General features: G+C 37.6%; 4 protein-coding genes and 1 long non-coding RNA gene across 5 annotated transcripts; 4 read left to right on the top strand and 1 right to left on the bottom strand.

Moving 5' to 3' along the window:
* Nucleotides 1-2,517: 2,517 nt before the first annotated feature.
* Nucleotides 2,518-7,110, top strand: LOC149664266 (uncharacterized). Its single transcript, XM_089841926.1, has 2 exons — nucleotides 2,518-3,433; nucleotides 7,002-7,110. The coding sequence occupies exon 1, from the start codon at nucleotides 2,845-2,847 to the stop codon at nucleotides 3,331-3,333; it is 489 nt and encodes a 162-aa protein (XP_089698052.1). The 5' UTR covers nucleotides 2,518-2,844; the 3' UTR covers nucleotides 3,334-3,433; nucleotides 7,002-7,110.
* A 21,199-nt stretch (nucleotides 7,111-28,309) lies between these two features.
* LOC149664265 (uncharacterized) lies at nucleotides 28,310-30,061 on the top strand. The gene is made up of 2 exons (XM_089842019.1): nucleotides 28,310-28,670; nucleotides 28,719-30,061. Exons 1-2 carry the CDS (start codon nucleotides 28,310-28,312, stop codon nucleotides 30,059-30,061), a joined length of 1,704 nt encoding a protein of 567 aa, XP_089698145.1.
* A 69-nt stretch (nucleotides 30,062-30,130) lies between these two features.
* Nucleotides 30,131-32,173, top strand: LOC149664264 (uncharacterized). Its single transcript, XM_089842018.1, has one exon. It carries the CDS (start codon nucleotides 30,131-30,133, stop codon nucleotides 32,171-32,173), a length of 2,043 nt encoding a protein of 680 aa, XP_089698144.1.
* A 51-nt stretch (nucleotides 32,174-32,224) lies between these two features.
* LOC149664263 (uncharacterized) lies at nucleotides 32,225-33,386 on the top strand. Its single transcript, XM_089842017.1, has 2 exons — nucleotides 32,225-32,666; nucleotides 32,968-33,386. The coding sequence occupies exons 1-2, from the start codon at nucleotides 32,225-32,227 to the stop codon at nucleotides 33,384-33,386; spliced, it is 861 nt and encodes a 286-aa protein (XP_089698143.1).
* A 37,221-nt stretch (nucleotides 33,387-70,607) lies between these two features.
* Nucleotides 70,608-71,076, bottom strand: LOC149664262 (uncharacterized). Its single transcript, XR_016368377.1, has 2 exons — nucleotides 71,030-71,076; nucleotides 70,608-70,961 (listed from the first exon to the last, which is right to left on the bottom strand). It is a non-coding gene; the product is annotated as an uncharacterized LOC149664262 (long non-coding RNA).
* Between the last annotated feature and the right edge of the window lie 31,255 nt (nucleotides 71,077-102,331).

Genomic DNA, 102,331 nt, shown 5'->3' with positions numbered 1-102,331 from the left:
ATTTCAATACGTAACTAGATGGTGTTGCAGACTTAAGGGATTTAATTTTCTATACCTCAAAACTAGCTTTACTCTTATCGTTGCAATTTATTTATTTATTTAATAAGGCTCGAGGGAAAGGGTCGTGAAGCCGCCAGGACTTGGGTACGACCCCCCTCCATGGCACAAGAGTCTAGATACAATACGAGAGTATATACAAACGGGAAATATTACAAACAGAAACGTACAAATGAACTAACAAAAGAGATAAATCTTACGAAATGGTTAAGTTTAAACATTCTGTTACGTCATTAAAAATGTTCCTTAATAATACATTTGAATATCATGAAAAATACTGGTTTTTACAGCTATAATTGCAAAATTTGACGCCTGCATTGACTATATTTAATATTGAATATGATAACACTAGTGTTAGGGTCGCTTATTCTTGAGATGTTCAGACTTTAGGGTGGTGCTTCCCTCGATTGTTGTCTGATGATCATAGATTTTTTTAGATACATTGGAATTTATTGTCCTTTCTTTAATTGAACCACCCACCTGGTTTTATGAGGGTTAGGGGGAAGAGGTTGAACTTGATCCATAACAAAAGGATTTATCCCCATCCTTTTTTATTTTTACTATAAAGACGTGTCTTAATGGGTTTAGGGGCATGGCCGAACCATTTGTATTGTTATGAATGGAATTTATTTTGTGATTTATTGCTTTGTTAGTTGGTGACTCTTCCTAACACAAAACATTTGATTCGACGGGTTTGCCCCGCAGCCATTATCCTGACAAGTCTCTACGTGTTTAAGATAATTTTGGTGCACTAACCGAAACCAGGAAAATATATGAGTATTTTTCCAGAACTATAGACTAGGAGACTAATTTCGTTCTTTTTTTAAAGGAAATAACGCTCTTTGATCATCTTTAACGTAGCAAATAATGTAACAAAGCTATCCTAAATATCCGCCATTTTACCTTCAATCTGGCAGCTAAATCAAAAACGTTCAGTGTTTACAAGTAAACGCTGTATCAATCTAGGATTAATCAAAACATTTGTTAAAAAACAGTACGTTTTTTAACCTTTTATCGCAAACCATACAATATATTGTGATTTTCCCGCTCGATGAAGTCTCTTAAGCCGATATTAAATAGTTGGGGGTTAGATATTTACGCCTATACAGAACTTTCATGAGATTAAGATTGATTTTGCAGAAAAAATCGTGCTCAAATCCTTTTGTTTCTCACAAAGTCTTTATTCTTTTTAGTGGGATTAACAGGTGTATTCAATTAGGGATTACAAATAAACGTTAGAAGAAGAAACGTTGTTCTGTGCTGTTTTTATTACAGAATGATAAACTATACGTCCACATGATACGAGTTAATATGCGCTAATATTTTTAAAATTCGGTGCTTCAAAGTCTTAATCCCTTTTCAGACAGATCCATATTTTCATTTTGGAGCACTAGAATTCTTTGTCCATATAGGACCAAATTGCTCTGGGTTTAGCTTTCTTTATTTACAAACCTTTCACAATCAATTGTGTCCCTTTTAAAGGTACTACAGTCTATCACTACACTAGCCAGTAGCTAAAATTATCTTTGTACTCTGAAATCATCCCAATCAATCTCAATTATTATACACATTTACGCCTTTTGTTATGCAGTATATACACATCGGTGGAGAAAGGTCTTTTGTTCTAATCCTACGAAAGACGCATAATGTTAGCTAATCGACTTGTTTTGAGAATTTCATTCCGTTGATAAACCTTTGCATAACGAATACTAGCTCAGTTGGCACTGTCTCTTCTTTAAAAGTTTTGAAATTTGGCCTGGGTTGCATATGAAATTAAGACTTATGTTATATTTAAATGTCTAGTTGCTGTCGGGCTGATTAGAAGTTACCTATTCCGTAAACATGTTCAGGCAAGGTCTTTGGTGGGTGGTCGAACCATTTGTTACCAATGGAATTTATTTTGGGTTTTATTGCTTTACGTAGGCCTACTTCTCGCCTGCACAATCATATTCAGGACCGTGAGAAACTATAGGGTCATAGGTTAGCTTAAGGTAGAGTTGAAAGTAACATTTTGAAAAGTGTACAATGTGAAGATATCAAAGGATATTTTGACAATTGAGAATCTCTAGAAACGCTTTACGCACCCTGTTTTTTAATAGTTTACCTATTTTATACCAAAATTCTATTTATAGGCCACTCTTTTGTTGACAATTTTTTTGACATAAAAAAATCCATCGTTATTTTGTTATAAAGTGGGTAAACTATTAACAGGCATGGGTCCGAAATGCATTGTGTGAAAACATCTGGTGACTGATAGGATCAGGTAATAAATCAGGCTATTGTTAAACGATTGAGGAATATGGGCGTGTCTATTAAGAAATTTCGTTAGTTTAAGGTAGCTTTTTTTTTGAAAAATGTACAATGGTTTTTATGACCTGTTAGAGAAATTAGGAACAAAAGATACTTTTAACAGACTTTAAGATATCTAAGGATATTGTCACAATCGAGAATCTCTAGAAACTTTTTACACACCATGTTTTTCATTTATTACCCCAGTAAAATTGTCCCTTATTTGCGGTGTTTATAACAAAATTCTATTTATAGGCCACTCTTTTGTTGACAATTTATTTGACATAAAGCAAATCCAACGTTCTTTTGATCTAAACTATTAACAGGCGTGTGTCAGAAATGCATTGTGAGAAAACATTTGGTGACTGAGGAGGCAATAAATCAGGCTATTGTTAAATTATTGAGGAATGTGGGCGTGTCTATCAAGAAATTTAGTATAAAAGCGGCTTAGGAAATGATCAAAATACACAGTCGATCTTCAAACATCGAAAGATAAACATGGATCCTGAAACTCTCCGTACAACTTTGAACGAACTGACTATAAATAGACCTTGGCCGTTACGGTCAATATACGAGTTTTATTTCTTCCTGTGCGCCTATCTGCGAATAGATCCGTTGTACGGACCTCAGACTCTACCGCCAATCGTAGTACAAGGTGGCTTAAATGCTATTCGAGCTTGCCTCGACTTACTCGATTATATGAAAACAGTTGCACGAGTACCAGAGGACTGTAATACCCTAGAAGAATTGGAAAACCTAAGGAATCTAATTCCTAGTCCCTTAAGAACGGAATTCGTAGATCGCCTAGCGAAACGATTTGAAGAAATTGAGCGTGGTATACGGGAAGAGGATGCTCAAATCGTCGACTTCAACAACTCACAATATGACAAAGAGATAGCCGCATTTTTAGACGGAAAAGATCAAGGACCACCCGCAGAGAAGACACTATTGAACGAAACCTTACCGAGGGAGCACGGATCTGAATAGACTATTTTTGACGGTGAAATTGATGTACAATGGGGAGGAGGAGAAACGGACCCGTCCACACCTATTGAAAACGTACCTTCTTGCGAGATACTAGGTCAAAGTGAGAGATTTTACGAACATTTTAACATGTATGGTCGAGAGGTAGTTCTTAGAGTTACTGAGGATCCCGTCGCTAGTGTATGTACCGTAACGAAATGCGTCCTTAGTAAGTACAGGCCTACAGATTACATCCAAATTACTTTAAAGAGTGCCGCAAATATTTGCAGATCCGAACTAGAATTATCCTTTAGAAGAGCAGATCAAGTCGACCCTAATATTCTTTTTGACCAGCTTAGTGTTATGCTTTATGATGACGAAATGGAATCATTTTTCCTAGGTCCTGTTAAAATTATATTTAGCATTGTACGAATGCCTGAGGGCCAAGGGCGTTCTGTAGCCCGAGGGATTAAACCTTTTAATCTATTCTGTAAAGATAGGCGAGGTATTGTACGTATAGTACGTATTCAGATAACCTGTGTTTAGCCAGATGCATTTGCGTTGCTATATCGCATCGAGCTTACGCCGACGATACATCGGGTGACAAGACGCTAAAAACGCGATATGCAACTATATCTAAAATAGATCCAAAGGGCACACTACAAAGAAATGAGGCTTTAGAACTATGTCTTAAGGCAGGAGTAAGGGTTAGTGAGTGTGGGACGGCTGAGTCTTTTCAAAAGTTCAAAATTTATTTAAATCAATATTCGATTTTCGTGTACAAATTCGAAAATAGCGTCCCTGTTTTGATTTTAGGCGAAAACGATCCCTATGATACTAGGCCCCGCCTCTTTTTATTGAATGAAAATAACCATTATAACGTTATTACAAATTTAAAACCCCTCTTCAACCATGACCGATTCTGTGAAAAATGTCTCGTACCCTATTGGCGAATACAATCGCATAAATGTAATGACTTTTGTTTTAGTTGCATGAGACCCACTATATGCCAAGGTCCCAAGATAGCTTGTGGGTTTTGTTTACGAAAATTCTTAGGCGATGACTGCTATCAAAGCCACTTAGCATCTTCCAGCAGTAAAAAACCGCTATGTGAACGTCTTTTTCACTGTAAAGACTGTTTAAATATTATTGATTATTCTCGAAGAACCGAAATGCATAAGTGTGATGAGATTTATTGTCAGGTCTGTAAGAAATATCAGCCGAGCAAACACGTGTGTTATATCCAGGTTATCACAGACAAACCGCTGAAAGTTCCCTCCGTTAAGAAACTTAGACCTAATCAGCCTAACCTCATGTACATTTTCTTTGACGTAGAATGTATACAAACTAAGGTGTGTCAGGAAAAGTCGGGTGCTTACGAACACCAGGCTATCCTGTTAGTCAGTATAACCGTCTGTGAGCATTGTATAGATGAAACGTCCCTAAATTTTAACTGTATTATGTGTAGTCAGTTTGGTAAGCGTAAACAACAATTTTCAGGCGGAAATCCAATAGCTTTATTTTTAGATTATTTAATGAAATTGCATGCCGTTAAGAACGTCGTCATACTGTCACATTTTGGTAGTAATTATGATAATCAATTACTAATTCGGGAAATCATTAATAGAGATGAAAAATTCGTTCCATCTTTGAAAATTAACGGAACTCGAATTTTAGAAATGAAATTGTTTAACTTGCTATTTCTGGATTCTTATAATTTCATTCCTGTCGCTTTAGCAAAGTTTCCCGCTACTTTCGGTATACCCGACGCAGCCAAAGGGTATTTTCCACATTTTTTATTCAATGTAATAGAGCATAATTTTGATGTAAATAGACAGAATGAAACCAACTATGCTATAGAAACTAATCTGCCCCCTATCGAAGCTTATGGTTGTCAATATTTTACAAGGAAAAATTTAGATGCCTTCTTAAAATGGCATAGCTCTGAAGATAGTAAAGGTAAAGGTTTCGACTTTGTGAAGGAACTCAATTATTATTGTGAGAACGACACAATTTTACTATTCCTAGGATGTATAACGTTTCGTACACTACTGCTAAAAGCAACAGACGTTGATCCATTTAATTGTGGCGCAATTACTCTTCCTGGCGTTTGCTCTTATGTATTTCGGCGAAATTATCTTAAACCTGATACTATAGGTATCATACCGGCAAATTATTATAGACTTAGTGAAAATCAGTCAATAGGGGCTATAGAGTGGCTTGAGTGGACCGCGCACAAACGAAATATATCTATCGAATCCTCCTTTAGAGCGAGGGGCTGGTCATTCGCTAAAATTTTGTACACCTGATTACTGATTTCTGAATTTTTATATGAATTCCTATGATTACTGGACGAATTCCTTGATTTCTATGATTACGATTATTTTCAGTGATTTCCATAATCATTACACTGATTTCCCGTTATTGCCGCGGATTACTTGTGATTTCCGTTTGAATTCCAATGAATTCCGGTGATTATTTGGTGAATGCCGTGATTACCACTGGATTCCTCGTGAATTTCGATGAATACAGTGATTATTTATATTTCAACTGATTATGATTTTTATTTTGGATTTTCGAATTCCTCCATTGATTATGCGTGATTATTTCACGAAAGGCGTGATTATTTCACGAAAGGCGTGATTACCGAGGTGATTACTAAAGATTACTAGTAAATCATGTGATTATTTCTAATTTTCTCAAGATTTCACGTGATTTCCATTGATTATCGGAGATTTCTGATTACCTTTGATTACCCGCAGGAATGATTTTGATTACTGATGATTTTCAAAGAATTCTAGAAATCAAGTAATCGATTTCTGCGGTTTTGTACACCTGATTATTCAAGTGACTAACCCCTCGCTTTAGAGGGAAAGAAACCAGAATCCAAAAACTTAGAGTAGACGGATTTTGTGAAATCAACAAGGAAATATTCGAGTATTGGGGGTGTTTCTATCATGGGTGTAAAATACACTTTCCCTTAAACAGAAACAAGGCTTTGCACGGAGACCCTGCGCAAACTTTGAATTCTAGATATATTAGTAGCATGAACGTGTTGACCAAGCTAGAATCACTCAACTATAAAGTAAATGTCAAATGGGAGTGTGAATGGCAGAAGGAAAAAGTAAATAAACCAGAAATAATAGAGTTTTTAAAATGTAATGATATTAAGCCTAAAATAGTAAAAAGATTAGACCCCCGTGATGCATTCTTCGGTGGAAGATGTTGCGCAACAAAACTATATCATAAAACAACAGGATCAGAGCGAATTCATTACGTTGATTTCACAAGTTTATACCCTTTCATTAACAAAACCTCCAAGATACCTATAGGACATCCTGAAATCATATTAGACAACTTTCCAGACATATTTTCGTTCGATGGTCTTCTAAAATGCGACGTATTACCGGCCCAAAACCTAGTTCATCCCGTTCTGCCCGCTCGTATTAATGGAAAATTAACATTTCCATTATGCTACACCTGTTGTAAAACCCAGTTTCAAGGTGATTGTGAACATACTCCTGAAAAAAGAGAATTGAGAGGTACATGGGTAGTCGACGAGTTACGTCATGCAGTAGAGAATGGTTACACAATCACACGAATGTACGAGGCTTGGTCATACAAAGTGACGCAATACGACCCCAAAACAAAACAGGGAGGACTGTTTAAAGATTATGTTAATACCTTTTTAGAGTATAAAACCCTAGCTAGCGGCTTTCCAGCAGATTGCCAGACTCAAGAAGATAAGGAGAACTATGTCAAAAGTTTCAAAGACGAAGAGGGTGTAGAACTGGATATCACTAAATTAGAGAAAAATGAAGGTCTCAGATGTCTTAGCAAACTTATGCTCAACTCTTTTTGGGGCAAATTTGGCCAGAAAACAAGGCACACCTCTACCGAAATAATCAAAGATGTCAACAAATTGTATGGATTAATATTAAATCCCGACTTGGAGGTTAAAAGTTTACTAACAATCAACGAAAACACCATACTAGTAAAGTACGAACACATTCTAGAAAACGAGATTGTGCACAAACACACAAACGTAGTTATCGCTTGTTACACAACAGCTATGGCGCGATTACATTTACTAAAACATCTTGAAAAGGTCGGTGACCTTTGTTTTTATTATGACACGGATAGTTTAGTGTACCTCTCGCCAGACGGCGCTCATTTGCTACCCACTGGCGATTATTTGGGGCAACTTAAAAATGAATTAGAATCCTATGGACCAGATGCCTATATTTGTGAATGGGGGAGTGCTGGACCAAAGAACTATTCCATGGACATTCTCGACCCTAAAACCGGCACTAAAACTAACATTATCAAAGTTAAAGGATTTTATTTAAACTCTCTACAGAAAATTATATAAATTTTGAAACAATAAGAACCTACTAGGAGTAAACAATGAAGGTGAACCTATACAGAACTCGGTTCAAGTCCCTATAGGCCCACAAATCAGACGTCTTCCCGATCACACACTGATCACGATCAACCAGACCAAAACATATCAGGTCGTAGTGGATAAAGTTAGAATACTTCCTGATTATAAAACAGCCCCATACGGTTATATTAATTAGAATCTTTGACATTTTCCACATAAGTTACTTGTATATATTTTAGATACCCAGTATCAGTATTTTAATTAGTATTTCGAGTGTTATTTACAGTAATATTAACGTATTTCAACTATTAACATGTAACAATATCTTAACGAATACGCAGCGTTTTTGGTAATATTTTTGCATTTAGTAAGCTTTTTTTAATTAATATATATTAGCACTTTAGTCAATAAGTATTGAATTTATATTGTTTTGTATAATTGTAATTTTTATTTTTTGATGATAATTATAGTAACGTTTTTAGCGTGTATAACGCGTCAGAAAAAATATATTTTTTCGTCAATCCTGTGAACATTTTAGTTTAATAATTAGCCTAATATTTGTTCTAAAATCGTATAATAACCATTGTAGACTTTAAATCATATTAAAAAGTAGTATTGCTATATTTTCTATGAAGGTACTTAATAATCTCGCGCATAGTAATATTGTTCTATTTTCTATGATGGTAAATGTTTATGTGCTTAATAATCTTGTACTACCATTTTTTTTTGAAGAAGTATTAATTTTGCATTTTAGTGAATTTGTTTGATATCAAAACCATTGTAATTCGTATTTTCTAATGATGTTTTTTTTAGCAATGATTACGTGTATAAATATTTTAACGCGTAGGAAAATATATATTTTTCAGTCAATCCTATGAGGATTTTTAATTTAATAACTAGTATTGTGCTTATTTACCATGTATTCTATGTAACCCGTATTTTCTGATGTTTTTTTTAGTAATATTTCGCATTTTAACTCAAGTAATTGTACTTATTCTCCAAATTCGTATTAAAACTAATGTAATCCTTATGTTCTGAGTTTTTTAGCAGTACTGCTTCATTTTAACTTCTAATCAACTATCCAACTGCGCAAAAACTGCCGTAATTTCCCTTTATGATACTAAAGTGTACTATTGTTTTAACATAGTAACTTGATAACCAATACACAAAACAGGAGAACACTTAGATCCGCGCGTAATTTGTACCCTTTTTCAATGTAAACCATATCTCATTTAAAACCGGTTCTTTAGTATAACATAAGCCTACATGGAGAGATCTCAAAATCGTACAAAGAACAACACTACTAGAAGGGCGGGTGTAGAAAGGGCCTACTGAACATATATAAATCATGCCCTAAATGAACGTAATATCCTAAAGATACACCTAATAATAACAATACAAAACATGAGTACACCTAGACCTTCGTCGTAGCTTAATTGGTATCTTTTGCAATGCAAACCCTATATCACTTAAATCTAGTTCTTTAATATAGCATAATCATACATGGAGATACCTTAATAATAATAACATTACGGGAGGGGTGCGTTTAGAAAGGGTCTACTGAACCTATAGAATTACCAATAAATCATACCCTAAATGTACACAATATCCTAAAGATACACCCAGATAATAACAATACAAAACATGAGTACACCTAGAACATCACCATAGTTTAGTTTGTACCTTTTGCAATGTAAACCATATCTCAATTAAAATTAGTTCTTTAATATAAGAATAACATAAGCATACATACAAACAAAGAATAACATTACCGGCAGGGTTGGTATAGAAAGGGTCTACAGAACCTATAGAATTACCAATAAATCATCCCCTAAATGTACACAATATCCTAAAGATACACCAAATTAATAACACTATGGACACTGAATGCCTTCAACACCAATAAATTACGTGACGTCATACCAATACACGATAAAAAAAAACCCTATAAATTCAAATTTCCCGCCAACAACGTCACGTGACGTCATCAATTCCCCCTTGGGGGAGAAATGACCCCCCTCCTCCTCACAGTACCACCATATAGCTGACGCCTGTATACCGAACTTAGTTCGGTATACTGGCGTCTATACTCTCTTGTCAAAGGCGCAAACGGTTCGGTGCTCACCGACTGGGTGTGGGTGCAAGCAGCATACGGGAAGAGCAACAATGTCCACGATGGTGGCTTTCGGGCACTTGAAATCGTTCAAGTCGTGAACCGTTCTGTTAAGGCGGTCCGATAGAAAGGCGACTTTGGCGTCGCCCTTGCAGTCCAGTCGGTGCAGATTACGCGAGAACCATTGGTTCTGGCGTTGTTTTGAAATCGCGACGTGGGATTTATTGTACGGCGGCGCGAATGTCCAGGAAATGGTTGCCGGCTTTGCCTCGACGGTGGTTATGGTCAGTTCTTTAACGATAAGGTCTGTAGTGCCGTCACTACGAGTGCACCCGTTCAGATATTCTAACTCGATAATGGCGGATTTCATAATAACTAGCAGCGAGTCTAAGTATGACCGTGTAAAACCGAACAGAGGCTAAATATGAAACCTCAAACGACCATTGGGCTTCTCTTATAGAGGCTGGAACGGCTGACGTCATAACGCGGACTAATACCGAGTCGGGATTGGATACGAGGATCCATTGGGGGCGTGGTTCTCTTATAAAGGTTGGAAATGATGACGTCATTTCTCCACGGATCCCTCTTAAATTTCTTGAAAAACAGGTTTGTGCTTCTTCTCCTCGTTCTGTGCATAATGTATACAACGCAGTATATACAGCAAGCGGAACTGGTGGGGGGCTGCAAAGCCCTCCTATAATAGTTTATTTTCGTAGAATTTTCTCTCGTAAATGTTTTAATATCTTCTGTCAAGGGACCCAAGCCCAAGGAATCAAAATAACAACATTGTTTATTCCCATCTATATAGTGACAAATCCAATGAGAACCGTTTCCTTTGTGATTATCTAGATTTATAACAATGGAAGCCGGATATCGAAGGATATATTTGGGTAGAACATCGCGCGGGTATACGCCCATGAATCCGCGGGTCCTCTCAAAACCCTTCTTATGGTTGAAGCGTTCATGGCGAATCTACAACGACGGTACTATTATGATCTATGTGCATTAAACTTTGAAACTCTGAATAAACGATCAAGCTCAGCGTTTCGGGTACAGGTTCTTCGAACCCGAGTTCAAGTCTCAATTGTCCCTGTCGTATAGGGTTGTAATGATTTATATCTGACGCGGTACCGTCTTGAGTCAAATCAAAGCAGTAAAGCGTATAGCCTTTGGGAGAGTCCTTCATAGATATTTCGTTACCGTCGTCTTTGTAATGAGTACCAGATCCGGTAAACAGAGAATAATATGATCTAGCATAAACACCCTTTTTGAAATTTGGTCGCAAAGGCTAAGCGAGTACTTGTTCTGAACCGATAATCGGATTAACATAATTCACGTTAAGTTTTAGAATTCGAAAGGGTTCCAAATCAATTTGCCGTTATATGAGTTATGAGTTTCTAATCCCACGGTTAATCTGTTTGGCAAAACCCCTAAATATACGTTATCTATTGTAGTTTTTTGAATATTTGCCGAAATGGTAAAAACTTTCACTTCTGTCCAAGTGAATGGATATTTTGCTGTAGCTTTAGTCCAAGCCGATTCTAAAGCTAGCATTACTCGAAGGGCTACTCTCACTTTACGAATATATAAACCTACTTCGAGTATTTCGTGTTTGTACCACACGCCCCCTGGGGGAGGAGCTCCAAGCAAAACAAAACCCGGTTTATTACGGGTCATCCTGACTCTAAGACTGACGCCATTGGGTATGAATTTTGAAACGTTAAACATATCAGCGTGCAAGGCTCCGTACACTGTAAAAAAGGGTTCTTCGAGGGTTTTCAATAGAACTCTTACGTTCTTGTTGGAACGCTAAAGCTTCTCAGACGTGGATGAACATTCACAGTAAAACAGGAAGGTTCTAAGCAGATCGTATCTAATTAAAAGGGTTCTTGTAATAACGTGTGGGGTTTTAATAGATCCTTTAAGGTTCTTGAAAGAACATTCGGGTTCTTGAAAGATCCTTGAACGTTCTTGAAAGAACATTCGGGTTCTTGAAAGATCCTTGAACGTTCTTGAAAGAACATTTGGGTTCTTGCGACAGCATTAATATTTTTATTATCAAAGGCTGCCAGCATGCACTAATCGCACTTATGGTCTTCATCACAAATATGTCCATTAAGTCCGGCATTTATCCCGACGCGTGGAAATATTCTCTCGTTTCACCAATATTTTAAAAATGGTGCAGTCAACCCCCAAAACTACCATCCTATATCGTTGCTACATGCTCCTTAAGCCTAGTCTTCGACTAAATTATGAATAAGAAACTATACGCCTTGTTCCTCCCAAACCTGCCAGTTCAACAGCATGAGTTCGTGGAAGGGAAAATCGTAAAAACCAACCTGTTAGCCTTCTGCAACGCTGTGAAACCCGTAATTTAAAGCAAAGGGCAGGTTGACTCAATCTGTATTGAAATGTCAAAAACCTTTGATCGAGTCTAACGTCAAATACTTTTAAAAAAATTATCGTACAATGGTTTAAAAGAAAATGTGTTAAATCGGTTAAAAAATTATCGTACAATGGTTTAAAAGAAAATGTGTTAAATCGGTTCAAAAGTTATTTATACGAAAGGAAGAACACCATAAAAGTTAACAAAATGATCTTATGACGTTACCGGTGGTGTACTTCAAGGTTCTTCAATTGACCCTCTCTTATTCATTATCTACTCCGCCGATGTGCTTAAAAACTCGGATATGTTGGAAATTGCAGATGATACTAAATTATTTGATTATATCGGACAAGAACTGCGAAGAATTACTGGCTCACCTGATCAACATATACTCTTGGTGCAATAAGAATAACTTGTCGATAAATGAATCAAAAACAGTAGTCATTTCATATACCAGAAAAGTAAGCAATAAAATTACTTCCGAATACAAAATCAATAAAAAAATCACTTCAACGTCAAGACACTATAAGGAATAACCTTCGACTACCGCTTTTTATTTGCTGAACATATTTGTAAGACTCTCTACTACCAAAAAAATTTTGGATTGCTCACTTAGCATCGCTAAAAAATTGAGTTCCAGGTACTGTTTTTTAACTTTGTATAAATCTCTAATTAAATCACGATTAATGTATTGCTCCATCATTGATAGAGATTAGAGTAAATTAAATCTTCATAAATTAGAAAAAGTTAAAAAAACATTTACCTATTACATGCATCGCTACTTTTCTAAAGCCATTCCATTTAATTATGAATTCTATCTCTGTCAACTAAACTTAGATACCGTGTCTCGCGCCACTGACAAAAACGGCATATTATTCCTAAACAAGCTTCTATTTTTCAAAAAACTAGTTTCATACATCAAATATAATTGTCAAACCCAAAATTTCCGGAAAAAAAGAATATTCAATGTTAAACACTTTAATAGTTCCCCACTAGAACGAATATTGGACACATGCAATAAATTTAACAAAGATCTGCTTTCTCCCAACAATAAATTACCTGATTTAATATATATAATTCCCCTACCCATTAATGTATTCCCTTTAAAACTTAACGCGAGCCCGACCTTGCTGGTTGTAAAAACTGTTGTTAGGTTCAATAAAATTATTTATCTATTTGAAACCTGGTTTTTTTGGGGAAAATGGGAATAGCGTTCATTTGAAACCTGTTTTTTGGGAAAATTGGAATCAAGGTCAAAGATAATAGGTATTTCACAGAAATGCCATAAGAAATTTAGTACGAAAAGAACCCGACTTAATAGACGAGTGTTTCGTTACTGGACAAGTTTCTGAACGAGTAACGTGGCTAACCAAGAATCGGAAAAAGGAAGCTGGGAGTGACAAAAGGAAGATTTCACATATCTAAATCGCTGTTCCTTACAACGGGTTTCGTGAACGGAACCCTAGATCCCGAGGTGTGATTAAAGGGATAGAATCAATCTTTTGACTACTAATGAAAAGCTTTCATTTTTTATGAGGGTTCGACGAGGATGGATAACCCCTCCCCTATTTTGTTTTAACCGAGGTGTAAAGAAGCACCGGCCCGTAGAATATTAGACAGACACAGTTTTTTGTTTTCGTCGAGTAATACCACTCGCTAACTAACCGTGGACCAGGCTCTGTTCAGCTTTGTATTCGGAATATAAAATTGTTAGAACAATAACGCGACATCCAATTGGAAATATAAATTTATTGAAGTGATTCTTAATAAAGATCTACTTCTTGTTCAGGATGAATGGAAGGTATGTTTCATCCTTATTTTAAATCCCAAAGCGGACGAACAGCTGACGAAATTCTTAAGGAATTCTTGAGATAAATTTCCAAAGAACGTCTATGGGATATTTTCCAACGAAATTCTTAAGATATATTTCCAAAGAAAGTCTAGGGTTAATTTCCCAAAGAAATTCGATAGGAATTATTGTGATAAATTCCATGAAAGGTCTAGGGTTTATTTGCCAATGCAATTCGTTAAGAATTCTAGAGATGAATTTCAAAGGGCCAGATATATTTGCAATTATGCTTTACATGTCAAAATATTTTTACCCAAATTGTTAAGCTAAAGTTTTCCTACATAGACATTGACTTGATGGCTAAAAAATCAAAAACGTTTCACTAGGGCTTGTCCCGTAGCTAAGGCTCAGCAAGTGCTGAAATGGTTTATTATATTTACCTATTTTTTGCCTTCAAAAATCTGTGAGGTAATAATGAAAAGGATAAATTAGATTAAAAGTGAAATACGCTTAATTAAAATCGTGATGTTCAGATTTACAGGGAGTATAAGCTGGCAGTCGAAACTTTTGCTTTTACGAACTTTCACTTTTGAGAAGTAAAACTAACTTAAAATTAATTCTTTTGTGACATGTTTTACCTTTACTTCGAGCGTAATTAGAGTTCAAATTAAATGTTTTTTAAACAATGTTGTAGATAAAATTAGGTTAAAAGCGTTTCTGGTACTCAAAAAAACACTCAGTGAAAATACATTATTAAACTTAACAACAACATCTGTATCTACTGCGTGGCCATTGAAGCATCCAAAACCGACTTAGTACCCCATAAATTTGCAAAAGGTTAAAACTTTCTGCTGTTTTCGGATGTTTTTAAGTCTGTGACTTTAAAAGCATTTTCGCACTGCAAGCGAGAACTGCGCGCGCGATAAGGAGTGCAGTTCAGCATATAAGAAGTATAGGAATATGGTTCTGCATGTGAGAACTATCTTCGTTTCTAGAGGGCTAAATTAATCTACATCATAATGTTCCCTATATTTCCCAAGATTATTCCAAAGATATTTCCCAGGAAAACTCCAAAGATATTTCCAAGAAAATTCCAAACATATTTCCCAGGAAAACTCCAAAGATATTTCCCAAGAAAATTCCAAAGTTATTTCCCAAGGAAATTCCATAGGTATTTCCCCAAGACAATTCCAAAGTTATTTCCCAAGAAAATTCCAAAGATATTTCCAAAGAAAAAGAGGCCAATATTCTCCAATTTCGAAAGAACCCTTTAAATATTTCTAAAGAAATTTCCCAAGGGATTTTCTAAAGAGCTCTGAAGAAGATTTTTGTTAGGGGATACGTGCTCGAAAAGGGTTTACTTACGTCCTGCCAGCAGAGTATTACTTATTTGGTAATTGTAATGCGATGTGTTGAACGTAAATAGCCTTTGCAGAACACCATGCATAATTTATTATGTAAAAATCCCCATACGCCCGGTACTTGTAACAAACTCTATTGTATTCAGGAACCAGCATGTCGATGAAGCAAGCGATCATGAGGACCACGACCCAACATCGGGTTCTACGAATGCATTAAGCCATGCACATGCACATACCGTTTTCACAAGGAAACCGGAAGAGGAGGGTGGACGCACTACTGTAGCCACCCAACTGACACACCTCAGGATGGACATGGATCGGTGGCACCAGGAAAAGCTATAACTCAAGAAGGAGTTAAATGAGAAAAACCGCTCCTTAATCAAAGAATTACTTTCGAAGCGCACTAGTGACCAAATCTACGATAATGAAAAACATGTGTGAAAGGAATATTACGACTGCGCAACTAATGACCACATGAATTATATAAAAACGTCTTGGTTTGTACCAAGGCCGAAACAACAAACGATATGTGTGAGGTTTATCAATTGACTGAAGTTCAGATATTGAAATTTTTTTCTAGTTATTTTTATCCACTCAATCCTTAATCAATATTTAATTCAATCAACTGATTTTACTGTTAAAGCCCGTTCACATTACCCAATTTAGTCAGCTGACAAATCATAGACTTGTCAGGCCGACTGGTCACCCAATTTAGTCTAGTCAGGTCACTCGTTCACACCACCCAACCAGTCGGGGCCGACTACCTTTGAAACACAAGGGGCGTACAAAGCGGTACATAATAATAGGAGTGATTTGTTTCGGATTATAAATGAACTCATATTCTTGAATAAATTCGACTATTTTACGAGCATCAAAGCTATTCCCACTAAATTTCTGCAATTCAGAACATAATAAAGGTCAATAATATCAGAAGTAATATAGGAAACGTCCCTACTATATTACTTCTGATAATATTCAATGAAGAACAACCATCAAAACTTTAATAATTAACCCATGTTAAAAAATGGCCAAGGCCCGAAATCATTTTAATTATAAAATTAAGTAATGGCCGATACTCTCGGTTCTCTCTCTCGAGCTGAAAGAAAAACAGCACGTGTCCCATGACGTAATAGCCAAGGCTTATTGTGATTGGTTTGCTCCCTCTCTGACTTTAGTCGGCCCGACTCCAATCGCCTACCTACCCGATTAAAATCCGAGCTTGAACCTGACAATAGTACGGTTGGGTGAAACGTTCATATTGCCTGACAATCCTGCCTGACTGGTCAGATCGGCTTTGTCAGCTGACTAAAAATGGGTAATGTGAACGGACCTTTAATCGATCTAGTCCCTCTAAATTAATTGAAAAAATTACATATCTACGCTTTCTCAAGAACAATTACATTTTCCGAAAACATTTTATCATGAAATTAATTATTTTGAAGGGAGTACGTGTTAAGGATACAGTAATGAATATTTGAAATGTTCTACTGGATGTCTAAAAAGAGCAAGCGAATTTTGGCATAACTTGAATGGAAAATGTAAATATTTAATCGTGGATGCTAAACAAGGGTGTTGCGCGAATTTATACATTGAATTTCGTAAATCGAAATGCTATATTTCTATTGTCGCCTCTATGATGGTAAAGTTGCACTGGAACTTCCATTTCCGTACTTAAGAATTTCTTGGTCATAACTCAGTCTATGGTAATATTGGCTGAGTGTGTTGCGACGGCTCAGACACCACTGAAACCACTGGTGATTATAAAATGCCATATATTGGGAAAATAGAGGAAGGGAGGGGGAGTCGGAGTTAAATGCGACCTTCTTGGCATAACTAGTAATGAATGATATGTTTAACCATATTATTTCCGAGGGAAATGAATATAACAAGTACTGAGAAGTATTTCTGTTTATGTGATCTTTACCCTTTACCACATAGGATAAACTTTGTTGCTTTGTCTTAAGTAGACGACATTCACTGTAAACGACAGTCTTATCAACAACTTAAAACAGATATAAACTTCTTTTGGTGCAAACTTGAAAATTTGTCAAGCCAGCGACAATTAAAACTATGTCGGTCAAGGTGCTCACAAGTTAGTAATTGTCGACACGAAATCCCTTCAAAATAATTAATTTCATGATAAAATGTTTTCGGAAAATGTAGTTGTTCTAGAAAAAGCGTAGATATATTTAATTTTTTCAATTAATTTAGAGGGACTAGATCGATTAACAGTAAAATCAGTTGAATGAGTTGATTAAGGATTGAGTGGATAAAAATAACTAGAAAAAATTTCAATATCTGAAACTTCAGTCAATTGATAAACCTCACACATATTGTTTGTTTTTTCGGCCTTGGTCTAAACCAAGACGTTTTTATATAATATATGGCACTTCAGTCTTAATGTAATTAAATTTTGAATAATTATGTTTGCTTTACCGTCATACATTTTTATGTTTTCTTTACCGTCATAAATTTGCACTCTAAAATATATAATGGTGCATTCAAACACCATATATGCTGTTTTTTCCAGTACCAAAAAAGACATCATTTAGGGTGTACTTTAACCCCATTTCTATGATCAATTCACGCCATTTACTAAGATTATTTGCAAGTATTAAGGAAATATTAGGCATTTATTCACCATTTACAGTGGCTTTTAACATCTTTTTTAGACAATCTGTTGAACTTCTAATATTACTTAGTTTAATGGTTTTAAAAGTAGGGAAAAAGTACGCTACCTATGTCACATTGTTAAACCAAGTGAAGTGAAATAATTGTTAAATATTTATTATAACCACTACACCACAGATACGTGGTAAGTCTAAGTTTTCCAAGATATCTAGCTAATTATTATGCCCATTCACGATTGTTAAAACATGTATCTACCTGGACTCGAACCTGGGATTTCCCGCGTGTGAAGCGGACGTGATAACCACCACACTACAGATACGTAGTAACACTGAGTTTTCCAAGAGATCTAGCTAATTATTATGTCCAATCACGATGGTCAAAGCCGTACGTCTGTAAATAACTAAAATTAACATACTTAGACTTCATTGTTTTGATCAAACTGGCTGATAGCACACCCTGAATACTTAATTGTTAATTTAAGATAATTCCGAAAAGTAACTTCGCTGTAGTTTTTACGTTAGCGGTGGGGAAAAATAACGATAAACCCCATGTTAATCTCCTTAGGAAATTTAGCAAAAGCATGTGAATTTTACTTTAACGTTACAAAACGGTATCAAGTCATATCTACAAGGGCCTACCGGCCCTGTAGAATAGACGATTGTAAAACAACTTTAATTACACAACACAAATGTTTCTTTTCTACTGTGAGATTAAAAGTGCGTTTTAAATAGTAACTTCAATCTCAAAGATATAGATTTATTTATGGACATATGGAATGCATCGGAAATTAAAGTGGCTAAAGTTAATCAAATTGTGCATTTATTCTCGAACACTACAATTGCCCTTTCCATCACATGATCAACACATTACACTATGCAAATGAAACACTTAGAATATTCTGAGAATATTTTGAAACAAACTAGTAATCTCCAAGTGGATTTTTATCAGCCGGAATTGTGTAGATTTTCTTGTGTACCACAAATAAACCACTTTATGTTCGCTTGACGGGTAATTATATACAAATCATAAATAAGTAAGATATTTCAAGTAACCAAATTACTGGGCATTGGCTAAGGTGTTGACTAGGGCCTTTCGTTTTTTTAGTTCTTGTCGTGTCGGAGGAACACCACACTCCACATCAATTGGACGATCTATAGTCACACATGCCTGAATAACCATTACATGTTTCATCACTTAATATAGCTTCCATGTCTTTGTCACTGCGGTCTTGGGACCAGTTGTACAAAGCGGCACAGGATATATTAAGTATTTATAGAAGTTTAGCCTTTAATATTGTTGTGTAGGTCATTCCAAAGGCTGACGACTTTGTGTTTAGAGCTCTTATTTCTATACTTAAGAGTTAAAAGTTTGAACATGAAAATTTAATTCATTACGCATACTGCGTTTTAGTAATTTAGGGAAATGAAGTAATAGACACTGGGGAACATGCCCATTTTTGATTTTATACATTAATATTAAGATAGCCATCTGGTATCTTTGATAAGGTGTGTCTTTTTTAGCGGTTAGTTAGTGTGGCCGATGAGTACTTTGTGGCTTTGGCAATTAATTTTGAGCAGGAAGTATACAAGGCGTGCAGTTGTGCATGTATTGTTTTACTAGCGTTAGAGTAGAAGATATTTCCATAGTCTATTATCGGCTGAATGCACGCAATGTATAGCATCCGTAATGTATCGATATCTAAGCTGTTCTATAGTGGTTTTAAGAGCCAAATCCTGGATCGGACCTTCTTCGTAATGTAGTCTATCTGGTGAGTCCAGTTTAATTGTACGTCCTAGGTATTTAAAAGATTGCACACGCATGATTCGTCCTTTATAGATGCTGTCAATGTTTTTAGAGTGTAATCTCATCATTTAGTTTTCTCTAGATTTATTAACAGTCCCCTGGATTTTAACGTCTTATTCAGTTTATCTAAATCGTTATCGACGTCTATTATTAGATTTTTTAGGTTTTTGTTGGTGGCTATTATGGCGGTGTCATCAGCATATTCTTGGGCTTCCGTTTGCTCGAGCGCTTCGTGGATTTTTGAAGTATATAAATTGAATAGCAATGGGCCCTGAACACTGCCTTGACGAACTCCGTGGGTAATGGTAAGCTTTTTGGAGGAGAAGCCATTATGGCAAACACTCTGCTCCCTGTCCTGGAGATAATTTTTGTTTCACGCTAGCGCTTTTCCAGTGACTCCCGATTTTTCCAAATCTATTGGCAAAATAGCGTGTTGGACTGTCTCAAAGGCTTAAGTGTTCTAGAAGGTTCTCAAATAGGTTAAAAATACACAAAATTGTTGAATGTTTGCTTCTAAAACCAGACTGTAGCCGGTATAATACCTCATGTTTTTCCAAATAGTCATTTATGTTTCTGTAAACTAAATTTTCGCAGATAAGTGACAGAGTTGGCAAAACTGATATTGGGCGATAGTTTTGTACTTCGCATTTATTTCCAGATTTAAAAATGGGTGTTATCTTCGCTATTTTCCAGAGCTTTGGGAAGATACCATGACTAAACGATAGGTTTATTATTCTTGCTACGGGTGCCGCGATTATTGCTGTCAAGGCCTTTATTAAGGCTGGGGATAGATCATCCAAGCCACCTCTTTTGTTTTGGTTGTATCTTCTTTAGCATACTCTAGGGTAGATAAACGAATTTGCATAGACTCGAGCGTCATATACGGAACCAGGGTAGCCACAAAATATGCCCAATAAACGATGGTTGCTATCAGAGATGACCTGAAACTTTTAACAAGCGTGACCATTACAGATCTTGTCATTTAAGCTAGCGAGGGTATTGTAAAATTGACTCTAATCTACCTGAATTGAGTATTCCTTCTTGCGGTTAAAATACGTCTTTGGCTTGCTATGTGGGGCGTTTGTTACGACATGACTGCCATCAACTGCACCTAAGATTATGTGAGTGTAATGTTTAAAATGATTGCAAACATATGCCATCTGCGTGATCAACAGATAATTTGCCCCTTTCGCATAAAGGGTTGTCCTTTCATAATGAGGCTCGTGGATCACGTACCAGATGAACAGTGAATATATGAGATACCTAGTACCTGTGGAATCTATGCAATAGAATGGAATCCTTCCATTATCGGTGATGGATCTCTTGGCCAGCAAATGATACTTTTTGAAATAGAATCCAAGTACGCATTAACTCGCGTGATTATGTTTCGCACCGAGTTTTTAGTGATATTAAAACGGTCTGAAATTTCAACAAGAGTCTCTCTACGGTGTCCAACAAACCATAGAAAACCTAATATGTGTTTTTTAACGCGACATCAGTTCCCGGCCACCACCATGAAATATTTACCTTTAGTAAATTATTTTACCCAAATGCCTATGATGATAAAGTGCCAATGGTTATTTATGACAAGGGTTGACAAATTATCTTGTGGTCTTTCTTTGGGATAGAACTCTGAAGCTTCGAACTATGCGGTCAGTTGCTCATGAAAAGCCTTCTTCACTCAGAAGAATGTCTTAAATTCGTACGCAGTGTAATTGCTAACAACAGCGCATACATAATGCAATATACTAACTCGAAAATATCTGCCAACTCCCATGCAAACGTTAGCAATATTCATGTCTTCGTCAGACGATGAAGAAGATTCCAAAAACTCCATTATAATTTCGAGTTCTCTTTCGTTCACTGCCATCGGTGCCTCAGACGCCATCTTGATTTGTGACGATACAAGTCACGTGCTTTACCACGAAATTAAGGAGCCGGGAGTCCACGACTGCGAAAAGTCTGCCCAGAATCAAGAACGAGCCTAGGACTAAAAATCCAGGATTATGGGCAGCCCCAGGGCGAACTTTTGGTTTTGCTCCCGTTCGCTGTATCGAATCTGAAATGTTACACAATTGACCTTTCGACCTCACTTTTCCCTAACCCATAACTATCCTGTCATAACCATAAGAGTGAAACTGGAACTGATAATCTGTGCCAGGCCTGCTCAGGATTAACCATTAGATTCCACTTATCATTTTAATGTTCGCAACACCGTCCAGAGAATAGAAGGGTTTTTCACAAGCCCTGCTGATCATAAAAAAAGAAGGAAATACGCGCTCTCATGTAGATTAGACCTTTAGTAAAGCGAATTTAACTGTGGAGTTAAGCAAACTTTGCTAGAAATTTGACATTCTTCATAACCCCTTTTCTCGTTTCTTGATCAGATTTCAGTATTTTAATAAAAGTCCAGCAGTTAAATGGTAAACGAGTATGGCGGAATCTGGACTGTACAACTGTGTTCGGTCACCAAAAAATTTCAGACTCTATTAACTCATATGCAGAATAAGCACTCCCACGATCGCAACTTCAATATAGGCCTAGATTGTGGACTTGATAATTGTGGGAGAGTTATGACAAAATAACCGCGTATTAGCATCATGTTAGGTATAAACATCAAAGATTTCTTCATAATTCAAGCGGAATAACTGATAGTCAGACAGATAGGCCTCATGAAGAAGAAAGTTCTAAATTTGTGGACGATTTAATTGACATAGAATGTGACCCTGAATTCGATAAAACAAGAAATGAAAGGCAATTTGGATCTCCTGTAATAAGGGACACCTTATTAAAAATTATACTTAAATATCAAGAAACGCATCATCTTCCCAGAACGGTTTAGGAGTCACTTACGAATGATTTACTTATGATTTGCGAACAAATTTTAAGCACAAAGAAGGAAAGTGTCTTAAAAAATTGTCCGTTCCAAAAAAAGTGATATTGACGAAGCTGAATTATTCTCAAAAAATATTGAAGTTCAAGAAGCATTTGAAAGCTTAAACTCTAACGATAAATTTAGAGCTTTGTGCAAGTCAGATTATGGATTAGTAGAAGCAGTACAAATTACATTTCCTCAACCGATAGATAAGGAAAAGAAACCACATTTTCACTATGTTCCTATTATAAAAGTGATTCAAAAGTTGTATTCTTCAGATATACAGCTGTCAAAACATCAAGATTTGGCTAAAATTCCAAATGGATTCATTGGTCACTTCCTTCAAGGCGAAATATCCAAAACAATTATTGACCGAAATTCAAATTTCTCAATAGAAACACTGCATTTACAAATATATATTGATGAATTTGAAACGGCAAATCCACTTGGATCAAAGCGCGGGAAACATGAATTACTAGGCTGTTATTTTTCAATCTTGAACTTGCACTCAAAATAAAGATCGAAACTAAGAGATATTAATCTAGTTTTTTGGCTAAATCACGCGATATTAAAGAATTCAGCTGGTACGCGGTACCTGAACCTCTCGTTTTTGATCTAAACGTAATGGAAAGGGAAGGAATTTTTATCGAATGTATGGGAAAAAGTATTAGGGCCACTTTTTCAGTATTTTCAGGCGACAACTTGGGGCTACATAAACTAGCAGGATTTAATGCTTGTTTTAGTTCGGGGAGAATTTGCCGATTTTGAATGGTGACGAAAGAAAACGTTATTATCTTTAATACTAAAATAAATACAATTAATATTATATATTTTCTTCGTTAGAATTTTACCTAATTGAAAGTTACATCGTTTTAAAAAAGAATAATTAGACATTCTTGAGAGATTTGACTAATATTGACTTTTGAAAGGAAGGATACGCCTGTTGTTTCGCGCTACTCAAATCAGTAGTATACAGAGGTTTCAAATCTCAGCTATGGACAAGAACAGCGCAATTGCGTGAACCATTGGTGGAAGCTCCACATTTGGGAGGCTGGACATTTCTCGTAGCCCTATCCGATCACCGCTAATGACTTAATCTTAAGGGTGATGATGAAGATAGAAACCAGACTGTCTATCCCACGTGGACACCAGTCTACACTTACTGGCTTCTAAACTCCAACATCGTCTGGTCTTTGGCCCATCCCACATGGGCACCTGTCTGTGCATACTGGCTTCTAAAAACCACTACCATCTGATCTTTAGTTCATTGCACATGGACACCATTCTGTACTTACTGGTCCCTAAACACTACCATCATCTTGCCTTTTGTCCATCGCACATGAACACCAGTCTGTACTTACTGGTAGTAAATTCAGACTGGTGTCCATGTGGGATGGACAAAAGACCAGAGGATGGTGGTGTTAAACAGACAATGAAGTTACACCCATGTAAGTGGAATACAATTATCCAAATTTCCGTGAACTGCGAACGCGGTCCCCTGGGGTGTAAGTCAATAACAACAGACAGACACACACGTCAAAATTTGAACCTCTCCGTGACATACGTCACTCAGAGAGGTAAAAAATATTAAAACTACTAATGGTTTGTTGCTTTTGCGTGTACCACTTTGAAACCCTCAATGGTTTGCAGTTTTTTGCACGCACCACTTTTAAACCAGTAATGGTTTGCTGTTTTCTATGCACCACTTTCAAACCCGTAATGGTTTGCTGTTTTTTTACATGCACCATTTTTAAACCATCACGGAGTTATTTTGAAAGGTACTACATTGAAACCATTTTTTCACAGATCCTCGGCATTTGTTATTATAAACCAGAAAAGGTTTATCAATGTTGTTTTAAACCAGTAATGGTTTACTGTTTTTGAAGCCGACCCTTTTAAACCATTTAGTTACTGCTGAGAAAAACATAAACCCTATATAAACTCTTTGAACACCATTATATTTTACTGTGCGAGGCTCCTCGGCTACTTTGTCTTTCTTTTCTTTGGCTGCCTCCAGTTGCTTCAATAAGGATGTTCTTTTCCACTTCTTTTGTTTTTGATTTCTAGCAGCGAGTTTTTTACAGTGAGGAACGGGCTTTTCAGGGTGATGGCTCTAAGAGCAGTAGCGTACCACATTCTTTCCATTTGGAATTGGAGACCAGCAAAGGTGCATCTTGTAAAATAGGAGCCTCTTCTGCTGAAAGATACTTGTTTTCCACCGACAGCTATAGCCACTAATGACATGTAGTTCTCTGCGAAATTGTTCGTTTCGTCCTCTAAAAGCCAAGAAGCTAAATCTTGAACCTTGGATGAAGAATAGTTACTTTTGGATATATCAGTCGACAAATTTTTGGACCACAAATGGCTTACGCGACCTTCGCGCCACGTAGTGTGAAAATATGAAACTCCCGTAACAAACAAGAAACACGTGTTTAGTTTAGCCAAGGCCTAGGGCTATTTAAACATGAACTTTACTGGTTTCTTTTATTATAGAAGGTAATTATATTTAAAGTATAAAATCACCTACTATAAGAATTTGAAGAATAATAGTTCATCTTTAAAACTTCCATAATCACAAATCACCGCATAAACAAAAGCCACTGAAAACGATCTTAACCCTAACCGCCGTTTATTTTTCAAATTCAGACGGAATCAGAGCAGAAGACGTAACAAACGGAAACCAAAAAATAATCATTTCGAACCCCTCTAATGCGCATCCGCGACCGCGGCCAGAAGCACACGTTATACTACGAGTGATATATTCAAGTGTAACTATTCTTCATCCAAGCTTGAACTCTCCGAGAAGCTTCCGAGAGGTGCATTTCCATTGGTTTCGTTAGAAGTTCCAAGCAACGTTGGCCTTTTTTATCGCCGAAGTACTCTCGACAGTTTTTATGCCGACCGGAAACATGGTTATGGACATTCCTTATATCTTTTCTTAGCATATCCGCGTATTTTTGGTGAAGATCAACCAGGTCGAACTTTAATTTGAGATTACAATCTCTACCATCCATTTCTTTTTTCAGTTCTTGGGCTACGTTTTTTATGGCGGATCGCATTTCTTTGCCTAACCTTACGATCCTGGATTGACATAGGGCAGCTTTGTATATGGCATTTTTCCCAATAAGTAATAATTTAATAATTTCGCACAACGTGATTTGCGCATTCGCTTTTACTTATTTCGTGCCCGTAAGATACATTTTCCTGAAGTTTTCTATGTACCGATGAGCCACCGTCTCTAATAATGGTTTTGTATTGTAGCCCGTATATTGATCCAATTTCCTAAAGGGGGAAGACCACTGAAGACGAACCAAAATGGCTAGTTTTAGTTCGAGTCCAGTGTTCAAAATAATAGCCCCATACGGATAAAATTGTACTCACTTATAGTTCAAACCTTCTCCTAGCAATTAATATAGTTTATATCATTTTTAACTCAATATTTAACTCAGAAAATGTTTTCCCAAGGGTGAAGTTACGGATAACGTTATTCAAGACCACCTCTTACAAATCAAAAAAAATTATATGCCCAATTTGTCATTCGAAAGACAATTTTGAGCTGTATCGATTAAAATAATTTTCAATTAATTCCGCCGAATAATAAAAGAGCTGCACCAGAAAAACTTCAAATCTAGACAGCTTCAATACTTAATTCCTAGAGGGCACCCTATCTGGGTATAGGCTAAACTCTGAACTTCTCATACTATGTAGAATTTTTTCCTTCTATGCTTGTCTAAAGACAGTCGGAACGAAAGACAAAAGTAAAACTTGTCCGCTGGCCAGGGTTGGCAACTACCTATCCAGTCCGGTTTAAACCACCTGGTTTAATCCGGATTAATCCACTTAAAAAGATCCACCTAAAATATCCGGCTTAATTATGAATGGGGAAAAATCAAATTTGTGCCATAAAAATAATTAAAATACAACCAGAAACAATTAAGGCAAAAATATATGAAGCGATAACTAAAGATTATTTATTATAAATGATAAAACTAATAGTTATGTTACCAGTTACTGTCCAGTTTCAGCTTAAAATATTTTACCAGTATCACTCGAACTTAAAGCATAGCGTGGTTCCAGTGGATCCCCTACAGGTTGACTTTCCTTACGACCTCCAGTTTTGGCTTGGGAAAGCTAGAGGCATTTGTGGGCGGGATTTATACGTGCATGTATAAATCCCGCCCACTAGCCTTTGCCAAGCCAAACCCGGAGTTTAGAAGGAAAGTCCCTTTGTAAGGGATCCACTGGAGCCGCGCTAGTGTTAGGTTCGTGCACTTAGGAAAGAAATAGATTTCAGGAAAACATTTTAGCAGTTAAACGATTTTATATTGGAACCGAGGCTAGGGGTCGGGTCGGGGAGTGCCCCAAAACTTATATAAGAGCTAAACAGAAGTACTTTGCCTCCAAAAAAACCTAAAATGACTCATTTTTTAAAAAAATCCGGATAAATCCAATAAAATCCGGTTTAATCCAATAAAAACCACTGGTCTGGATTTTATTCAAATTATCCGGATTTTTGCCAACCCTGCCGCTGGCCCCCGCAGCGAGATTTTGTTGTACAGAACTACCGAGGGGAGGGGTATATACGGGCCCGTATAAAAATTTACGGCTGCATTTTGCTTTTAAGTAGATTTTGTTCAGAATCTGCAATATTGGGAGGCTAGACGTTTCTCGTAACCCTAGCCGATAGCCGCATATATCTTGAAACCAAACGATGACGAAGGAGAAGAAGCCAGAATGTACTGACTGGCGTTCATGTGGAATGGACAAAGACCTGAAGATGGTGGTGCATAGAAGCTGGTGTCAATGTGGAATTGTCGAAGAACAGAAGATGGTGGTGCAAAGAAGCTGGTGTCAAGGTGAAATTGACGAAGAACAGAAGATGGTGGTACTTGGAGGCCAGCAAATACAGAATAGTGTCCATGTGGAGTGGACGAAAACCAAAACTGGTGGTGTGGAAACTCAAGTAGAATAGCCAGCGGAGACAAACACAATATTCCTAATTTCCGTGAACTGTCAATGCAGTCCGGAAATTGGGAACACGTTTCCTCCGAAACGCAAACTGCGAACGCGGTCACGTGGGGTGTGACAGACACACACACACTCACCCACACACACCCACAGACATGCTTGTCGATTTTAGAACCTCTCCGTGACATACGTCACACGGAGAGGTAAACATTTACGAATTATTGAAGCAGTATTCCAAGCATTGTGAATATACAGTAAAGCAGACTGTTCACGACTATGTTTTAACAAATATGATTTTTAGCAAGCTATGTAAAAAAAAGGCGATTTCTTGTAATCAAATATTAGGCTAACATGTTTTTTACTATTGAAAATTTATTGTATAAATAAGCAAACATACGGGAAGAAAACTCATTTGTTGTAATAGTTGTTGTTGTTATTTTATCGGAACTAGACAATGTTGTAAATTACGTGAATAAAACTGCCATTATATTTAAATTACATAGTTAGAGTACTTCGTATGTTTTATTTCGGATTGTATGCGCGTTCATTTTCTGGTCCGTCGAGCCGGATATCTCGCAAACATCAGTGAGCAACTAAACTCATCTGGGAGAACTGGCCGCAATTCATGCGTATAGAAGCAGTCTGATTGGAACATAAGTACTGAATTCAAGCACAACTCAACCACAAGTCATGGACGTCTTATTGAATAAACGTCGGGCTATCAAAGGGCAGATAACCAGGTTAGAAGGTATCCGCGTCACTCATACAACTCAACCGCTTGGGGATCTTGCTGTCAAGACATATCAAGATAGGACGGACAAGGTCTTAACTGAATTAGAAAACGTAAAAGAGGCCATCGTAGAAATATGCACAGTGGCCACGTTTGATGCAAATGAAAAGGAATACAACGACCTCATTACACGGGCGGAAGAACTAAGCATGTTCTTCACTGGACTACTTATCGCACACCAGAGGGTAGCTCCACAACCCATAACAGCACAAACAACAGCGGACATCAAACTTCCGAAAATGGAGCTTCCAATATTCAGTGGTAATTATACAGAGTAGTTCACATTCCATGACCTCTTTACGGCCACAGTTCACAATTCATCGTTATCGGGAGCTCAAAAACTACAATACCTGAAATCATCCCTCCGTGGTGAGGCAGCCGTCCTCGTTCAATCATTTTTGACAACCATTGCCAATTATAACGAAGCATGGAGCATTCTATTGGGTCGATACAAAAACACCAGAGAGATCATCGATGCACAGATCAAGAGACTGTTTCACCAACCCAGTGTCAAGGACGAGTCCGCAACAGCGATTCGGAGTCTCCTGGATACTACGACCGAATGCATTCGCTCTCTACGAGTACTCAATGAGCCTGTCCAAGATTGGGATGCCATACTTCTTCATATAGTCAAAGAGAAACTCGACTCAGAATCAAGGAAGCAGTGGGAACTGTCTCTTATAACTACCACAAGACCAACATTTAATGAGCTTACAATTTTTCTCGAGCAACGAGCCCGGGCACTATTGGCCTCAGCCTCTACCCATGCGCACAAGTCCAAGGTCGTCCCTATAAGCCACCAACGGAAGAGCACAATCACACATCATGGCGCAGTCAGAGATATTTGTACCATATGCGGAGGATCACATGCCGTTTATAGATGTGAGTCATTGATCAAATCCACTATCGACGACAGATGGAAAATTGTTAAGCAGCATTCATTGTGCTACAATTGCCTGCGAAACGATCATCAGTTCCAGAATTGTAAATCCGGAAATTGTCGAAAATGCCTGATGAAACACAACACGCTCCTGCATCGAACCATTAATTCATCACAAGAATCTGAACGACCAACAACTGAAGTTAAAAGCCACACCTCTAGAGAATCCAACCCAGTAGCGCAAGTCATCTTAGCCACGGCCATAGTCCAGATAGAGCTTACCAATGGTCAACAACACTCAATTCGCGCACTGTTGGATTCTGGGTCCCAGGCGAGTTTCATTACCGAGGAATGCTGCAGAACCTTACAACTTAAACGAACACGACATAATGTAACAGTTGGAGGCATTGGCGCTATCGGAATCGGCACGTCTCGTGGGAGTGTGCAACTTCATATCAGATCAAGCAACGGCACCGGTTCAATCAAGGTCAAGCCATTGATTCTGAAGACAATCACTGGCAACTTGCCAAATCTACCAATTAATACAAGTTCCTGGACCCATATTAAGAGGTTGAAACTGGCAGATTCAACGTTCTATCAGCCCGGCCCGATCGACGTACTATTGGGTGACGACGTATACCTAAACTTAATGCGAGATGGCATTCGCAAGGGAAGACCAGGCACAGCCGGAGCTCTTAATACAATCTTTGGATGGGTAATTTGCGGAACGACTGGAGGAACGAATTCTACCGAACAGACTCCCTCAATTTAAGTTCATTCATGTACAATCGACGAGCAACTTGCTAGATTTTGGGAATTGGAAGAGATTTGTCCGAAGCGAATGCTCACCCCACAAGAACGTCAGTATGAAGAAAGCTTCGTCAAATTCACAAAGCGGAACAAAGATGGAAGATACGTCGTTCGGCTCCCGATCAATGGACCGTTAGAATTTGGAGATTCGCGACGAATGGCGGTTCGACGATTTATAAACCAAGAAACACGTCTACAATCAAATCCCGACTTGTACACTCAGTACCGGACATTTATGAATGAATACATCAAATTGGGTCAAATGTCACTGTTAACCAGAGAAAATCATGCAGTTCAGAAGGGATTCTATTTACCTCACCATGCAGTCTTGAAAGAGTCCAGTACCACCACGAAGCTTGGAGTAGTCTTTGACGCCTCCGCAAAATCTACCAATGGACTATCTCTTAACGACCGGCTTCTGGTTGGAGCCAAAACTCAGGATGACTTAATATTCCTGTTGATTCGTTTCAGGATGCATATAGTCGTCATAACGGCAGACATTGAGAAAATGTATAGGCAGATTCTTGTACATCCGGAAGATACCAACTTACAAAGAATAGTGTGGCGTGACAACGCCTCTGAACCTCCACGAGACTATAAGCTTCTAACCGTCACATACGGAACAGCTTCGGCACCTTTCCTCGCTACACGAACTCTAAAGCAACTTGCAACCGATGTACAGTATAAATTCCCCAAGGCGGCACACGCGTTAACAGAAGACTTCTACGTTGATGATCTGCTGTCCGGGGCTGAAGATACTAATCAAGCGCTTCAACTTCAAAATGAGCTACGCCAGGCGTCCTCAGAAGCTGGGTTTCAACTTAGAAAATGGGCATCTAACGATCCTGCATTGCTCACATCGCTACCTGCTGAACTACGGGAGATTCAAGGACCATTGACACTTGACAATACCGAACGCATCAAGACTCTTGGTCTCCTATGGACACCGGGGACGGACTCCTTCTCATTTGCTGTGACCGTATCACCAGAGCAGCCAGCATTATCCAAACGAATTGTGCTTTCGGAAGTAGCGAAGGTTTTTGATCCAATGGGATTATTAGCGCCGGTGATCATTAAGATGAAAATACTCCTTCAAGATCTATGGAAACTCAAACTCGATTGGGATGATGAACTACCTTACACTGTAATCCAGAGATGGAAGGCATTCCAGACTGATTTAACAGACATTCGACTACTCAGTATCCGGCGGCATGTAGCACAAAAACGATTTCAAGAAGTCAGCCTTCATGGGTTTTGCGACGCGTCAGAAAAGGCTTATGCTGCCGCTGTATACCTACGGACTGTTCAGGGCGGCAAGGCTCAAACGCATCTAATAGCAGCGAAGACCAAGGTGGCTCCACTAAAACAGGTGTCCCTACCTAAATTGGAACTTTGCGGCGCAGTTCTCCTTATCCACCTAATGAAGATCATACATGATGCACTGAAAACCAAGGCTCCTGAAACGCACTGTTGGACTGCCTCGATGACTGTCTTGGGATGGTTGGCCTCTCCTCCACAACGCTGGCGCACCTTCATAGCTAATCGAGTATCTGAGATCCAGGGTTCAGTCACTGGAGTTCAATGGCATCATGTTAAAGGCGAGCACAACCCTGCGGACCGCGCCTCCCGAGGGATATCAGCACTTGAGCTTCAAAATCATAATCTCTGGTGGCAGGGACCTCGTTGGCTCGATGAGACTACGACATTTCATGGACAAATCCCTTTGGAGGAGACTGACGAGTGTCTCACCGAAGCCCGACCACTTCCTGTAACGGCAACTCATGGAACAACTGACACATCTTTACTAGACAAGTTCTCATCCTTGAACACGTTATTGCGAACTACGGCATACGTTCGTCGATTCATAACAAACACACGCACTCCGAAATCAGACCGAATCGTAGGCCCATTAACCACGCCCGAAATAGACTACGCCTTGAGATATTGGGTTCAGTCCGTCCAACAACAAAACTTCACTGAAGAGCTATGCAATCTCAAGAAATCTCAACCAATCCCGCCGAAAAGTAAACTACTCTCACTGAATCCATTTATTGACGTAGATGGGATGCTATGAGTCGGAGGTCGTCTTCGCCACGCTAAAATCAACACTGACCGGGTTCATCCGATGATTATTCCCCGGAGAAACAAATTAACTGAGTTGATCATTGTCTACGAACATCTGAGACATCTGCATGCGGGGCCTCAACTACTGGCCTTTGTCATTCAGCGAAGATTCTGGATTTGCGGTCTAAGAGATGCCGTGAGATTTCACATTCGCCGCTGTATCCCATGCGTCAGACAGAAGGCAGTCACTCTTCAACAACAAATGGCGGACTTACCAGCCGCTCGTGTCAATCCAGCCAGAGCTTTTCTAAAATGCGGTGTGGACTACGCCGGGCCATTCGTACTCAAGGCCATGAAGATTCGAGGACAAAAAACATTCAAGGCGTACATTGCACTCTTTGTCTGCTTCGTAACCCGAGCCATACATGTCGAAGTTGTCAGTGACATGACCACCGAAGCCTTTCTAGCCGCACTTCGACGATTCATTGCACGCAGAGGAAAGAGTTCGGACATCTAAAGCGACTGTGGGCCCACGTTTCAAGGCGCCAACAAAGAACTTCGAAATTTCCTCAAGTTCACAACACTGCCATCCAGTCGAACTGCAATTTCACGATGGGCCACAGAAGAAGGCATTCAATGGCACTTTAACCCACCATCCGCACCGCACTTTGGAGGCATCTGGGAAGCCGGTGTGCGATCTGTAAAATATCATCTGAAGAGAGTCGTGGGACTTACGGCACTAACATTTGAAGAAATGACTACTATGCCAAATTGAGGCATGTTTAAACTCCAGACCGCTGTCAGCACTCTCGACCGATCCAGATAGCTTGGTAGCATTAACACCCGGGCATTTCCTTATTGGCGACGCTTTGACGGATATCCCGGAACCCGACCTCACAAATTCCAAAACGAATCGACTAACTAGATGGCAGTTGGGCCAGCATCTCTTGCAACATTTCTGGAGACGTTGGAAGAATGAATACCTAACGCGACTACAGCAACGTCCCAAATGGCAGACAGTTAAACGTAACCTTCAAATCAATGATCTGGTGCTTCTCAAGGATGACGATCTCCCGCCTACGAAATGGAAATTAGGGCGCATTCAAGAAGCACACCCTGGGACCGACGGATGTGTCAGAGTGGTCTCCGTACGAACAGCCGATCGCATCCTTCAGCTACCCGCCTCGAAGATTTGTCAACTAACACTGGACAATTCAACTTAATTATAATTTAAAGGGTACTTTAAAGGACACTGGGATGTTCACGACTATGTTTTAACTAATATGATTTTTAGCAAGCTATGTAACAAAAGGCGATTTCTTGTAATCAAATATTAGGCTAACATGTTTTTCACTATTGAAAATTTATTGTATAAATAAGCAAACATACGGGAAGAAAACTCAGTTGTTGTAATAGTTTTTGTTGTTATTTTATCGGAACTAGACAATGTTTGTAAATTACGTGAATAAAACTGCCATTATATTTAAATTACATAGTTAGAGTACTTCGTATGTTTTATTTCGGATTGTATGCGCGTTCACAGACGACATTTTACATCCAATAAGGACAAATCTTGGACTCATGGAAATCAGTCAATGGGGAAAAGAACAGGAAATGAAGTGTATAAATTTTGGAGAGATATAAACTTTATGTGTTTGTAAAGGCCCAATTGTCTACGTTCAGCTGTTTACCCTATATACTCATAGCTACATTCACAACTGGTTTACAGTGTAAACGCTATCGTCTCACCTCAATAATACTCTTATTTTGCCAACATGAGTGTTAACATTAAATAACACGAAAGCTGATTTGTGGCTAGACGCACTGAGAGTCTTGCGCACCATAAAAAGAATGAACACTCCGTAGCTTATACCCGTTTACCATTAGCCCTTTCACTGGTCTAATTGCCACCATGATCTTTTCTTCTATTATAATAGAACCTGATTATTTAAACGTGTATTAAACTTTCGGCTCACTCTGAACCGTTAATGTCTCTTCAATACAGTCACGAAAATCGACACCCATAGTGTACTACACCTTGGGCCTCAATTATTCACTCTTTAGTTCACTAGGCCTGTTATGGTTATTATATAAAAACGTCTTGGTTTGGACCAAGGCCGAAAAAACAAACGATATGTGTGAGGTTTATCAATTGACTGAATTTCAGATATTGAAATTTTTTTCTAGTTATTTTTATCCACTCAATCCTTAATCAATATTTAATTCAAACAACTGATTTTACTGTTAATCGATCTAGTCTCTCTAAATTAATTGAAAAAATTACATATCTACGCTTTTTCAATAACAATTAATTTCATGATAAAATGTTTTCGGAAAATGTAATTGTTCTTGAAAAAGCGTAGATATGTAATTTTTTCAATTAATTTAGAGGGACTAGATCGATTAACAGTAAAATCAGTTGATTGAATTAAATATTGATTAAGCATTGAGTGGATAAAAATAACTAGAAAAAAATTTCAATATCTGAAACTTCAGTCAATTGATAAACCTCACACATATCGTTTGCTTTTTCGGCCTTGGTCCAAACCAAGACGTTTTTATATAATATCTGTCACTTCAGTCTTAATGTAATTAAATTTTGAATAATTATGTTTGCTTTACCGTCATACATTTGCACTCTAAAATATAAAGGTGCATTCAAACACCATATATGCTGTTTTTTCCAGTGCCAAAAAAGACATCATTTACGGTGTACTTTAACCCCATTTCTATGATCAATTCACGCCATTTACTAAAATTATTTGGAAGTATTAAGAGAATATTAGGCATTTAAGCACCATTTACAGTGGCTTTTAACATCTTTTTTTTTTGAAAATCTGTTGAACTTCTAATATTACTTATTTTAATGGTTTTAAAAGAAGGGAAAAAGTATGCTACCTATGTCACATTATTAAACCAAGTGAAGTGAAATAATTGTTAAATATTTATTATAACCACTACACCACAGACACGTTGTAAGTCTAAGTTTTACAAGAGATCTAACTAATTATTATGTCCAATCACGATGGTTAAAACATGAATCTACCTGGGCTCGAACCTAGGACTTTCCGCGTGTGAAGCGGACGTGATAACCACCACACTACAGATACGTAGTAACACTGAGTTTTCCAAGAGATCTAGCTAATTATTATGTCCAATCACGATGGTCAAAGCCGTACTTCAGTAATTAACTAAAATTAACATACTTAGACTTAATTGTTTTGATCAAACTGGCTGATAGCACATCCTGAATACTTAATTGTTAATTTAAGATAATTCCGAAAAGTAACTTCGCTGTAGTTTTTAAGTTAGCGGTGGGGAAAGATCACGAAAAACCCATGTTAATCTCCATAGGAAATTAGCAAAAGCGGGTGAATATTACTTTAACGTTACAAAACGGTATCAAGTCATATCAACAAGGGCCTACCGGCCCTGTAGAATAACTTGATTTAACCGACATAGTGTAAGCCTTAGCGTTCTTCTTGTAATAACTAAAGCAAGGATTATTCTATATACAGATGTAGTATAGCTTAAGTAATATATAAACCGCCATTTCAAATAATAATATTAAAAATGTTCTTGGAATATCAAAATGAAACGGAGCTATCAAGCTACAAAACTACTAAAGGCATCGTAATTACGAAAAATACTTCCACATATTCACTTAATATTATGGAAAAGGGAATATTAAGGTTCTGTATGATTTATTAACACATCAACACAAGGCGAACTGCTAACGCGACGCACTAGTGTAACAATAGACCGAAAACACACAGACAAAAACATGGACTACTTTTTAACTCTTTCCGTATTAATTTTGAGTTGAGAAACAAGATTATCTTAAATATTAAAATAAGTAAAATTAATATTAAATATTTTTTTCGTTAGTTGTTCGCCTTATTGAACGTTACATCAATTTGATAAAGAATAATTAAACATTCTTGAGAGACTTGACTAATATTTGCGTTTGAAATGAAGCATACGCCGGTTGCTTCGCTTTACTCAAATAGGTAGTATATCGCCGCGTACGTCTTAACCTTAATGATGATGGAGTAGAAGGTAGTGTGTACAGACTGGTGTCCATGTGGGATGGACAAAAAGCAGATGATGGTGGTGGTTAGAAGCCAGTGTGTACAGACTGGTGTCCATGTGGGATGGACAAAGAGCAGGTGACGGTGGTGATTAGAAGCCAGTGTGAACAGACTGGTGTCCAGAGGCTGCTGGTGTTAGACAGGCAATGGAGTAATAGCCTGTAAGTGTAATAAAATTTCCGGAAATTGAGAACACGTTTGCTCCGATTTGCAAACTGTGAACGCGGTCACGTGGGTGTAACGACAGACAGACAGACACGTCGAAATTAGAACCTCTCCGTGACATACGTCACTCGGAGAGGTAAAAATATGGAATAACAAAAATTACCGTATGGTATTTTACCGTGGTAATTTACGTAATGTGCCGATGAATTACCACTGTAAAATTGCCGGTAATTTACGGACTCACGTCTCTATACTTACACCAATGGAAATAGTTTTTAAATCCTCAAAGGCTCCGATTGGAGAAGCGTTGAACGTCAGATTTTTGGCAGACAGTAATCTTTGATGGGCGTACGTGAATGGCACTGTTCATGTTGACCACTTACTATCTCGCATTGCATATTCGAAATTCATTGGAATTGCAACCAGGTCCGCTTTCTGGAAATGCGTATAAGAAAAACAGCATGAAGGGTTGAAACAAGTTGAACTCATTCGCTTTAAAATTATACAGTGAAATGAAATAAGGTTAATGAAAAATAACGCCTCGCTTTCAAACGATTTTCATGTTGCCTGAAATGTTTTCTCGACCATTTTTACTCTGAATTTCCAAACAAAGCTGGACCATCCATTTTAAATAGGCCTTGCCAAGAAAACTAGAGTGCTCTCAGGTTGAGAAGATTTCACCTACTAGAGTTTTGCCGGAGAACACGATCTAAAACGCTAGTACGTCACACTTGTTATGTATTTGACTTAATTAAACTTTTGCGGGTCAAATTGTTTTGTATTTTTCATAGCTAGGGGTCGCTAACGAAATAGTCAAAGCAGGCTACAATAAACCTTAGAACAAATGGTTGTTCTTAATTAACACTCGAAAGAATAGCCATTATTATAATTAGTTAAGAGTCAAAGAAACCTAACTAGTATAAGGGAACGTAAAACACTCGAGCACCGTCGCTCGGTCGAGTTTTTCAGAGCAAGAATGAGCATTTCTCAGGCAATTTTCAAATTTTCCTCTCTTGTGTGGAATAGATCTGCTTGGCAACTTGAATAGTACTCAATGAAACCGAAGGTGGGGGGCACTTATTTCAAACTTAGGCCAAAAATGTTTCATTTATAGTTACATGCCAAATCGTAATTTTCGTATTTTTTACCTCTCCGAGTGACGTATGTCACGGAGAGGTTCTAATTTCGACGTGTCTGTGTGTTTCTGTCTGTCTGTCTGTCCGTTGTTACACCCACGTGACCGCGTTCGCAGTTTGCAAATCGGAGCAAACGTGTATTCAATTTCCAGACCGCATTTACAGTCCCGGAAATTGTATTCCACTTACAGGCTATTACGCCATTGCCTGTCTAACAACTCTGTTCATTTGTCCACCCCACATGGACACCAGTCTGTACACCTGGCTTCTAACACCACCATCTTCCGGTCTTTGTTTCTGTCCATCCCACATGGACACCAGTCTGTACACCTGGCTTCTAACACCACCATCTTCCGGTCTTTGTTTTTTTCCATCCCACATAGACACCAGTCTGTACACCTGGCTTCTAACACCATCATCATCCTTAAGGTTAAGACATACGCGGCGATCGGCTAGGGTTACGAGAAACGTCTAGCCTTCCACTGGAGGGGTCTTCCTCCAAGGTTCACGCAATTGCGATGTTCTTATCTACAGCTGCGATTCGAATCCTTTATATGCTACCTATAGGCCAGGACAGATAGGCTAAAAAAGGGCTTGACCTAGAACATTTGAACATAAAGATGAAAATTGGTACATGTGTTGTAGTTTACCCAACAAAAAATATACTAAAAGTCCCCTACTGTAGAGCGCGAGCTTTCGCCGCCATCTTGGAAAATGGCCGCCGGGAATGCCAGCATCAATGTATTTCTCATTCTTCTTCCAAAATTACGAAAATTGGTGCATATTATGAATGTAACCACATGAAAATCATAGTAAAATTTCACAGCTCTGTGTATGATAGTTTGGTCGCCATGCTGAGAAATGGCCGCCGTGAATGCCATGTACACTATATTTCACCATGTTGTTGGAAAATTATGAAAATTTATAGATATTATAATGAAAGCTGTGTGAACCTCATAGTAAAATATCGCAGCCATTCATGAGATAGTTTGGCCGCCATGTTGGAAAATGGCCGCCGGGAATGTCATTTAGATAAGGTATACTTTTCAAAAATTTTGAAAATTGGTAAATTTATCGTTGAAGACCGTCTAAACATCGGACGTGAATATTGAAGACGTGCTGCTGATAGTTTGGGCGCCATCTTGGAAATTGACTGCGTGAAATACTAAATATATTACCGATATATAAATTTTTTCGATATTTTTTACTGAGTATGATTTTCATGAACGTATCCTAAAATCTGAAACAAAGAAAAGCAAAGCTATATCTGATGCAGGAATCAGAGTGGTGTGAATGGGCCTTTGACTTAAGCGATAGCGAACCCATCCCCACTGTTCGGGATAAAATCGTTTCCTAGCTATTGTTGACGTATTATTTTCATTAAAAACTCTCAACGTATTTGTAAGATGTTGATTATCTGTCATTACTTTAAACCCTGCCTTATCATAACCACATCCAGTAACAGCGTGTAAATGAACGAAGTGTCCTCTGAGCCTTTTTTGTCAAATGCGTCCATTTGAGATTCTCTTCTTGGTGTATTTTTGGTTTCAGATTTAAGAATGAAGACGTTCCAGTTCTGGGGTGATAGTCTAGCAAAAGAACCAAGCTATTCCGCTACTTCAATAGCTAGGAAACCATTTAAAACGCGAAGAATGGGGATGGGTTCGCGATCCCGAATCCTAAGTCCCATTCAGGCCACTAAAGACCAACGTTTGATACTCATTATATGTAACTACGGAACCTCTTGTGTAAAGAACTGTGGATGTAGACGATCCGAATTAGTTTGCTCAGCATTGCGTGGACATTGTCGCTGTACTAGCTGTGATGGATCAGAGCAAAAGGGCTTCTTGTATCGGAGGGGGCCTGAGTTCGGTGTGCCGGTTCGGGAGTTGCTTGGGTTCGCCCTTGGTTCAGACCGTTCCTTGCCCGTTCGCCTAGGTGTTGCCTTAATTGGCTCAACCCGCTATTGGCAACCCTAAGAGGGTCGCGAATACATTGTTTCGGTCGTGTGGCACTGATGTGCTTGGAGGGAAATCCTCCGTCCCCTCGAGCCTCCTGCTGCCTTAATCCTTCCCTGTCACCGACCACCTTCTGGCTGGGCTCGCCGCTGACGGTGTCCAGCTTCAGTGGCGGCACGAGGGGTAGGCAACACAGGCTATAGCCTACTTTTCGTTTCAATTTGGGGGCCCATAATCGCCGTAAGGGGCCCAGCGACTCCCTGAATTTTAATGTAGTATATTTTGGCCCCACTTTCGTTGAGAAGGGAAATTATTAAAGCCCATTGTTTCTACTGACAAAAAGGATGTGAAAAATTTCACGTTAAAATAAACATGTCTAAGGGATCGTAAATAAACTACGTCACACTCTTATTGGGGGAAGGGGGTTTCGAAATTTGTGACGGTCCATGACAAATTGGGGGTGGTGTCAGATTTAACATTAATTTTGATACGAAGTCAGTAGGAGGCCTGTTGTGTAGTTGAATGTAATTAAAACAACTCCATACATTGCATTTAGCTATTTTTAAGCAAAAGGTTTTTAACAATAAGTGTCCCGAGTACATAGAGACTATGTTTCAAAATCCAAATTCTTCTATTCCGTAAATAGCTGGGGAACAAAATTATGGAACGCTATCCCACACGACATAAAAAGAATTAATTCAATATCTGTTTTTAAAACAAAGATCCTGGAATATGTCAAAGATATTGTTTAATTTTAATTAACATTTTTAACTTAAACCGGACTCCTACGTAAACCAGTTGTAAACTGAGAGGAATATCCATGAAATAAAGTTATTGTTATTGTTATTAAAACCGGCGGCTCTCGAGAAAAAAAATCGCAATAAATATGACGCTAGAAAATATTGATGATCTATAGAGTAATGGCATCTGCATGCCTTGGCTATGTTACGCTCTATGAGAAATTAACATGGAGTGCCACTACTCTATTGGTCGAGAGAAATAACGTAACCACTTGACTACCTGGTCAAGCGCTTATTAGGATAAAAGCGAATGCAAATATCTACCCATGTAGGATATCAGCTTTTCGATTATTTCACGCGAATCTGATTGAAAAGCGCCCAAAAAAGCGCGTTTGAAAACGGGTTCTGAATTCGCTTTAGTGTTTTGGTTCAGTTTTTGAAGCAAAAGCTTCTTGAAAAGCTTGATGGAAAACGGACCTTAAGGACGCGTAGTTTCAGCTTGAACCCTCTAATTCTATTCGCCACTAGCATTAGCTAGGATGAGTTGGATCCCTTTTCGGATTAAAATGGTTTCGTTTCTTTCGCATATTTTTGAAATCTGAATATCATGATCGATTAGACTAAGGTTTTTGTCCATCAATGTCGAAACCAATAAAGTGTGCCCCTTTAACTAAGCTTTATGGAAAATGTTCTGAAGCTTACAAAAAAAGCACAACCAGACATTAAAAATCTGAAGCTAAATCAGAGGCTTAGCAGAAGAGAACTATTGAATTTCAAGCCGACCAAAATATTTCTGAGTGGGACGTCATATCACTCAAGGAAAAAGGGTATCTTTTCAAATTGATCAAATTAAATTTTTAAATTAAGACAGATGACATTTCGTTGGTGGGGGCCTAAAAATGTGACGTGGTTTTTAGGGGAGGGATCTGAGAAATCGTGACAAAAGCGTGATCTGGGGGGGGGGTGGGGGTCAGCGTTTGTGGACGGTCAAAAAATTGTGCGTATAAACAATTTCGTCGTCATCGTAGTTACCGGTTTAGAGTTACGATAATAAATACTCACAAACAATTTAAACAATGAATTCTTAAATTTTCTTAACAAAAATTAAGTGGGCCCATATTTGTGAGAAACTTTTAGCCTACTCCAAAGAATATCCTGGCGCCGCCACTGTCCAGCTTCTGTCACCTGCTCAAGGGGCGTTTGTCGGGGTTGCTGGTCGATCCCGTGTGCCTTGACGGCGTTTCTGCTGGTTCATTTTGGAATATGATGAGCCCCCAGCTAGGTGCTGCGCCTAATCAAGGTCTCTGACATGCAATTATTGTGAAAACAATTCAGGCTGACGAGATGAATTTGAACGAACTGTTAGAGATTTTTCTTAAATCTAATCTTTAACAACACGAGAATGTAAAAACCCCCATATTAAATTATATACCCTAATCAACATGTAGAGAATTACAGCTTTGAATAACTTTTCTTTCTCTCAGAATTTAGACTAATAATTTTTAGGCTAATTTTTAAAGATGGCGTCGATAATATCGACTTGGAGATGGCTATTTTTTGGTGTTTATTACGTTAATGAAAATCATCTACTCAATCTAGGAATTTCGAAATGATTTATATGTTTGAAATATATTTAGTAGTTCTAGCAGTCATTTTCCAAGATGGCGCCCAAACTATAAGTAGCACGTCTTCAATATTCAATAATGATGTTTAGACGGTCTTCCACATAATTATTACCAATTTTCATAATTTTTGAAGAATATACTGTACCCAAATGACATTCCCGGCAGCCATTTTCCAACATGGCGGCCAAACTATCTGATGAATGGCCTCAATATTTTACTATGAGGCTTACACAGCTCTGTTTATAATATTTATCAATTTTCATAATTTTCCAACAACATGGCAAAATAGACTGTACCTAGCATTCACGGCGGCCATTTTCCAATATGGCGACTAAACTATCAAACACAGAGCTGTAAAATTTTTCTATGATGCTCATGTGGTCTCAGTCATAATGTGTACCAATTTTCATAATTTTTGAAGAAGAATGTGGAATACATTGTAGCTGGCATTCCCGGCGGCCATTTTCCAAGATGTCGGCGAAAGCTCGCGCTCTACAGCAGGGGACTTTTAGTATATTTGTTGTTGGGTCAAAAATAACACATGTTCCAATTTTCATCTTTATGTTCAAATGTTCTAGGTCAAACCCTAAAAGTACTGGGCTACTATTTGAGTAAGGCGAAGCAACCGGCGTATGCTTCATTTCAAACGCCAATATTAGTCAAATCTCTTAAGATTGTTTAATTATTCTTTTTTAAAACGGTGTAACGCTCATAAGGCGAACAACTAGCGAAGAAAATATTAAATATTAATTATATTTATTTTAATATTTAAGATAATCTATTTTCTCAATTCAAAATTAATACGGAAAGAGTTAAAAAGCAGTCTATTTTTTTGTCTGTGTGTGTCTGTCCGTTGTCACACTAGTACGCCGCGTTAGCAGTTCGCTTTGTTTTGATGTGTTAAGAAATCCTACAGAACCTTAATATTCACTTTTTCGATAATATAAAGTGAATATGTGGAAATCTTTTTCGTAATTACGATGCATTTAGTACTTTTGTAGCTTTAAAGCTCTGTTTCATTTTGATATTCCGAGGATGTTTTTTAATATTAGTATTTGAAATGGCTGTTTATATATTACTTAAGCTATACTACATCTGTATATAGAATAATCCTTGGTTTAGTTATTTCAAGAAGAAAGCTAAGGCCTGGATTCTGTCGGCTGAATCAAGTCTGATCCGCAATAGGCTTAGTGAGAGAAAGAGTAAATAATTGAGACCTGAGGTGGAGTAAACTTTGGGTTTTTATTATCGTATCTGTAATGAAGAGACATTAACGGTTCAGAGTGAGCCGAAAGTTAAATACACGTTTAAATAATCAGATTTAGATTTTATAATAGAAAAAAGCATCATGGTAGCAATTAGATCAGTGAAAGGGCTAATCGTTATCGGGTTAGTGGTATGCATCAGAGAATAAAATTCAACATAGAACTTATATATTCTTTGTAAATAATTTTTTGAAACCTAGGATTAGCGGATGATTATATATTTTGACAATGTAGAGAAAACTATTCAATGACTTAAGCCTCGTTAGACAAAACAAAGCGAAAAAATGTTGCTCTAGTATTTCTATATTGAGTCGTATACAAGTCTTTTCCCCGACTCGGAGAGGTAGTATTTTGGTTTTCCCAACTTGTTTGGCGCTAAGATTGCTTAAGAAAAATCGAAACGGTTAGGCATTGGTAAAAAAGAAATTGTGTAAGCTATTTGCAGAGATGATAATTGTTTTACATGTTTTAAAAAAGACTGAAGCTTCCACTATTGTGTTTATGCTCCTTGTTTGTTTGACTGAAAACCTTCTAGGTGTAGATAACAGTCAGAACAAAAATTTCAAAAATATATATTTTAAATCTAATCAGATACGCCCACCTAGATGAAAATAGAACTATTAAATTTGCGGGAGCCATTCTTGAGAATTTTTCTTTGAGTGGGTTGTCAATTTATCTACCAGTAAATATTTCTGTTTGGAAGTTGGATATTAAGTCAAATTAAGTGGTTGTAAAGAGCCAGCAAGTTTTTGCCGCTTCTTTTTGTGAGTATTTGATTTTTGTATGTAAAATGGAGGAAGATAATGTTGAGAGTAAGGATGAAATGCGGAAGCGCAAAGCGCGGGAAAGGATGAGGGCAAAAAGGTCGACGTTTTCATTGGATACTTAAGTTTATATAATCATCTCGACACGGAGAGGTAATATTTTGGTTTTCCCAACTTGTTAACTCCTTCCGTATTAATTTTCAGTTGAGAAACAAGATTATCTTAAATATCAAAATAAATATAATTAATATTAAATATTTTCTTCGTTAGTTGTTCGCCCTATTGAGCGTTACATCGTTTTGATAAAGAACAATTAAATATTCTTGAGAGACTTGACTAATTTTGGCGTTTGATGTGAAGCATACGCCGGTTGCTTCGCCTTACTCAAATAGGTAGTATATAAGGGTGTCGAACTACAGTTAACAGCAAGAACAACCGCAATTGCGAAAACCTTTGGTGGACAACCCACCCTAGGAAGGCTAGACGTTTCGTAACCCTAGCCGAGCAGCGCGAATGTCTTAAACCCAACGATGACGATGGAGTTAGAAGCCAATTAGACAGATTGGTGTCTATGTGGAATAGACGGAAGACCAGTAGATGGTGGTGTTTGGAAGCCAGTATGTACAGACAGGTGTCCAAGTGGGATTGACAAAGAACAAAGACCTGTAGATGGTGGTGATTAGAAGCCAGTATGCACAGACTGGTGTCCAAGCGGAATGGACGAAGACCAGGAGATTGTGGTGAATAGAAGCCAGTATGTACCGACTGGTGTTCATGTGGGATGGACGAAGACCAAAAGATAGTGGTGATTAGAAGCCAGTAAGAACAGACTGGTGTCCGTGTGGGATGGACAAAGACCAGAAGATGGTGGTGTGAGAACTCAAGAACACGTTTGCTCCGATTTGGTAACTGATAACGCGGTCACGTGGGTGTAAAAACAGACACACACACAGACAGACAAACAGACACACACGATCGTTACAGAACCTCTCCGTGACATACGTCTCTCGGAGAGTTAAAAATACTTTGTAATATTTAAAAGCCAGAGCAAAGATACCGAAGAAGCTACATAATTAATACGCAAATACGTTTAATGTCACGTTATACTCATATTAAACGGCTCTATGTTTAAACTAAACCCTTCAGTCGATTTTAGTAAAGTAAGAGAGCAGTACGCAGTTGAAGTTCAAACGCTTTTCTATGCCTTAAATTTCAAGTAAAATATATTGTTCAAATAATATTATCAAAGGAGTTATAGTAGTCAAGTAGGCTTAGCCATAGATTTCAGAGCGTAACTCTATGAAGAAAGATGAATTTCTTCATGATTCCTCTAACTTTATGTGCCGTAGCTGTACAACTTCCGGAGATCACGGCTGAGAGTCATGAAAGGTTAGTGCTTCAAGTTCAAATGCTTTAATTTCTTATGGATAACTACACCTCATTATTTTTTTCACAATTCCGCGTATTTTAAGATATTGCATGGAAATTAACTCATTAAATTCACTATTAAATTCACTCTTATGTAAAAGTTAACCTAGCAATCTTGTCTTGAAGCAATTTTAAAAAATCTGTTCAATGCTTGTTTCACAGCATAATTTCTATGCAAACAATTCGGGTGGAATAGTAGCTGTTCCAGATATGCAAATTTTTAATTTTGACCATTGAATTCAGGGCATAAAGCATTACTTTTTTAGAGGCATAGTACGCCTAAAATTGGAACTACAATACCTGAGCTCTTTCCAGCATTTTAAAATAAGTCAATAGTTTACTTATTCCTGTCTTCACGTTTATGCTTGCATGGTATTGGCAGTTTTTTATTGGTTGGTCGGCTACTTGAATTTGAATGTAAGGATAGATTTATATGACTCTCAGTTTTATAAAGATTGATTTGAAATAACTTCGACTCTATATTGAACAATGAGGGTTTTACGTAACAAAATTTGTTTGATCTCAAAAAAATCAGTTTTTTTCCTTAATTGATGGAAAAAACATTATCTGAGTAGCGTCGCTAGGGTTTGAAATTTGGGGGGGGGCTAAATCTGAGCAAACTAGTTATTATAAGAACTTAAAAAAAATTTGCATAATGGGTTCATTGGAAAATGTGTAGACCTTTAAAAACTATCCGTAAATTTGTGTCAACGTGAAATTATTCGTATTTTAAAGATAAACAACCTTTTATTTATAAAGACTACAGAACCGATTATGAAGGATTTTCACTCATCTTAAGTTTATTTTTAGTTTTGGTTAGCTTTTAGTCCACACTATTGGGATTCCCTTCGAAAGAACACGAAATATTTTACTGGTCTCCCTCTGTTCTTTTCTTCAAAATTGCACTGTTTGATATTGAAATTCATCTCTGCAGAGATGAAACTTAACGAATCTATCATTATAATTTTTTATATATTACTACAGAATTATAGGTTGCTAACAGCAATTTTTTGGTAGGGTTTACGGATTTTTTTGGGGAGGGGTCTATAGCCCCCCCAAAAAGGCCTAGCGACGCCACGAGTAACGGGGTCAGCTTGGTCCCACCTATAGAACGCCTACATTTCCAGCCATACTATCTTCAAAATGTTATATGTATTCCCCTTTACTAGCCGGGTGTATTCATTATTAATTTTTAGGATAAAGGTTAACTAATATCTAATATATGTATTATAGAGTTAAGGACTAAACAGTATTAGGTTAGGTGCCTCTAGAGTTGGAACATCGTCAGTTAAATTCTTTATATAAAAGCTAAAAATCGATAAAATTCTGGCTTATTCCAATTTCTCAAAATTTATTATAATTTTAAAACATTACTATACGGGACTCTGGCCCTTATTGTCTAAAATCCCTTCCAAAAATATAGGGAGAAAAAATGTGTTCTCGCCTAGGTTTTAAAATTTACAGTTTGTTTTATGAATTTTTAATCCCCTGTTGCTACTTGCTACCATCCGTTGTCATGGCAAATCGGTTGTCGTGGCAACGTAATCAAAATTTCCCAACAGTTTCGTCTCTCTAGGGTGGGTTAAGAGAAAGGCTGGTTTTCACCGACCAAAGTTTTACGGAATCGTAAATACAATTTTGCATCATTGTTCGTTAAAATCCTCGAAAAAAAAAATGCGGCAAACAATGGAGCCTGTATCTTACGATACAGGCTCCATGGTTGAGGCATTTTCATTGAAACTTGCAATATGAAAGAGCGCGAGGTCCATAGATCACGTTCATGTTGAAAATGCTCCCAACTATTTTGTTTAATTTTTAAGACGTACAGTTTTATTGTATAAATAACGATTAAGTAAATCTTCAAAAAATTCTTCGGGTCTATAGATTTTAACCTCTCCGAGTGACGATGACGTCACGGAGAGGTATTGCACTGGACGTGTGGATGGGTGTGTGTGTGTGTCTGTGTGTCTGTCACATCCCACATTCGCAGTTTGCGTATCGGAGCAAACGTGTTCCCAATTTCCGGACTGCATTGACAGTTCACGGAAATTTGGAAAATTGTGTTTGTCTCCGCTGGCTATTCTACTTGAGTTCCCACACCACCAGTTTTGGTTTTCGTCCACTCCACATGGACACTAGTCTGTACTTGCTGGCTTCCAAGCACCACCATCTTCTGTTCTTCGTCTTTCGTCTATACCACATAGACACCAATCTGCAACATTGACTAATAACACCACCATCTACTGGTCTTTCGTCTATACCACATAGACACCAATCTGTAACATTGGCTTCTACTCCATCATCGTCGTTAGGCTTAAGATGTACGCGGCGAGCGGCTTGGGTTACGAGAAACGTCTAGCCTCCCAATGGCAGGGCTTCCACCATCGGTTCACGCAAATGCGTTTTTATCTATTATTATAATGGACACGAATCGTATATATACCCCAAAATTTGAAGAAAGGGGGCAAGAGGGGTACCCTTCACTTTAAACGTCAATATTAGCAAAGTTTCGAAAGATAATAGGAACAACTTTATTTTAAACGATTTACCTATTTTTAAAGATATTTACTGGCGATTAAAATAATTAATTTCATTTATATTTAATTAATTATTTAAGATAAACTTATTTCTATGTACTGACACAAGTGAGAGTTAATATAGAACAAGTAATGAAGATTGCATCTGAATCGAAACAGTACACGCATATCAAAGTTAATATAAAGCGAGTAGGATGAAAAGATCTCTTACAAAACGATAACATTTTCTTTTTGCAGAGTATTAAATGGAAATACTTAAATATTTTTCGGCATTACGATTCTTTTAGTAGTTGTGTAGCTATAAAGCTCTGTTTCATCTCAATATTCCAAGAACATCTTTTGATATTAGGATTTAAAATTTAGTGTTTACTTTTTAAATCATCTTTACTACATTTATATATAGTGTAAACGTAACTTTTAGCTTCATTAAATAATAAGGATGTTAATACTTCATCTCTCCATACGTGTTGAAACGACTGGGTCTATGAGATAACATAACCTAGATTTTAACCAGAATTGACCTTGTTTCATGTCATCTTATAGGAAGTCTTAACGGTTCAGAGTGAGCCGAAAGTTAAATACACATTTATGTGATAGATATTAGGTCCTCATTAGAATTATTGAGGATACGCAGGAAATTATTAAACGCTTTAAACTTTACAAATGATCATGGCAATATTTCGCCGATGAGAACTATGTATTTCCGGTTTGTCTCATTGGCTGGCGGACCTATGTTTGGAAAGTAAATTCGTCTCGGCTCGGAGAGTTTTATTTTGGTTTCCCAACTTGTTTTTTTTTCAGTTTTGGGTCACCCCGAGGAACCCTTAAAATCATTAGCAGAGGTATAGGTATTTTTAAGTTCGTTCACAAAATGTTTTTCACAGAAAAATGATTTTTTCTTCATTGGTGCTGCATGAGCTTCTGTTCAATCTTCATACCCGAAGGGCTTCCCTTTTACTGTGATATTAGTCTCTCCTTACTGAGGATCAAAGTATATGGGTAGTGGACGTCCTCCTTCGGCCATCTAGAATGATACTCTTTTAGTACCCCCTCTTATTTGCTTGGGAAATAAATTCCCAAGGGAAAACAGAGATTGGCTCTCGGGAAAAACAAATGTTCCCTTGTTAAGTTCGGGATATAATTATTTTGGAGGTAAACTTGGACCTCATATTTCGACCGTAATCGTTTATTATCAGGAGGTTGGTAATAGATGTCTACTTCCTTACCTCCTGGCTGAACCGTCGCCCGTTTACACACTTCTCTACGCCATCCCAATCGAAAAGGTTCTACATATATATCGGGTAATCTAGGAGTTCTCATAGGCTCTGATAACGTGGTCGATGAACTATCAGACGCACGCAGCGATTGGGATTGCGGTTGAGGAATCGGTTCAGGAGCCAAAATCTCCTCCGAAAAACCAGAAGAAGGGGATTGGTGTAACACCGGTTCCGATACTGATTGTTCAGAAGACGTTGATTTGTTTTCCGGCGTTGGAATTTCTTCTGTAAAACTGGAAGTTGACTTATGTAGCTCTGGTTCCGCGAGTGATTTTTCATGATCAGACGGGGAAGGCTCCCCTGCCGCAGAAGGCGGACTATCAGTAGATTTATGATTGAGCTGGAAAGCTGGCATATCATGATAGGTATGGAGTAGAAGAGGAGGGTCTTCAAAAAGGGCCATGCCCGGTTCACTATCAGAGTCCGTTAGGGGATGTGAATCATCTGAAATTGCAGGAGGGATCTGTTGATCCGCTGCTTGATCTTCTAGAGTACTTGATGTCGACGTAGAAGGGACATCTGGAATAGCAGGAATGATCGGTTGATCGACATCCTGACCGTCCCGAGGCGGTGACGGTGAAAGAGAAGATGATGATAATTCAGATGAAGTCGTTGAGGAAGTCGACGTAGGAGGGTGGTCCATGGTACCACCATTCGTTGCGGGACTAGGTTCAGGATCATCTACAACGTTTGATTGTGAAGAGGGGGCATTTCCGGCATTATCGAAGACAGCTAAGTTTGTCCATTAGAGTTTTAAATGCTCAGGGTTAACTTTTCCTACATTCTGCACTGAGTTAGCGTCTTCTAACTCGTAGACTACGGGAGAATGTTTAGCTACTATTTTAAAGGGACCTGCCCATTTGGGACTTAGCTTTTTCATAAGCTGACCTGTCGTACTTGTTAAAGGATGTGTTTCCATCCATACTAGGGTTCCTACCTCAAATTCTAGAGGGTCATGACGGTGGTCATAGTATTTCTTTTGGTGAGCTTTTGCTAACTTAGATAATTCATAACTGAATTCTAATTGTTCCTTAAGAACTTTTAAAGCTTTACTACGACTGGGGTCATCAGGGTCCTGAATGGGTTCTTCAATGTCTAAATCCCAAGGGAGACGTGGCTCCTGCCCTAAATTCAAAAAGAAAGGGTATCTTCCCGTGGTTTCATGGGGTGCAGAATTGATAACAAATTGAAGAAGGTCAAGGGATTCATCCCATCTATCATTGTTATTCCCTACATAAAATGATATAATTTCGCCTATTATTCTATTTACTCTTTCGGTGGGATTTCCCCTAGGTGTGTAGGGGGTGGTAAACTTTCGATTAATTCTAAAACCACTGCAAGTTTGCAACCAAAGTTTCGAGGTAAATTGTACCCCTCTATCACTAAGGATAGTTTTAGGAGCTCCCCACCTAGTAATAATAGACTTGAAAGCCTGCACACAGGTCTTAGCTGTAATAGTTTTAAGTGGTATCATTTCCACAAATTTAGTCATATAATCGACAAAAACTATTAAATATTTATAGTGGTGTCTACTTGAAGGGAAGGGTCCCATTATGTCGACACTAATCTGGTCCCACGGACTAGTTATTTCAGAGGGTTGCATTAGCCCTGGCTATTTTCTATTCCTAGCCTTAAATTGTTGGCATAAAGTGCAACCTCTTACATAATCCTGGACATCACTAACTATAGTAGGCCACCAATATCTATATGTCACTTTACTTAGGGTCTTATCTTTGCCCCTGTGAGCCGATAGTGGGTGGTCATGTAATAACCTCACGGCTTCTAGCCTTAAACGAGGAGGTAAATAAATTTTTTCAGGATAATTCCTGTTAGGTCTTCTATAGAGAAGATTGTTTTTCAATTCAAATAGTTTATGCCTAACTGGGTTAGGTCCTTGCAAGAATTAATAATAGGGGAAGCAAAAGGGTCTTCCCGTTGGTTTTTTTTAACATCTTCCAATGTAAACACAGAATATAAGGTTCTAGGACCTGGGGGACGTATACGACCTTCGACAGAATCGCTAGAGGACGTACTACTACTACTGGTAGTATTTGTACTTGAGCTACTACTCGTTGGATCCACATTACTAGTAGAGTTAGAAGTAGAGGAGCTAAAGTTAATGCTTAAAAAGTTTATCGGGGCCCTCGACAAAGCGTCTGCTACTACATTTTCTACTCCTTCCTTATGTTTAATGGTAAAGTCAAATGTCTGAAGGTACATAGTCCATTTAACTAAACGAGAATTTGGTTCCCTGATATTAAATAACCACTGTAGAGCCTGATGGTCAGTGAGGACAGTGAATTTACGACCTTTTAGAAAGGGCCTAAACTTCTTAACCGCCCAACAAATGACTAAACACTCTTTCTCGCTAGTGGAGTACCTAGTTTCCGCATCTTTAATACCTGTACTAGCGTAAGCTATGGGAACTTCGACATTATCTTTTATTTGGGAAAGAAGGGCACCTAACCCTGCATCACTAGCATCAGTAGTTACAATGCACGGGGAATCCCTTCTAAAGGAAGCTAAAGGATGAGCTTTACATATTTCTTCCTTGATCTTTTCGAACGCCAGTTGCTGTTCGATACCCCAAGTAAATTTTTGATCCTTTCTTTTAAGTTTATTAATGGGTGCTACTATTTGAGAGAAGTGATTAATTGATCTATTGTGCCAACCTGCCATCCCTAAAAATCTCTGGACTTCCTTAACATTTTTAGGAGGAGGGAATTTCTGAATGGCTTCTATCTTAGAAGGATCTATATGCACTCTTGTTTCATTGACTATGTGACCGAATATGGTAGCTTCTTTCTGAGCGAAACGACATTTTTTAAACTGTAGGGTGAGATCCGCTTCCTTTAATCTATTATATAAAAAAGGACTTGGTTTGCCCAAGCCTAAAAATCAAAACGATAAGAGTTTTTTCCAGTTGACTGAAGCGCGGATATTTTATTTTTCTATATAATTTTAAAGACAATCTGTATTTTACTACTCTTTAATTCAATCTCCTGATTTTACTGGTAATGGATTTATTTCCTATAAATTAATTGAAATAAAAAATCTTATTTCAGGTTTTTCAACAACAATTTCCATTTTCGTAAAAATTTTATCATGAAAAATCTGAAATAAGTAATTTTTTATTTCAATTAATTTATAGGAAATAAATCCATTACCAGTAAAATCAGGAGATTGAATTAAAGAGTAGTAAAATACAGATTGTCTTTAAAATAAAATATCCGCGCTTCAGTCAACTGGAAAAAACTCTTATCGTTTTGATTTTTAGGCTTGGGCAAACCAAGTCCTTTTTTATATAATATCTGTTCCTTCAGTCTGCATTTGTATTATTCTATTATAAAACAATTTTTTGCCTGAAATGCGAAATTTTCCACTTCTAGGACGAGGTTAAAAATGGTTCTACACTTCTACTAATTCTTATAAGATACAGCTCACAATTCGTTTTAGAACCCGAGCTTTATAGTCAATTTCAAAACAAACCTGCCACGATTTTAAACTATCAAAGCCGTATCTTTTACAGTCCACTTTATGATTGCAATTATCCATGACATTGCGTGCACTGCCCTTGTACGTTTACAGTGATTGGCACCGTGGACAGTTATTTTAATTAAAATACCTAGGCCACAGGTCCAGTTTTAAAAATATCCTTATTTCCAACACTGATCCATCTATCCTTCCAGCTTTTACAATCACCCATTGCATAGACTCACTCAATAGTCTGCCTAAGCATGGATTTATAATAGAAGCTTACGCTTCCTGGATATTTCACTCACCTTAAAACGCGCGCAACATTTATTCCTCGTCTGAAATAGTACCAGCCTGGCACGCGCGTTTGTGACGTAGAATTTGAGGCAAATTCAGAGGGGGGTTGAAGTTTTTCACGTGATCGAGTTCTAATTTTGAATAGCGCGCGCGCACGCGCGCCAAAAGTAAAAAGTTTGCCTCAATTTCTACGTCATCAGCCCCCCAGTCCCCACCCGCGCGAATTTTTGTGCCATAAATGTGTTTAAAATCAAAATGCCTTACTGAAGGCTACAGGGAAATATCCATGATGCGTAAGCTTCTATTATAAATCCATGGCCTAAGTAAGGCAACTTAAGCCTTGGTCGAAACTAACATCTAAAATATAAATTAAAAAGGTATCTTAAGTATAGAATTTCAACCGAGACACATAATTAAATGAAAATTAGACCCGCCAGAGAAGTTTTTAATAAATATAGTGTTATATTTATTGAAAAATATTAAGTTAAAGTTTCAAGGCGGTGAAATGGCAAATAAGCGTCGTCTACTGTAGAGTAACGAACAATTAGCGTCGTCTGCTGTAGAATAATCTTTTGAGGTACTTACATTTTTAATTAAATTAACATACTTAGACTTAACTAAATTTGATGAAACTTGAAAAAGGCACACCTTGAATAGTTACTTGTTAATTTAAAAGTATTCCGAAAGCTAACGGCTATTTAGTTTTTAAATGATTCGATGTACAGGAGCACCAAAAACCCCATGTTATTCCTATGGGAAAATCGGCGAAAATCTGTGAATTTTCATTTAACATTACGGGAGGGTGTGGGATCTTATCTAGAAGGGCCTACCGGCCCTCTAGAATTTAGGACGTATTCTAAACACGTCAAATGCTGATCCCAATCTTCGTTAAGCGAGATTAAATCATCTAAATAATCGATTAATTGGAAGTAATCTGCGTCTCTAAAAATCTCGTCAATTAAACGCTGGAAAGAGCTAGGGGCGTTACAAAGCCCAAAAGGGAGTATATTGAACTCGTACTTTCCCATATGAGTCACAAAACCTGTTTTTTCTCTACTCTTAGGGTTCATTTCCACTTGCCAATACCCTGATTTAAGGTCAAGGGTTGTTATAAATTTAGGTCTTCCAACCCTAGCTAACATGTCCTCTATATTAGGCAAGGGATAAGGGTCCTTGATGGTAACTTGATTTAGTTTTCTGTAATCAATACAAAACCTATAGGGTTTACCCCGTTTTGTTTGAACAACTAAAACAACGGGCGAAGCCCAAGGAGATACATAGGGTCTAATTATCCCGTCATCTAGCATTTCCCTGACATGTTGTTCAACTATTTTCCTTTTCTGGTCATTAACACGATAAGGTTGAGATTTGATGGGCGGACTATTACCCGTATGAATCTCATGGAAGAATAGTCCTGTTCTTCCTACTTTATCTGAAAACAACTCAGGAAATTTTAATAAAAGGGATTCTAATTGATGACGTTGTTCATCAGAGATAGGGGCTGCGAAAACTGCGTCCCTAATACTATTCACAATCTTCTTAACTATCGGATCCTTTTCGGATGGAATTGAAAAAGGGATCTTTAAGTTACCCACTGTACATAGTGACGATTCAAAATCTAACTTGACCCTGTTTTCTTCAAGGAAATCTTGACCCAATATAAAGTCACTATTGAGGGAAGGAACTATGTATAATTTAAATTTCTCACTTTCGTTTGACTTAAGAGTAAACTCTAGTTCGTGAGAACCTTTTGTAAAAGTATAACGGCCATCGCCCCAAACTACACAATCTAATTGTTCATCTTCAGGTAATTCTGAAGAGTTTCTATATTTACAAATCTTTAGCAACTGATCTAAACTGACAAAAGAGGCATCGGCCCCACTATCTAACTTAGCGTGAACTGTCGCGTGTTCAAAAGTAAAGGGAATGGTGACCCTTTTATAAACTGAACCTTTCCTGACGGATTCAATCCTCAGGGGGAACGCGACACGCTTTTTGGTAGGGGAATTTATTGGGCACCGGGAGAGGGACCACTAGGGACCTCTCCCGTCTGGGCTTCCCCCGACTTGCTAATCTTTTTTCTTGACAGTCGGGTGCAAGATGACCTGGTTTTTGGCAATTATAACATGTGATAGTACGTGTAGATGGGTAGGACAAGGCCAATTGACGACCAGGAGATTTTGATCCCTGAGTATTGTATCTAGTATAGTATCTTTGACTATTTGAAGTGTTAGCCTTAGCTTTGGCTCTAGAGTCTAAAGGTTTTAAGGGATATTCCCATTGAGGAGAAGTAGGAGGATTACAAGGGCTTTGACAATGCCCGGGGGAACACTGACTATGGGCGGAGCCTTTATTAGCTGGGCAAGAACACTCAGCTGTAAGCTTAGGTTTAGGGGGTGATTTCCTCTTTTCCCTTTTTTCAGCATTCTTTTTCCTAACTTCGATATCCTTTTCAATTGTTTTACAGGATTTCCTTAATTGTTCCATTGTACTAAATTGCAAGAAAACGAGAGGAGTTCTTAGTTCATCCTTTAAATTGCTCTTAATAATAGGAACTAAATCCTTTTCGGAAAGAGGATGGGTCATCCCTAAATTTAACTTCATAACTTCCCCGAAAAAATCTTCTACCGATTCCTTATCTTTCTGACTACTATGGGAAATCTCTATTTTAAGCTTAGAATCAGGTTCAGAGTCTCTAAACTGAGCCTTAAAGTGTCTTTTGAATGTCTTCCTAGCTAAATGAGGACGAGCAGGGTTTGAATTACAAATATCGTCATATTGAAGGATTAAATCCCTGTACCAATATAAGGCATGCCCTCGTAAAAGGCGAGGCAATGCAGCTAACCTATCTTCCTTCGATAGCTTGTGAAATTTGGCATATTCCTCAAATGCAGCTAAAAATTCAGAGGCATTATCATAAACGCTAACCGTTCTGGAGGCTCGATAGGGACTTTTTCCGTCTGGGGAATTGAACTTCTATTTATTAAGGACTGTAGATCCCTAACTAATTTATTTATAACTTTATTTATTGCTACATTTTGAGCCACGGCATTAGCCTGTGTGGTAGAATTATCTGCCAAGGTTTGGAGTAAGGGTAATATAAAGGATCGTAATTCCTCGTTGGTAGTGTCTGGTCGAAATTGAGGGACTTTTCGGGACGGAGACAATTGGGTTCTCATAGTTAGGTAATGTGGTTGAAAAACTAACTTTAGACTTAACACTTTTGGACGCTGATTTAGGAGGAACAAGGGAATCAATCCCAGTTTGAGGAGGGAAATTTGAGGGAGTTGAACTTCCCTGGGGAGCGGGAATGCTCTTATGAGGGAAAAGTTGGTAGGGAGAAAATCCCAATACTGAAGGGGCGGCCGTCCTCTTTATTGTATCAGAATCCTCTTCATCCTTCTCTTCTTCAATACGAAGAATCCGGTTAAAATTCTCCAAAGGATCATCGTTTTCTGGCGGTGCTAGAGTGTCGCCATCGTCTCCCGCAGAGGCAAACAGATCTTCTTTTGATTGGTCTTCCCTTTTATTTAATGTTGAATCCACCTCCTCATCCTCATTATGTTCGAGGCGACCTCCATGTTTTATTGTCCGAGTAGGCCATTATTTATTTAATTAAGTTAAGTTTACAATGGTCAAAATAGTCAAATAAGTTAAGTTTATAGAAATAATCATGTAAGTTATCTAAATTCAGTATATTAATTAAAAAGATAATTTTATTTTTAATTTATTATTTAAATTAATTATGATTAATTAAGATTTAATTTAATTTAATTATCTTTAATCATTTACCTTCGTGGAAGCCAAGGCTTAACACCACGTGGGGGGCGGATATACCGACAATGATAAACAAGTTTTTTATACGGGACTGACCAAGGCTTAAGGTCTAATCGTGGCGAGTCCCTGTTCGGGCGCCATTTATGTAACCCTCAATAGAAATTAACTAAATAGGGAGATTCTCCCGAAGGCCATAAAAATGAATTAAAGTCAACTCACAGTTTTAAATCCAAATTCAACAACAAGTTTATTTCAGTTAGCTGATATAGGAATAAACCCGTAACTGAGTAGTACAATATTCGCTCCGTCTTAGGAGAAATCACAACAAGAACTGATAACAGAATTCGAAATTATTCTATATTACAACTGTAGAAGGGGGAGTGGCTTGTAACATGGAGGCTAGATATGCCCTGCCAGAACCAAGGAATGAAAGCTACAATAATTCTGGCAGCCATGTTACAATATTAATTCAAATTGTTCAGAAACCTTAGGAGCCGGCAGTGTGGCGCACTCTTGTAGGCCAAGCTTCTGGGCGGCAAAGTTTGAGGGAATACGACACATGTCGGAGATCCTACCCTATAGGTGCCGACTGTCCCGTGTCCGCCGGAGGTGACTTACCCCAATTCCACCTTCCGTCACCTCCCAAGTAAACCTCATTTCCTTCCCTGCTTATTCACATACGACCTAGCGGCCCCCGTCAGTGCTGGGCCGCGTAGGGTCTCCCGCTCAATTCTTCCTGGTGCTCAAGGCCTAACGGCTAAGCACTAGTGCTCGTCGGTGGTAAAAAAAAACCTTAGGAGAATAAAAGTATTCGGGCATTGTGCATACATTAGTTAACACATGTGAACTAACCAACCATCGATTATAAAACTGTCATTCCTGACTGCTTGACTGGACAATGAACTCAAATTGCTTCCCCGTCATTTTTACATGCAAATACAAAGGGAGCTGTACATAGTTATACCACAAAAAGATTCCGTACACCTGAGCACCAACACATGTCATAAACTTATCAAGTACAATTACCAGTCATCTGTAATCTGGCTTAATTACCAGTCGTCGGTATTCTAGCTTAAATAACAGTCGTCGGTAATCTAGCTTAATTACCAGTCGCCGGTAATCTAGCTTAATTACCAGTCGTTGGTAATCTAGCTTAATTACCAGTCGTTGGTAATCTAGCTTAATTACCAGTCATCGGTAATCTAGCTTAATTACCCGTCGTCGGTAATCTAGCTCAATTACCAGTTGTCGGTAATCTAGCTCAATTACCAGTCGTCGGTAATCTAGCTCAATTACCAGTCGTCGGTAATCTAGCTCAATTACCAGTCGTCGGTAGTCTAGCTTAATTACCAGTCGTCGGTAATCTAGCTTAATTACCAGTCGTCGGTAGTCTAGCTTAATTACCAGTCGTCGGTAATCTTGTTAAAATCACCTTTATTGTTACTGTCTCTAAGGCAGTTGGTATTTTTATATTTATGTGTGGGGCTCTTTTCCAACTTAACTTGTTAGCTAACACAAGCATAGGTTCGCTTGTTTTTTAACCACCACGAAAATGGGACCAAATAGCGTTAACCGTGCTAACATCATAAACTGACTCTTATCCCTGCTAAAATATCGCTAATTGGAATATTTTGGAAAATTTGAAATTAAACATACTTAGACTTAAATTTAAGCAATGAAAGTTGCAAAGCGGAAAATCTAAATACCAAGCTTTCGTTTAAAACCGTTTTCAAGTCAAACAACCGAATAGTTATTGCATTACGGCTGCCACAAAATGGTTATTTGTAAAATATTTTCCCATGTTATTTCTATGGAAAAATTTCGAGGTTTTCGTCAAAATCTATGATTAATTTTATTGACATGAAAACCACCCTTAGCAACTTCATTTTTTATAAAATAAACTATTTAATGGATATCTTTGAAATTTTAACCATATAATGAGGGCCCGAATTGTAGTTCTGCGGATTTTTTTCAAAACAGTTCAAAGAATACAAAAAAGTTATATCCAATCAAAAACTCTTCCTTATACATTAAAGTCAGTATGAAGTCTTATCTAAGAGAGCTACCGCTCTCATAGAATATAGGAGGCAATGAATGAAATATATCACAATGCACGGGCCTTGATAGATATAGGAGGCAATGAAGGAAATATATCGCATGCACGGGCCTTGGTAGATATAGGAGGCAATGATTTAATCTCTTTCTTTGCACGAGAGGTTTATCATTAATATTTAAATAAATTTAACTATTTTTAATTATTTTCATCTTCAATAATTAACATTACTAATAGTTAAATCGTTTAAAATAAAGTTGTACCTATTATCTTCTCAAACTTGGCTAATATTGACGTTTAAATTGAAGCGTACCCCTCTTACCCGATTCTTTTAAAATTTTCGTATATATATGGAAATCGTTTCCCTTATAATAGTAAGGAAAAAGCGCAATTGCGAAAACCTTTGGTGGCCGATCCCACCTTAGGGAGGCTAGGCGTTTCTCGTAACCCTAGCTGATCGCAGCGTATATCCTAAAACCAAAGGATGATAATGGAGTAGAAGCCAATGATACAGATTGGTCTCTATGTGGAAGACAAGTGGATGGTGGTGTTAGAAGCCAGTGTAAGTGCAGACTGGTGTCAATGTGGCATTGACAAAGAACAGAAGATGGTGGTGTTGGAAGCCAGAAAAGTACCAGACTGGTGTTCATGTGGGATGGACGAAGACCAAATATGGTGGTGCGAGAACTCAAGTGTAGATTAGCCAACGGAGAGAAATACAATTTTCCAAATTTCTGAGAACTGTCAATGCGGTCCGGAAATTGGGAACACGTTTGCTCCGATACGCAAACTGCGAACGCGGTCACGTGGGTTTAACAACGGACAGACAGACACACAGACACGGCCGTTACAGAACCTCTCCTGGACTACGTCACACGGAGATGTAAAAAGAACAATAAGTATGCACATCATTTAAGTGTATGTCTGCAAAGATACAAAAAAGAATTCGTAAATCTTAAAAGTTTGAACTGCAAATCAACGGCACATCACTCAACGGAGCTACCTTTCAACGATTTTATTGCACTGCTACTACAGTAACAGAGGTTTAATTTTTCAATTACAAGATATTTCGAGCTCCCCAACAACGCACAACCTTGGTGTCTGAACTCAGAACGGCTTTACATTAAGAAAATCCCGTCAGCGATTTTCTATTTATACTCAATTCGAAATCGTAATGTTAATCTCTATGAAGGTTAACATTACATTTTACTAAAAATTTTCAATCCAAATCTCGCTCTCAAATTCACCATTTTATATTCTCAAATTAAGGTACGTGATTTATCTAAAACCCTTTGGGCCTACTTTTTGTCCTGCTAAATCCGTGGTTAAAAGGATCACAATGAGATGCCTGGAGATTTTTTTATAATTATCAGCTGTTTTCACGTAGTTTAAACGAATATTTAGCACAGTGTGCTTTTATACAGTGCATTGCATTTTCCGACCATTCCAACTGTAAGTTACGATTGAGATTGACAATTCCAGAACTAATTTATTTCCTAAATAACGTTTCACCCCGAAAAGGGACAGATATTATTCGAAAAACGAGTTTTGCTTTTTAGTTCTTTAAAATTTATACAGAATCCTTGGCGAAAGAAGGGCACTTTTCAAACCTAATTTTTATAATTCGGGGTGGAACAGATAAGAAGAACACTTATTTCGAGTAAAAACACGCTTGGCTACTCCTAAAATGAGATCCATAATTCTTATTTGTGGCTTTAAAAACGGTGTCGTATTTTTGACATTTATCATACATTCAGAACAGGTGTTCTGTATGTGTGTTGTTACACCCTGTATGAGTTTTAAACTTCAATTTGAACTCGAGTCATCGTTGTCCCTGATTTTAGCTGTTTGTTCCAAAACGCCGCATTTATACCCGTTTTTGTTGTAAAATGTCTAATCATAACAATAGTTGTAACTACGCAATTAAATCCAATTTTCTCATGTCGATTAAACTTAAATTCAAACTGCATTACACATAATAATTTCTGGCCCCATTGGGGTTTGAAAATGTGTCGCGAAGGATTGTGTGTAAATGCAGTTTTTTAAGGACTTTGAAGCAAAACTCGTTTTTGTGTATTTAGTCTATAATTAAACAAAGAAGATAATTAAACGCGTTTTGTTTACCTGTACAAATATTGCCATGCACTAAATGTCAAGCTTTTTACCTCTCTGAGTGACGTATATCACGGAGAGCTTCTGTTTCGGCCATGGGTGTGTGTGTACCGCGTTCAAAGTTTTGGACACAAATCCATACTTCTTGGCTTCTCACACCATCATCTTCTGGTTGTTGTCTATTCCAGATAGACACGGTAGATCCGATTGATTTTTCATAATATTGGAAATCACCTACAAAGCTAGAACTTATGTAATGTAGTGTCAAGATGCAAAAATGAGCTGTAGCAATACTATTACTTGCACTGGTAACCGTTGATCGACTTGAATAATACTTTTATGACATTTCATAACTAAAAGGAACAGCTGGGGCTTTTATACTTCCATCGTATTATTACTTCCCTACGTTTCTTTGAATCGAGAGGGTGGAGCGCTCGTGTAAGTCAAGCTTCTCAGAGATGACTGCCCCGTGTCCACTGGTGGTGATTTGATCCCACTACCCCTTCCGTCACCTCCAAAGTATAAATCATTTACTTCCCCCGTGTATTTGCATAACCAATTATTTGGAATCTTACCACACTTGGATCATACGCTATACAATTAAAATATGTAATTTTCATTCTAATCAGGCATTCCACAAAGAAGTTTTGCTAGAATACGAAAGAAGATTCCAAAAAATGAATCGAAAAAAGGGAGACCGCGACGACGTCTTCAATCAAGGGAACGCCGTCTACTTTGGCACCATTCATCATTTGGAATACACTTGCAATTGGTTTTACAAAGCGGGAAAAGACTTGCATTACGGTAGAGATCCTTTCTTCCAGTTCTCCTTCGCTTTCCAAGTGTCCAAGGCAGCTTCGAATACTTTAAAAGACTTAGTCAATCTGAGGTAAGACACCATGTTATTGGAAAAATCATTTGCTGAGATTTTATTTACGCGAAAGAATAATGAACTATTGGGAGTCTGGACATGATATCAGAGCCAACTTTCTGTTGAACAAGAACGCCTGCTCAAAATATTTGAAAACAAAGCAGGGCTTAGCGTTTTCGAAGACGTCTCTTGATGATTTTGGAGCCATATTTCTCGTGTACATCTCTTCAATGGTCATCTCGTTTTTGGTAATGCTCGTAGAGTTACGACACGGCTTCAACAATTGACATCTGAAACGGAGTTCTAGAACTAAGTAACAGTAGCATGAACTAAAAATTTTAAATTGAAGTCGACTCTCCCCTTTGAAATTTAAAAAAAAATATTGGTTATAATTTGCTGGGTAAAATACTTGTTACAATATAAATTTATTTATTTAAAATTTGTTTTCTATAGTGACATAGAATGCTTAAGACCGTGTTTCTCAAGGACAAAGACACGTTCTTGTGTCGTGAGATTTTTTGATCAACTTTTAATTGCGAAGTCAAAAAATTGACAAAATATATTACTCCCAAACATGTAACAAGGTGGCTCATTATGTCATTGTTGGATAACTAATAATTATGGACTCACAGTCTCTAGGCGTCTAGTCTAGTGAGTGCTTGTTTAACACAGGCTATAAAATTCATATTTTCACCACCATATATCGGTCGTATAGAGCAAAATCAAATATAGAAACGGTTCAAATTATAGCTCTCTGAAATTTAAATGAATAAAATTAAGGTTTAAATATGAGTCATATATTTATAATAGGACTAAAGATGTCAATTTGAAAACTTGACGAAACACAAATATTGACTTAAAATTCACTCTCCTTTTCGCCCACCATTGGGAAATGCCTGACTCCTGGCTATCGACATTTTTAAGTATATTCATTTAATATGGAAGTCTCTAGCCGAATGAACTAATCGTGTTTTATTTAGAGCAATGTTGTAATCTTTTAAATAACTTTGATTGTATTAGACAAAGTCTCAAAATTAAACAAATCGTTTTAGGGCTAATTAAAAAATACTGTCCTAGTAGACAAAGACATACAAAAGTAAACGAAAAGCGGACAAAATGCATACTTTTGAAAACATGACTATAATTTTCAATTATTTTAAAAAATAACTTCATTAGTTTTTTAATCAGTTCCATTTTCCGATGATATTTTATGATGAAATGATATCATACAAGTTTCAGTGAAAACAGTTATAGTCCTGGACTTTTAGGGTTTGACCTAGAACATTTGACCAAATAGATGAAAATTGGTACATGTGTTGTTTTTGACCCAACAAAAAATATACTAAAAGTCCCCTGCTGTAGAGCGCGAGCTTTCGCCGCCATCTTGGAAAATGGCCGCCGGGAATGCCAGCTACAATGTATTTCACGTTCTTCTTCAAAAATTATGAAAAATTGGTACACATAATGATTGAAACCACATGAATATCATGGCAAAATTTTACAGCTCTGTGTTCAATAGTTTGGTCGCCATATTGGAAAATGGCCGTCGTGAATGCTAGGTACGGTATATTTCACCATGTTGTTGGAAAGTTATGTAAATTGATAGGTATTATAATCAGAGCTGTGTGAACCTCATAGTAAAATATTGAAGCCAATTATCAGATAGTTTGGCCGCAATGTTGGAAAATGGCAGCCATCAATGACATTTAGATACAGTATATGGTTCCAAAATTATGAAAATTGGTAATAGTTATGTTGAAGACCGTCTAAACATCATACTTGAATATTGAAGACGTGCTACTGATAGTTTGGGCGCCATCTTGGAAAATGTCTGCTTGAAATGCCAAATATATTTCAAATATATAAATCTTTTTGAGATTCCTATTTTGAATAGATGATTTTCATTAACGTAATAAACATCCAAAAATGGATATCTCGAAATTGAAATTATCGACGCCATCTTTAAAAATGGCCACACGAAAATCATTGCGAGCCATGGTTGTCTGCTCCCTTCATTTTAAAGAAGAGGATTACCGCCCTCAACCGAAATATGAACAGTCAGGTATGTTTTAAGCGTATAATATTAATTTAAAACTAATTATAATAAGAGTTATTATTGTAGATAAGTTAAGTCTGGGAGGACTTGGACCTTTGGCTGTTCCTTCCAAAAAACTCCCTTTATGGAAACATGATCAACAAAAGTTCAAGGCTAATGGGAGATTGGAAAGACTGAAAAAAAGGAATCAGCTCTCACAATATCCAACTTTGCATGCAAGTGAAACAGCTGAAATAAATGGACCAGCAGACGCAGAAATTCTAGCTGAAAGATTGGGGATTGATGCGGTTCAACAAACTACCGAGGAGACTACGACCGACAAATGCACCACTCCAAACCCCAATCATATGATAAATGCATTATGGTCAACACCTTGGAAAATCATACATGTTATGTTAATGCTTCTAATGCAATATTGAATGCCACCTCTATAATTTCATTAACAGGATTACAAAGTACTGGTCTATTTGATGCGATCGTTAAAAATATTAACAGTGAGTTTCCTAGCCGCATCTCAATGAATGTTCGAGATAGGGTATTTTTGACACTCATAAAACTAAAACTTGCCATTTCATTTACCGCTCTATCAGATTTGTTTGGAATAAGTAAAGTTCAGCCCTCAAATAATTTTAAATTAACTCTTACGCAGTTGGTTTCGGTTCTCGAATGCGCGATAAAATGGCTAGATAAAAATGAAATTATGAAATGTATGCCCAGATGTTTTGCTGAGTTTCCTAATACAAGGGTAATACTAGACTGTACTGAAGTCGAAATAGATGGACCCGCGCGTCTTCAATGCAGAATAAAAACGTAATCTCACTACAAAAGAAGGAACACGATTAAGTTATTGGTCGCTATCGCACCTTCCGGTGTTATAACATTTGTCAGCAAAGCTTTTTTGTGGAAGATGTTCCGACCAACAAGTAACGTCTGAAAGTAAAATATTGGACATCTGTGAAGGTTTCATAGTTGGGATTATGGTTAACAAGGGGTTTGCCATAGAAGATCTTTGCAACGAGTGTGGTTTAGAACTAATAAGACCACCCTTTCTAAAGAAGAAAAAGCAATTTACAAGGGAAGAAGTTTTGCGAAATTCCAAAATAGCTGCTGCGAGAGTGCACGTTGAGAGAATGATAGGTAGAATGAGAGCTTTTAATTGTTTAAATAAAAAATTGCCTTTTGATTTATTGTCCTATGCTAGTTCAGTGATCACCGTGGTATCTGCTGTTATTAATTTATCAACACCAATTTTGGCTAACGAAAAATTTTAAATGTTTCTCAAAAATTTGTCCCAAGCTTGTTAAAACCCGTGAAAAAAATGCAAATAAATAATACACCCAAGACTCCTGAAATTTTGTAATACAATTTGTCCCAAGCTTTTTGAAACCCGTGAAAAAAAAACCAAATAAATAATGCACCCAAGACTCCTGAAATTTTGTAAAACAATTTTATTTAAAAAATTTGTAACATTCTATCACATTTTAAGGAACTTAAAAATATCACTTCAGCCTTATTTGCGCCATTACATTCCGTCCTTTTTATTCCATTTCGAATACTTTGGAATGTAGTAATTAAATAAAGTAATTTGTAATCTTGGTAAAAGATTGTTAATAAATTTTTGGTCTTAGGCACATCAATAACAAAACAATCATCTTCCAGTTTGGAATAAATTACATAATGACAACTTTGAAGTCCTAAAAGGGCCAAAATAAGTTGCACTTGCCCATAATACATTTGTTAGCGTTTCAAAGAAAATGTTCCGTCCTTCTTGATTACGTAAAACGTTTTCTTGAGGACTGTTTCTAAGTTTCCCTTTTCACCAATGACTGGACACTTCATTTCGACCAAATTATCGTTGACTAGACCGTCAGTGGAACACCCCAAGAATGGATAAGAAGGGTTGACTTCAAAACCAATCTTCGTTACTTTTAAATTAGACTCTTTTTTAAAGCAATAAGAGTTTTTTTCGTTCATAATTCCATACTGTGTGAATTCATTTCCCTTAAAGTTTGACTTGAGAGCTTTTCGAATTTTTTTCAGTAGGATCTTTTGGAAAATATGTGTAATACTGAAGCAATTTTGACAAGAAAGAGAGCAACAGGTACTAAACAAAACGAAAACAGTACTACCAATTTTATACTCATGTTATGACCAAGGCTTAAGAGTTTACATAACTAATTTGGTTAATATTAGGGTGATTAGGTTTTCAACACTTACCATTTTTGAAATATTCTCTTCTGTAAATTGTGGTTCATCCATTGCAAGAAATTTCGAGCACTAATTTTCATTTGGGACTGAATTATCAAACGTCACATACACTGCCGCTAAGGCTACAGGCAGTGGTCTCAGGCCTGACATTTTTGTTTCCCAAGATCAAGCTTCGCGTTTTCTCCGCACGGTGGCACTAGTGAAACTTATCGTTCCAGGCGCGGAATCTAGCAGCCCTGAACTAGGGAAATTTTGATCCAAAAATGGAAATTTTAAAGGTTAGAAAGGGAAATTTAGTTTTTCCCACCTGGCATCACTGCTTTGAAGTTCCTTTCCTTTGTTCTCTTGCGAACATAGAGATACAAGAGGAACAGTTGAATTTTCAGCTTTAATTCGGGTTCAATGGAAGCGCCCCTTTGCGTGTGTGATTGTGATAGGGTGAGTTGCTTGTAGCGCCATCTACATGGGGCGAGGTAAACTAAAATATTACTAACCCAATGTTAACACATGCCGGGAGTGTGGCGCACTCCTGTAAGCCAAGCTTCTGGGCGTCAAAAATTGAGGGAACAAGACACATGTCGGCGATCCTACCCTATAGGTGCCGACTGCCCCGTGTCCGCCGGAGGTGACCTGACCCCCACACCCCTTCCGTCACCTCCCAAGTAGACCTCACATCCTTCCCTGATTATTCACATACTGAAACCTGAATAATCGCATCCTTGTCGCGGACCCTTATGGGACCCAATTTACATTGAAACCTCTTAAAAAAAAAAGAAATCTTTACACTTGAAGTTAAGCAGCTTTGAGCGCGGTCAGTACTTGGGAGGGAGACAACGCGGGTTCAAATCCCGCCGGGGACGTTTTATATTTTATTAATTTTTATTAATTTCCGTATTAATTAATGGCAGGAAAAGTGTTTTAAAAATAAAGAGATCTTTATTAACAGAGAATTAAAATATTTGCAAGATGAAACATTACGGTATTTATTTTTTGTTCAGATTGAATAGCTCCTTCGTTCGCCGATAGGGGCGCCACGTATCAAAAACCCTATCACACACGCGAAGGGGTGGGATGGAAATTTTGAACAGGTAGTTTTGTCATATATTATTATTTGTTAGGCCTATTTACGCGTAAACCAAGATTGTTTTTCAGGATATCTAACAAGTCATGAACTACGTTAGGACATTTTCAACGGTCTGAAATCAAAATAGACTTTGTGCCTGTTTAACTCGGCTGTTTTACAAATACAAGAGAGTTCAGAAATGGCATCTAATATGAAAGAAATATCAGCGGAAAAGATGAGAAGGCTTCGTTTGAATCCAGAATACAGAGAAAGAGAATCAACTAGTCAGAGTACAAATATTAGGTTCCAGTTCACTCATAGAACAGATTTTGTTAATTACTTATTTAATTAAACTGTAAACTAAATTCTTACTAGATTGGTTTTATTCATAATCGGAATGCCATTTTATAAACAATGGAAAAAAACCCGAAAATTTTAAATTTGCCGGGGTCAATGAATATAGTAATACTAATTCTAGTCACTAGAGGGCGCGCAAAAGTGTAGTCTGGCGGGGGCCATCTTGTTTATATTGGACTTACGGCGTTTTTGACGTGATTCACGCCGTTAGAGGGATATTTAGCAAAAAAAGCATGGCGTTTGAGCTCGGGTGCTTGTAGGTACTTGTGGGTACTTGTAGGTACTTGTAGGTACTTGTGGGTACTTGTAGGTACTTGTGGGTACTTGTAGGTACTTGTGGGTACTTGTAGGTACTTGTGGGTACTTGTAGGTACTTGTGGGTACTTGTAGGTACTTGTGGGTACTTGTGGGTACTTGTAGGTACTTGTGGGGGCTTGTGGGTGCCTGTAGGTACTTGTGGGTGCTTGTAGGTACTTGTGGGTGCTTGTAGGTACATGTGGGTGCTTGTAGGTACTTGTGGGTGCTATTAGGTACTTGTGGGTGCTTGTAGGTACTTGTGGGTGCTTGTAGGTACTTGTGGGTGCTTGTAGGTACTTGTGGGTGCTTGTAGGTACTTGTGGGTGCTTGTAGGTACTTGTGGGTGCTTGTGGGTACTTGTGGGTGCTTTTAGGCACTTGTGGGTGCTTTTAGGTACTTGTTTGTGCTTGTACGTACTTGTGGGTGCTTGTAGGTACTTGTGGGTGCTTGTAGGTACTTGTGGGTGCTTGTAGGTACTTGTGGGTGCTTGTAGGTACTTGTGGGTGCTTGTAGGTACTTGTGGGTGCTTGTGGGTACTTGTGGGTGCTTGTAGGTACTTGTGGGTGCTTGTAGGTACTTGTGGGTGCTTGTAGGTACTTGTGGGTGCTTGTAGGTACTTGTGGGTGCTTGTAGGTACTTGTGGGTACATGTAGGTACTTGTGGGTGCTTGTAGGTACTTGTGGGTGCTTGTAGGTACTTGTGGGTGCTTGTAGGTACTTGTGGGTGCTTTTAGGTACTTGTGGGTACATGTAGGTACTTGTGGGTGCTTGTAGGTAGTTGTGGGTGCTTGTAGGTACTTATGGGTGCTTGTAGGTACTTGTGGATGCTTGTGGGTACTTGCGGGTACTTGTGGGTGCTTGTAGGTACTTGTGGGTGCTTGCCCCGGGTACTTGTGGGTGTTTGTAGGTACTTGTGGGTGCTTGCCCCGGGTACTTGTGGGTGTTTGTAGGTACTTGTCGGTACTTGCCCCAGGTGCTTGTGGGTACTTGCCCCGGGTGCTTCTGGGTGCTTGTAGGTACTTGCCCCGGGTGCTTTTTGGTATTTGCTCCATCTGCTTGTAGGTACTTGCTCCGGGTGTTAAATTTAAAATTAGTAAAGTACGATTAAAAGATAAAACCAATAACGAATATTAAAATGAAAATATAAAATATAATAAAGCCACGAAATTCCACTGAAAATAGCTTGGAAAGATAGAAATCTAAAGGAAAAAACGCATGAACTGGTAAACATAAAAATAAATCAAAATAGACAGTTGTAACACCCCAAAAATATGAAAAGCTGGGTTTTTCTGTAGTATCGGAAGAGTAAGGAGACAATTTTGAGAGATTCTCTCTCACCTTTAAAATCAAGTTCACTCCTAAAATCGGACGGTATCGGAGAGGATTCAAAAAGTAGGCTCCCTAACGGAGCGTAAGAAAAAAAATATAAGTAGACTCTAAAAGAGTAATAGTTCGGCTCACTAATGGAGCATTATTTCAAATTAGTTCGGCTCAAAAATGGAGCATTATATTCAAAATAGTTTGGCTCACTAAAGGAGCATTAAAACAAAATTATAACAATTTGTAGATAGATTTCTTAAAATTTCATTAAAGGTTGTTCATTCGTTACATCCGGAATTGTCTCATAAACAAAAGGATAATCCTAAAATTATCACCTGGTACTTGTAGGTACTTGCTCCGGGTGCTTGTAGGTACTTGCTCCGGGTGCTTGTAGGTACCTCGGGGAATGGAATTGTGGTCGAAAAGCCGAGATAAGTAAATTTTTGAAATTGATTACCAGTAAAATAATTTATTTCAACGGAAAACGGTAATGGAACGTTGTTTTTTCTTAAGCATGCATTTAAGTTTGAATTAAAAAGAAAAATTAATATCTGAACCTTCAGACAAGTGATAACCTCTGTCTTATCGATATTTTTTAGGTCTTGATTCTAATCAAGACATTTTTGATTAATCAGTACAGAAGGGACTCGCTTACCTTTCGTAATAAGAGGTGAATTTAGTATAAGTATGTCAGTCAGGAATCGAAAGATGAACCAATTGCTCGTGTTTAATCCAGTGAAGTTCCGCTCTCCATTAGAAGATATCAATCTTTCATTGAAGGCGTTCATGAACCACATTCCGACAGTGATAATCGCCAAAGCCGCGAAGAGCTACACTCTTAAAAATACTGGGTTGTTTTCAAACCAAATGGGGTCAAAAAACTACCCAAACATGGGTCCGTATTTACCCTACCCAGAAAAAGGGTTGATTTCAATTGACCCAAAACATGTTATATATTCAACCCAAAGTCGGGTTGAAAAACCACTAACTTTAAGTTGGGTTATTTTGTCAACTCGAGGTTGGGTCGAAATCGACTCGAGGTTGGGTCGAAACCGACTCGAAGTTGGGTCGAAATCGACTCGAAGTTGGGTCGAAATCGACTCGAAGTTGGGTCGAAATCGACTCGAAGTTGGGTCGAAATCGACTCGAAGTTGGGTCGAAATCGACTCGAAGTTGGGTCGAAATCGACTCGAAGTTGGGTCGAAATCGACTCGAAGTTGGGTCGAAACCGACTCGAAGTTGGGTCGAAACCGACTCGAAGTTGGGTCGAAACCGACTCGAAGTTGGGTCGAAACCGACTCGAAGTTGGGTCGAAACCGACTCGAAGTTGGGTCGAAACCGACTCGAAGTTGGGTCGAAATCGACTCGAAGTTGGGTCGAAACCGACTCGAAGTTGGGTCGAAACCGACTCGAAGTTGGGTCGAAATCGACTCGCGGTTGGGTCGAAATCGACTCGAAGTTGGGTCGAAATCGACTCGCGGTTGGGTCGAAATCGACTCGCGGTTGGGTCGAAATCGACTCGCGGTTGGGTCGAAATCGACTCGCGGTTGGGTTATAATTAATTAGGGACTGGGTTGCAACAAAAGATAACTTTAATTGTACAATAACATTTACACTTCACATTCAAAGGCCTTTCTCATGGACCTTATAACATTGCTAACGCCATTTTTTTCTTTTCCTATAATTTTATAAAATGAATCTTGAATCAGCTCCCATACTCTCTTGCATTGTTGGGGATATCCCAAATCAACTACATAAAATGTTTTAAAACAAGTGTCTACAGCTTTTACTAGCGATGTGCGTAAGTAAAAAATTTTTTCCACTACCACATAGCATAATGTTGGGCACAGAGGATCCCCAAACGTAACAATGTGTGGTTGTGGGATTTTTGAATTTTCTACATATTCTTCGATATTTTTAATATCAACCTAAAAATTTTCAAATGATTTTAATATAAAATAGTTAAAATATTTATCATTACTCGTGAGAACCTTACCCCAACATTCACAATAAAAGCACTTCTGACATCAGCTGTTGAGGTTTAATTGTTCGTTTGCCAGCCTTATACGTATTTGACGGTACCAAGTATGGCAAAGCATAAATGCAAGCATTTTCTAAAATCTCTGAAAACAAATATAAAAATGAGCTACCTTTTAATGGTCTTAAGGAAAAATATCGAGGAAATTACTCAAATTAGCAATATACCATTATTATCCTGTTGTGGTAGAAATTTAAGTTCCCTGAGGGTAATCTCTTTCATGTCAACAAGCGCTTGTTGCTTAATTTTTTGACAGTATTTGGACCAGTTGTTAACCAGGTTTTCACAATTATCCGGGTACAATAATGAGAAATCTTGCTCAATCTGTGATGAGCCCACGAATACAGTATATAATTATTATTAAAAAATAAGTTTTTAAAAAAAGTGCGAAAAATGGACCCACCATGCCAGGTATGTCTTTCAGACGAGGGAATTCCAAAAATATCTCCCCAATATTAGAATTTGGATGGGACTTTATCCATTTTTGTCTCAAAGTGGCAGTCATCTTCATATATTCCTTTACTTGGGAATACGGCGTTGTGTTGGCTTTAAGCCAGTCTATCATTACCTCCCCTTCATCTTCATGCTCAATTTGAGGTAGTTCTGAAAATTGGAAATAGAATGGTATTTTTCTTAATGAATCAACACAAATGATTTCAATGTTAGATTGCAACGGTACTACATTCTTAATTTATTTATATTTTAGCATGTTTAATAAACACCTACCACATATTTTTGCCAACCCGGATGTGGTTGCTGACATGTCTGGTTGTTGTTCATCTATCGTAATACTGTTTTTCCTGAGCTTCTTCCTAACATTTCTCAAGCGCTCTTCTATATAGCCTGTCGCTGGGCGTTTTTGTCCACGAGAGAACCAGACCAACTAGAGTGAAAATATTGTAGTAATTGTAAGAAGTAATTTAATTAACCGTTTGAAGTACTAACATGGCCAAGATGATCTCTGTCCTCAAAATTAGGAAATTCTCTGACTATAGACTTTGAAAGTTCTGTTTTCAATGTAGGTGACGGGCTGTGAAGTGTTTCAGTATGATATATTATCAATTAAAAACGTTACCGTAAAAGACAAATTACTTTTGACCAAATTTTTCAATTAAATAAGACACCATGATCCTACACAATAGTCTTCTGGATTTTAAGGATATATGATCAGAACTAAGATTAGCACATAATTCTTTCCCTTGGGGATGATTAAGAACGGCTTCCTTCACTTTCTATAGATGGAAATTTATAATTTTTTACTGCTCATACCATTAGGCCTAACTTGATAACTACTTACAAAATTGCTTTCCGCCGCTTTCTTGGTACTATTTACCAAGTTGCTTTCTGCAGCGTTCTTAGGACTTAAGTTTAATTCAGATTGATTTCCTTCAATAATATTGTCTATGTCGACGATTTTTTTAACCGGCCCATTTGTTACAGAATCACAACCAGGCGACAAAATTTTATCGGTATTAAAAGAGTTAAGTTCATCCATTGAAAGTTGAGAACTTGTCCCAGTTTCATTATTTTGCATATCTCTGCTTTAGAAAAGAAAATGAGAGAAACAAATCCTGCCGCTTATGGCTGATATATTTGCTAGCATAGGTTCAAAGTTAATACGCAGTTAAAAATTACTTATTCCAGTTACTAATTTTCAATCATATAATGATGGTGCAACAAGTGTCCTTTCAAATTAACATTGAAATACACTTTCGGCGACTTAAAAGTACCGATGTTTCGGAACCACATAATGAGAATCGTCATTTTCATTTAAGCTGCGACTCAAGTTTAAAGTGCTAAAATCAATGATACCATCAATCGACTTAAGTTCTAGCTTGAAAGGAATGACTGGCGCTACTTTATAAGCATGATAATGTCGTTCAAAAGACAATGTCTCAAGAAGCGAAATAATAAAATAGAAAGACTGCTGGCCTATCAAAATTATGTATTCTATCTGCCCGAAACGCGGCAAGTCATCACTTGACACTTGCAACACCACTGTATTTCCAGGTTTATATGTAATGCCGTAGTACTTAACCCAATTAGAACACCCTACATCTTCGTAAACTGATATTTTCAACAGTTTGGCAATTTCTCTTCCATGCTTTAAATTGACCACCAGAATGTTATGGCACAAGCCAAATTCAGTGTTTCTTTTATCAAATGCTTTGTTATTCCGAGAGTTATAGGCAAACATCATTTGATGTCTGAATGAGAGAGACTTCGTAATATTCTTGAAATTGCAAATGATGTGCGCATACCTTTTAAAAAAGTTATGCTTAGCTTCAAAGCGAATAACACCAACTCTCGTTAATGGCCCGATTTTATAAATGCAATCGACATAATGTAACATAAAATGATGTTTTGCTTTTAGAGAGCGGTCTTGAAATAAACTCAAAAAGCATTCATGATGGTCAGATATAATCTGAGCAAGATATGGAAGATGTCCTTCAAAAATTAAGGGTGAAAATATGATGTCTGTGCAATCTATAAGCATAAGCAATAACTCATAAACTTCGTGCTCTACTGGAATTAAATCGCCTATCAAAAATGGCAAATATCTCAACAAGCAGGCAAATTGCGATGCAGTTTGTCCGGTTGCGCCATCTGGGTTTTTCAACATATTTTTAGTAATGGGAGAAGGTTTATTGTTCATGTCAGGTCCAAATGCGAAATTAGATAATCGTGAGTTTAGAGTATCCAGTGTTAAAAGCTTCTCAGAAATGAGCCTACCCAAAATTAGTTTGACTTCCAGAGGCCCAACCCCTTCTAAAATATCATGCATTACGTCTGGGACAAAGTTTGACGTTACGTGAAAATGTTTGAGTTTATTCAAGAGGCAGTCTCGTTTTATACTAGTTTCAGCTGGAATACCAATAGCCACATCATTCTTATAGTTATTTTTATTCCTTTGCAAGTCACGGCTAAGGATCGTTTGGGTGGTCATATCATTTCTATGGACCTTACAAAATCTACAAGAATAATGAGCAGTGAAGCCTTCAACCAGACCAAGTAAAGAATGTATACCCAAATTATCACCTGACACTAAAGCTAAATAAGGAAAAACAGTGCCAGTATAAGAAGCACAATCAATATAAATACCATTTGATTCTAGCTCGTTGAACTCTGTAAAAATATTTGAGACAACAGTATCCATTCTATTTGAGCTGACGTAGGCAGACTTACATAGGGCTAACAAAAAACAGTTATTTAGTGCAGAGTTATATTCTGGAGGGAACGCTTTGATTGTAAAATAAAATCCTAGAACCTTATGTACCCCGGTTTTGGATCCAAGAGGATTTGTAACTTCAAACTCATCAGAGTAAAGCATAAGTGGGATCAATATTTTATCGTTGGTATACTGACCGCTAATATGCCTCGCCTGTATTCCATCCTTGAAATCTCTTAGTCCATTTGACTCAGAACTTAAATAGTCTTGCACTATGTCCAAAACTCCAGGGCTCTCTAAAACCTTTTTTATAGTTTTACGAAGTGGAACTAATTGGAATTCTCGATTTTTGGCTACCATCTTAAATTCCCCTGTTTTCTTACAAACTTTATTAACTTCATCTACCCCGATTAATATATCTTTAGGAATAATTAAATCCCCTGACTCTTTGAGGAGTTTTTGTTGGGCATATTCACTTTCAAAATTTTGAAATGGGTTGCCTACATCATCAAACATACAGAAAATGTCAGCTAATAGTTCCTTAGGTATTGCTCCCAGGTTTTCTTTTAAAACATTCTTTAAATAAACTAAAATTTCCTCGATAAGGTCTTTGACGCTCAAAATTACAGTTTGAACAGTACTAGTGGTTATTGAGGGTGATGATTTCAGTTTACAGACAAACTGAATTGCTATGTTTTTTATCAACTCAAGTGATGTTTCCTGCAGAAAGGATGACTGCTTAAATTCATCATTAAGAGGTTCATTAAAACTGTTTGGTGGCATATGAGAATCAGGCTGTGTATTTAATTGACTAATATTTAGCTCTAACGGAATAGTTGAACTTTCAAACTCTTTGTGGTTTCTGTTTAGGTGACGTTTAAGTGTATGAAAGTAACTGTACGATTGCTTACAGTTATCTTCTGCACAATAAAAGGAGCCTGCACCATCATTCATGCCATGAAAATTTCTATAGTGGTAAATTAAATCACGTGGGCCTCCTCTAATTTCTTTGGTACATTTAAAACAAGTGAATCCCATAGCGCTTTATTAATCTTAGAAAAGGTTTTGAACAGACTCACAAGTTTGATGATTCCTCCAAAAGCTTTCTGTGCAAGCTCAAAAATTTCATTCTTGGACCAACAGCAGGAATTAGTTCCTTTGTGAAGTCTGGTGTTAGCATCAAAAAGGTTTCTTCGTCAATTGCATTATCTAAATATTAAAAACATTTAAAAAATCACCTTCCTCAAGATAACGAAAATTGGGCCTCGGGGCCTTGGATCACATTCACTTTCTTTCGGCAAAGCGTGCCAGCACGGATGTGTATTATTTGTAGGAGTAGAGACAGAGAGAATTTAGAAGGGGAGTGGAAGGCCCGCCCTTTGACTCTATTAAACGTGATGACGCCCAAACAAGATGTCGCGTTGAGTTTTTTGGGGTAGGCGAGTTTCCGGTCACGTGTTCTAAAATCTCTCTGTTACAAACTCATCATACCGGAAATCGACCTGCCTAGATAACGTTTAGCAGACGACGTTGCGCTACATTCCAAACCACCCCTTCCACTCCCCTTCTAAATTCTCTCTGGTAGAGACTAGGCCTCTAGGGCCTAGACATAAGCGTACTAATGCTCCGCGCACAATTTTCGCGCATACCGAGCAATCAATCTCTGACGTCACGTCGTTTTCTTCTTTCCCGGCTTAATTCTTTGAATATTTTCCATATTATATTTAATATAAATAGAAATAATAGTAAAAATAAAAATGTAAATAAGATTTGCAAACGCTTGAGAAACTCCCGTCACTCGGACTCGATACACAAAAGACCGAGGCTTAACCCTCCTGAACGTTCGTAGCTCGCGGCCATCTTTATTGTTTACATGGTCTCGCATAGGTTTGGAGGGAGGGCCAAAATTCATACCCCCTTTTTATGGACAAATAAGGTCTAGCTTTTTTTAGTTGAGGGGAAGCTACGAGTCTCTACTTCTACAATACAGCTCCGTGGTGCCAGCTTTGATCCAGCCCCCATGTTAAAAAAAATTACTAACGAAAACGTAGCCCACTTGATCACGCGCTCGGGGACGCAGGCTGCTTACGCGTCCCTGAGCACGTGATCGAGTGGGCTATAGATGCTTTTCACAACCTTTACAGAGGAGTTCAGACTGCTTGGAGGGCAAAATAATCTGCAATTTTGTACGCTAACTAGCTCGGCCTGCTCCTCTTGTAGAAGGAATAATCCTCCGCGTGTGAAAACCATCTATAGCTCGCCACGTGGGTCAACATGTGCTTACAACTATCTTAGAAACACAACGAAAGGCGCCTGAAAACTATTGTTCACCCTCATGGCAAGCACATGACTCGCCAATGTTCTGGAAACAAGGAAGCACGCTGAACCGCAAAAACCCCATAAAAATTTAAAAATAATAGTCTTTAAGGTTTAGCACTTACTAGAAAAATTATCCAAATAAGCTTCGAGTGACCACGTTTTTAATTTGTTTTTCACGTAGTCATCCATACTCGAACAAATAAACCTATTAAATAAAATAATTAAAATCTATGGCAGTTATGCAAAATAAATGTAAGATTAACTTATTATTCTTATCTTATTCTTAAAGATGTTTAGGCATAGGTTTTATTTAGACAAAATTTTAAAATTATGAGGTCCAATTTGGCTAGATTAAAACATAAAAATAGTACTTACTCGTTATTATAAATATGTAGCTCTTTCCAACTCCTTTTAACCGTAATTGTAGCTTAGAAGAGAAAATTGTACTCCAAGGTGGTAGTGACCACCAGCGTCAAGCGAAAGGGAAAAATGGTGGCAGAGTGGAATCAGAGAATTTTCTTGAAAAGGGGCGAACCCTTTGTTTGCTGCTTAGCTTGTTTTTTTTTTTTTTTTTGGAAACTTTCCGTTCAGTTCAATACGATACGGGGGAGTCCCGGCCACGGGGTATGTTTTTTTTACACCTGCGTTATCCCGCTCCTTCAAAGTTCAAAGTCATTATATGTCGTTGTATAGAGTCACAAAAAAAGAGATAGAGAGAGAGAGAGTTGAAGGGGTCGCGACCGTAAGTTTCACCTTGAAATGTCAGCTAGTGCAAGCTTTTATTACTCGATAAATCTAAGGTTTGACCATATTGGCATTTCCAGGTGACTGTGACTAATTCGAACCAGAGAGAAACACAGAGGTGTTATAAGGAGCACCGCTAGAGGCACTGATGCGAGTTTCCTAACCTGCCTTGTGTAGTGAACGCGGGCTCTGCCTGGCGTTGCATTTTGGAGCATTGGAAATGACCTAAGATGGCGGCCTTCCTTATACGTGTTGTTTTCTCTGCATGTAATTCCTCTCAGATGTGCTGTACACCGATAATATACCAGCTGGATCATTTAATAATGATTCATACTTTAATTAAGTTATAAAACTTATATAATTGCGATCTTTGGGGTAGATAATTGAAGATAAATTAGGCATACGCTCTTGAAGAGAGGTTATTTACTCTCAGATCCTTTAAACATTGATTTATTACTAGGTTTTTACTAGTGTAATAAAACTTAACACACAAAAGGTAGGCCTTTTACAGATTACGTATAATGCCTTTTGTTAAGTGAAATGTACAGGGTATAAGCCGATTACCATGGTCTCTCAGAAAGTATCTGTTCAATTGAAATTATGACTTTTCAAATTTTGACCTAAATTAGGTTGATGTAAATAACTCTTATCTTGGTTAAAAAACAACCACATCAAAAATACAACAAAAAACGTATTTTAACTATTGTTGGGTTAATTTTAACCAAATCCTAAGTTGAAATAAAACAACCCAAACTTTTTAACCAACGTTTTTTAAGAGTGTACAATCAGATTGATTTAATTTACAGTTTAAACACCTGTTAACATGAACCGTGATGTTGCAAATTGTAGAGAGATTTGAAGTGGCAGTAAGTAAATAACAATATGAACCTCTAGCCTCCTGATTGGCTAGTAGGAGTTTGGGGGGGGATGAAAACAGGACGACCCCAAAAGAGGTAGAAAGCGGGGGTAGAGTTAAGTTTTGACTCAAGTGTTATACTCTCTTCTATTTTCTTTTGCAATCGATGATAATTTTGGATATTTTCCTGAAATTCTTTTATTGAGGTGAATACACAGGAATCAGTTGAAAAAGGAACAAATACCTAGAAAAGAGAATATCATCTATATCTATATAAATCAAAGTTCTGACTGACTGACTGGCTGACTGATAATCAACGCCCAGCCAAAACCGATTTGCCCTGGAAGGCTGAAAATTTGCAGGAACGTTACTCATAAGTAGTAGGCGCGTACTAAGAAAGATTTTTCCAATCCGCCGCCATCTTAATAAATGGCGCTCAGAAATGTAAAAAACCCCTTCTCTACGCAAAAAAGTCCGCGCGTTTCAACCGATTTCACAAATATTTACTACACCGGTTTCCTTTAACCTATAGACGGGCTGAAGGGTCTTTTGGGTTCAATTTGTCGCCATATTTTTAAATTGTGGCCAAAAACTTAAAAATCCCTTTTATGGAATAATGTCCGCGTTAAAAATTATAACAAAAATGCATCCCTAGGGGCTGACGGGCAACGCCGAGTACATTGGCTCCTAAGGTGCTACAAAAATATTAGTCGAATCAGTAAAATCTACCCATTCTTTATATCACTTTGATGGAAGTTTTTATTACACGTGAGCGACGCAGCGGGAATAACGGCTAGAATCTAACATTTTCATTTAAATTTCTGATATTTTGGAATTTTGAAATTGTCCGGAAACTGGGCCAAATGTAAAAATTATGGAATAGAAATCCTGACCGCATTAAGAAAGATTTTTGCGTTTAATTATGGTAAAACAATTTTCCTATTGAAATTGTGAATAAATTATCCCCACGACACCAATAACAAAAAATTGATATTGGGTCATTTCATTCATTTTAAAAAATAGGGAAAACATGCAAAATATACCATATGACGATATTTTCATTTCGTTCTTACGATTTTATTAATAATCCTGTTAAACCTAATATTACAAATAATTTCATATAAAAAATCCATGAACGTCCCATATTTGTAGACATACTCTAACTTTCTCATATAATAGTTGTTGTGCTAACTTAGCAAAGTAAAAAATTGACGTATCCCTCCGCGTATGAGACGAATGCCATTCATTGCTCAATCTACTTTCCCCCTGCACACGTGAACTAATTACGTATGTTAACCAAATCCTTCATTTCTTGTTCAAAGTAATTATCGATTTTTTCTAATCGATCTTAAGTTAACGTAGAAATATTCGGTTTATCTATCATAAAGTGTCTGTCACGCTTTTAAACATTTGTACATGTACTCCCACCATGGTCAACAAATTCAATTTATATGATTCGGCTACAGTATCCAATCAATATATCAGAAACAAAATTTACTTCTTATTGGCATAACAGCCTAAACAACTAAAAGGAAAATAGCGGGTAAAGGGAAAATATTAGAAAACAAAAAGATGATCTTTTATAACAAAATAATTTGCATTTAATTAGTCTTAAAAATAATCAAGGACTACTGCGCCATCGCCATTGGTTTAGTACAGGCGTCTGCTAAATCGAAACTACCTTACCCCTACGGGTTTGGTTGATTTGTCACAAGTTGAGAGAGCTAAGGACTAAGAGGTTCGAATAAGAAGACGTCATTAAAGCAATGTCTTTGATTTTTTAAGACTAATTAAATGACAATTATCGTTTGTAATATGAGATGATTTATTTATTAATTTTTATATATTAAATTCCTTTTATATTTAGAAAAAGGCCATTCTTTTAAAGTGTAATCAGTTATGTTAGCCGTACTTTTCATTTAAATGTTTTGTCAGTCAGTTTAAAGGAAGGGTGAAGAGGAAAATCAATTAATTTTTTGTCGATTCTTCTACTATTTATAAGATCATTCAAAAACCTTATCAGTCATTCTTTCGAATCCGCGGACTACGGTTAGATTATCAGTCTATCAAATTTTAAAGTTATACCTGGAGTTTTAAAGTACTCTTACCTGTGACCAAGGCCCACTCTTCGGGCACCGTGCCGCGCAAATTGCCAACGTATCCTGCCGTGTCCTGGAAGCACCTGGAATAAAAGAAGATAAGTCAATATTTCAATTACTTACCTCTCATAGCAAGAACAGTTACCGGTTTAAACTTAATTAGGGAGGGAAAATTAAAAAATTAAAAAATAAATTAAGAACAATTTTCTTTTGGACCCTCCTTAGTTTTTCGTTTTGTATAGTCAAATTTAAAATTCTAAGTATTCCTTCTGGTGCTGAATAACAGTATGGCTCCATATAAACATTCTTGCCCAATTTGTAATGATAAGGTCTTTGGTAGACAGGAAAGTATCAAATGTACAAAGTGTGTCTTTAGGGTTCATACAGGCTGCCTTGAGCACGTATATGTAGATTACAGTGACTTTACTTGTGGCTATTGCGACCCATCTCTATCGGGTACTGTGACTGCCCCAGAATCTAATCTGAGTCTAAACAACACAGCTCAGACTTCGCTCTTAAGTGCACCTACTCAAGGGTCCATGAACCATAAGCACATAAAGAAAATCCCTATAAGTAACCTAAGAACACCATCGCTCTTCTTTAGTAACTCCAAAACAAGAACACATATAACCAACACAACCTCTGGTAAAACACTTAAGGAAAAATCAGATATTAAACCCGCGGTTAAAGCTGTAGTTAATTTTCTTACTAAGTTCATCCCGGAATGCCTAAGTGACGCATTATGTGACCAAAATAGAACCATGAAGGATCTTGTTCAGGGACTCAAAGCTATGGAAATCGAACATAAACAACTGATGGAGGAAGTTACGCTTCTTAGGCAGACAATTACTACACCTACAACAAACAATGATCCTAAACTTAAACCTACTCCTAACACACAACTGGACCAAGAAAACAACCAGAGTATCGAGATAATCTGCTCATTGAGAAAGAAGGTTGCAGTAATCACAGAACAGAACATTGAAATTAAGGCAGAACTCGAAGGTATGAGGGAGAGCTCACTTGCGAAGCATAATGACGAAAATGAGTTTCATCAAAATACGACAAAAGATCTTGGATCCATTGTCCGTGTGCAATACCCAAAACGTGTAAAGAAAATAGAGGAACTGAGGGATCGTGCATTCGAGACTCGACCAGATCAGCCAACCACGGATAAACAAAATTTAATCATGAATGCACTGCAAACTATTGGATGTGAAGTTTCGGATTTAAAGGTGCATAACAAATCCATATCCACAAGTCTCAAGGGTGTAAAAGGATCACTGGACAGCGTTTCATCTCCTAAAGACCCCTTGCTAATGGTGCATCCAGAAGTTAATGGTAAACTAGATGGCGTAATGGCTGAACTCAAGGAACTGAAAACTCAAAATTCTGTCATAACGAGGCAAATGAGACTCATTGACATGAAAGTAGAAGAAGCCTTATCTGAAGGGAACAACACATCTCCAATGCTAACTTACAAGGAAGCAGCCTCCAAAGATCTATGGTCAAAATCTAGTAATCAGCCTAAATCCAGTAACAACCAGATGCTTAAAAATAATCGCCCAAAGAAGACTAAAGTCATAACCACTGGGAAAAAGGAATCTACCATAGTGAGGGCCCTCCCAGAAAATACGAAAATAATCAGGAAAAAAGCGTTCTTTGTTTCACGCATAGACCCGGCTCTCACAACACAAGAATTTAAAAACTGGCTAGTGGACGAATATGCCTTAAAAACTGTAATCGTTACTAGACTGAAAACTCGCTTTCCAACATATGCCTCCTATCACGTTGCGGTGGGAAGTAACGAATTTGAGCTGCTCAACAATCCAGAATCCTGGCCGGTAAACTCTGTCTATTCGGTATACAGTGTGGAAAAGATCAGAGTGCCCACATTTTTCGGACATTTTATAACAAAAAAACTCGAGATCAATGAGGAAATTAAATGTAGTACATTTTCCAGACTCATGGAAATTTAATTAAAGAATTTTCTGGCATCCACTAAACACATCGTTCATGTAGTTTCAAATTATCACAAAAATGAGAATTTGTAAGAAATCAATACAATAATGTTAATGAGAAATTAGTTTTTGTAAGATATCATAAATTTTGCAAAATTAATCCTGCAACAAACAGGAAATTAATGTCCTTTAGCGCAAATGTTCGATGTGTCTACCATCTTGATGTAGACATTCTTCAAGTCTACTGGCCATTGATTCGCGGGCGTGGCGAAGCATTCCTGGGGTGATGTTGGCAATGGCGATTCTTATTCTGGCTTTAAGGTCGTCGGGTGAATCTGGTTTAGTTGCATATCCCTTTCCCTTGACATAGCCCCAGAGGAAGAAATCTAACGGAGTTAAGTCAGGAGACCTTGGAGGCAGGGCGTTGGCGCACCCCTACCAATCCATCGGTTAGGGAACTCGTTATTCAGCCACTCTCTTACGGGTACGGCGAAGTGCGGTGGCACCATCCTGTTGAAACCACATATCCCTCACTATTGCCAATAGTAAATTATTAATGGCATCAGTAAATTCTTGACGCAAAAACTTCAATTTGTTACGCGAATTGATTGATTACACAATGCAAATCATGGTTAAATTAGTTTATTAAGTTAAAGCATGTTGCAGACCGCCACATTACTGGTGAAGAGCCAAGCCGTACCACATACCCGCTAACCGATCGTCGTGTATCACGATCTGTCGCCCAATCGCTATCGCTATATAATGTTAGTCCAGGATTTTCGTTAGGATAATAGATGATTCCTTTATTAGCTGTTGTCATGACGTATCTCGCGAGTTGGCAAAGTCTACTCCAATGCGTATATCCTGGGTTACTGTTGTATTGGGACAGTGTGATAACCGAGAATAAAATGTCGGGTCGGGTGCGTTGCGCTATAAATAGTAGACATCCTATTAGTTGTCGATAAGGAAAGGACTTCATGCGTTCCTTTTCGTCTTCCTCCGTCGGTGAATCGTGTTTCGTCAATACGACTCCAGCGGCCATCGGTAGGCTAACGGGTTCTTCCAGCGTTATCTTAAATTTGTCGCCAAGTTGTGAGGCATACGTTGATTGATGCATTTTCAATGATCCATTTTTACGAAAGTCAAACTCAACTCCTAGAAGTTTACTTATTGGTCCAAGTCTTGTGATGTCGAAACGTTGAGTTATAATCTTGTATATATCGTCCAAAATACTGTCATTCTTCGTCAATACAATGAGATCATCCACGTAGACAAGTACAATTACTTTCATTGGTACATAATAGATACAATTGGTTCCTTTTAACTTGCTGAAACCCATGGCTTGGAAGCTTTTGTCGAGTTCCATAAACCAGAGTCTACCACTCTGAGGTAATCCGTATAATGACTTATCACGGCATTCACGGAGAAAAAAATCACCGAAATTGGAAATCAAACAGGAATCACAAGTAATCTGCGGCGATAAGGGAAAATCGGTGTAAAGATTATGGAATTCTCCTAAAATAATCGTAATCACAGAAATCAAGGAATTCGTTCAGTAATTGACGGAATTCACATAAAAATTCAGAAATCAGGTGTACAAAATTTTTTGCGAATGACTAGCCCCTCGTTTTATTGATCCGTTTAAAAACCCACTAGAAGTCAATCATTTGAAAACAAATGAGAAGGAGCTATTGATCAACTTTGTTTTTTAGCTTCAGCTCTCTATGCGAGTCGTCATCCGTTTACTCCAAGGTCCGATAGTCATGCCTAAAAAACAGCTTAATTGCTAGAGACGGCTCGACGATTAAAAGCCGAGTGTTTCTGGTTGTATCGACTTTAAGCGATTCCATAATATTTCAAATAAAATATTTTAATTAAAAGCCGTTTTTTCGTTAGCAGCAGGCCGATATCTAATTTGTTAAAGTTTCATCTAACACTGTCCTGGGCTTATTTTCATCCGCAATTTTATCGGAAGAATAATTTTTACCATAGATATTTGAGTGAAGTAAATTAAATATGGTATGCTTACAGAAAGAAATAGCTACGAATATTATTCACTATGACTAACTAAAGTTTCCTTTTTCCAATATTTTTCCTCTGTACACGGGCAGCTCTCTTGTATTTGAAAAACATGTTTAGCACTTTGCCCTATAATGATGACGTAGAAGAAAAATCCTCTTGGGTTTGGGACTCAGGTGAAAAGAAGAGAGCTGGCTGAGAGGGCCGGGGTACAAAAAGAGACACTTTTTCTTTAGACTTCGATTTAGAAAGACATGACAATAAATTTCTAAACTTTTAACTATTTTATCCCGAGCGATAGTTTATTCCCGAATCCCTCGGAAGTTTATTTTTGTAACTAAAGTGCGCGCTTGTGCCTATGTCCAGGACTCAATTCCGTCTCGGGGTTTTCAGAATTGCGATTATATAAAGGAGACCTGGATATATAAAAGGGTAGTAGAAAGGAATCAATACTAAAACACACTCAGAATGCTTACTAGCAAGGTATATATTACAGCTGGATCATTACAAACGAAGGTGGTTTTACGACTTTGGGTTTATGTTAGTTATAACAAGAGAAAATAGAAGAGAGTATAATACTTCTTCCTCGGCGTGCTGCGCCTCGTTTGAGGGGTTATATTTCCACCGCTCTAGCGTCGCAACCCCCTTTGCAGGATCGCCTCCTCACAGCTTTCAAAGAGAGATAAATAGTTCCCGCAAAGCACGTGGCGGACGAGGTAAGTCTGTCTACCCCAGAAATACATAAGCAGCGCTACTTACAAAAAACACAATATCTGACCTCTAACCTCCTGATTGGCTACTTCAAGTTTTAGGGGGGTAAAAAACTGGACGACCCTCAAATCAGGTTGAAAGCAGGGCTAAAGTTAAATTTTGACCCAAGTATTATACTCTCTTATATTATCTCTTGGTTATATAGATCAGAATTTATATACTTTGATGTTTAGTTTATAAACATTTTCATGGCAATAAATAGACATGGCATTACAAGTCAAATTTTTTCATCTTTATGTGATATAACAAAAATTTCAGATAATAATTCTTTTTTTCTGGGAAAGTAACAGACATAAAAGAAATAAAGTATCATGTATGTATGTACGTAATAATAATGCTGAGTTACGTTTTTCCCTCGGGTATATGAATTTACAAGACTAAGACAGTGTTTGCTGCAATAACATTCAAACATAAGCATATCGAACCACCCGTAAGCGTGAATTCACAATAAGACCACGGGTAATCACCATTTTACAAGGGCGCCAGAGAGAAATTTGAGGTTCTACGCCACCTAAAGGGAAAACGAAGCAATTCTCTCCTTCCCGATTCCCCCTACCACCTTGTAACCTGGAAATCTAAGCAGTCGTCTGCTTCTGCAATAAATGGCAGCGGTAATCGGTTTAGTATGGGCTTTTAAGACTTAAGTTGTTTGTTTAAGATTAGGAACAGCAAATTATCTCGAATTTTTAAGTGATAAGTGTACACAGTACAACTGCTTTCTTACGAATAGGATAAGTACAAAAGATAAAATTGTAGGTTGCCGCATGCCTTTATTACGCGAACTTCAAAATCCACGTTTTAGCCCCACTAGCAGACGACAATGTTTGTTATGATTACAAGTATTAATAGAGGTAGAGCTTATAATAGGTAAGAATAAGATATATATTAATCCTTGTATTTATTCCAAAGCTTCCGTTAGCATCCCTTGCGTGATTTGAATAAAGTTTCCCTTTTGTGCCACCAGGAAGACTTGTCTCCCGAGTTTTACCTAGACAATGCCTGTGGCTAATTTCCCGCCGATTCACGCTTACGGGTGGTTTGATATGCTTATGGTTCTACCCAGCTAAAATATACTTACGGGATTATTTGCGTCACTTATTATAAGTACATTTTTTCTGAAATTAATCCAAAAGACGATAATTAAATCAATAAATAATTAAATATGTTTATTTAAACTAGCGTTAATTTATGATCGTCTTTTGACCCAGTATAATATCACTTTCTGCTGTAATCGCTTTCAACTTTTATTACAGTGTTTAAATTTAATCAAAAATTAACACTATCGTTGCGATAATATACCTTTCACTTGGGAAAATGGTAAGAAATTGTAAAACGAGCTTCCATGAGTCCGTCAATAAATTATATTTAAGTTTTCCAGTTTTCGGAAAGATATATCTCTGAATATTGTAAAATAAAAATACATATTATATTCAATCCTAAATTGGAACGAAATCATTCTAAAACACGTCACTCTCAGTTATTTTCTATTTTTGCTGAGACTAAGTCTAGTATATTTAACATGATCAGGTTAGGACTACACTTATATACAGAAGATAATTTCAATTGAAACAGATAATCCACTTTGAATTACAATTACTTGAAATCTTAAAACTACTTTCCAAAGAAAGGTCTTGAAAAATAGCTTGAAGGCCGGGAAACGGCGAGAAGGGTTCTTGTCAAACTGAAAACTGTGCATCGAACTAACAATGGGCGACCGTGCTTCAAACTTTTTAGGGGTTCTTGTCAAACTGAAAGCCGTGCAAAGCGGTTCTTGTCAAACTGAAGATAAACAATGGACAGTCTCTTAAATTTTGTTTCCCCGGCTTTTTGCATCCCCCATTTAAGAGACTGTCCATTGTTTATCTTCAGTTTGACAAGAACCGCTTTGCACGGCTTTCAGTTTGACAAGAACCCCAAAAAAGTTTGAAGCACGGTCGTCCATTGTTAGTTCGATGCACGGTTTTCAGTTTGACAAGAACCCTTCTCGCCGTTTCCCGGCCTTTAAATTAAAAATTTATTACATTAGTATTAATTATCTCTCTTTGTGACGTATGTCACGGAGAACTACTGTGATAGACGCTTCTGTGTGTCTGTTCCTACACGCCAGTGGACCGCGTTAGAAGTTTGAAAATCGGAGCAAACTGGTTCTCAATTTTAGGACCGCATTCCCAATACACCAAAATTATATTTTCCCACGCTTTCTATTTCACCGGAGCCTCCGAAATGAACTAGGTCCATGCGTGTCGCGAAGCGAGAAAAAATTTTAAGCAATTTAGTTCGCCGTGGTTTTACGCTTGGGGGCGCGTATATTACCGTAAAATAAACAAAGATCAACACCGTGACCCTGTCGACTGCTTAAGCTTTTTGGCCCAAGGTCGCGGATTGTAAGTATACGATTTTATTACTCTTACTGAATTATTTTAATTGAAATAATTTATTTTGTTGTCATCAATACAATCTAACCGAAAGATTCAATAAAAAAAGAACAGCCCCAAAAACATTTACGTTAATTTTAGGATGAAACTTTTCTCTGTCGTAAACATTTTATGACTGACCCCTAAAATATGAGCGATAATTTAAGGAAGTCCCAGGTCACAACGGTATTATAAGCGCCATCTCGTACACATATATGGTGAAAATATTTTACTTAACAAACTGGATATTTCCCCTCATAAAATTTCGGAGGCTCTGAATTAGCCATTATTCCTTCACCGGCTGCTATCCCACCAATCATAGCCCCCTGTATAAGATAAGGCCTGGACATAGTTCTTCCGAAGGGGGCGGCAAGCTTAGTAGAAGGGTGCGCGAAACACTCAATAGATGGCGCGAGATCCAACTTTATTTCAAGCGGGAATTTCAATAATAGCTAAGTTTATAATAATTTTAGGAATAACATTTCTCAAACCGATTTAATTAGAAATAACTGACTATGATAAAACCAAATGTGGATGAGAGGGAAAGTATGACAATGGCCATAGAGCCTGTGTTTAAAAACGCGGACATCAAAGTTTCGCCAATAACTATTTAATTTACTAGTGACTGATGGACTTGCAAACTCGCGACTGAAAGTAGTTCAGACATTTATGCTCCTTGGTTTAACCATAGCCCACTCGATCACGCGCATCACGACGCAAGCTGCTCGCACTATAGCTAAATTACCGAGATTAGTTTTAAACGTATCTAGTTTTATGTGCTCTTCTATTGCTTCGATAACCTTACTTAAAGGGAGGGTGAAGTAGAAAATCAAGTGATTTTTTATCGATTCTTCTACTAAATATAAGACCAGTCTGCATAGTCAAACATTCAGGAAATATTTCCGAATGATTTTAAAATTCAAATTAGGTTCAGATTTTAAGGATAATTTTAAAGAACGACCTCCGACCAATCGCGTAACGCCCTACCTTTTTATTAACAAAATTCTCGTGGCACGTTCCGTGTTGAATGAAATTTATCACGAGATTTGATAAAATTCGCGCGCGATGTGATAATCGTGGCGCGAGACGTGGAGCATGCCACGAGAATTTTAAAATTATTAAATTATTATTAAAATTATTATTAAAATCAGAACCTAATTTGAATTTTAAAATCATTCGGAAGTACTTCCTGAATGTTTGACTATGCAGACTGGTCTTATATTTAGTAGAAGAATCGATAAAAAAATCACTTGATTTTCTACTTCACCCTCCCTTTAAATCCATATTATACCTTCAAATACCTTTTAAAACATTACCAGCTACTCTGTTCTGATCGGGGAAGTTCTAGCATACACAATAGCAGACGACGGTAACAGTGTAATCGCGAATTAACACAAGACCTATTTTAAGGGAGTGAACAGGCCCAGTATAGCTACGCCAATAAAACGGTCAACTACGGCGAAACTCTGATGATTCGCGACTTTTGGCCATTTTCATACTTGATAAAACTCATAAATTTTATAATAATTATAACAATATCAATATAATATCAAATATATTTGTTTAAATATTTAAGAAACACCTCTGTTAACCGAATCTTCTCTAGACAACGAATGTGTAAGAAAAGTTGCGTATGAAATCGATACGCTATATTCATTCCAGAGTTAATATAGAGCGAGTAATAAGAACGTTACCCCCACTGCATAATAAATCACGGAAACTCTTTCCAAAGTCAATATAGGACGAGTAATGATATCTTTGGTTAATAAAAACATAGTAAAGAAGTCGATATTGGATAAATGACAAATGTAATTTCTCGTGTTACCCTCTTAATTACAATTTTCATAATATACAAAATGAACAATAAAGTGACAGGACTACAGTACTACCATTGGTTTAGTGGCGTCTGTTAGCCCGAGCTTCTTACAGGCTGAGCAAGCCCGGTCCGGCCCGATCAGGTTGGGCCAAGCCGGGCTTTCCACATTTGAAAAATTTCAAATTTTGGAAATTAAGGGGCCGGGACGACCTTGATTCTCCTTTAATCCAAAATCTATTGAAAGCAGGGTTTAAAAAAACGGTTTTTTTTTTTAAAAAAAAGCCCAGTCCACCGGGTTTTTCTGGGTTTAATTGGGTACTTTGGTTTTTGGGGTTTTTTATCTTTAGCAGTTGCGTGCATGGTAGAAATTGTCACTCAAAAGTAACTGCTTAAAAATTGCCTTAAAATGTTTCATTAAAAATAATACATATCATAGCCTATGTACATATTATCAAAAGTGGATGAGAGGAAAAGTATGAAAATGGCCAAAAGTCGCGAGTCATCAGAGTTTTGCCGTAGTTCACCGTTTTATTGGCGTAGCTATACTGGACCTGTTCACCCCCTTAAAATAGGTCTTGTGTTAATGCGCGGTTACGCGGTTACCGTCGTCTGCTATTGTGTATGCTAGAACTTCCTCGATTTGTGTTTGTAGTCAGAACAGAGTAGCTGATCATATTTTAAAATGTATTTGAAAGTATAATATGGATTTAAGTAAGGTTATCGAAGCAATAGAAGAGCGCATAAAACTAGTTACGTTTAGAAAAAATCTCGGTAATTTAGCTATAGTGCGAGCAGATTGCGTCGTGATTCGCGTCATCGAGTGGGCTATGGTTAAACCAAGGAGCATAAATGTCTGAACTACTTTCAGTCGCGAGTTTGCAAGTCCATCAGTCACTAGTAAACTAAATAGTTATTGGCGAAACTTTGATGTCCGCGTTTTTAACACAGGCTCTATGGCCATTGTCATACTTTCCCTCTCATCCACATTTGATATTATTATAGTACTTTTAAAGCTGAAAAAAACAAATATCTTAAACTATCTGTAATAAGACATTATTTTAGCACTCAAATTCATCAAAATTGAAGATCTTTGTTATGGGTTTTATTAGGAGAATTTTTATGGTGGATAAAACCCGCGGGGTTTTTTTTGTTGGGTTTTCTGTTTAATTCGAACCCTGAATGACAGTGAATTTAAATGAATATGAGCTTCTAGGAAGAAATGTGACGTTGTGACGAGCAATTATGAAAATAAATGAATAATACACGACGCTAAAGCAAATATGAATTCAATTCATTGATGTTATGTAAAAATATAAAAAAAAATTACAACTGTACTACGTGTAACAGGCCGGGCCTGTTGAATTCACGCAATGTGTCGGGCCGGGTTGAGCTTGGTTAATGCATGTAACGGGCCGGGCCGGAAACCAACTATATACTGGGACCTGGGCCGGGTTTCGTATTTTTTCGAAATGTTAAATCCCGGGCTGGGCTAGGATCGGGCTTGAAAAATTCGGCCCTCTCAGGTCTCTGAGACCAATTAAATGATAATTAATTTGTAATAAGAGACTTTTTTTAAAATGTTTAATTCCTTTAAATTTAGAAAAAGGCCGTTAATTTAAGGTATAAGGTTATGCTACCTGAACTTTTTCTTTAAGGCAGACCTATGCAACAAAATTCTTACCTTGGATATGCCAATTCTTAGGGTGATATTTGAATCAGACATCTCCGTAATCTTTTCAAAATATTTTGTATTCAAATATTCTGGTTTTTCCCGGTGATGTAAAAAAGGCGAAATCAAAGGTTCATTTGCTTCTGGCGAAATATATGATAACTTTTTTGCACTGCAATGGACACGAAGGCTAGATTAATAGAACGCTAAGAATAACAATTATCATGGCACTATGAGTCTATCTAAAATTAAACAATGTTAAAGGGTATTTAAGCAAAAGTTAACTTACTGGTCTGAATATTCATAGCATTACATGCTTTATTGAATTTTAAAAAAATATTTAAATGAAATTTTGAAGTCGATGATGAGCAGAAAATAGAAACCGCGATTCCATAAAAACAGCGGCGTTGTTCAAAACTGCTGTTTTAGAAATAGCGTCTGCTGTTTTGGAAAAAAGTAGGTTATAGCTTGAGTTTTGTAACGGTCATATCGCGAACGCGAAATGGCGTTACCCCTGGTTGCTCCCTGTAAGTTTAAAATTAGCGAGCTTGGGGTGGCATGGGAACGAGCATGCCTCGTTTTGCACGGAAATGATTGTGGAAAGTTTCTTTATACCCCCTTTTGAACCAAAAATGGAAAACCCTATTGATAGTTACATTTTTTTTCTCAAATTCAGTGTTGAGAAATTTCCAGCTGAAATATTTTCGGTCTTCGCTTTTGGGAGTCTTGCAAGATTATAAACGTTAAATACGTATGTAATATTTGACTGTTAGTGGTGGACTATTAACATCCAGTACTGTAAAAATCGTTATTGGGTTGTGGTTAAGGAGATACTTAAATGAACCGATATATTTGTAAGAATCGTATTTGTTTGGTCGTATATTTCAATATCATTTATAGACAATACTGGATTTACAGTTTGTAATTACTGAGTACACTGCCATCGTGTATCCTAAAAGAATTTCGTTACCCTGCATACCCTTCTCATACCACATTTGAAAAATGAAATAGTGATACCTAATTCTTGAACGGTAATTGAACCATATTAGATTCATTGAACCACCTTAAACAAATGAGCCTCCGATGTTTCAGCCATGAGCCACTATTGAACCACCACATGAAAATTAACATTTACGATTTTTTGAACATTGAAAACACAATTGAACCTTTTCAATAACATTCAGAGGACATTTGACTAGGCGCTGCACCTGCCGGGGGCTTATCAGCACCCCGCCAATCGTCTCTAATCACTGTTCCCAATAAAACATGCGAATCCGCCATCAAGGCACACGGGATCGGCTAGCGGCCGCGACTAACGCCCTTTGAACAGGTGACGAGAGCGCTACACCGTCAGCGGCGAGCCCAGCCAGGAGGTGGTCGGTGACAGGGAAGAACTAAGGCAGCAGAAAGCTCGAGAGGCCAGGAATGTATCCGCGGCCCCCAGAGGGTTGCCAAGAGCTGGGGATGAGCCATAGCAACACCTGGACGGGGATGAGCCATAGCAACGCAGGACGGAGACGAGGCGGCCGATAAAAACGTTCGCGGAACGGGGCAGGGAAAGGTCCGAGCCAAGGGCGAACCCAAGGAACCATCCTAACCGGCACACCGAACTCGGGCCCTCTCGCCACGACAAGGCCTTTTCCATTGTTCCACCGGGGCGACCACCCGATGGAGCGGGAGGGGGCCTTTTCGATAACAGTGTACTAATGGAATTTTTTGTATTTAGCACCTGACGCTCAAGAAAAAATGTTTTAATCAGCAACTGCAAGGAGCTGAAAATAAGCCATCACTACCCAATGATATAGTAATGTGGCAGTCTTCACAATATTCAGTATGGGCCGAATTTACTGACCACCTTAAACTGTTCCATAGGAATTGGCAGCTTTTAAAGCCTACATCAATTGCTTGACATTACGGTCCAGGAAATAATATTGATCTGAATAAAATATTATAATTTTTCGATTGCCAGGTCATCGAGACTAAAATTTAAGGGTCGTATTGATGAGTTGAACTGATTTGATCAGCAGAAAAACATCGAAGAGAGTAGACACGAAGTACGTATATCGAAGTCGCTCTGATAATTTATATTAAAATATACTATTTCCTTCGATAAATTTTGCTACTGTAGATTGACAATGGATGTCATATGAATTTGTATTACGAGAAAAGTACTGAATTTCAAAAGTACCCCTTTAACAGAGCAATTAAGAAACGCTATTATCATGTCATATTCCAATCTTGTGTTATCACGAACTCTAAAATATAAATTCAGACTATGTAGTAGGGTGGGTTAACTATTTGAGGCCGACAATCTAATCGATTTTCGGTAACTGAACTGAGCTGAACTAATGCATCGAAATCAATTAAGAGTTCTACATCATTATATCTATAAGCATGACACCCAAAGAAATACTTTACTGATGGTGAATTTAAGAGAGAAGCATTATTTCCACCCCTCATTTCTTTGTTTCTCAAAACGTTAGATGAGGTGACCCCTGATGAGGCAGACAATAAGTATAAACGAAGGATGAACCGGTTCCGATACCATATCGATATTCGCACCGATACTTGGGATCGATTGGTTTAATATGATACTAAACCGATACTCGTTTCAAATGCGTTATATGGTTTTAAATAACATTGTTAGGTCTTTCAGTGATAATACATTTCAATAAATGTCAATAAGCCGTGATATTATTTTTTGAAGTACCTTTAAACATTGTAATTGGTATTATAATTCATGAAATTACTCCATAATTATTTCTTACTATTTTTAATACATATGTAAATGGCACTGTATTACTAAAAATATCGGTATCGGTTGAAGCATCGGGTTTTGGATCATAGTGAGTAAATATCGGTATCGGTTCATGTTTGCACCGGTATCGTTCGGTATCGAATTAAACCTGGTATCGGCCATAGTAGGTAAAAAGTGGGGCATCCAGCTCACCCGGGAGTCGGGAGTCCAGGTTATTTCTATGGGGAGTCGGGAGTTAGTGTTATTTCTATGGGGAGTCACGACTCCCAGGTGAGCTGGATGCCCCACTTTGGTATACTATCTCTAAGGAGTTAATGTTATTTCTATGGGGAGTCTTCTTCTATGGGGAGTCACGACTCCCAGGTGAGCTGGATGCCCCACTTTGGTATACTATCTCTAAGGAGTTTATGTTATTTCTATGGGGAGTCAAGAGTTATAATGTTATTTCTATGGGGAGTCACGACTCCTACGAGTTGGATGCCCCACTTAGGTATACTATCCCTAAGGATAGGGAGGGGGTCAGACAGGGGGACAGACAGGTGGTAATATACTTCCGCGTTCTACTAGAGAATGAGTGTCCATAGGTGTATACTTTGCGTACGATCGAACAACATCTGTTTTAATAGGGGGAGGGGGGACATTGAGTAGGAATGTTGTCTGGAAATATATTTCCCCTTGTAAGAGTGATAACAGTTGTTCTAATAAGAGTCTGATGATTGATAACATTATTGAGGGGTATTTTAATTTGGAAGGAAGAATTTCTAGGAATGTCAAAGTTTTATTATAATGTTTTCCAGTTGATTACAATAGGTTTTTTGATCACACTACATTTTGAATTCTTGAATTTCGTTCTGTTCCTTGTGAGGATGTAACTTGGTGATAATTCGGAATTATTTAGTGCATCATCGAATAATTTTAATGGTGATTTACTGGTTTCATTCGTTTTTCCTGCTTTAATTATAGGCTTTCGAGACACGTTGAGTGATTTTTTCCCCTTTTTCTTTTTTAAAGCTGTTTCAGATGTTGGAGTTCTTGTTACAGCGTTGTTATTAGGTGGGGTTGCCGTCTGTGGCTTAACATTGGGTATTATGTTTAGATTTGGTGGATGTGGTGATTTTGTTGTAGCGGTCGGAATCTGGGATGGAAGGTTATCGACATGAACTACATCTGGTTGCATTTTGCTTTTATTATGTAGGAAATTTTCTAGCAGGTTCATGTATCGTTTAGCCTTTTCCTGGGAGGACATTCCTGTCTCCCTCAATATATCATACATGTCACGATCTAACGCTGTCATTCGATTATCCAACACACTCTTGTTTGACTCCAATTGTCCATATGGTACTAAAACCATAGGTCGTGAGGATGTCATTTTACACCGAGTAGGGCTGATATCCCGTTTACAATGGAGGGTAACAAGGAGCTCAGTAATGGGAGAAAACCCCCGTTTTGTGATTTAGAAAGTTCTTTCCGTTTGTCCTTTAGTGAAACTCTCCGCTTTGATAATTTTCTAATTAGGTTTTTATACCGCTTAAATCTATTTTTTACTTTCACTGGAAGAACAACGTTCCCTTTCGTTATATTTAAGCAGATTTCACACACGGATTTTATTTGAGGGTTAGAAAGAGGATGAGAAATATCCCTCAAAGGGTGACCGTCTAAGGTGCTGTACCGTCTCATACTGCTGATCATTTAGAACAAGATGGCCCCGGCCATATTACGCTTTGGTGCTTGGCATGTAATTTAAATAAATTTCTATCCAACGGGATGGGACATTTACTATAAATGGCTTTCTTAATGCAAAATTGATACTTATAGTATAATATGTGACTGGAACTAAAATTATTCAATGATTGTACTCATATACAAATATACAACCACCGCCTAGAATTAGCCCCACAACAATATTTTTACTTCAGAGTTGATACGATAGATATAAAATATACTGCTAAAAGGGAGAATTATACGTCTGTAAATTTCACTTTGAAACGAATGAAGTTTGAACGACTTTCTTTAAAGTCCATCGGTGGACTGGGGGCCTTGCGTCCTTTTATGAAATTTCCGATTGCAGTGTCGGTGTTTTATTATATGTAAAGTAACTTAGTGTTGATCTTGAAGTTTCATCTGGAACACTTTTTATGAAGGACTCCAAGTCGAATATGGGTCTCTTTATCTAGGATCTTAAGCTTAATGTGGGTCTCTTTTTCTATGATCCCAAGCCTAATGTGGGTCTCTTTTTCTAGGATCCCAAGCCTTATGTGGGTCTCTTTTTCTAGGATCCGATCCCCTTGCGTCCTTTTATGAAAATTCCGATTGCAGTGTCGGTGCTTTATTATAAGTAAAGTAACTTAGTGTTGATCTTTTAGTTTCATCTGGAACACTTTTTATGGAGGGCTCCAAGTCGAATATGGGTCTCTTTATCTAGGATCTTAAGCTTAATGTGTGTCTCTTTTTCTAGGATCCCAAGCCTAATGTGGGTCTCTTTTACAGCTTCTTATGGTGCTGGGCGCTATAGCGGGTAAACGCATAAACACCAAAAAAGGCGGGCTTTTGCATGACATAAAAGGGGAAAAAAAGAGGGGCGAAAAGGGAGAAAAGAGGGAACAAAAATTGTCCGTTTATAAGCTTATACCTTTTGTCTGCCAAAAGAAGGCAAGCACAAAAACAAAAATGTAAATAATCACGATTATGAAATACAATGAATGTATGTTAAACTTGTTTTGCTTTGGCCATATTAATGCAAAGTTAAGACCATAATAAAACTAGTTTAACATGCATTCAGTCTGTTTCATTATCGTGATTATTTACATTTTTGGTACCTAAATTGACTCCAAGGGCCGCACTTTACAAAGACTACTCTTCTCATCCTGTAATTAACTGCAAAAATTCAGAGAAAAATTATCCCTGAAACAAAGTAGCTACTAGAAAACTGTTAGTCTTTATTTTATGAAGATTTGAACTACCATTATAGCAACACCAATGTTCTAAAACAAAGCTTTCTAAATTTCGCGCCAAAGAGTAGATTTTCGCGCCATCTACGTGTCGCTGTTGGAAGTAAAATATCCAGTGGTTACCGCCCATGTCAATAGGCGGGGCTTTACATTTCCCCACTAAAACTTAACATTTCATTCACCGCTCTATGAGAAATCATCCTCTTCATCGATTTAAACTAATCGCTATGTTTGCATCTAAATTGAGCTGCGTGAAATCCACTCTGTCCAGCATAATATAGAAGAACAACATCACGCTGTCTCTCTTATCACATTGAAATCTATTTTTATCATTCTTGATAGGGCTTTCAGTTAACAGTTTTTCCTCGCTTCCTTCTTCCTGTTGTCTTTTTCTGACGTGACTTAAGATATTTTCACTGGGTTCTATGGCCTTTTGTAAGGCTGATTCGTAATTTGTACTTCCCATTAGTGATTTAAGGATTTGGTCTTGGGTTTTTATTCAAAATGCACTAGTTTGTACGTGGGAGCTGTAATGCAATACAGTTTATCAATGAGAATATATATTTTCGAAGCTGTAAGGCTATTTCAGCCCTAGATCGTCACTTGAAACTTGAAAGGTACCAAAAAAAAACGCCCTTGTGCATTTCTTGAACTGATTTTTTTAGTTTGCCCCAAGTTTGTTTTACGTCAGTGCAGGTTAGCGTCGGAAGATAATCTTCCCTGTTTACGAGTAGTAGCCTAGTAGGACAGCTATGCAATGCTTGGAAAACCCTCCTCCTCCTCCTGCTGGGCAAGAACAAACTACCACGAATTCATTGCTGTCACTCAGGTCCAATTTAACCTTGTGCGGCTCTTCCCGATAATCCTGAATTTTGAAGAAGTAGCGCTTCAATATAACTTAGTTAAAAATTCTTTTGACTTTCCAGAAACGCCAAAGCTATTAATATGATTTTTTCTTAGTTTTTGTCCCCCTTGTATTAAGCAATTCTTCCCATTTCCAATATAGTCCATAATTTTGACAAGAGGGAGAGCAACAGGTACTAAACAAAGCAAAAACAGTATTACCAATTTTTATGATCTTCATGTTATGACCAAACCTTAAGTTTTTACAGTCTAATTTGGTTAATATTAGGGTGATGAGGTTCTCAACGCTAACCATTTTTGACCATATTCTCTCCTGAAAATTGTGGTTCATCCATTCCAAGAAATTTCGAGTACTAATTTTCATTTGGCACTAAATTATCAGTTTAAACGTCACATACTCTGCCGCTGTTGCTTGCTATGCTATAGACCTGCCATTATTTGTTTCCATTAGATCAAGCTTCGCGTTTCCTCCGCACGGTGGCACTAGTGAAACTTTTCGTTACAAATCAGTCTGGGAAATAAGGATATTTTTTAAACTAGTCCTTGGGACCAGAGACCAGTCTGGGAAATAGCATACTTCTTCTGGTCCAAAACTAGTTTATTAATTGCTTGGACTAGTTTTTTAATTCAAAAAGCGGGGGTTACTGGTCCTCGGCACCAGTTTATTAATTGCAAATCTATAGGAGAACAAAGGTGGGGACCAGTCCTGAGACCAGTTTATTATTTAGGACACTACGGGTTTCACTGGTCCCAAGGACTAGTTTAAAAAATATCCTTATTTCCCAGACTGCGGGACAAACCCCCCTAGTGTCCGATATAATAAAATGGTCCCCGTCATTGTTCTCTTAGTTATTTTAAGGAACTTCAATTATAATAATAGGAAACTGAATTTGTAATGGTCCCCGCCATTGTTCTCCTAGGTTTAGTGATGCCGTATATAAAATACACCCCTTTGAAACAGGGCGGCTCCCGAAAGAGTTATTTTCAGCGTAGCCCACTCGATTCGCGCTAACGGACTCGCGTGATCAAGTGGGCTATGTTTTAAGGAATTTAATTATAATACTAGGAAACTGAATTTGTATTTTGGACTAGAAACTTTTAGCCGCGTTGTTCAGTTTAATCATGGCAGAAAGCAGGCCCGTTCACATTAGCCAACTTTAGTCAGCTGACAAATCATAGACTTGTCAGGCCGACTTGTCACCCAATTTAGTCTAGTCAGGTCACTCGTTCACACCACCCAACCAGTCGGGCTGACTACCTTTGAAACACAAGAGGACGTACAAAGCGGTACATAATTATAGGAGTGATTTGTTTTGGATTATAAATGAACTCATATTCTCGAATAAATTCGACTACTTTACGAGCATCAAAGCTATTCCCACTGAATTACTGCAGTTCAGAACATAAACAAGGTTAATAATATCAGAAGTAATATAGGAAACTTCCCTACTATATTACTTCTGATAATATTGAATGAGGAACAATCATCAAAACGTAAAAATTAACCCATGTTAAAAATGGCCCAGGCCCGAAATCATTTTTCAGGCTTTCATCGACAGTTAAATAATGGCCGATACTCTCGGTTCTCTCTCGAGAGCTGAAAGTAAACCAGCACGTGTCCCATGACGTAATAGCCAAGGCTTATTGTGATTGGTTTGCTCCCTCTCTGACTTTAGTCGGCCCGACTCCAATCGCCAACCTACCCGATTAGAATCCGAGCTTGAACCTGACAATAACACGGTTGGGTGAAACATTCATATTGCCTGACAATCTGGCCTGACTGGTCAGATCGACTTTGTCAGCTGACTAAAGTTGGGTAATGTGAACGGGCCTTTAAGACCAACAAACAAACTCTGCATATAGAGAACAAGTATACCCGGTGAGCACTTCTTCCATGACACAACTTGGATGTCATTTTCATTAAGTAATTGGTAGTGCTGTGCGAGTACTCGATAAGACTCGAGTACTCGACTCGATACTCGATAAGAGATTTTCTGAGACTCGAAGACGTTTCGAGTATCAAACCAAGGCTCGATAAATACTCGAAACTGCTTTTGGGAGGCCTTTTACTCTGAAAATTGGCTGTAGTAGCTATAAAAATCCACTAGAAAGTCATGTTTATTGGTTAACAGACGCGTGTTAGTGCTAATTGGGTAGTTTAGATCATAATGTCAGTATAATGGAGTAGGGTAGTAGCTCCTAGCTGGTTCAATAGTGGAAGTAAAAGTAATAAAATACAGTTAATAATAGTGTTGACTATTATAATTATATTTTTATTTTATTAATTTATTTCTTTTTTTTTTAAGTTCATGCGCGAAGGATAATAAAGGCTAGTGGCTAAGGTGAGGAATAAAATTCCGAAGAAGATATTGATGAGGAATTAGTTTGTTAAATTTAAAGAGAAGACTAAAACTGTCTGGTAAATGTTTGAAGAAGTTGTCGATGATCAAAATTACACTAAATGTCTATTATTAGAGCGATAAATTAACAGAAAGTACTGAAACGCTGCAAAACCAATTCCCAATTACTCGATAAATACTCGAAACAAATTTTTCAACTACTCGATACTCGATTCGAGTACTCGAGACTCGGCTCGATACTCGATAAGGGAAAATTTCAATACTCGAGACTCGACTCGAAACCTAAATTTCAAGGCTCGCACAGCCCTAGTAATTGGCTAAAACATTTAATAGAAGGTTAAAGGCAAATATGAAGGGAACACTGTTACCATGATTAACACCACTCTTATCATTTAGAGTCGCAGTACGCAATATCTCAGATCAAAATACGAGGTTGCCCCTGCAGCGCAACGGCTTCGGACCGATTAATCGGTTGGCAACGAGGGTTACATCATGGATCACGTGGATGGCCGGTGCCGAGTCGAAATGTACACTATCCACAGAAAAAACGACGTTTAGGTTTTCAGCACTTCCATCTTTGTTTAAATCATAAACGGTTTTAAAAACATGTTTAAAACCTATACATTTTTTTCCAAAGCGTTAATTTCTAAACACGATAGTGTTGATATCCTAAACATATATTTACATAACGGTTTAGTGACTCAAATGGTGCTAAAAACATGTTTAAAACCTAAACATTTAGCAATCTAAACAGAAGTCTAATATAACCGTTTAGAAAATATGTCTTGGCGTTTAGAACTGCCCATAAAAGCGTTTAGAACTGCCCATTTAAGCGTTTTGTATTTTAAACTATTTCAACAATTGTAATTGGAATTAATATTTTATTACATTTATTGGGATTACATTTCTAAGAATGGATTTTATTTTTATAAGGAAATTATTAACCCATTGATTTTAAGGTTATAGGAGAAAATATTTTAATTGAGTTAAGTAATCTGTATAATTAACTGTCAACAAAGTTGATTAGTTTGGGTGAATTTCAGGCCTAGATCTGTAATGAGTGGCTAATCACTTGGCAGAAAAACTTCTCCTTTGGGTGCATATTTAGAAACACGAATTAATCGCCATACATTTTTGAATCTTGCGACCGCTTTTTAATCTGTTTAATTACTATTTAATCGGTTTAATTACTATTTCATCGGTTTAATTACTATTTCATCGGTTTAATTACTATTTCATCGGTTTAATTACTATTTCCTCGGTTTATTTACTATTTCATCGGTTTAATTACTATTTCATCGGTTTAATTACTATTTCATCGGTTTAATTACTATTTCATCGGTTTAATTACTATTTCATCGGTTTAATTACTATTTCATCGGTTTATTTACTATTTCATCGGTTTAATTACTATTTCATCGGTTTAATTACTATTTCATCGGTTTAATTACTATTTCATCGGTTTAATTACTATTTCAAAGGTTTAATTATTAATTCATCGGTTTAATTTTGAATTAATCTGTTTAATTACCATTTCATCGGTTTAATTTCGATTTAAACTGTTTAATTACAATTTCATCAATTTAATTACTATTTAATTTAAATTTAATCTGCTTAATTTTGATTTCATCGGTTTAGTTTCTATTCAATCTTTTTAATTTTGATTAAATCTGTTTAATTTCGATTTAATCTGTTTAATTTCGATTTAATCTGTTTAATTTTGATTTCATCGGTTTAGTTTCTATTTAATCTTTTTAATTTTTATTAAATCTGTTTAATTTCGATTTACTCTGTTTAATCACGATTTAATCAAGCAGGGTGCAAACATAACCAAGGGAGTGACTTGCCACTCAGAATGAATCTTTCTGCGTAGTGATTGCATGATCTCTCCCTATGTTGAAAGTGTTTTCCTCGGCGGTGTTTCCCTGTTTCTCATATACATTAAACTTGCTGAAGTTAACGGTAATATCTAGTATAGGGTGCTGTCGGTTAGCTGTGGCATAAAACTGAATAGGCGAATAACATAACCATTCACAAGTCGAAGCCAAACTGGTCATTTGTCAATCAAATATTGAATCAGTTTGTGTACTACAATCAATTGTTAAAACCAAGTGAGTTTGAGTGGCAACAGATACATTCGTGAGCGTTATATGTTCTTTCGCAAAAGAAGGATCCGTTTGGTTAGATTTATCACAGTACCTATTCAAATTTGATACATTTTCCGTGAATGTTTTGGCTTTAACCTCTTCATTTGAAGTAACTTCAGAGCATTCATATCCCAAATTAAGCGTTGGGAGATAGGAAGGACTTAAAGGATTATTGCTTTGCCTGTTCTCCTATTAAGTGATGGCTACATATTCTGGCATTTCTTGATGGCTTCCATTCCGATGCATCAACACTAATCATAAAATTAACCTTAAGCCTTAGCTTGTTTACAATCATGCTGTAATAGTTTGTAGTCTTTCAAATTTACTTTTTTCGCTTAAGTGCCTT

This window comes from Phalangium opilio, unplaced genomic scaffold (assembly GCF_054372755.1).
Source record: "Phalangium opilio isolate 3A_F unplaced genomic scaffold, DU_Popi_V2 ptg000061l_1, whole genome shotgun sequence".
Taxonomy (NCBI): domain Eukaryota; kingdom Metazoa; phylum Arthropoda; class Arachnida; order Opiliones; family Phalangiidae; genus Phalangium; species Phalangium opilio.
Note: the sequence above shows the minus strand (reverse complement) of the source record. Positions and strands in the feature narration are given on the sequence as shown.

Bases quoted from the DNA above. Each gene is read 5' to 3' on its own strand.
- LOC149664266 (XM_089841926.1), top strand. From the start codon at position 2,845: ATGGATCCTGAAACTCTCCGTACAACTTTGAACGAACTGACTATAAAT.
- LOC149664265 (XM_089842019.1), top strand. From the start codon at position 28,310: ATGGACGTCTTATTGAATAAACGTCGGGCTATCAAAGGGCAGATAACC. The intron at 28,671-28,718 runs GTAATTATACAG...TTACGGCCACAG, and splicing joins GGAGCTTCCAATATTCAGTG to TTCACAATTCATCGTTATCG.
- LOC149664263 (XM_089842017.1), top strand. From the start codon at position 32,225: ATGATTATTCCCCGGAGAAACAAATTAACTGAGTTGATCATTGTCTAC. The intron at 32,667-32,967 runs GTTCGGACATCT...GACCGCTGTCAG, and splicing joins CATTGCACGCAGAGGAAAGA to CACTCTCGACCGATCCAGAT.
- LOC149664264 (XM_089842018.1), top strand. From the start codon at position 30,131: ATGCTCACCCCACAAGAACGTCAGTATGAAGAAAGCTTCGTCAAATTC.